The sequence below is a fragment of the Pantherophis guttatus genome, chromosome 11 (assembly GCF_059756535.1).
Source record: "Pantherophis guttatus breed Tessera chromosome 11, ASM5975653v1, whole genome shotgun sequence".
Taxonomy (NCBI): Eukaryota; Metazoa; Chordata; class Lepidosauria; order Squamata; family Colubridae; genus Pantherophis; species Pantherophis guttatus.
The window spans coordinates 20,085,454-20,211,889 of NC_142073.1; the positions used below are offsets into that span (position 1 = coordinate 20,085,454).

Consider the following 126,436-nt stretch of genomic DNA (forward strand, 5'->3'; position numbering starts at 1 on the left):
TGCACACTTTTCAGTTTGCTTTTCAGCATTGGTTTCTCAAAGGGCACCCCAGCTTAGTAATCTTTTCAAAAGCTACTTAACTACTATCCTTCCCTAATGCAGAAGCTGTTTCTCTTCATCCACCACAGCAACTCAACCAAACTCCAGCTCAGTGTCAGGACCCAGATAGCTGCTCGGTAAACACAAATGTGATGAAATCCCTTTTCCTCCATAGACTCACAGGGTATTTTGTCTGGTGGTTATTGCGTAAAGTTTCCATCTCTTGCAGCTGTAACCCAAGCTGCTGAGATCACTTATTATTACCCTGAAAGAAAAGGTCTTTACACACCCTAAGAGTATCCACCCAGGATGATTAATACTCTGGCATATTACTGTACCCATCAATGATGAGCAGATCTCTTGGCTCAACGTAGTCATAAACAAGCTTCGCCTTCTCTCTAGAATGTCTCAATAATAATTATTTTTTTAAAGTTTCCAATTAGTAAGTCTCTTTTCCTTTGATCCCTTACTGAGAAGCACCGGCTTAATGAATACGTTTCCGTAGGATTCCCATAGAGTTGAATTGCGAACTGTTCCGTAAAAACAACAGCCATTACTGTTAGGAAATGATTATTACCTAACTTGTTGCGTTGGCAATATATAAACCCTCAATATAGCTTTAAGACTGCTGTATTGCATTCTACTGTGTCCTGATTGGTCCTGATTATCCCTTCTTTTTAATCTCAAAAAGGAAGCTTTGGAGTGTGCAAATCCCGTGTCTCCAGCACCTTTTCATCCTGCATCTTGTCCAAGGATGGATGGAAAGTGGAAAGATCAAGGTGTTTTCAAGCAATCTTCTGTGCTCCCAAATGCTCCATTACAGTGATGGCTAACCTTTTTGCCATCGCGTGCCAGGAGCGGGGGGAGGAGGTTGCGTGTGCATGCCCACATCCATAATTCTATGACCACCACCCCTCCACGCTCCTGGCGCGCGATGGCACGTTAGGCCCGTTTTTTGCTCTCCCCAGCCTCCAGAGCCTTTCTAGGAGTCTGGGGAGGGTGAAAATGGCCTTTCCCACCCTCCCGGAGGCCCTCTAGAGGCCGGAAATGGCCCCTTTTCCAACTTCCGGTGGAACCTCTGATATGGCTATGCATGCCACCTGTGGCACACGTGCCATAGGTTCGCCATCACGGCTCTATTAAGTCATAAATTATTACACAGGTTAAGTCCTCAATTTACAACCTTTCTTTAGTGACTGTTCGAAGTTACAACAGCACTGAATTTTTTTTCACACTTATGACCATGGCAGCATCCCCATAGGTCACATGATAGAAGTTCAGCCACTTGGCAACTGGTTCATATTTATGACCGTTGCAGTGTCCTGCGATCACGGGATTCCCTTTTGCGACCCTTCTGATGAACAAAATCAACGGGGGAGTCAGATTCACTTAACAACCAGGTGACTCACTTAACAATGGTAATGATTCACTTAACAACTGTGGCCGGAAAGGTCATAAAATGGGGTGAAAGTCACTTAACGAATGTCTCGCCTAGCAACAAAAATGTTGGGTTTCAATTGTGGTCGAGGAGTAGCTATGCATTTACACTGTGTTGACAGCTATTTGTGTGCATGCTTCTCCAGAAAAAAACAACAGAATAATGTTAAATCCGTCTTTTCAGCTGAATCTTAGAGAGGCAACATAGTGTGATGGTTCAAGGCATTGGACAAGCACTTAAGAGACCCAAGCTGAAGTCTATAATCAATCATGGAACTTTCTGGTTGACTCTGGTTTGAGTTTACTCCAGAAGGTCAAGGACCACCATGGATGCCACCTTAAGCTTCTGAAGGATAGACTTGTCCCTCAGTTCAGTAGAACCAAAGTAAGGTAAAGGTAAAGGTTCCCCTCGCACATATGTGCTAATCGTTCCTGACTTTAGGGGACGGTGCTCATCTCCGTTTCAAAGCCGAAGAGCCAGCGCTGTCCGAAGACGTCTCCATGGTCATGTGGCCGGCATGACTAAATGCCAAAGGCGCACGGAACGCTGTTACCTTCCCACCAAAGGTAGTCCCTATTTTTCTACTTGCATTTTTTACATGCTTTCGAACTGCTAGGTTAGCAGAAGCTGGGACAAGTCACGGGAGCTCACCCCATTACATGGCACTAGGGATTCGAACTGCCGAACTGCCGACCTTTCGATCGACAAGCTCAGCGTCCACTGAGCCACCGCGTCCCATTGTAGAACCACAGCACACCCTTGCTTTTCACCCTTTTCTGCGCAAAAACGAGAGTACCTCTTGTATCGCTACCATATGCACCGCTCTGCTTTTGCACTAGCTGCTAAGCAAATCCCATTTTTAAAGGCACGGCAGACCACAAGGCAGGAGGTCCACTTCTTGACCCTCCTTTGTCACCACCACCACCCTCCCACCAGCTCTGATGGAAGCAAATTCAAGCCGGAGGATCTATGGGGAATACTCACATACACAAGCAGCGGCGATCAGACGGCAAGCAATGTACGGAGGCTGGCAAGAAGGGAAGACTGGCTGCACGATATAGTTGGCAAAAGTTATTGCGATAATTGCCTGGCTGGTTGGTTCAATGATCAGCAACGATGTCCACAGGCGTATAAAGGCAATGAAGCCTCCAAAGGCCTCCAAGATATATGCGTAACTGGCTCCTGACTTGGTGATGGTGGTGCCCAGTTCAGCGTAGCAGAGAGCTCCAATCACGGAGAACATCCCTCCTAGGGCCCAGATGACTAGGGATAATCCATAGGACAAACTGTAGTTAAGTACTCCTTTGGGTGACACGAATATCCCGGATCCAATCATATTTCCTACGATTAGGCAGATGCCGTTCAGGAGGGAGATTTCCTTTCTCAGCTGCATGGTTCTTTGGTTTCCACCATTCTTTTGAGCGTTGCCACTCATATCGGTTTTATCAGCTGTCCCGATTGGCTGGTACTCATTCAGGGAATTAAGAGGTGGAAAGTTCTCCTTCTTCTCCATGGTGACATCCACAAGGTGCCCTCTGCCAATGCCGATGCCAAACTAAAGTAAAAAAGAAAGCAGGATTAAGGACGGATATTTTAGATGTACAATGTCCGGTTCAAGCAACTGGAACCTCTGGTGAATAGCTTGAATAAGCAACTTTATTGACCTCTTCCTGCACTACAAGAATCTCCCAAGACTGCTTTCCTTCTCCAGGGAGTAAGCAGATAAAGCTTCATGGATCTCGGGAGGTGGCAGAGCTGAAGTCACGCTTATATCTCTCATGGCTGCATAAGGACTCAAGGCTAATTCCCTGCTTGACTCCTCCTTGCAGCCTGCCTGACAGTTTCTCAGCACACAGGTTACTAATGTGAAAGGTGAAATTCAGCTGTGACTAAAACATTGGGCGAGTATTCCAATGGTCACAGCCTTAGCAACTTTAAAATAGGTAGACTTCAACTCCCAGAATTCTCCAGCCAGTTTAGCACAACTCATTCGGGGAGTTGAAGTCCACACATCTTAAAGCTGCCAAAGTTGACAAGCATTGAATTAGAGGGAGACTCATATTTTCTCAATGATATTTCAAACATAAGAAATGGAACAAAATGGAATATACATATTATTGTTTGCATTAACCCTTGGAGCTAATTCAGGAAATCTTCACACCAAAGCTTGCATCAATTTTCAAGATGTCTAAAAGCTGCATAAATGTTAAGGGAGCCTTATTTAAAATTGTGCTGTTTTTACGAAGGTGGTACTTAAAAGATTTCTCTGCTGGGAACAAATCATTTCAATAGATCTATTCCGGGATCAAAGTTAATAATAAATGCGTGAGTGGGATCTGGCTAGCGAGCTCTGGTTTAAATACATATTAAATAACTTTTCCTTTGATTTCCCACTTACAGCATAGAACATTCTGAGAATCTGGTTGGCAATGGAGGCATCCACAGTTAAAACGGATCGCCTCTACACAGATATTATCTTGATGTCAAGATTCAAGCTTACTTCAAACCATGCAGAATAGATTCACTATCACTGCTGGGGGTTTGCAGGGTTTCAGGAGAACCTCTAGCTAAGATTCTGTGCAGTTCACAGGACCCCCAAATCCCACTCCTGGCTGGCCCCGCCCACCCCTCTCCTCCCAGGAGTCCCCACACCATCCATTTTAGATGCAGGTAAATACAGGACGTACGTGGAGGCTCAGGGAGGGCGAAAAATGGGCGTACCGGAGTTTCAGGGAGTTTCTGGCCTCCAGAGGGCAGCCAGAGGCTGAGGAGGCCATTTTTGCCCTCCCAGAGGCTCAAGAAAAGCCTCCAGAGCCCGGGTAGGGCAAAATCACCCCCCACACACACACCATGGTGCAGGAGGCTGACTAGGCCACACCCACCATGGCCACACCCACCCAGCAACCGGGCAGAGAACCCCTTGCTAAAATTTTTGAAGCCCACCCCTGCCTATCACACTAAACAAGTTGAAAGCCACAGAAAAGCTTCCTTGTCTCATTATGACTTTGTATAATGTGTGAACTCAACTAGTGCAGAGATAGAGCTATTCAGCTCTACTATGACATAGCTAAGAAGCATGGACAAGTAAGCTAGTAACCCCACATGTTTGTGTGTTTATCTGTAGTTTCCCGTAAGGACTGAAATCAAGTTTTTTATTTAAAATGATGGTGGTGGAGAGTGTCTATGGAGATTCTCGGTCATCCAGGTCATGGTTGTCCCAAAGGTGCTTTTTCAAGAGGCAACTGGACTTTCTGGTTTTTTCTTTAGAAATCGAAATAGATGAAGAGAATTGGAAGGGACTTTGTAGGTCATCTAGTCCAACCCCCCGCCCAAGCAGGAGACTCTACACCATTTCTGACAAATGGCAGTCCAATCTCTTCTTGAAAGCCTCCAGTGATGAAGCTCCCACAACTTCCGAAGGCAACTTCTGTTCTATTGATTGATTGTTCTCATTGTCAGAAAATTTCTCCTTATTTCTAGGTTGAATCTCTCCTTGTTGGGTTTCCATCCATTAATCCTTATCAGGTCTTTGGGTGCTTTGGAAAAGAGCTTGGCCCCCTCCTCTCTGTGACATCACCTCATATATTGTAAGACTGCTATCATGTCTCCCCTGGTCCTCCTCTTCACTAGACTAGCCGTGCCAAGTTCCTGCAACCGTTCTTCATATGTTTTAGCCTCCAGTCCCCTAATCATCCTGGTTGCTCTTCTCTGCACTCTTTCGAGAGTCTCAACATCTATTTTATAGTGTGGTGACCAAAACTGGATGCAGCATTCTAGGTATGTTCTTACCAAGGCTTTATAAAGTGGCAGCAGTACTTCAGTTTTGCTTCTCATCCAAGAAGCTTCTTCAGCTCTTCCATTCCCCGTCATCTAGTCAGACCTGAAGAAGCTTCTTGGTTGCGAAGCAAAACGTCTTCAAAGAAAAACCAAGAAAGTCCAGTTGCCTCTTGAAAAAACACCTTTGGGACAACCATGACCTGGATGACCGAGAATCTCCATAGACACTCTGCAGCAGATTGAATGGATCTTACGAGTGCATGCTTTTTCTTTGGAACGTATGTTGATACGCGGATGAATCTGGGAATATTTCCAATTGGTATAAGAAAATCTTTAGGTGTTACTCAGGGTCTGACCCTTATATTCATGGTGTATTACTGTCTTTATGGGCTTTTACGTTTTGGAAAAATAAGTACAATTTTGTATTAGAAAAATACAAAATATAACTTATTGTAATAAAATTTTAATATATATTTTATTATTATTATTATTATTATTATTATTATTATTATTATTATTATTATTATTAATTTTAAATGATCAGTTGACTGAGTTTCATGTTTAATGAATAAAAGATAGTAATAATTATATTATATTATATATTATATAATATATATTATATTATTATATATTATTATATACTTCATTTATTAAACATGAAATTCAGTTGATTGAGTTTCATGTTTAATGAATCAAGTATATAATACATATACACATATACACATATACACACATATATATATGGAAGCACGAAGCCGAGAATACCAGCCTGAAGATGACGAATGAGACTTCGTCGAAACGTCGCCAAGACACTTCCAATTTTACGTGGGAGAAGAGCCGAATAACCAAAGACCTACATACAAACACCCGCGAAAACCTGAGAATATATATATATATATATATATATATTACAACAACATCATATATTTTAAGAAGATACTTGGTTGATACCTAGGATGCTGGCAGCAACCCGTATCAACCATTAGCACAAATCGTATTTGTGACACATTTTTAAATGTTCAGTTGACCGAGTTTCATGTTTAATGAATAAAAGATAATAATTATTATATTATATAATATAATAACAATATATATTATATTATTATATATTGTTATTATATACTTCATTCATTAAACATGAAATTCAGTTGATTGAGTTTCATGTTTAATGAATCAAGTATATAATAATAATAATATAATATATATTACAATTATATTAAAACAACATCATATATTTTAAGAAGGTACTTGGTTGATTCCTAGGACGCTGGCAGCAACCAATATCAGCCATTAGCACCAGTCAATGGTATTTGTGACACATTTTTAAATGTTCAGTTGACCGAGTTTCATGTTTAATGAATAAAAGATAATAATTATTATATTATATAATATAATAACAATATATATTATATTATTATATATTGTTATTATATACTTCATTCATTAAACATGAAATTCAGTTGATTGAGTTTCATGTTTAATGAATCAAGTATATAATAATAATAATATAATATATATTACAATTATATTAAAACAACATCATATATTTTAAGAAGGTACTTGGTTGATTCCTAGGACGCTGGCAGCAACCAATATCAGCCATTAGCACCAGTCAATCGTATTTGTGACACATTTTTAAATGTTCAGTTGACCAAGTTTCATGTTTAATGAATAAAAGATAATAATTATTATATAATATAATATAATAATAATATATATTATATTATTATATATTATTGTATACTTCATTCATTAAACATGAAATTCAGTTGACTGAGTTTCATGTTTAATGAATGAAAGAGACAATAATATATTACTTGTTGTAATATAATTACAACAAGTCATAGTCAATCTTAGTAGAAGAGCCAGCTTTAGTGTGGAAGTGAAGACATCTGACTAGAAACTGGGAGACCGTGAGTTCTATTCCCACCTAAAGCACCATTGGAAGGAAAATCCATCTGATTCAGATGCAAGCTGGAAGAAAGATGCTGGAAATAAAATGGAGGCTGATTGGAAAGAAAGGTCCAGTTACTGATGAACAGAACCACCAGGATTTGTGGTTTGGTGCAGCTGACAAAATGGATCTTAGAGTTGATGGGGTTTTATACCTTCTTGATTACTATGTAGGGGTCATAGCTGGCTCTATAGGCAAAAGAAGAAACGCAAATCCTAGGTGTTTGCCTGAGCTAATTTTGTCAACCTTTGATTTGTTGCTTATCTGAATTTCTGTCTTGACACAGTCTTTTTGACTGGATCTTTGACCAAATCTACATTTCTAAAAGCTGGCTTCCTCAGTTTCTGCTTGGGGCAGGGAAACTGGGGCTGGTTTCTGCCTCCCTTAAGGTTTTTTTCACTTCTCCTTTAGGGGAAATATTTTATCCTGCCTTTTTTAATATTTCCCAAAATATTTCATTCTTCACGGGAGGGGAGCTTCCCATAGCACAAAGCCAGCTGGGTGACCTTGGGCCAGTCACTTTTTCTCAACCCTAGGAAAGGAGGCAATGACAAACCACTTCTGGAAAAAAAAACTTTGCCAAGAAAACTGCAGGGACTTTTCCAGGCAGTCTCTGAGAATTGGACATGATTGAACTGAATAAATTGTTTTACTAGAGTAACTTCTATGTTAAGCAAAAGTTTGCTTCAAGGTAAGATCTGGCCAAGACCACAGCTGATAGTTAGTTAGTTAGTTAGTTAGTTAGTTAGTTAGTTAGTTAGTTAGTTAGTTAGTTGGAAAGCTCTATTTGGAATTTAATTCTTGTACTAGTTTCATTCAGAGATGCTTTGTTAAAGAATCCCCAAGAATTCTAATCCAGTGACTTGGAAAGTCATTGCTAATCAGAATAGACATTAATGGGATCTAAAAAAACTTATGAACACCATGTCACACAGTAGCATCTCAAGGAGCCATGAACTACATAACTCCTTCTGACACAGTCATCATCTCAGGGGGGGGAAATGTCATTGCCAATATTGTCATTTGGGAAAAAACATTTACTTAATCATAGTAGCATGCATGCACAAAACAACAGGAGAGGAATTAATTTATCTGGTCATATCTGCACAGTTGCTATGTTTTGGAGTAGCAAAAGGGAGCCAAAAAAAAAAGCATAACCAACAACCTATTCAATTATATTTCACAGATTTTAAGAATGTCCCTTTGCAGTCTGACAGCCCTGACTACAACGTAAGCTCTTTTGCAATCTCTATTCATTTCAGGCTACATTAAATAAAGACATGGAGAAAACCCTACATCCACCAACACTGGCAGGGCTTATAAATCCTCGATTTATGACCGGTTGGTTAATAACAATTCAAAGTTACAATGGATCCAAAAAAGATCCATATGAGCCTGATCAGTGGTGGGTTTCAAAATTTTTTACTACCGGTTCTGTGGGTGTGGCTTAGTGGACGTGGCAGGGGAAGGATACTGTAAAATCTCCATTCCCACCCCACTCCAGGGGAGGGATACTATAAAATCCCCATTTCCTCCCGATCAGCTGAGACTTGGGAGGCAGAGAATAGATGGGGGCAGGGCCAGTCAGAATTTTTACTACCGGTTCTCCGAACTACTCAAAATTTCCGCTACCAGTTCTCCAGAACTGGTCAGAACCTGCTGAAACCCACCTCTGAGCCAGATTTGGAAATTCCAAAAATGCCCCCACAGCTTTGTAATTGCTTTTTGGTTGTTCAGCAACCGGCCCACATTTAAAACTGTTTGCAAGGTCCAGCAATCATAGGACGACAATTTATGATGAGATTTTTTTTTTGCTGGAAAATGGCGTTTACTTACAGTGTCTGTCAGAAACACCCATTATGGACAATGGGTTCACTTGACAATATCGTGATTTACTTAACAATTGCCGCAAAAAAGAAAATGTTTTAAAACCAGATCAGTCACAAGATAACCTGTTTAACAACCAGCACATCCTACAACTGTCATTCTTAGGCTCAATTACGGTCATACGTTGAGAACTACCCTGTTTCCTCGAAAATAAGACATCCCCTGATAATAAGCCCAATCGGGCTTTTGAGCACATGCGCTAAAATAAGCTTCTCCCTGAAAATAAGCCCTCCCCGAAAACAAGCCCTCCCTGAAAATATTTAAATGCAGAGCTGGAAATCAGGTAAGATGGCAAGAGGAGCCCCATCTTGCTGTACGCACCCCAGAGCCTGGAAAGCTCTGCAGACTAAAGCACTGTAATTTAACACCAGCTGTCTGCAATTAAAGTAAGTTCGAATCTCGCCAGGCTCAAGGTTGACTCAGCCTTCCATCCTTTCTAAAGTAGGTAAATTGAGGACCCAGTTTGTGGGGGCAATAAGCTGACTTTGTATAAAATATACAAAAGTATGAAGGCTATTCCTTAGCGCATTGTAAGCCGCCCTGAGTCTCCGGAGAAGGGCGGCATATAAATCAAAATCAAAATAATAATAATAATAATAATAATAATAATAATAATAATAATAATAATAATAATAATAATACCTCCCCGAAAATAAGGCCAAGGGCTTATTTTGGGGTTCAAAAAAATATAAGACAGGATCTTATTTTTGGGAAAACACGGTAGCCATGGTCAACTCACTGCGGGCCCACTCGCCATGGCCAATTCACCAAAATAATTTTAAAAATATTTTAATTTAATTTAATTTTATTTTATTTTTGTCATTCACATTTCATTTTGTCCCTCCTTTGGCATCTTTTTTGCAACAGCAATAGCACTTAGACTTATTTATATACAGCTTTACAGTGCTTTACAGCTCTCTCTATGTGGTACCTATAATAAACAGGGAATAAGCCCCACTCATTTGCACGGATGACGTTCCCTAGTTGGGTCATAAAATGTTTGCAAGCAATCAACAAAGCTCAGAGAGCACACCAAGGACTCTACATTAAATAGTCAGGTCATGTATACCTACCTTGTTCTTTTTCTTTTTTTTGCTACATTCCAGACAAAACAAAGCACTGCTAACTACAAATACAATAAATTCTACAGATTGATAACCTGTCCTGGGGTGGTGGTCATGGATATTTCTATTGCAACAAAAACAAGTTCATTAGAGCAAGAGGTTTACCAAGGTCTCCCCGGGAAACAATCCCTGGCCGAGTTTCGTTGTGTTGCAAAGCTAAGCAGTGCCAGATATGGACAGGAGCAGGTAAGCTCAGGCTAAAGCGTAAACAAGGAAATTGAAGTTAAAAACAATAGCTCATCCTTGCCATACTGCCAAGGAAACTGCATAGATCCAGGTATGCAGTCACAAACTTAACTCAAGGTTGTATTTATCTTTACCTTTAGCCCAGTTGGCACGTCAAACTTTTTTACTGTTTACATTTTACGTAAGCGAAGCAAAGGAATATGATTTACATACAATATGTAAATAAAATTAATTATACCAGTAAAAAATGGGTTGTGTTTTTTTTTATTAAGGACACAGTTAATTTATATGCAATGCAACAAAATAAAACAACAGGCCATGGGCTTCTTCACTGTCAATCTTACCAAGAGCAGAAACCGATTAACATAGGGAACAACTTGCCTGCAGAAGTTGTGAATGCTCCAACACTGGAAGTTTTTAAGAAGAGACTGGATAACTGTTCGTCTGAAGTGGTGTAGGTTTCCTGCCTAAGCAGGGGGTTGGACTAGAAGATCTCCAAGGACCCTTCCAACTCTGTTATTCTATTCTATTATATTCTAAACTTGCCAACATCTTCACCACCTCAATATCAAACACTACTGAATCTGTTTCCAAGCCTTGTTTTAACTGACCAGAAAAACAATCCTGTAGAGCCGGGATGGCGAACCTATGGCACATGTGCCAAAGGTGGCACGCGGAGCCGTATCAATGGGCATGCGAGCTTTGCCCTAGCTTAGCTCCGGCACGCATGCATGCGTCGTCCGGCTGATTTTTCGGGCCTTCTGGTCCCACCGGAAGTTGAGAAACAGGCTGTTTCCAGCCTCTGGAGGTCTTCCGGGGGGGTGGGGAAGGCCCGTTTTTCACTCTCCCCAGGTTCCAGAGCCTTTCTAGGAGCCTGGGGAGGGTGAAAACAGCCGTCCCCACCCCCGGAGGCCAGAAACGGCCTGTTTCCCAACTTCTGGTGGGACCGGAAATTGGGAAACAGGCCGTTTCCGGCCTTTTTTGGGGGGAGGCCGTTTTTAACCTCTCCAGGCTCCTAGAAAGGCTATGGAGCCTGGGGAGAGTGAAAAGCGGGCCTTCCGGGTGCACCTCACATGCCAAAAGCAGGAGGAACACGGGGGGGGGGTCACACACACATGCACAGGGGGCGGGGCGCATTGAATTATGGGTGTGGGCGTGCACGTGTGACACCCCATGCTCCCCCCACTTTTGGCACGTAAAAAGGTTAGCCATCATTGCTGTAAGAATGTTGACAATTTCTATTAAAAAGCCAAAAAAACTCCAAAAAACCCCCAATGCAATCCTAGGCTGCATTAACAAAGGGATAGAATCAAGATCACACGAAGCATTAAGACTGCTTCATAAGGCCCTTGGAAAGGCCACACTTGGAATATTGCATCTGGTTTTGGTTGCCACAATATAATAAAGATGTTGAGACTCTGGAAAGAGTCCAGCGAAGAAGAACAAAGATGGTTAGGGAGCTGGAGGCTAAAATGTATGAAGAACAAGTTACAGGAATTGGGTATGTCTAGTCTAGTGAACTTCTGCCAACCTTGCAGTTCGAAAGCACGTAAAAAATGCAAAGAGAAAAATAGGGACCACCTTTGGTGGGAAGGTAACAGCGTTCCGTGCCCCTTTGGCGTTGAGTCATGCCGGCCACACGACCACGGAGACATCTTCGGACAGCGCTGGCTCTTCAGCTTTGAAATGGAGATGAGCACCACCCCCTAGAGTCGGGAACGATTAGCACGTATGTGCGAGGGGAACTTTTACCTTTAGTCTAGTGAAAGGACTAGGGTGACACAATAGCAGGATTCCAATATTTGGTGGGGAACTGCCTCAAACTGTTCTCCAAAGCACCAGAAGCCAAGATAAGAAACAATGGATGGAAACTCATTAAGGAGAGAAGCAACCTAGAACAAAGGAGAAATTTCCTGACAGCGAGAACAATTAACCAGTTAGAACGGTTTGCCTTTAGAAGTTGTGGGTGCTGCAACACTGAAGGTTTTTAAGAAGAGACTGGACAGCCATTTATCCAGAATAGTATTGGGTTTTCTGCTTGGGCAGGGGACTGGATTAGAAGATTTCCAAGAGACTTCCAACTCTGTTATTCTGTTATTAAATAGCAAAAATGTCTTCATTAGGAACAACCTGATTTAATTAAGCTTGTTTAAAATACAGTAGTAATAATATTGGTTAAACCTGCTGCTGAATATAAATAAATAACCCCCTTCCTCAATACTAAGTAATATTAGTTGACAGTTCATCTGTTTCTTGTTACAATTTATTTTACTTCTGGTTTCCTTCTTATTTTTCAGACTAGTTTAATGGCTGAAAGAGTATACCTACAGCATCTGAGGCTCAGAAACTGGGGGAGGAAAGACAAATATCTATATTAAAATCTGTATTTCCTTTGTGAGCCAAATAATCATACTGACTGAAGGAATCATTAGGTTATTAAACAAAAACACAGAAGAAGCAAGAACTATTTTCAAATGCGACTTACTGCTTTTATCCTGAATGATCACTCAGCAAATCTAAAAATTTATACTGCTCATGTTTTTCCAAGGATTTTCATTGTTTTATAGCCAAATATTTTGTGTTTTACAAAAATTCAATCCTAAGCCAAAATTTTTCAGTGCTCAAACATGTTTGTTTCTTTACAGGAATATTTTAAGGCAGATTTCTCAGAACACTTGGGACTCCGTTCCCGGAAGCACCAACCTAACTCAAAAGGAACTTCATGTACTATACATCAATTATTTAATACCAGCCTCTTTCTTGGCAATTTTTTCACTGAGTGCACCTTGCAATGAAACTGATTAGATGATTTTGAATGAGCAGTTCACTCTCGCCTTAACCTACACAGTGTTATTATAGAAATAATTATAAGAAAAACACAATATTCCATTTATAGCAACTTGAGTTTCTTGGAAATGGATCAGCCTTCTACTTAAGTTTAAAAAGAGAGAGGAAGAAATCCTGAATTTAGCTTCGTAACTTTGTTGACTGAAGTAATACATCCCATAAATCACAAACCACAAAAGCTCCGGCTTTTATGTATTACATAAATACTGTATCTCGTAAACATAGTTTAACAGTTTAATGTGTGCAAACGCAGTCAAGTATAATTTAGCCCTAAAGCACAGATTTGTCAAAAACACAGAGGAGATACTGTTAGCTTCAAAAATGCCAACGGATAGACCAACTCATATTCAGCAAATGCTGTGGATAGATACATAAACAAAAATCATTTATTTATTTTAGAGCAAGCAAGCAAATTCTGCAATGGTTATCGTATAGCAAACTCTTATCACTGCCTGTTCCGATCTGGGGATGTTTTGGTGTGAAACAGGGGTCTCCAAACTTGGCAGTTTCAAGTCTTGTGGAATTCAACTCCAGGAATTCCTCAGCCAGCCATGGTCCCAGTTCTGGGAGTTGAATTCTACAAGTCTTAAAGTTGCTGAGTTTAGACACCTTGATGTAAAACTTCCACTGGGCAAAGAGTTTAAGAAGGATGACACTGTTTTAATCCAACAGATCTAGAGTTCACCAGGTTGGGGAAAATTATGTCCCAAAGTGTCAACCATGCCTATACAATTTGAAACAACAGAAGTTGTTCTCAAATTCTGATTTCTCAAAACAAGAAATGAGGAGGTGATAAGCCACCTGGGAAAGCCAAGGGAAATCATCAAAGCCATTAAAAAGCGAAAGTTAGAATATTTGGGACATGTGATGCGACACCCGGAAAAATACGCCATACTTCACTTAATCCTCCAAGGAAAGATTGAAGGCAAACGAGGTCCAGGAAGAAGAAGATCATGGCTCCAAAATCTAAGGGACCAGTTTGGATAAAACTCAGCAGCCCTTTTTCATGCGGCTGCTGATAAAAATAGGATCGCCAACATGATCGCTGAAGTCCGATGACAGATATGGAAGAAGGAGGAGGAGGAGAAGGAGAAGGAGAAGAAGAGGAAGTTGTTCCTATCATCATCATCATCATCATCATCATCATCATTATTATTATTATTATTATTATTATTATTATTATTATTATTATTTTGAAGACAAGAAATTGGGCAGTTATTGGTTGGGATCCAATTGCTGTCTGGTCCTTTTCTTAAACAGTAGGAAATAAATCAACTCTCACTTAATCTCCAGGGGGGCAATTGTTTGCCAAAATATCATGCTAAGCTGGGATTTGCTTAATCGTGATTTCTGAATACAGCTGGCTAAATCCACTGCATGAATCATAACTGTTGATGTGCCAAACCAGTCCGACAAGGTTTGTACCGCCGTATCAAGACAATCCCCATCACGGATGGATCAGGCGAAGGAACTAGTGAAAAACTAGATTGAATAGGACAGGTCACCTGTGGCTCATGCAATATACACACAGATCTTCTGTCCCTGGTAAAGAGAACTTTGCAAAACCTCACAATAGTTCTACTTAAATAGGAAGACCTAAGGCAGTTGTAAGACCGCACTCAGAAGATTCCAGTTTTGGTCACCACATTATAAAAAAAAAGACGTAGAGACTCTGGAAAGAGTGCAGAGAAGAGCAACCCAAAATGTAATCACACAAATGGAAGGGGGCGTGTCGGTGGGAACTTCAAAAACTGGTCGTAGGTAGTTCTGAGAGGTCCATTGTAATTTTGAATGGTCATTAAGTGACCGTTTGTTCTGCAAGGACACAAGGACAACCTGCCAATTAAAGGGAAATGCTTCGAGAGGCAAATCGGTTCTTAACCTAAAGAAAAAATCGGGGGGGGGGGGGGAGGGAAGGGGAAAATCTGGTTTTAAGCCCTGCTGAAATCAGTTGCTAGTACACTGCTTATCTTTTCCTTTATTACAACCAAGGTAGTCCCTGAATTACGACCACAACGGAGCCCAAAATTTCTGTTGTTCCCTTTGTTAAATGAGTTTTGCCCAGCAGTGAAATCCTTCCCCCCTCCCCGGTTCTATCCGGCTCACGGAACTGGTAGCGCTGCCAGCGGGAGGCTCCGCCCACCCACCGGGACCTCATTACGTCCCATTTTTTTACCCTCTGCACATGCACAGAAGGTTCTGCACATGTGCAGAAGAGGCGCGCGAGTGCGCGCGAGCTCACACTCCCGTTCCCAAACCAGTAGAGAAGGTAAGTGGATTTCACTGCTGATTTTGCCCCATTTTCTTGCCACAGTTGTTAAGTGAATCACCGCAATTAATAAGTCAGTGGCCTGATTGTTAAGCGAAGCCAGTTTCCCCATTGGCTTTGCTTGTCAGGAGGTCACAAAAGAGGGTCATGTGACTTCAGGACACAGCAAAAGTCATAGCTATGAAAAACGGTCATAAGCCATAAGAATTTTCGGATAAATCTGTGTAAAATGAAATGTGTAGTAGATGATAAGTGTGAGAAAATTAAAGTTAAAGTGACCAAGTCCAAGATTTAAAGATTTGATGAAATGGGCCTAGAGCCGTGATGGCGAACCTATGGCATGGGTGCTACAGGTGGCACGTGGAGCCATATTGGTGGGCACGTGAGTGTTGCCCTAGCTCAGCTCCAATGCACCAGCCAATTGATTTTCAGGCCTTCCGGTCCCACCGGAAGTCAGGAAACTGGCTGTTTCCAGCCTCCGGAAGGTCTCTGTGGGGATGGGGAAGGCTGTTTTTGCCCTCCCCAGACTCCTAGAAAGCCTCTGGAGCCTGGGGAGGGGGAAAAGCGGGCCTACCATGCCCACCGTGCCATCATGTGCCAAAAGCAGTGGGAAGTGTGGGGAGGTCACGTGTGCATGCGCGGGAGAGCGGGGCGCATTGAATTATGGATGTGGGCACCCACACCCACAACCCCCCACGCTCCCCCCACTTTTGGCACGCGACGGCAAAAAGGTTAGCCATCACTGGCCTAGAGATTAAGAAATATGGATAGAATTTTGTTTTATAAATTGAAATAAAAATAGAGTTGTATTTAATTTGAGAATAAGATTTGCGGTGATAAAATTGTAAGGTAAATAATTAGATTAAGAGGTTAGAATATATTTTTTTTAAGATTAATGTTTTGATATTGAGGTTAAAAGATAAAAAATGAATTAAGTTTATGTGGAAATTAAATTTGTGATGATATAATAGAATGCTTTAGATTAATATCTAATATTTAGCATTTATGTTTAAAAAAATTATGTTTTGATTTTTAATTTTAAAAGATGTAGTAGGAAATTGTGAATGGAGCTGGTTAAAGAAATGTAAGTGATTGTACCTATCTATGACCGGATCGAGACTTCGTTCTTGAAAGATATATTTTATGTTTATGTTTGAAAAAAAAAAAAATTAAAGAAAAACGGTCATAAGTCACAGTTTTCAGTGCCATCATAATTTTGAACCGTCACTAACCGAACTGGTGTAAGTCGAGGATTTACCTATATACCGTGTTTAATTTTAAGTGCATTCTATAAACTTTAGTTCTTCAGTTTCCCAGAAATCTTGCAAGTAAGACATTGGAAACAACTTGAAGATCTTTTTCTGGACCTAGCTCGAGAAAAAATTGTTTTTGACTGCTTGTTTAAAAAAAAATGGCTTGGTTAACAATAACAAACTGCGGTTCCAGACAAATAAATTAACACCGCGTTGTTCCTTTTTTTAAACCAGTCATGCGAAAGGAAATGCTGGAGGGTAAGAAAGTATTTGCTTTTTAAGGAAGTGTTTGTCTTTTAAGTAACAAGAGCTGAGCTGGTTACTTAGTCTCATCTTCTACCGATCAATATAACCTTTTTCAAAGGGCCAGAATTACAGGAATTCTCATATTCCTGTTTTAAACATTTAAAAGAAAAATAGGCCACGAGAGAGTTTAAGAGATAACAGGAACAAAACCTGAAAATAAGGATCCCAGGTGAGGTTTAAAGAAACAGGCCCTCTGCTGCTGAATGTATAGCTAGTCCTCGACTTACAACAGTGACCGTTCAAAATTATAACGGCACTGAAAAAAGTGAGGTATGACCATTTTCCAAATTTAGGAGCATTGCAACATCCCCATGATCACGTGATCAAAAGTCAGATGTTTGGCAACTGGTTCATACTTATGACGGTTGCTGTGTCCCGGGCAGTGGTGGAATTCAAATTTTTTTACTACCGGTTCTGTGGGCGTGGCTTGGTGGGCGTGGCGTGGCTTGGTGAGCGTGGCTTGGTGGGCGTGGAAGGGAAAGGATCCTGCAAAATCCCCATTCCCTCCTGACTCCTGGGGAAAGGATATTGCAAAATCTCCATTCCCACCTGACTCCTGGGAGAAGGATACTGCAAAATCCCCATCCCCTCCCCATTCCTGGGGGAAGAATATTGCAAAATCTCCATTCCCTCCCCACTCCAGGGAAAGGATACTGCAAAATCTCCATTCCCTCCCCACTCCTGGGGGAAGGATACTGCAAAATCCCCATCCCCTCCCCACTCCTGGGGGAAGGATACCGCAAAATCTCCATTCCCTCCCCATTCCTGGGGCAAGGATATTTCAAAATCTCCATTTCATCCCAACTTCAGGGGAAGGATACTGCAAAATCCCCATTCCCTCCCCACTCCTGGGGGAAGGATACTGCAAAATCCCCATCCCCTCCCCACTCCTGGGGGAAGGATACTGCAAAATCTCTATTCCCTCCCCACTCCTGGGGCAAGGATATTTCAAAATCTCCATTCCATCCCAACTTCAGGGGAAGGATACTGCAAAATCCCCATCCCCTCCCCACTCCTGGGGGAAGGATATTGCAAAATGTCTATCCCACCCCACTCTGGGGCCAGCCAGAGGCGGCATTTTCCGGTTCTCCGAACTACTCAAAATTTCCACCAGCGGTTCGCCAGAACCTGTCAGAACCTGCTGGATTTCACCCCTGATTAAGTTGAAGTGTGGCCTTCAACTCCCAGAATTCTCTAAATATGATTGCAAAAAGGTAGCTTTATTCAGAACAGCTTACCTCAGGGGCTGTCAGAACTCTAGGCCCACGCCCAGTTTAGCGAAGGGGGAGAAAAGTCCCGATATGTCATGTGACGCCACCGTGATGACGTGAGTTTGACACCCCTGGCTTACATCATCCAACGGTACCTCCAACACCACAAAACATCAACATCTGCCTATCTCAGCTCCTTGGGAAGAACCTGAGCGCGAGGTGGATAAAAAGGTTAACTCCTCCCTGAACATCTGGCTGTGTGCCGAACCATTAACAATTAATAAGGGAATTCTTAACAATGCTTAATAAGGCATGTATTAATTGAAAGCCCGTCCAGAGTCATTGAGAGTGAGTGGGCAGCCGTATCATTTTTTTTTTTTCATAAATATATTAACTGGAAGCAAGGTTTGTTTGAATAGGTCAGTGAGGGCGAACCTTTTTTCCCCTCGGGTGCTGAAAGCACGATTGCGCACTTGACGGTGCATACGTGTGTTCCGACACCCATAATGCAATGCCCCCCGCAGACCTTTCCCCCCATGCATGCACATGTGACCCCCCCATGCTCCCCCGCCCCCCACACATGCGTGCATGACCCCCCCACCCCCCACATATACACATGTGCCCCTCCACCCCCCATGCATGTACATGCGTCCCCCAGCAGAGACCCGAAAATCACCTGGCCGGCGGATGATTTGATTTAAATCGAGTTGATTTAAATCACAATTTAAATCATGATTTAAATCACTAGTAAAAAGGCTTGATTTAAATCAACTCGATTTAAATCATAATTTTTAAAGAGCAACTGTCATCTCTGCTACTCCTTTGACCCACTGTTGACTCACCAATAGTCCCAGGGTTGCAGAATATACAGCCACATGCTACATAACTAAACTCCATTTCATGCTGAATAAACTAAATTATTTATGTATCTTAAATAGAAAACTATCTTACGATAGATTTTTACCCCAAAAGTTTTTTATTAAAATAAATTCAATAAAAATCAAAAAAATCCAATTTAAATAAAAAAAATCTGATTTTTTTGATTTTTTTAAAAAAATCATTGATTTTTATCCACCCTGGTGCCACCTGTGGCACGCATGCCATACGTTTGCCATCATGGTAATAGTTTATGTAAACCCAACCAGTTGGGGTTTTATTTTAACAACTCTGGTTATGCAAAACCATGAGTTAGGCCACTGATTCTTAACCTTGATTAAGATGGGTGGACTTCAATGCCCAGAACTCCCCGTTTCCGCTCATGCTGACAGGGGAATTCTGGGAGTTGAAGTCCTCACATCTTAAAGCTGCCAAGATCTAGAATGCCAAAAAGCTGGTCTAGACGTTTTGCAAATGAAGGGCAGCGGCATCTTTAAATAGCTGAGAAAAATTCTCATCCGTCATTCAACTACAGCATGACACATCTAAACAAGGGAGATTTAAAGGCTGATTTAGTAAAAGGCAACATTTTAGTGGCTTTGAGTCACTGTTCTATTCTTGGCAACTGCCTGTTCGTGGCAAGAGTTCAAAAATGCTTTGCCGTAACCATCTTCCTAAGGCTGAGAGAACGACTAGCCCAGGTGTCAGCAACCCGTGGCTCTGGAGCCACATGTGGCTCTTTCATCCCTCTGCTGCGGCTCCTTGTTGCTAGTCGGCTCCACAATTGATAGGGCTTTCAGTTAGGACAGGTAGAGGAAAAAGGATGCCGCGCTAGGAGGAGACTCTATGGTGGGGGAACTGGACTTCCGGTCAGCAGAGGAAGAAGGATGCCGCGCTAGGAGGAGATTCTATGGTGGGGGAACCGGACTTCCGATCAGCAGAGGAAGAAGGATGCCATGTTAGGGGGAGACTCTATGGTGGGGGAACCGGACTTCTGGTCAGCAGAGGAAGGATGCCGCGTTAGGGGGAGACTCTATGGTGGGGGAACCGGACTTCCGGTCAGCAGAGGAAGAAGGATGCCGCGCTAGGAGGAGATTCTATGGTGGGGGAACCGGACTTCCGATCAGCAGAGGAAGAAGGATGCCATGTTAGGGGGAGACTCTATGGTGGGGGAACCAGACTTCTGGTCAGCAGAGGAAGGATGCTGCGTTAGGGGGAGACTCTATGGTGGGGGAACCAGACTTCCGGTCAGCAGAGAAAAAGGATGCCGCACTAGGAGACTCTATGGTGGGGGAACTGGACTTCCGGTCGGCTCCAGAATTGAAGGGGGGCTTCCTGTTAGGACCTTTGTGGCTCTTTGGGTGTTTAAGGTTGCCGACCCCTGGACTAGCCCAAGAGGGTTGGAAAAGACCTTGGAGGTCTTCTAGTCTAGTCTAGTACTCAAGGAGGAGATCTTATACAGTTCCAGACAAATGGCTGTCTAGCCTCTTGTTGTGAGTGATGGAGCACCCACAACTTCTGAAGGCAAGCGGTTCCACGGATTAATTGTCTCACTATCCGGAAATTTCTCCTTAAGTTCTAGGTTGTCTCTCTCATGAATGATCTTCCTTCCATTGCTTCTTGTCCTGCCTTCAGGTGCCTTGGTCAATCCCTTCCTCTCTGCGGGGCAGCCCATCAAATACTGGAAGACTAGAACTCATGACATCCTCGTTTCTAGCCTGGTGCTTAGGACCACTAGACCAGGAGTGTCAAACTTAAGGCCCAAGGCCAGATCCGGCCCCTGGGGTGCTTAGATCTGGCCCACCGGGCCACCCTGGAAACAGCAAAGGACCAGCCCACAGTGCCTCTGCCAGCGAGAACAGGACTCGGGAGGGCCGCACCGAGTTCCGTTTTCGCTAGCAAAGGGTTGCAGGAGGCCGTCGCAGCCGAAAACGGAGCCCAGGAGCCTGTTTTTGCTGACAGTGCTTAGGCCACCACAGGCGTCCCCGACATGAGTGACATCAAGTTGACTGCATCCACCCTGGCCATGCCAACTCACTCACTCCCCGAGGTCAAACACAACCCTGATATGGCCCACAATGAAATTGAGTTAGATACCCCTGCACCAGACTAAACTGCTCCTAAGAGAATCAATTTCCATCCCCATCCCACACAAAAGACTTTTCCCACATCCACCTGAAATAGTCAAAGGTCTATAACGCAAGTCCTCGGTTGCAAACAAAGCCACTCAAAATATAGTAACTAACTAACTAACTAACTAAACTAACTAACTAACTAACTCAGTAACTAACGAAAGAAAGAAAGAAAGAAAGAAAGAAAGAAAGAAAGAAAGAAAGAAAGAAAGAAAGAAAGAAAGAAAGAAAGAAAAGCAGTAATTTTAAAAAAATAGCAGTGTTCCAGTATTTGAGGGGCTGCCATAGAGAGGAAGGGGGTCAAGCTATTTTCCAAAGCACCTGAAGGCCAGACAAGGAATAATGGATGGAAACTGACCAAGGAGAGATTCAACCTGGAAATGAGGAGAAATTTCCTGACAATGAGAGCAAGTTCAAGTCTCACCAGGCTCAAGGTTGACTCAGCCTTCCATCCTTCCGAGGTAGGTAAAATGAGGACCCGGTTTGTGGGGGCAATAAGCTGACTTTGTATAAAAAAGAACACCGCTTTGGGGGGGGGGCGAAAGCCCTACTAAGCAGGTATATACAAAAGTATGAAGGCTATTGCTTAACGCATTGTAAGGCGCCCTGAGTCTCCGGAAAAGGGCGGCATATAAATCAAACCAATAAATAAATAAATAAATAAATAAATAAATAATCAATCAATCAATCAATCAACCCATGAAACAGAAGTTGCCTTCAGATGTTGTGGGTCCTTCATCACTGGAAACTTTCAAGAAGAGACTGGACTGCCATTTGTCAGAAATTGTGTAGGGTCTCTTGCTTGCGGGGCGGGGGTGGACTAGATGACCTATAAGGTCCCTTCCAACTGTTTATCTGTTATCAAAATCCAAGGCTCACCATTCTATCATCCTGTCTTTATCTCCTCTCAGAGCAAAACATGAAGAAGCCCTTTTATTTTTATTAGTAATATTTTCTACCAACTTCCTACCACAAGGTTCCCAAAAGCGATGCCCAACTTTAAAACAACAACAACCCAGCCCTAAGCCAGCCATAAAACCACCTTTCACAAAAAGTTAAAAAGTCACAGCAATCAAACACAGCCATGATTTCAAAGGGCAGTCTGGGGGGAAAATCCCCAAACTTTTTTTTTGTTTTCCCCACAAACAACAAGGAACACCGTTCAAGTAAACAAGAAGAGATGACCAGTCCAAAAAGCTCTCAAGCCTTCCTCTCAAAAGGTGGGGGTGGGTGGGGGTGGGAAGGGACCGAAGTCTGGGCCGGCAGGGGAGGATGGGCATTGTGGTGCAAAGGCACCGCATTCCAGCAGGAAGAGAAGGCAAAAAAAAAAAATCTGAGAGAGAGAGAGAGACAGACAGACAGACAGACAGACAGACAGACAGGGGGAGGGAGGGAGGGGAGGGGAGTGAGTGAGAGAGAGAGAGAGGTAGGTGTGTGTGTGTGTGAGAGAGAGAGAGAGAGAGAAAGAGAGAGAGGGAGGCGGGTATGAGTGAGTGAGAGGGAGGGAGGGAGGTAAGGGGGTGTGAGTGAGTGAGTGTGAGAGACAGAGAGAGGTAGGTGTGTGTGTGTGTGAGAGAGAGAGAGAGGAAGAGAGGTAGGGGTGTGTGAGTGAGTGTGTGTGAGAGAGAGAAAGAGAGAGAGGGAGGGGGGTATGAGTGAGTGTGAGAGACAGAGAGAGGTAGGGGTGTGAGTGTGTGTGTGAGAGAGAGAGAGACAGAGAGAGAGAGAGAGAGAGAGAGAGAAAGAAAGAAAGAAAGAAAGAAAGAAAGAAAGAAAGAAAGAAAGAAAGAAAGAAAGAAAGAAAGAAAGAAAGAAAAAAAAAAATCAGGGCAGTCTTTAACTGCTCCCCCTTTGCAAGGGGATGCTCAGGATGACTTTGAACTGCAGGGACCCCCAAAATCAGGCCCGGCTCTCCTGCCTCCCCTCACCCAACTCCGATCTCCCAACTCGCAGCGATTTGGGGGGGGGTGGGGGGAGTGGGAAGAAATGCAACAATCCCAAGCACCCAAAAAGCCAGAAGCTGGGGGGGGAAGCCCCTTTCCAGGGCCGACGACCACCGAGACAACCCCCGCCCGTTCCGCCCACCGCTGCCTTAGGGAGACCCCCACCCAAAAAAAAAAATCAACCGGGAGGCCAGATTCCCCCCCCTCCCCTCCCCTCCACACCCTCCGCCCTGCCCCAAAGCCGGGCCGGCTTTGCCCCCTCCTCCCCTCCCCTCCCCGGGATCACGGACTGAGCTGAGCCCGGGTTGGGAGCGAGGAAGGCCAGAGAGCTCCGTTGCCGCTGTCTCTTTGCAAACCGCAGGCGCTGCGTTGTACCGGAGCCCAGGCAGGCAGGCAGGCAGGCAGGCTGCTGCAGAAACCATCATTCGGGGTTTAAAAGGAACAAACCAGGTTTATTGGCCAAACCAGGCAAGGGGTGCATTTTAGCCCGGAATCCACCCATCCACCCATCCACCCATCCCCGCACCTGGCCGGTGCCTTCACCTCCCGGCTCCCGAGGGATGCTGCTCCGGCTGCGGCTCCTGCTGCGGCTCCGGCGGCGGCGTCGGCGCCTCCCTCCCTCCCTCCAGCCAGCCAGCCAGCCGCCCTCCAGGACGGCCGGCCGGCTAATCCGCCTCCGACCTGCCGCCACCTACGCCGGGCGGTAAAGTTGCAGCGGCCGCTCTTTACCCGCTGGCTTCTTCTTCTTCTTCTTCTTTTTTTTTTTTTTCTTCCCCGCAGCCGGACAACCCCGCTGGCTCCGCCCACCCCCTTGGGGGCGTGTCCCGCCCACGAGCCCCGCCCACTCCACCCCCCTTGCTGGCGGAGAAGCGCTTTGTCTCCGCCGGACGCTGATCGCTGTTTTGTCTGAGCGGGGGTTAGCCGAGCGGGGATGGGGGTGGCTGTGGCCGCGCGTGGGTTAATCTTCTCATCGTTCCCACCAGCCATCTCCTCCCACTTATGACTGCATGACTGTAACCTTGTTGCTGGTATCCTTAAGATTTATATTGACTGTTTCCCTATGACTCTCATTAAGTGTTGTACCTTATGATTCTTGACGAATGTATATAATGCGTATGCACCAAGACAAATTCCTTGTGTGTTCAATCACACTTGGCCAATAAAAAATTCTATTCTATTCTATTCTATTCTATTCTATTCTATTCTATTCTATTCTATTCTATTCTATTCCATTCCATTCCTATTCTATTCTATTCTATTCCTATTCTGTTCTATTCTATTCTATTCCTATTCTATTCTATTCCATTCCATTCCATTCCTATTCTATTCTATTCTATTCTATTCTATTCTATTCTATTCTATTCTATTCTATTCCTATTCTGTTCTATTCTATTCCATTCCATTCCTATTCTGTTCTATTCTATTCTATTCTATTCTATTCCATTCCATTCCTATTCTATTCTATTCTATTCTATTCTATTCTATTCCATTCCATTCCATTCCATTCCTATTCTATTCTATTCTATTCTATTCTATTCTATTCTATTCTATTCTATTCTATTCTATTCCATTCCATTCCATTCCATTCCTATTCTATTCTATTCTATTCTATTCTATTCTATTCTATTCTATTCTATTCCTATTCTATTCTATTCTATTCCTATTCTGTTCTATTCTATTCTATTCTATTCCTATTCTATTCTATTCTATTCTATTCCTATTCTGTTCTATTCTATTCTATTCCTATTCCTATTCCTATTCCTATTCCTATTCCTATTCCTATTCTATTCTATTCTATTCTATTCTATTCTATTCTATTCTATTCTATTCCATTCCATTCCATTCCATTCCATTCCTATTCTATTCTATTCTATTCTATTCTATTCTATTCTATTCTATTCTATTCTATTCTATTCTATTCTATTCTATTCCTATTCCGTTCTGTTCTATTCTATTCTATTCCTATTCTGTTCTATTCTATTCCTATTCCTATTCCTATTCCTATTCCTATTCCTATTCTATTCTATTCTATTCTATTCTATTCTATTTCTATTCCTATTCTATTCTATTCTATTCTATTCTATTCTATTCTATTCTATTCTATTCTATTCTATTCCTATTCCGTTCTGTTCTGCTCTGCTCTGCTCTACTCTATTCTACTCTACACCAGGTTGCTCCCTTAAGCCCGAAAAATGGTTTCTAGTCCCCGAGCGTGGCTATGCTCGGGGACTATGCTGAGCCTCTGGTTTGCCAAGCGACAGCCTGAAAACAGCCCCAAAAACAGCCCGAAAAATGGCCTGAAAACAGCCCAGAGAACAGCCCAAAAAACAGCCTGAAAACAGCCCAGAGAACAGCCCAAAAAACAGCCTGAAAACAGCCCAGAGAACAGCCCCAAAATGGCCTGAAAACAGCCCAGAGAACAGCCCGAAAAACTGCCTGAAAATGGCCCAAAAAACGGGCTGAAAACGCATGCGTGTGCCACCCGGCTGGTGTTTGGGTTTTCTGGCCCTCCAGTACTTACACATTCACGCACATGCATGCGCGTTCCGGTTTGGGCACTCAGAGCCGAAAAGGTTCGCCATCACCGGCATAGACTCTTATGACAAATCCTTGCTCAGAAAAAAAAAAAAAAACCTCAAAGCCGTCAATGCTACTTACCTGGAAGGAATCAACCTGTTGTAATACTTACTGGAATTCACTGACGTTTTCAAGCGGTCATTGAAGTGAGCAGACCACGAGTGATTGTGGTCATCAGGTCCATCCATTTTCTATTAACATTAACTCAAGCTGGTGAATGATTCCTCTTTGCTACCTCATATTGCATGTCACACTTTGCAATGGGCCTTCTTCTTCCTTTTGTCTTATGTCTGTAGGTGAGGATTACCGCTCTTTGTGTTTGCTTTCTGCCTTAGATGCTAGACACCTTCAAAGGGGCATCTCTTTCTGAACTGGAATAGTTACTCATTGACTGACAAAGCAGACCAGCAGGGATTAGTCAGCTAACTTCACAGGCTCCTCCATGACATTTGTCAGCCGGAAGGAATTGGGAAGAAACCAGATGGAACTGCAATGCTGGATGGCAGTAAATACAGCCAGTGGAAATGATTCCGAACTAGGGTGGTTTTTAAAAGGCAATAAATCTGTGGTGGTTGCATTGAATCACTGTTGAAGAAGTGGTTAGATTTAGAATTCTTGATTGGCCACGTGTGATTGGACACACAAGGAATTTGTCTTTGGTTCATATGCTCTCAGTGCACATAAAAAGAAAAGATACATTCGTCAAGAATCATAAGGTACAACGCTTAAAGATAGTCAGGTATTACAAATAAGCAATCAAATCCTTGATAGAACAGTGTACAGGGCCTTGATAGTACAGTGGTCTACGCACCCTGTTATTAACACAGCTGCCTGCAATTTACTGCTGGTTCGAATCTCTCCAAGGCTCAAGGTTGACTCAGCCTTCCATCCTTTCTAAGGTAGGTGAAATGAGGACCCAGTTTGTGGGGGCAATAAGCTGACTTTGTATAAATATACAAAAAGTATGAAGGCTATTGCTTAGCACATTGTAAGCCGCCCTGAGTCTCCGGAGAAGGGCGGCATATAAATCAAATTTTTTTAAAAAAATCATACTAGGAAACAATCATAAATAAATCATAAGGATACAGAAACAAGCTAGTCGTATAGTCCAGTGGTGGGTTCCTCCCGGTTCGGCCCGGTTCGGCCGAGACGGTAGCGGTGACGATATGTCCTCACATTTTACGTTTTTTGCCCTATCTTGTCACCATGGTGAAGAGAAGCAGTTGTGAAATGAGTGACATGGCTTTTTTTTTTTTAATTTGATTTATATGCCGCCCTTCTCCGGAGACTCAGGGCGGCTTACAATGCGCTAAGCAATAGCCTTCATCCTTTTGTATATTTATACAAAGTCAGCTTATTGCCCCCACAACTGGGTCCTCAATTGACCTACCTTAGAAAGGATGGAAGGCTGAGTCAACCTTGAGCCTGGCGAGATTCGAACCTGCAGTAATTGCAGGCAGCTGGTCTTAATAACAGGGTGCTTTAGACCACTGTACTAGTAAGGCTCCTAATGGTTATTAAGAATGCTGCACGGGCATAAATGTGAGGATGGTCATAAGTGTGAGGACCAGTCAAAAGTGGGAGGACCTGTCAGAAATGACTTTTTTCAGCCCTCTGAGTAGTCCCTATACACATAGCCATGGCCACCCGGTCACATGACCAGCTAGCCCACCCAGTCACATGACCTCTAAGCCACGCCCACAAAATAAGCAACGCCCACAGAACTGGTAGTAAAAAAATTTAGAACCCACCCCTGGTACAGTCATAAGTGGGAGGAGATGGGTGACAGGAACGATGAGAAGACTCATAGTAATGCAGACTTAGTGAATAGTTTGACAGTGTTGAGGGAATTATTTGTTTAGCAGAGTGATGGCGTTCGGGAAAAAACTGTTCTTGTATCTAGTTGTTCTGGTGTGCAGTGCTCTATAACACCGTTTTGAGGGTAGGAGTTGAAACAGTTGATGTCCAGGATGCGAGGGGTCTGTAGATATTTTCCCAGCCCTCTTTTTGACTCGTGCAGTATACAGGTCCTCCATGGAAGGCAGGTTGGTAGCAATTGTTTTTTCTGCAGCTGAATGAAAGAATTTCAATGAAACAATTTCAGAACTTAGAAGGAGCAGCTGCCACACCTGATTTGATAAAGCCTTGGTAGTTAAGGTGTTACAGCTAATCAAAAGCAAACAAAGTGAGGATTGTCAATTTTAACCCGTGGATTTCAGCTCCTAGAATTCCCCATCCAGAATGTAGAATTCCCCATCCACCTGGACTTCAACCCCCAGAATTCTTAGCTGACACAGATCCTGGAATATCTAGGAAGACAGCCAACTTCATCAGTGCAATTATTATTATTTTTATTAATAGATTAACTATTTATAGCCCTTACTACAATGCTCTTGTATTTATCCTTCCTATACCATAAATAAGAATAGGCAATTTGGAAAAATAAAAATTCTAAAGTATTCATATTATTTAATCTGCTATCTACAGATATCTTGCTATGTTGTCATTATGGGTATATTTCATTTGACTGTATGTTTCTATATTTTCACGTTCTTAATTTTGTACTTGAATTCTTGTTGCTCGATCTCAGGTCGTAAACAGAATTCAACAATCCTATCCTCGCAATCTGGGAGTCCTCCTGGATATGCAGCTGTTCTTGGAGGAACATCTGACGGCTGTAACCAGGGGGACCTTTTGTCAGGTTCGCCTGATTCGCCAGTTGCGGCCCTTTCTTGATCGGGATTCCCTGTGCACAGTCACTCACGCCCTCGTCACCTCTCGCCTTGACTACTGCAACGCTCTCTACATGGGGCTCCCCTTGAAGAGCACCCGGAAGCTCCAACTGGTCCAGAATGCAGCAGCGCGGGTAGTGACGGGAGCAGCATGGCGCTCCCATGTAACACCGCTCCTGCGCGAGCTGCACTGGCTCCCAGTGATCTTCCGGGTACACTTCAAGGTGTTGGTCATCACCTTTAAAGCGCTCCATGGCATTGGGCCTAGCTATCTTCGAGACCGCCTTCTGCTACCGACGACCTCCCATTGACCCGTGCGCTCCCACAGAGAAGGCCTCCTCTGGGTGCCATCAGCCAATCAATGTAGGCTGGTGACCCCCAGGGGGAGGGCCTTCTCTGTGGGGGCACCCACCCTCTGGAATCAGTTGCCCCCGGAGATAAGGAGAATCCAAGACCTCAGTGCCTTCCACCGTGCCCTTAAAACCCACTTTTTCCAGCAAGCCGGGCTGGCTTAAGAAGAAATTTTTAAAGGTTTTAATTGGTTTGTGATTTTTTAATTTTTGGGCCAAATTTATATATATTTTAATTGTTTTTAATATTTGTATTTTATGTTTTTAATTCTGGCTGTACACCGCCCTGAGTCCTCAGGGAGAAAGGCGGTATATAAATTGGAAATAAAATAAAATAAAATAAATAAAATAAATGCAGAAAATAAAATATATTCAGATTCATTGAGAGAGAACGATCCCTCCGGGGGTCATTGGTAACATCGCCTCTCTAACCCACCAAGGACAAATATTTTATACCCCTCAAATATGACATCTTTATAAATAAGATTTTATCAATACATTTCTCAATGAATTACTAAAGAGCAAAGATAGGGCTTGCCCAGTCCACATTTAGCATAAAGCACTTTCTTTTTTTAACTCCGTTATTTATTGTTTTATCAGAGAAAATAAAATACAAAACTGCAAACAAACAAAATGAAACAAAACAAAGGCATACATTCAACCCTAGCCACCACCACAAAAATAGTGTACAAAAGTAAAATAAAAAAAAGTAAAAGTAAAATAGTGTTTAATAAAAAAATATTTAAATATTTTTAAATATTTAAAAAAAACTACAACAATAAGTTCCACAAGTTTTTTACAACTTTTTGTTAATCTCAAAAGAAACATCTCTGGCTTCAGCTGTATATTAATGTTTAAAATTTTCTGAGTAAATGTACACATTTGATTGCAATTTTTTATGTTTATTTTTTTATGTGACTAAGCATAATAAAAAATCTTCTCTTGTTCAACATAAAAAAAAAAATAGTGTACGAAAGAAAAGAGGAAAAAATGGTCAGCTAAATTTAACTTTTAACATGTGGGATCCACCCTGGCTGGATGCTGAAAGAAAAGAAAAAGTTAATTCTCCTCTCCTTTTATTTATGTATATATAAAAGAAGGAAGAAAAAAGCAGTCAACAAGTTGAGGTAAACATTATGCTAATCTTCAAATCCCTCTGTTAACCATCTGTTGTTGTATTTAGCATGTAGAAAGTCCACAAATGGTTTCCAGTCTCTTGGAAAGCTGTCTAATCCAGTATCTCTAATCAAAGCAGTTAATTTTACCATCTCTGCTAATTCAATCAATTTTAAAATCCAGTCGGTTATCCCTTTTTCTTTCCAGTCTTTGGCAAGTACAATCCTCGCAGCCGTCTCCATGCGAACTCCAAATTGTTTTTTGATTGGCTTGTCCATCATACCATAAAGAAAAGCTTCAGGTTTCATTAATATTTGCATCTTAAATTTTTTTTTGCTAAAGCACTTTCTAATTTTTGCCTAAAGCACTTTCTAATTTTTTTTTCCCTTTCACCCTCTCGTTATTCAGTCAAATGATTTCTGAGCCACAATTAACAAAGCCTCCCCTCTGTAATTTCTGCATTCGCTCTTCCTGTTTTCTCTGTGGTGAAGTAAAAAATGAGGGAATTCTTATTGCTTGGCAAAGAAGCCGTCTTCATCCATGCATTTTATCAAGCCATGGAGACTTCTGTGTAAGGAAAAACATCCATACACCGTTATCTCATTACACCCTCCACATCAGAGTTGGTATTCAGTTGGTTCGCACCAATTCGCGCGAACTGTTGGTGGAAATTTGGCCAAGGTCGCCGAACCGGTAGTGACAGCTGGCTGGCCACGCCCCCAAACCGGTCCCCCGGTCACTGCTCGCTCGCTCGCCCCTCCTACCATGTTCATTGCTTTTCAAGTCCAATGGGATGCGCATTCACAAATAACATGGCGGTGACAGCAGCAGCTTCAGTACTTTTTGGCAGTCTGCAGCTGGGGGCCGCCGAAAACTCTGGTCAGCTTTCCTTCCGGACTCTGGACTAGCCGTCATGGAAGGTAAGCAGCCTCAACAAAGAGGCGGCGGTTGTGGAGGAAGCGGGGCAGGGGACGCTAAAGGAGAGGAAACGGGGGTGACTGGCGAACAGGAGGTGGGGGTAGATAGGTGGAATTCCCCCCCCCAAAATGTACCTTTTCCTGTGGGCGTGGCTAGGTGGGGGGTGTCATGTGACTTAGTGGGCATGTGGGTGTGTGTGATGTCAAGTTGGCCACGCCCACTCAGTCACATGCCCCCCACCTAGCCACGCCCACTAAATCTGTAATGAAAATTTTTGAAACCCAGCACTACTCTACATGTGCAGCTCATAATTTCCCAGCATGCTCAAAGTATTTTTTGTTTAAATTTCCTATCCATCATGATTCTGACAAGAGCGCAGAGAAAGGTGACAAAGATGATGGGGGGGGGGGGGTGCTGAAGGCTAAAACATATGAAGGTTTGCAGAAATTGGGTATGTCTAGTCTAGTGAAAAGAAGAACTATGAGGTGACATGATAGTGTTCCAAAATTTGAGGGGCTGCCACAAAGAAGAGGAGGCTCAACCTATCCTCCAAAGTACCAGAAGGCAAGACAAGAAGAAATGGATGAAAGATCATCCAAGAGGGATCCAACTGAGAACTAAGTGGAAATTTTCTGACAGTGAGAATAATCAACCAATGGAACAGAAGTTGCCCTCAGAAGTTGTGGGAGCTTCATCACTGGAAGCTTTCAAGAAGAGACTGGACTGTCATCTGTCAGAAATGGTGTAGGGTCTCCTGCTTGGGCAGAGGAGTTAGACTAGATGACCTACAAGGTCCCTTCCAACCAGGGGTGGGTTCTAAAATTTTTTACTACCGGTTCTGTGGGCATGGCTTATTTTGTGGGTGTGGTTTGATGGTCATGTGACAATTCTTTAGTATTTAGCAGAGGTACTGGTCTACCAGGCTTTTAACTTCTTGCAGAGCTGTACCGTCTACCCATTTGTTCTTGGAGCGTTCCGGTCTACCCATTTGTTCTTGGAGCGTTCCGGTCTACCCATTTGTTTTTGGAGGCACCGGTCTACCCATTTGTTTTTGGAGGCACCACGTTAAGAATAACGCAGGGGCAGGCAGCTCCCGAACAAAAAGAACTGGTTTGGTGATGTCATATCGTCACCGCTACCGGTTTGGCCGAACCGGGAGGAACCCACTACTGCTTCCAACTCTGTTAATCTGTTAATCAGATCAAGATCAAAGATTTAATCTGCTCCATTGGCCTAACGTTTTAAAGCAAAACGGCCATCTAATGATCTAACCAGGTAACAAACCCAGCCTCTGTAAACCATAGTGGGTATCTTAGCACAGGGGTGTGAAACCAAGCATTTGTGACTTATCTACAAACTGTGCTTAAAATTGGCTCGCCAACGAAGCAGGAAGTGACTACGAATGAATATACTGAAGGATCAAAGAGAAGGCAACACAAAATACTGTACTTGCACGGAGCCTGATCAAGGCATATGTTGAAATGAATAAGGAATGTCACCGGTTAGATCTCATCTAGAACATTATGTCCAGCTTTGGATGTTTAAGAAGGCCAAAGATACAAAGGGTCAGGGTCAAAGAAAAGGAGCAAAACCAGTCACAAGCAGAGAAAACAACCTCCAGAATGGCTTCAAGTTGGAGAAAGGAATGGACCTGGCAAATATTTGTCACAGGGAAGAGAGCAAAGCAAAGAAAGAAAAGCACCAGACCAAGCTAGGACTAAAACAGGTTTTACTTCCTAAAAATGTTCAAAGGCAGGGAAACAATGCTTAAAAGAAAGGACATGATTCACACCGACTTCACATTCACCTCCTATGCAGGTTATCCTTGATTTATGACCACCCTTGGGCCCACAATTCCTGTCACCTAAGTAAGGCAGTCGTTCAGCGAATCATGCCCGGTTTAACAAAAAAAAAAAATTGCCACGGTCATCAAGTCAATTATGCAATTGTTAAATGCATCCTGCATCCTGGGAAGGTCAAAAATAGCCATCATCAGAAGAGCCTTGGTGGTGCAGCGGACTAAAGTGTTGTTAAGTAGCACTTAGCTGCCAGCTGCCTGCAATTACTGTGAGTTCAAATCTCCCCAGGCTCAAGGTTGACTCAGCCTTCCATCCTTTCTAAGGTAGGTAAAATGAGGACCCAGATTGTGGGGGCAATAAGCTGACTTTGTATAAAATATACAAAAGTATGAAGGCTATTGCTTAACGCCCTGTAAGACGCCCGGAGAAGGGCGTCATATTAATCTAATTTTTAAAAAAAATCACATTCTCCAATGAGGCACTTTCACAGCCTGTAGAAAACACGCCTCACAGGCCAGCTCTGGTAATCTGAGATCCAACTTTGAGGAAGGTATGCGTGGAATATGCTTTTGAACCTGGCTGCCGAACTGCTCAGTCAGTTCTCCCTCCTTCTTGTCCATAGCAACTCGAGAGCAGACCAGAAATGCTTTGCGCGTTAACACGGAGCTTGGGAGACCATTTTCTCTGGCAGAGTGCTTGAGCCACCACAGGTGCCCCCGATATGAGTGACATCAAGCTGACCATGCCCACCCTGGCCACACCCACTCCCCCCGCCCCGAGGTCAAATGCAACCCTGATGTAGGCCTCAATGAAATCAAGTTTGACACCCCTGCTTTAATACATTTTTCTTTTTTTAAAAAAATCACTCGGGACCATTTCCTATTTTAAAAAAATATCGAGGATCCCAAAACAATTTTTGTTTGTAAATCAATATTTACCATATTGAAAATTAAAATTGGCACATTTGCTGTCTCATCTCAGGGTGGTTTGATGAAATTTTAATTTTGTATTATTAATAGGCTGGAAATAATTTTGATTTTGCAGACCCCTGAGAAGTTCTCCGGGGATTCCCAGAGGTTCTTGGACCATATTTTAAGAAACAGTGGCTTAATGTATTCAGTACACCGAATCATTGCAGTTTACTTACGCCAGTGTCTAAATACAGCTGATTGGTTTATTCAATACAGAAAGAACAAATATTATGGCTTAGCAAGAAGTGTGAATCCAAGCAGAATGCATGTGCAAATATGTGCTTGGACACAGCAGAAATGAATTTTAAAAAAAACCTTTATCCATCCAACAAAATTTGAATCTCAGAAAAGATCTTCCTAAATTAAAAAAAAAAAGTTGACTTTCCAGAGTCTGTAATAACCCACCTGATCCAATTGAATATCGAAACTTTTCCTTCAATAATAGCTACAGTTGATTCAATATTCTTCAAAATCTTTTCCACTTCAAGTCTCTGGAGTGATACAATGACAATCCCAATGATTTAGACATAGCTTTATGATAGTTTCCAGCTGGATAAGTACCAACAACTATTTTACAGGAGTCTTCAGGGGGAAAAAAATTGAATAGGAAATGACATTCTTATAGAAACTACTTGGAGAGAATGTTAGCATAATAAAGGAAGCAAACTTTTGAGACATGCATGTCCCAAATCTGCCCAGAAATTTTAATTAACTGGCCTTAATTATCTTATGAACTGGATGGACTGAATTTGCACGTGGTATGTTGAAGTACTTAAGGGAAACAAGTGTCTAATAGCAACTAACTGTTGGTTCGCAGACTCCTTTTATATATCACCCAAAACTAAGAAAGTTCTGATCATGGCCCGTGACAGAGAAATTAAAAAAAAAAAATATCTAGAAGTGCTTGAATATTTTTTCCCACAAAATGGAATAACAGAATAACAGAGTTGGAAGGTACCTTGGAGGTCTTCTAGTCCAACCCTTTTAGAGTAGAGTAGAGTAGGGTAGGGTAGGGTAGGGTAGGGTAGGGTAGGGTAGGGTAGGGTAGAGTAGCGTAGGGATAGGGATAGGGATAGGGATAGGGATAGGGATAGGGATAGAGATAGAGATAGAGATAGAGATAGAGATAGAGATAGAGATAGAGATAGAGATAGAGATAGAGATAGAGATAGAGATAGAGATAGTATCTGGAAGGGACCTTGGAGATCTTCTAGTCCAGCTCCCCGCTCAAGGAGGAGAACCTAGGACAAGCTGAGTCCTAAATATCAATCAGAATGGATCTGGAAGCGAACCCCAACCAGGAGACCCTATACCATTTCAGACAAGTGGTTGCCTAGTCTCTTCTTAAAAGCCTCCAGTGATGAATCACCTACAACTTCTGAAGGTAAAGCTGTTCCACTGGTTAATTGTCCTCACTGTTAGGAAGTTTCTCCTTCATTCCAGGTTGCTTCTCTCCTTGGTTAGTTTCCATCCATTGTTTCTTGCTCAAGCAGAAGACCCTATACCATTTCAGACAAATGGTTGTCTTCTTAAAAACCTCCAGTGTTGGAGCACCTAAAATTGTACCAGTATTTCAAGAACAGGTCAAAAACACTTCAGATGAGGTCTTCTAACAAACATTCTTATCTTGCTCCAGATATAAATGCAAACTGGCAAGGAGTCTGGTGGCGCAGCAGACTAATAGCCTGTTATTATCATTCAGCTGCCTGCAATTACTGCAGGTTCGAATCTCCCCAGGCTCAAGGTTGACTCAGCCTTCCATCCTTTCTAAGGTGGGTAAAATGAGGACCCGGATTGTGGGGGCAATAAGCTGACTTTGTATAAATATACAAAAGTATGGAGACTATTGCTTAATGCATTGTAAGCTGCCCTGAGTCTCTGGAGAAGGGCGGCATATAAATCAAATTTTTTTAAAAAAAGTCTCTTCACCTAAGTAAGCATATTAAGAACTTTCCAATTTAAGAATTGCAAGAAATACATTTTTATTTTTGGAAAAACAACTGTATCCTGATATGAACCTTGTATTATGTTGCATCAACTTCAGAGGAGGAGAAAGGAAATGGAGAAATGGAAAAAAAATATGTTTGCTTTGGACTGGAGATAATCTTATTTATGTCTTCTTAACCACACCAAAACAGTAGTTTTAAAAGTCTACCCCTGACCTTTTAAAATCATTTTTCTTTTTAATTTTATTTTTATAACACAATATAACAATACAAGACATACCAACATTTATAAACAAGCTCTCTTTACAGCTATTGCATGGTGATCTTCTTTGTTATTCACAATTTCCCCTTCTTTCTCTTTGTATTATTCCAATTTACTACTTGTCCCCGACATTTTAATTACTATATAAACAATATATTTCTCTCATTCATATCTATTTCCTATTTTTTTTATTGTAACATATCCTTTCTTTCTTTTTTAACATTTCTATCTTTCCCCCCTAATTTTCTTCTTCATTTTTCCTTCCCTCCAACCACTTATACCATTTGCACCAAGTCCTATAGTATTCAGTATCCTCTTTTTCTTTAAGTTCTTTTGTCAGTTTGTCCATCTCGGCACATTCCAATATTTTTTTTTATTAGCTCTTCTTCAGATGGTACATTTTCTTTCTTCCAATTCTGGGCATAGACTATATGAGTGGCAGTTAAAATATGTAATATTAAATATTTTATTTCCTTCGTATATTTTTCTGTGAATTTTTTTTTAAAAATTTGATTTATATGCCGCCCTTCTCCGGAGACTCAGGGCGGCTTACAATGCGTTAAGCAATAGCCTTCATACTTTTGTATATTTATACCAAGTCAGCTTATTGCCCCCACAAACTGGGTCCTCATATTCCTAGTAAGACCGTCTCAGGTTTTCCATTTATCGGTTGTTGTATTATTTTCTCTATAATCATAAAATCATTTTTCTTATGCCACAGGATAAAAAAATGACAAAAGGGTAGCTTTGTTAGGTTCCTGAGAAATCCATAACCACTCTTATGGATTCTAGATAAGGAAAGATTCTGTATTTTGGGTTTTATAAAGATCCAATTCTTCTGAAAAAAAATAGTCTTTTCCTTCTTCTCAGTCTTGTACTCAAAAATCCAACAATGATCATGACCAAGAAGATATATCTCTCCATCTCCAAGCTCAGAGATGTTCTGGGAATCACTGCTACCATATTTACACTTGCTCCGAAGCTGGAACTCATAAAATGCATATACTTCATTAACACATTTGCAAAGAAAATACAGACTGTCACCTCGTCTTAGGAAAAACAGACCGGGCACTCAAACCACAGTCATCTACAATGGCGAATTCCAAATTTCAAAACTCATGCTAGCGAAGCTGGGGAAACAATGCAATTCAGGGATGAGAAAAGTAAGGTCCCTTCACACAGGCAAGAAAAAGCAAATGCACAGGTATAGAATAGGTGGCACCTGGAAAGGATGCGAAAGGACAAGATGAAATGTCATTGCCAAAACTAAAATATTTTTAAAATTATTTTTAAAATAATTCAATTGAACGGCTGGTTGTTCCGCAGCGAGTTGGCTACGGTGAGTTATCACGTAGCAAGTTGGCCATGACAAGTTGTCTCTGTTGTGGCCTGCCGGCTGCCGGCTCCTTCAGCAGCCAAATCAAAGGAGGAGGAGGAGGAGGAGGAGGAGGAGGAGGAGGAGGAGGAGGAGGAGGCGTGGGAGTCAGAGTTAGCATCAAGGCAACCTGAGAGCTCGGAGGGGGAAGAGGGAATGGAGCTGGCACAGAGAGAGAGACAGAGGCGGAGCCTGGGCTGTTGGTCAGCCTTCAGATGGAAAGTCAACAACCCTCAGCTCTGGAGGTGACTAATGAGGAAGAGGAGGAATAGCTGGGTCCAGTGCCTGACGCATGGATGCGCAGAAGGCAGAGGAGAGGAGAGCAGTGGAAATCTATGGGCCGGTCCTTGGGACGGAAGAGCCACTGCTGCTAGTGAAGCCCCACCCTAACTCTGGGGATAAAAGGCAGGGGGTGGAGATGAATAGATGTGGCAGACAACTATTCATCTTCCGGATGGACGGACTTGTTAGCCTGTGGTGAGAGAGAAACCCTTTTGCACTCCTAATTAAAGGAATCTTTGAGTTCACTTCAGAGGGTTTGTCGTGCTTGGGGGAACTGGGTCAGAACAATCTCATTCCAGTTTGTGAAAAACCAGCCAACACGAGTTGAGAATGAAGACAAGCTAGGATAAATTCTTAATTCTTTTTTATGGTTTCTTATTGTCAGCTGGAAAGAAGTTGGGAGTTCTCTGCATTTGAAGGGTGTGGGTGATCCCAAGCCATGCTGAAAGGATATGGGGTTGGCCAGATATGCCAACGGCGATTCTCCTTGGAACGTCCCTTTGATCAAATGATCGCAGCATTCCTAAATCTAACCAGGGAATATCGGCATTCAAAATCTTTCCTTACACATTGCTCCTTCCCTCCCTTCAGCACCTGCTCCGCACACTACAGACCAGCTGGGGTGTGGGTGGTAGGTGTCAAAATCTGGAAGACGATGGGTTTGGTGTTGCAATTGAAGGCCCATCCTTTTGCCTATTGAAATCATCGCTTGCAGTAATCCAAGAAGTTCCATCTTGACAGGAACAAGGAGGTTTAAGAAAATTGGATACGATCCTGCTTACCTGCCCTTGCATGAAAACAAGAATTACACATCTTCCACTCTGCCACAGCATATTACCTCAGATCAGTAATCTGAGTAATATCTTTGCTGGCCTCCCCAGTCTGATCTCCTAGGAAGTACCTGTGAAGAGTTCTGTTCTACCTACAGGCAGAAAGGCGGGAATTGGAAATTCCACATCTGGAGGGCACCAGATGTGGCACAGCTGTTTTAGAAACACTATTTAACCAACTTGGATGGTCTGTTTATGCAAACATGGTTCTCCCTGTGCCAGCAATGGGTTTTTTTTTTCCCCTGCCAGGTATTTTTTACTTTCAGACATCTGCTGATTTTATTCTGGAAGAGAGAGAGGGGAGAGAGAGGGAGGGAGAGAGGGAGGAAGAGAGAGAGAGAGTGTGTGTGTGTGTTTGAGATTGCTGAAGTGTGATATTTTCATTGTTAAATATGTGAATAATGAGTGATATGGTGGCCTAGTAATGAAGATCCTCATCTTCCATTCAGGAAGTTAAGAGTTTAACTCTAGGTAGCGGCAGATGTTTCTCTCTCAGGGCGCAAAGAGAAAATATCTGCTGTGAACTCAGCATAGGAGTCAGGAAGGGCATCCGGCCAGTAAAAACGCTCAGCATCATTCAGTCACCCCGACTCTACCCTGAATTAAGGGATGACAGGGTTGTAAAAAGAAAGCTAAATACATGAATCCTACTAATGAAAGAGAAATAAATGCCATTGATGGTGCCCGTTAATATAATACAAACCAATTTTGCAATGGACTTCACCAGGCAGTTTTCATTTATAAAAAAATAAAACACAGGTTTAGAAAACCAAAATATAATATTGGCATGACTCAGAGCCATTAAAAGGCTTTAAAATAAAAGACTTTATTATTTGCTCGTAGATTAAAGACATGGGATGAAGATATTTTTTTGACTGAAATGTCAAGAGGCAGTGATACTGAAATTGTTTGCATTTGTCTTGAAGGAGGAAGCCATTTCTTCATATTTCTTTTTTCATTCTTTTTTTTATTTTTATTTATTTATTTATTTATTTATTAATTTAATTTATATGCCGCCCTTCTCCGGAGACTCAGGGCGGCTTACAGTGCGTTAAACAATAGCCTTCATACTTTTGTATATTTTATACAAAGTCAGTTTATTGCCCCCACAAACTGGGTCCTCATTTTACCTACCTTAGAAAAGATGGAAGGCTGAGTCAACCTTGAGCCTTGGAGAGATTCGAACCAGCAGTAAATTGCAGGCAGCTGTGTTAATAACAGGGTGCTTAGACCACTGTACCATCAAGGCTCTTCTATTCTATTTTTCTCTTCCTTTTTTCCTCTGCACTTTTAATTTTTAAAAAGTTTTTCTTAGGGTTTGTAATCTTTGTATTTTTAAACAGCAATAAAAAATTATTTTTTAAAAAATGACTTTGAAAGGGAAGGACTTCCATCATTTCTTATACAATTGGTTTGAATTTTATTTTTCTCATATTTTATGAAGTAAAGCCTTACTGTTCTGTGTGGATCGTTTATTGTAGTTTATTCAGAAAAAAAAACTGGTTAAAGAAAGTTGGCTGAATAAAAGGCATGGACGCAGTCTAGACGTTTTTTTTATTTTTTTTTAACCGTACGATTTTTGAAATGACAGACACAGGATTTACATGTGCACGTTTACATTGCCTGAAAATTAACCCACAAATCTTTAATTCGTTCTGATATAACTTGCAGGAGATCTCCTAGCACCAAACCTGCTTCGTTTCACAGTTTTCCATTATTCTCTGATCCATTGCGGATGAATAATCCCAGCTGCGCTTCCACATTCCTCATCGGAGGAAAAAAAACCTGAATTCTGACTCTCTCTCATCTTTTGTGCCACCTTGATTTCAGGTGCAGAGAACCAAAGATATAATTTGCTCCGGAAAGTGGACCAACTGCCTTGTTTCTTGCTTGAAGCCATTAGCAACATCACTCACTTTTACTCCCAGTGGTTTACTGGGAAAGCTCTGTCCTTAAATGACTTTTTAATTCCCCACAGCTCCACAAGCCACTTTGGCACAATGCGAAAATTAAAAACCTTGTGCTCTTCTGCCTTTGAGGAAAAACAAGAAAGGTTAGAGCCTACTCAGGCCGATATCATGCCAAAAAATAGCAAATCTTGATGCTTTTCCTTCAGGTAAGTGGGCAGCCCCGTTCTTTTTCATCCAATCTAGGCATTTTATTGACTTATTTATTTAAGAGGATGGACAGCTCTGAAAAGTAACGCAAGGCATCCCTGTTGGACGGATAAGGCCACAGTGTAAAACTGAGTTGAGATTTAGATTTAATTCACTGGATTTGCCTGGAGCCTTCTCAGCAAATGGCTGCCTTTACTGCTGGATAATACGGTCACCACGGTCTCAGCCGCCTGTTCCCCCAAACTCAGACAAGTGTCAATCAAAGCACGGGTCCGGCTTGTCAAAGTCGGGTATGACGCGATCATTTCGTAATCTGCCCTGGGTAAAAGCTGCTGGGCGCGTAAGATGTCCAGGAGGTGGTTTAAACGCCCTTCGGTCATGGAACTTAAGATGGTTTCTCGTTCCAAGGTGAGGATGGAGCTGTTTTTTTCTTTGCAGGTAGGACCTGAAAGGCAGTGGAGCAAAGATTGTGAGAATGCAAGCGTGAGATATTTCTAATGTCCGAGCCGTGGTGGCGCAGTGGTTAGAATGCAGTACTGCAGGCTACTTCTGCTGACTGCCGACTGCCAGCAGTTTGGCAGTTCGATTCTCACTAGCTCAAGGTTGACTCAGCCTTCCATCCTTCCAGATTGCTGGGAGACAATATGCTGACTCTGTAAACCACTTAGAGAGGGCTGGGAAGTGGTATATAAGTCTAATTGCTATTGCTATTGCCCTTCCTTCCTTCCTTCCTTCCTTCCTTCCTTCCTTCCTTCCTTCCTTCCTTCCTTCCTTCCTCCCTCTCTCCCTCCTTCCCTCCCACCCACCCACCCACCCACCCACCCATCCATCCATCCATGATGCACAATGGTTAGAATGTAGTATTACAGGCTAACTCTGCCCGCTGCCAGGAGTTCAATTTTGACCAACACAAGGTTGATTCAGCCTTCTATCCTTCCAGATTGTTGGGGACAATATGCTGACTGTAAACCGCTTAGAGAGGGCTGCAAAGCACTGTGAAGCGGTATATAAGTCTACATGCTATTGCTATTTCTGGTTCCTTCATAAACCATTTGCTGTGGTTGCAACTGGAATTTGCAACTGGGAAGGACCATCTCTTCCTTGGACAGTTCATGACTGAAAGACACACACACACCCCTAAAATAAAGAGATGGTGATAACATTTTAATCACATCTTTTCATATCAAAGCAAACAACTCTAATAGTCTTGCCTCATACTTGTCTATGGAGATTCTCAATCATCCAAGTCATGGTTGTCCCAAAGGTGCTTTTCCAAAACATTTTGCTTCTCATCCAAGAACTCCAGTTGCCTTTGGGAAAAGCACCTTTGGATCTTGTTGCCTCCTACAGTATTTTGTATGAACGCAGCTCTTTTACATCACCCTGCCAACAAAAGTGTGTATAGTCAAGGCTATGGTGTTCCCAGTTGCAATGTATGGCTGTGAAAGTTGGACCATAAGAAAGGCTGAGCGCCAAAGAATTGAGACCTTTGAACTCTGGTGCTGGAGAAGACTCCTGCGAGTCCCTTGGACTGCAAGGCGATCCAACCGGTCAGTCCTAGAGGAGATCAGCCCTGACTGCTCTTTAGAAGGCCAGATCATGAAGAGGAAACTCAAATACTTTGGCCACCAAATGAGAAGGAAGGACTCACTGGAGAACAGCCTAATGCTGGGAACGATGGAGGGCAAAAGAAGAAGGGGACGACAGAGAACAAGGTGGCTGGATGGAGTCACTGAAGCAGTCAGCGTGAGCTTAAATGGACTCCAGGGGATGGTAGAGGACAGGAAGGCCTGGAGGAACGTTGTCCATGGGGTTGCGATGGGTCGGACACGACTTTGCAGCTAGCAACAACAAAAAGCTCTTTTATATGGGATTCTAAGCCATGCTTTTATCAAAAGTTTGTTGAATAGATCACACCTGCCTGGCTTTACACACATTGCGCTATAAACTATGATTTATAAATCACATTGGGGTTGTGCGATATGTTAAGTCACAACTATTATGATTTAGCACACTGGAAAGCAAGCAAAATAAAATGAGTATTACGCTGTCGGTGTTTCTCTTAACGAATCAATTAAAGTGGAATGCACCGTCTGTTCCTACCCACAATCCTGGTTTAGTTTTAATTCTCACCTGTTAATGAGCTGTTGGGCCAATTGTTTGGACAGTTTTTGCGACAAGTCAGTTCTCCCATGGTTTGTGGAAATGGAGCCTGGTAACCTTTGGACTCATTGCTGAAGGGCTTAGTTTTATTGGTGCTTATCTTTGAATGGGGTGGAAGAACAATGGATGGAAGACTTGATCCATTGCTGGCACCTGTAGATGGATCTGCAAGAAAGAACGCCAAACAACAAAGGAAGTGTTGAGAGGAAACATGTGAATTGTTTTATTGGTCAGTAAATGGTAGAACATCCATCTATTCAGTTCAATTCATACCAAAAAAGGAATACATCGCATAGAGTTTGCTTGTTTTTTAGATTTACAACCAATCAAAGATTCTCGGCGGCTTCCACAATATGTAACAGAAAAATTAAAACACTCGCAGTATAACTATATATAGGAAGTATAACTTCCTGTTTGCTGCTGGCCGCCGCCAGACGTTCCTTTGGGATCGTCAGCTTCCACAGCCTGTCAGAGCCGCCTTCACAACGGAACGGCGGCTCGAAAAAACTCCGTTCCCATGAGGAAACGGAGATAGAGCCGGCAGGGGTGGGTAGAACTCTCTGCAGAGTCCCAAAAGTTTTTCTTTTACTTTTGGGATGGAGCGGATGAGATGCCCCATATCCCCAGCCGCTGCTCCGGGCTTTGGGAGACCTCTGCTAATGCAGAGCCAGGCGTCAAAAGCAAGCCTGCGAATTTGACAGATTACTCAAAGAAAATGTGAGCTGGACCTGTAATACTGAAGCGCAAGTATTTTACTTATCTTTTAAAAATTACTTAAGAGAATAGAGGAAGAGAAAGAGGAAAAAAGTTTTTTTTTAAAATGGCGTCTGCCGCGGCTGGAGAAGAGTTTGAGAGGGAAAGTTCTTCCGTTTTTTATTATTACAATGTAGCGGAATAAATACCACTGGCTACATTTGTAGACAAAACTCCGCTCCTGTTTTTGTTTTTCTCTTCTTCCCCTGGAGGCCTGATTGTTGCTGGCTGGAAGTCTTTTGTCTTGTTTTTTTTTTCTTCTAACAAAGCCTGCTTAGGCGGAAACATGGCACTGAGGCTTGTGAAGTCAGACAAACAAATAGGTGGGGGGGATTCCCCCACTAAGAATTTAAAGGAACAAGTTTTAACTCTTCAGTCCCAGAAACCTGATTTTAATATAATAGAATTTCTCTTAGAGGAGATTGAAAGAAGGGATGAGATTGTGAATCAGCAACTTGAAAAATTTAAGCAGGAAACTAAGGAATTGGTGAAATCCAAGTTTGACTTTTTGCAGCAAAAAATTTTAAAAGTGTCAGAATTCATGATTCGGTTGGATACAAATACTAATTTACTAGAGTCAAAAATGGATGAAATTCAAGACAAATTGGACAATAGAATTCAAAAAATTGAAAATGATTTGTTAAATATTCAGGATTATAGTTCAGAAGAAAAATTTAAAATGGATGCTGACCAAAAGTCTGGTAATGTAGAAAATCTGCAACAGAGGATTGAAAAAGAGGTTCTAAAGATACAATATAATTTCACAGAATATGCAATAAGACTTAGAGGTTTGCAGGAAAATAACAGAGATGACTTAAGGAAAATATCTTCTGAATTTCTAGCTGGGATTTTAAAGATTCAACCTGAGGAAGTGTTTTGTAGGATTGACAGAGCTTATCGAATAAACTCCTGGACTGCCAAGCAAAGGCAATTGCCTAGAGATGTGGTAATCTATTTTTCAGATAAAGAAATTAGGAATAAAATTGTGCAAAATTCCTTCAATTCTAATTTGCAATTGTATGGAAGAAAGATTTGGATTTACAAGGAACTCCCACCTAAGATATTAATGGAAAGGAAGAAATTTGGCTTTCTGGTGTCTGAGTTAAAAAGGAGAAATATTCAATTCCGGTGGGACGTCCCAGTTGGTATTATATTGAGATATCAAGGAGAAAGATACCAGTTAAATACTGTTGAAAGAGCGGAAGAATTTTATCAAAATAGGTTGAAAATGAATTTAACGTCTTCAGATATAATACAGGATAAGCAGAAGGAGCTGGAACTAAAGACAGAGACTGTACCAGATAAATTGCCTTTGGATTTATCGGATACCCCAGCTGGATTATCTACAAACTTGAGAGAAGTGCCATCTGATTTTAATGTGATGACTTATCAAGGCAAGGACAAGCATGGAAACCAATTAGAGGATATACAAGGGATAAAAAAGAAACGCGAGACACAAAAAATTAGGATGGAAGTCAAACCCACAAAAAGAAAACAAAAAAAGAAATAGGTTGTACAAAAATAGAAATTTCTAACCCAAGCAACAGTGAAGCCAGTGATTTTAAAATATGAATGATTATGTGAAAACATAGAGGAGGCGACATATTGGTCAATATCATCCTGAGGATAGTGGCAGATCTCTGCATTGCCGTAATTTTGGGACATGGAAAGAGCCTCAAATTGATGGTTTTGAATTATCTACTTTGAAACTTCTTTTTGTGTTGATAAATATATTATAATTATTTTGAATTATAAGGCAAGAGAATCACATTGGGACATGCAGAAGATCAGGTTGTTACCCAATACGATGATGGAAATTAATAATCCTGATGAAACCCACAATTATTATTATATGGAATATAATTATAATGTCACTCGGGTGGTTGTTTTTACTTTTATATATATAAGAAGATGTTTACTACTGATGGGGGCAGATATGATTGGAGATCTTGAATAAACTGTTGCATCAGCAAGCTATGTTACCCTATTATGGATGTTGGTTTTAACAATCCAGTGGAAAGACTTCAAGAAGATATTATATGGACTATAAATTTAAAGTTATTGTCTTTTCTTTTTTTATTTAGATATAACGGAATATATATATATATATATATTTAAGTAGTGTGGGCAGTGAATTAAAGATATCAAGAATTGTTGTGTATGGTAAATTTGTAAGACAGTGGGTGAATAAGCTAGCTACAGACTGATTAGTTTAAGAAAAGGAATTTTTAAGTGATACATTTAGGGGAGTGGAGGAAATGGATAGAGTGGAATAAATGTTAAATTAGATTTTATGGGGAGCCCGCTTTGAAATGTTATTAAAGTAGGACTTATCGTATAGTTTTAAAGTGGAAGGTGGTTTTGAATTGTTGCAATAATGTATAGATATAAAACACTATTATGCTAAATTATTTTATAATAGTTATAGTATAATGTGTTTGTTTTTTTTTGTTTTTTTCTCTTCTTCTTCTCTGAAATGTATGGATAAAGGGGGATTTATAATACTTTTAGTAAGTAAAGGTCAGTATTTTGAGGAGGGAGTAAGTAATCTGTTATGAATTAGGGTTTTTTTTTGTTACGAAGAAGTCACAGGGGGGAAAGGGTGGGGAGGGGGGTTAGGGGGGGGGAGGGGGGGGAAAAAGGGGGAAAAATTTGTATTTGAAAACTTTTTCAATAAAAAAAAAGAAAAATTAAAACACTCGCAGTATAACTAAAAGATCATAACTTCACAATCACAACAACTGAGAAAATAAAAATCAAGGAAGGGATGAAGGAATAGTGATAAAATACAGATGAAATTCGTGTACTGAATGAAGGAGAAGAGGAGGAATGTTGACACAGCTTCAAAGCTTTTCTCAATGTGGAAGTCTCAGACTTTTGATTCCCATCCCAGAATCGTGCTACACAGTGAAGGTCAGGTCTTGCTGTCTCCTGACCATCGTAGGGCCATAACAATTTTTTTTTGGCTAAATATTTTTATTATTTTATATCACATATTCCATTTCTATGTTGAACATAGTGTGTTTTCTAGGTCCCCAAAGTGTTAACATATAAACATCATCATCATCATCATCATCATCATATATACATAAACATATATGCAATAATAGAGGGACGCGGTGACTCAGTGGCTAAGACGCTGAGCTTGTCGATTGAAAGATCGGCAGCTCAGCGGTTCGAATCCCAACGCTGTGAGCTCCCGTTACTTGTCCCAGCTTCTGCCAACCTAGCAGTTCGAAAGCATGTAAAAAATGCAAGTAGAAAAATAGGGACCACCTTTGGTGGGAAGGTCACAGCGTTCTGTGCGCCTTTGGCGTTGAGTCATGTCCGCCACATGACCACGGAGACGTCTTCACACAGCGCTGGCTCTTTGGCTTAGAAACGGAGATGAGCACTGCCCCCTGGAGTCAGGAACAACTAGCATGTATGTGTGAGGGGAACCTTTACCTTTTTATATTCGATAATATCAATCGTTATTGAAAAGTATACTACCACCTAGCCCTTACATTATGGAAACTGGCTGCCATTGGCGTATCTTTGCTGTTGTTATTCCCAACAGCTTGTAGGAGATTTGGGTATCATCTAGCTGTATGTATGTTTTTATGCTTTTAAATCTGTTTGTTTTGAGTTAATAACAAAGCTAAAATCTCTTTCTTCACTGATATACTCATTGTCTCTAGATCCAAAAGAACCAATTGCTTGGGCACCTGACAGTGGTGAAATCCAAATTTTTTTACTACCGGTTCTGTGGGTGTGGCTCGGTGAGCGGGGCTTGGTGGGCATGGCAGGGGAAGGATACTGCAAAATCTCCATTCCCACCCACTGCAGGGGAAGGATACTGCAAAATCCCCATTCCCTCCCCACTCCTGGGGGAAGGATACTGCAAAATCTCCATTCCCTCCCCACTCCAGGGGAAGGATACTGCAAAACCCCCATTCCCACCCCACTCTGTGGCCAGCCAGAGGTGGTATTTGCCGGTTCTCCAAACTACTCAAATTTTCTGCTACCGGTTCTCCAGAACCTGTTCGAACCTGCTGAATTGAACCCCTGCCGTATACGTAACATTAGAAAAATACCTTGATGTTTCAGATTAATTATTTTTTTTCCATCAGATTTTCTAATGTCTTGGAAGCAGCAGTCCAATCCATACATGCATATGGAATCAGCAAAGTGTTTGTAACATGCATTGGGGAAATTTCCCAAGTGCACTTTTTTTTTTTACACCTACACACAGACACACAAAATGAGGTGTTCCTGATCTAATCTTAAAAACAGGGTAGAGGAGAAATCAGATGGGAAATAACTCTAGGATGACCTTCAAACCCCAGCTTTGTTTGTTCAGACTTGTTTTACATCCTGCTGACATGTGACACTCTTGTTAGAAAAATAACTTATAGGACCGGCAGACAAGTTTCAACTATCCACCTATTCCTCAGCCCAGAGAGTCTGGATGAACTCGCTCGAGTTCAACAGTCAGCCGCAGAGCCAACTAAAGAAGAACAATAAGTATCTGGACACCCAGAGGAAGGATGTTGTAGATGATGATCATTCTTTGGCTAAAGGGAAACAATATACTTGTTGGGATCTTGATTTCTGGGTATGACACTGGCTCCATGTCTTAAACATCCAGATCATGGATGTCCCAAAGGTTTTTTTTTTCCCCAAAAGTGAACGGGAATCTCTTGTTTTTTTTTTCCTTTGGAAACATTTCACTTCTCATCCATGAAGCTTGGATTCATTCATGCATGTAGAATCAACAAAGAGGAATCGCCACCAAGAAAGTCCAATTGTCTTTTTGGAAAAAGCACCTTTGGGACACGGGTTACATGTCTTAAGTTCAAAAAGGGTCTGTTTATAGGTTTATCGGGGGGGGGGGGAATTAGAGCGTAGAATAGATATCTTCTGTTGGGCTTCTGCCAATGACATTTTGAACACAATTTTTTTTTTTAATTTGATTTATATGCCGCCCTTCTCCGAAGACTCAGGGCGGCTTACAATGTGCTCAGCAATAGCCTTCATCCTTTTGTATATATTTATACAAAGTCAGCTTATTGCCCCCACAAACTGGGTCCTCAATTTACCTACCTTAGAAAGGATGGAAGGCTGAGTCAACCTTGAGCCTTGGCGAGATTCGAACCCTGCAGTAATTGCAGGCAGCTGGTCTTAATAACCAGCTTAATAACAGGGTGCCTTAAACCCCTGTACTACCAAGGCTCAATTCTTCAATGACCAAGTCAAACCAGGATAGACATGGTCTAATCCAAGGGTCGGCAACCTTAAACACTCAAAGAGCCATTTGGACCCGTTTCCCACAGAAAAGAAAACACCGGGAGCCACAAAACCCTTCCCGTGCCTGGCTATTTCCTGAGCGACCACAAAACTAGCATATGTAGTTGAATTAAACGTTCTGTTTTCTTCTGAAACTTTTCTTTTCTTGGATTTATCCACGGTTGGCCTACCGGGGGTCGAAAAGCTCAATAAATCGCAGGCCGGCGGGTGTCGCACATTGGTGGTTATTGACACATATTTTGAGCGACAGGGAGCCACAGCAGAGGGATGAAAGAGCCACATGCGGCCCCAGAGCTGCAGGTTGCTGACTTCTGGTCTAATCTTTGCGGTTGGATTTCATGTTCTTTAAAACCACTCGTCTGGTTTGCAAAACCGGTTAGCCAAATGACCTAACGACAGTGCTTGCTTTTCCTTCCCACTCCATTCATTTTTACGTTTTTAGATAATCTTCTATTTTAATTTCTGTTTCACCCTTAACACTTGTGGTTCACCGTGAACACGATTTTAGGTGCATTGTTAGCATTCGATAATGATTTATTTTCTATTTTCCAATTCAATTAATCATGACGTTCTGCCTGGTTGCATTTCCCAAGGAGAAACTGCATTCCACAAGGAGATTTTTTAATATTTTTTGATAATCTTCTAATTTCTTCTTATTTCTGTTTCACATCTAACAGTTGTGGTTCACCATTAACACTATTTTAGGTGCATCGTTAGTATTTGATAATGATTTATTTTCTATTTTTTCTAGTACAATTAATCATTATGGTCTGGCTGGTTGCATTCCACAAGGAGAATTCACATGCCAGGGGTGAGTTCTAAATTTCTTTACTACCGGTTCTGTGGGCGTGGCTTATTTTGTGGGTGTGGTTTGATGGTCATGTGACAATTCTTTAAGATTTAGTAGAGGTACTGGTCTACTAGGCTTTTAACTGCTCGCAGAGCTGTACCAGTCTACCCATTTGTTTTTGGAGGCACCAGTCTACTTATTTGTTTTTGGAGGCACCAGTCTACTCATTTGTTTTTGGAGGCACCAGTCTACTCATTTGTTTTTGGAGGCACCGGTCTACTCATTTGTTTTTGGAGGCACCAGTCTACTTATTTGTTTTTGGAGGCACTGGTCTACCCATTTGTTTTTGGAGGCACCAGTCTACTCATTTGTTTTTGGAGGCACCGGTCTACTCATTTGTTTTTGGAGACCCCGGTCTACCCATTTGTTTTTTGAGTGCACCGGTCTACCACCACACTGCCTTTTAACACTGATCAGCTGTAGGGCGGCCCTTTGAAGCCCTGCGGCAAGAGTTTAAACGGTTTTTTTCCTTCTAGCCGATCAGCTGGGACTCGGGAGGCAGTGAATAGATTGGGGGCGGGGCCAAATAAAAGGTAAGAATAATGTGGGGGGGGAGGGCCCAGCTCCTGAACAAAGAGAACCAGTTCAGTGACGTCATATCGTCACCGCTACCGGTTCGGCCGAACCAGGCCAAACTGGGCCGAACCAGGAGGAACCCACCACTGATATACACCCATATTCACAAACCATGGCCTTTTCATATCATTGCCAACGTCTTGCTGAATTAGGACTGTACGTGCCTCTGACATTTCCCCCCAGTCTCACCGCACCCTTGTTTGGACTCAACACCTCCCACTTAAACTGGTTTAAGAACTAACACAAACATTACCTCTTCCTAAGGCTGTCTCTTGAGGTGGATTGCTGACAGGGACTGTCTGGTTCAATTTATTCCCTGGATTTCCTGTTTCGCATGATAAGCTCTGCGGTTTTAACACAATTTCCTTGTTGGGCACATTGTTATTCTGAGGACAGATGATCTAAACCAAGCAATGAGAAATGACATCATTTGCAATAACAATATCAACCAGGCAGAGGCAGAGAATAGATGGGGGTGGGGCCAGTCAGAATTTTTACTACCGGTTCTCCAAACTATTCCAAACTGGTCAGAACCTGCTGAAACCCACCTCTGATTCAAGCCCTCCTCGGGGCGGTGTGATTGCATTTTAGGTGATTGTCAGCTAGCCCGCATTTACAACTGTTGGGGAATCCTGCAGTCAGGTGACCACAATTTGTGACGGTTTTGCCAGAAACTGGAGTTTACTTCTGGCTTTCAGCAAAAATCTCCCCACAGCAAAATCTGCTTAATGACTGTTTAACGACAGCTGCAAAAAACTTCATAAAATCAGGCGTGGTCATGTGGCGTCCTACATTACGACCATCCTGATGTCAGCCCTGGAGGCCACCTTTTCTTTTGGATCTTCAGGGCTGCCACACTCTGTGCTGTGGGAAAGTGGGAGGGGGGTTGCATGGACTTGTAGAGGTATTTAGCCATAACAACATTCTTTTCTCTGAGAATCAAGGACATTCAGCCTACACTTGGAGAAGCGTGACTGTATCTCCAGTTGATATGGTGGATTGATAGGACCATGTGATGGACACGTGGATGCAGGGGAAGGGACTTTGACTTTCTTTTGGGTGGAGAAAGCCTGGGAGCTTTCAGATTTGGGTTTTCCCAGATGTGCCAATGTGACATCTCTAATAAAATACGATCTTTGAGGAATTGCTTGCCTCAGAGTCTTACTTGGTTGGGGGGGGGGTGTTACTTGGAACCCTGACACCTGACCTATGACCAAAATTGGGCGCTTAGTTATGGTTGTATGTAGAGGATTACCTGTAATCCAATATGAAGGACAATAGTTAAATTTAATGCAAGATTCCTAAGCCATCTTCTACTCACCTCTAAATTGCGCATCCCTGTTTCAAGCAGGTGAGAAACTGGGCCTTTGGCAGCATTAATTGCACATTCCTGAAAGACACGAAGGACGCCGTGAGATTATGTTTCTTAGACTTCTGCTTCTTAGAAAACACCTTCTCTTCCATTTCGTCACTTAGCGATAGAAATTTGGGGCTTCATCTCATCACGAAGATGAGATGAGCAAACTAACATATGAGATAAATGAGAAAGAGGATTCGGAATACTGTACGGTGTGGGGACTTTGGTATAATTGGATGGAAGATCGCACAAAGAAGGGATAAGAGATAGTGTAAATATTAGAATAAATGGGTAAATTATGAGACACTATAATAAAAGAATGTATCCAATTTGTATATAAAGTAAGACTGTCTAACCGATTTTACTTGCATTGTACTAGAATATAATTCAATAAAAATTTATATATAAAAAAAGAAATTTGGGGCTTCATTCTGTTCATAAATTAAGGACTATCTGTACTTTCAAAAAAGCTCGATTTAATTTCTCATGCTGAAGAAAGAAGGGAAAATGCCAGCATTGCTATAGCGGATGGTATCGTATCGTTCAAGCACAACAGGGGAATGATCATGATTATCCTAATCATAATTAGAGGATTTTGTAACCAAGCCTTTTTAAAATGGTGGTTTTTGAAACAAAATGATCCACAGCCAAACAACAGGGGATCCCAAATCCTCTTTCAGCTCACCTTGGCATGAATCAAGTTGTAAATTGCATCAGAAATCACCTCCTTTGAAAAGGTACTGAGGATGTCCTTTAGAAATTCTGCACATTCTGTCAACAGAAAAAATCAGGAATGATATTTCATTTGTGAATAGAATAGAATAGAATAGAATAGAATAGAATAGAATAGAATAGAATAGAATAGAATAGAATAGAATAGAATAGAATAGAATAGAATAGAATAGAATGCCGAATGGGAATGGAATGGAATAGAATAGAATAGAATGCCGAATGGGAATGGAAGAATAGAATAGAATAGAATAGAATAGAATAGAATAGAATAGAATAGAATAGAATAGAATAGAATAGAATAGAATAGAATGCTGAATGGGAATGGAATGGAGTGGAGTGGAATGGAATGGAATGGAATGGAATCGAATCGAATCGAATCGAATCGAATCGAATAGAATAGAATAGAATAGAATAGAATAGAATAGAAGAGTTGGAAGGGACCTTGGAGGTCTTCTAGTCCAACCCCCTGTTTAGGCAGGAAACCCTACACCACTTCAGACAAATGGTTATCTAATCTCTTCTTAAAAACTTCCAGTGTTGGAGCATTCACAGCTTCTGGAGGCAAGTGGTTCCACTGATTAATTGTTCTAACTGTCAGGAAATTCCTCCTTAGTTCTAAGTTGCTTCTCTCCTGGATTAGTTTCCACCCATTGCTTCTTGTCCTGCCCTCAGGTGCTTTAGAGAATAGCTTGACTCCCTCTTCTTTGGGGCAGCCCCTGAGATATTGGAACACTGCTATCATGTCTCCCCTAGTCCTTCTTTTCATTAAACTAGACATACCCAGGTTCCTGCAACCGTTCTTCGTATGTTTTAGCCTCCAGTCCCCTAATCACGTTCACATTTACAAAGCTTCCCTCCATCAGCCCTATCCGTACAATCTTTGCTTGAGTGTGGTTTTTTTCATGCGTATTGCAGCTAGCAAGACTTTCACAGAGCTATCTCAGAATAACAAAGCATTTCTCTAGAGCAGTTTTTCTCAATCTTGCCCACTTTAAGATGGATGGACTTCAACTCCCAGAATTCCCCAGCCAGCCATCACTGTTTTTTAAGAGTAGGGAATCCCCACGTCTAAATCGGGTGTAAGAAAAGCCAACTCTTTTTCAACTGTTGAGAAGAATATTACCTGCAGCGCTGGGTCTAAAGTGAGGTTCTTGATGCCAGCAGAGAAGCATGAGCTGCACCAGCCTCTTCCGATGAGGCAAGACACTTGGTAAGAAGGCTGCTTCGATCCCTGGGCGCAGACCATTGCAGACCCCAGTTATAGCTTGAAGCAAAGTCTTTTTTCCTGTAACAAGACAAAAAAAGAAAAAGTCCTGTACAGAAGAACACTGCTATTACACCAGCGATGTCCAGCCATGGCGACTTTAAGACCTGTGGACTTCAACCCCCAGAATTCCCATGGCTGGCTGGGGAATTCTGGGATTTGAAGTCCACAAGTCTTAAAGTTGCCATGATTGGAAACATCTGGCCCACACATTTATACTGGAACAGATATATAAATGACATGAAAGGAAGTTTTTTTAAAAAAACCACAAGGGGGCAACATTAAACCAAAAATCAGACTTACTTTTCTTTCTTTCTTTCTTTCTTTCTTTCTTTCTTTCTTTCTTTCTTTCTTTCTTTCTCTCTCTCTCTCTCTCTCTCTCTCTCTCTCTTTCTTCCTCTCTCTTTCTCTTTCTTTCGTTCTTTCTTTCTCTCTCTCTCTCTCTTTCTTTCTCTTTCTTTCTTTCTTTCTCTCTCTCTCTTTCTTTCTTTCTTCCTCCTTCTCCCTTTTCTTTCTTTTAAAAAAGCAGTTCTTCACAGAACTTGTACAAAGTTTCAGCCACAGATAATATTTTTGCAGTTTCCATATTAATAATCTGGCTGATTTCTAATAGGCAGAACACCGAAACGCACACGAGTGAAGCAGTTTAGGAGCAATCCCTTGTCACGTGTGGCCCAAAGCAAATCCGTGGCCCCAAAAACAGCCAAGCTTTCTCAGGAATTCTGGGAGTTGAAGTCCACAGGTCATAAAGGGGCCATATTTGCCCACCCCTGCCTTAGATTGAGCATTTTATTAGATTGCTTACCTGTCAGTGGCTTTTGTCGACTTAGGAGTTCCCAACACATCATCCCAAAACTAGACACATAAAATGAAAAGGAAAACCAGGTGTTATTTGGTAACATCACAGTTTCCCCAGCCCGATACACCTGTTATATTGGGAGTCCAAATTCAAATGACTCCTCAGCATCTCTTCACCTCAGAGAGCACCAAAGACCTTTCATTTCAACCCCGAGCTACAAATATTCTCCTTTATTGATAAATATGAGCACATCCTTTTGTCTGAAGGAATTATTGTCCCTCTTATCAAGTTCATGTGTAGTATTAGTAACCAGTGGTGAAATTCAATTTTTTAAAATTACCGGTTCTGTGGGTGTGGCTTGGTGGGCATGGTGTGGCTTGGTGGGTGTGGCAGGGGAAGGATTCTGCAAAATCCCCATTCCCACCCCACTCCAGGGGAAGGATACTGCAAAATGCCCATTCCCTCCCCACTCCAGGGGAAGGATATTGCAAAATCCCCCAAAACTCTCGCGACAGTTTCCAAATGTTACAGAAGCTGAGAATTCTTGGATTTAACCAAGTCTGTTTTGATTCAAAATCTGAGGGTACAATGCAGTACAAAAATATGAAATGGGACCCATCAAAGACTAAATTCTTGGCTGATCTGTTGCTTCTGAAGAAGCCATAAGTGAGACACAGCAATAACTCTCCTGCACTTGTTATTCCACAAATAACAAAACATTCCTTCTGTATTTCCATCCTGCTACACTTCTCACACCTCCAAACCCAGTTTTCCTCACAGCTGGAACACAGCAATCAGTAACAGCATCTTGATGAGGAAGAATCAGTTCCAAAAATACTCATTACTCCATTGCTAGGAGTCAGTAGGAAAATTTACGACTTCCTTCTTCCTCCAGTTTTGAAATCTAATACAAGCTTTCTATGAAAAGTAAAGAAGTAACTTGGTTGGGCTCCTGGTCAGACGGTGCACCATCTCTGGAAGGTTCCAGGTTAGTTAATCCTGCCATATAGTCGAGCCTTGAACAAACAATGCCCTAAGATTCTTTTTTTAAAAGACAGACTCACCTATAAATATCTCCTTCTTGTGAGAATTGACCTCCCTGAAGTATTTCAGGAGACAGGCAGAGCAAATCCCAGCAACTACCCTCGTTACAGTTCTGCAAAGCTGCCCTCAGCTGCTGTTTTCTCCAGGTGGGTTGGCCAAAATCTGAGATCTGCAAAACATGATTAGATTAGATTAGATTAGATTAGATTAGATTAGATTAGATTAGATTAGATTAGATTAGGTTGGGTTGGGTTGGGTTGGATTGGATTGGATTGGATTGGATTGGATTGGATTGGATTGGATTGGATTGGATTGGATTGGTATCGGGATCGGGATCGGGATCGGGATCGGGATCGGGATCGGGATCGGGATCGGGATCGGGATCGGGATCGGGATTGGGAATGGAATGGAACCGAGAGGAGCGGAGTGGAGCGGATCAGAACAGAATAGAATGACAGAGTTGGAAGAAACCTTCTAGTCCAACCCCCGTTTAGGCAGGAAACCCTTCGCCATTTCAGACAATTGTTTGTCCAATCTCTTTTTAAAAACGTCCAGTGTCGGAGAATTCACAACTTCTGGTGGCAAAGCTTTCCACTGATTAATTGTTCCCACTGTTAGGAAATTTCTCCTTTGTTGCTTGTATCTTTACAATTTATATTGATATTGTTTCCTGATTGCTTATTTGTACCCCATGACTATCATTAAGTGTTGTACCTTATGATTCCTGATGAATGTATCTTTTCTTTTATGTACATGGAGAGCATATGCACCAAAGACAAATTCCTTGTATGTCCAACCACACTTGGCCAATAAAGAATTCTATTCTATTCTATTCTATTCTATTCTATTCTATTCTATTCTATTCTATTCTAGTCTATTCTATTCTATTCTATTCTATTCTAGTCTAGTCTATTCTAGTCTAGTCTAGTCTAGTCTAGTCTAGTCTAGTCTAGTCTAGTCTAGCCTAGCCTAGCCTAGCCTAGCCTATTCTATTCTATTCTATTCTATTCTATTCTATTCTATTCTATTCTATTCTATTCTATTCCATTCCATTCCATTCCATTCCATTCCATTCCATTCCATTCCACTCCTCGTATTCTATTCTATTCTATTCTATTCTATTCTATTCTATTCTATTCTATTCTATTCTATTCTATTCTATTCTATTCTATTCTATTCTTTAGTTCTAGGTTGCTTCTTTCCTTGATTATAGCCTAACCTTAACCCAATGGAAAATCTATGGAGCCGACTAAAGAAACTTGTGAGTCAGAAGCGACCCAGCAATAAAACCCAGTTAATAGAAGCCATCATTCAATCTTGGTTTCACATTAGAACAGCTGCAGAACTCAAAGACTTGGTTCACTCCATGGGAAGACGTTGTAAGGCCGTCATTCATGCTAAAGGTTACCCAATTAAGGATTCACTGACCGGGTGATAATTTTTGTATATCTCATTTTTTCTATGGTGATAATTTTTGTATATCTCGTTTTTTTCTACATTTTTCACTTTTCTTCTTTATACTGTAACTGCTATTCTAATAGCAAATCCTTCATAAAAGTTATTGCATGACATTCTTGATTACATTATCTTTCCATTGATATAGAATTTTATGGTACTACTACTCCAAAAAAAGTGGTGTTATTAGCTAGTTTTAGAAAATACACATTTCCAAAAAGATTTCCACAATTTTGGCCACTACTGTATAGCTCAGGAAGAGTCCTGGGTGCAATTAAAGTTTTATTCTGATATCAAGTCCAAAGGAATGCGGGGGGTGGGGAAAAGGTTTGAAAAGCCTACCTTAGCTCTGTATTCAAGATCTAACAACACATTGGAAGGTTTGAGATGGTGATGAAGGATAGGAGGCTCCAAATTGTGAAGATAGCTCAGACCAATGGCAACATCTGACAGGATCCTTATGCTCAAAGGAACAGGCAGATCTGGATAGAGTTCATGCTGGGGGAATGCAAAGCGTTTATTGAATACACCGTTTTTTTGAAAACATTGATTTAACACGGGGACCATATTTCCATATTAAACGTATTTAGAGATTTGCAGGGAAATCCTGAGCTCCTCTTTCTGCTAGCGAAAATCGATAAATTAACCCAAAATGTTTTGCTTCGTGTGAGAAGCTGGTTTGGTGTAGCCTTTGCAAGCTAAGATGACCGACCGACATTTGTTTTTGATTTAAGAATGGTAGCTTATTTGAAGGAACTAGCTGAAGTCCAATTCTGGTGTGCTAAGATGCCGAATCTATGCCCTGTCCTATTCAAAGAACTTCTCTTCTGGGCAACAGCACCTTATCTGAGCCTCTTTCTCTTTACGCTTCATTGTCAGGCTCCCAAAATCAAGAAAGACATCTGGTGTTTCTTCCCAGTAGATTTCTTTATTATTACAGCCCTGCAGACAGAATCTTGCCAAACTGAAGCATGCTGCTATCTACAATAAGCCTGTACTCTGGGAACTGTTAGGGAGGAGATGTCTTCACCCTCTTTCTCTCACACAAACTATCAGAACTGAGTTGTCTCTTACTCAGTGGGGGAAATCTGCTGCGGATTGCCACCGGTTTGCCACTCGCACATGTGCGATGCACACCAAACACACTGCATGCCAAACGCACACTTCACGTGGAGAAAAGAGGCTTAACAAGGTAAGTAGAACAGCGAGGGGGAAAACAGCTGTGCCGCACAATTTAGATTTGCTAGAAAGCAGGATTTCCTGCTTTCTAGTGAATATAAATCGCGCGGCACAGCTGATCGTCGGAAATACAGGTTTGAACGAACCGGTAGCTTTTTTTTTACTACAGGTTCGCCCAAACCGGTAGCTTTTATCACTACCGGTTTGCCCGAACCAGTGCGAACCGGTAGCATTTCACCCTTGCTCTTACTCCTCTGGAATGCAGCCCCTCCCTCCAGGGAATCCAGCCGCTTACTACATCCCATCTCACCCCTCCAAAGGAGAGCCAGCCAAGGGGATTTTTTTTTCTCTTGCCTTCCCTGACTTACATCGTGAATGAGCAAAGAGAGAGATCCATTGTGCATCCATGTCGTTGCAACCCCAAGGAAACCTTGGAACTGGCAAACACCCAAAAGCGGCAAGAGATGGTTGCATTGTAAACGTTGCGTGCTTGCTGCTTCTTGAAGCAGGGCCTTGAAGTCTCTGCAAGGGGGAAAAAGATCTGCATGTCAGACCGTTTCAACAGAACAAGACACCTTCATTTGTTACTGCAAAATGATCTATCCGTGTATGCTTCCATTTTCCTCCTCCCCACTTTGATTATAGCTGTTGTGACAGGAGGGACACCATGGCAGCTGCATCTTTGTGCCTCAGTTATTAAGTCTCCTCATTCCATGCCATCATAACTTTGAACTGTCACTGAATGAGTGGTCCTTAACCAAGAACTATAGCAGTGATGGCGAACCTTTTCGGCACCGAGTGCTGAAAAGGGAGTGCACGTGCGTGGCACTAAGTGCCAAAAAGGGAGCATTTTTTTAAATATAATTTTTATTAATATATTCTATACACCAATACACAAATAAAATATACAATCCTGCTACCATGGTATAATGTGATTACATTATCCATAAATATAAAGTCATTCCTTTATACATACATATTTGCCATCATATATATACATCATCATATATCTATTCTATCCCACCTTTTTTGGACCCAATCGTACCATACTTTCCAACTGTTATAAAATTCTGAATCTTTTTTACCATTGATCAATCTAGTTAATCTATCTGATTCCGCACACTCATTAATTTTATATATTATTTTCAAATCTATCGGTAAGTATTGATTTTTCCACTCCTGCGCATATGCTAATCTTGCTGCAGTAATAATGTGAATCAACAAGAACCATATATCTGATTTAACATTCAAAGGTTTTGCCCCCAATAGGAAAATCTCGGGCCTTAATTCCAAATTAATCTGTGTAATTTCCAAAATCCATTGCCGTATTTTTTTCCAATATTTAACCACCTGTGGGCAGGTCCACCATTGGTGAAAATAAGTTCCATTACTGTAATCGCACTTCCAACAGTAGGCAGATGTCCCGGGAAACATTTTAGCTAATCTCGCCGGGGGGATATGCCACCGGTAGACCATTTTATATATGTTTTCTTTGTATGAAGAAGCCATAGTTAATTTCATATTTTTCAACCAAATCTGTTCCCATTGCTGGAAGTCAAGGGGATATCTAAAATTTCGCCCCCATGCTATTATACAATCCTTCACTACATCCTGTCCTATCTGCAGAGACAATAAATATGCATAACATTTAGATAGTATCCCTTTCCCTCCTTCTAATACGATCTTATCCAATTCTTGTCTTTTACGGTAGATTCCTTCACTATATAAATCTTTTTTATACCTGGAGTGCCAAAAAGGGAGCATTTTGTGCACGCTCATCAGGGATGCGTCCAGGAAGAGGAGCTGCCCAGGGGGCATGCACGTGCCAGAAAAGGTACTTCTGGTTTCCAGCATGCACATGCATGCCGGCCAACAAGTTTTCCAGCTACTGCCGCGCATAACGCATGTGCTGATCAGCTGGCAGCCCGCATGTTCTGCATTGGGGGGAAGGAAGTGTTTATCTCGGACTTTTGAGATGGGAGGGGCTAGAACGAGGGGCAGCACCAATGAGAATTCTCCCTGCTTGAGTGTCATCGGTCTCCGGGAATAGTCTCCGGAAGGAGGAGAGACAATTTCGTTGTATACATGATGTACAATGACAATAAAGGCTATACTATACTATACTAATTCTGCGGAGAGAGAAAAGTAGAGAAAGTGGAAGAGGGGATCTTCACCTCAATAACCAACTTGGGCTTCTTCCCTCTGCGGAACTCTCTCTTCCAGTGGATGAAGTCAAGGGAGACTCTGCCAGGAGACCGATGACGCTGCAGAAGGGAGAATTCCCATTGGTCCTCCTTGTTTCTGGACACTCCCAATTCCAAAGTTCGAGGAAGCCCCATTCCCGGCTCACAGACCAGCTCTTCCGGTTTCCTGCACTGCCACATGCACTAAGGCCAACTGATTGGCGTGTGCGCATATGCACCAGAAACCCGGAAGAGGAACGGGAAATGCCACCCATGCCAGGCAACATGGCTCCATGTGCCACTTCGGCCACGCGTGCCATAGGTTCGCCATCGTGGGACTATAATAACTTTTCTTCAGGCTCCTTGGAAGGAGGGTGTGCATGAGGATAAAAACCAATCAAGATGGTATCCACAACACAACACACACAAAAGGGGGACAGGGCTTCAATCACATCGTGGACAACCTCTTGAGTTTTCTTCTTTAATTGTCTTTAAAAAAAAAAACTTTTCATGGAAAGGCAAAGCACAAATGGACTGCAAACAACGGCATGATAAAATAGCAACAATCCTGCACTGCAAGAAATATCGTTTGCCTGCACGCAAGAACTGGTAGGACCAGAAACCAGATACAGTAATACAAAACGAAGAAGCTAAAATGCCCTGGGACTTTAGAATTCAAACACGCAGGCACCTGCTGCTTAACACACCAGACTTAACAATTGCCAATAAGAAAGAGGGGAAAAAGTCTGGATAATAGATGTGGCAGAACCTGGAGACAGCAAAATAGAAGAGAAGGAACTGAAGAAGATTAACAGAATGCAAAGACCTGCAAATAGAAATGGAACGACTGTGACAAAAGAAAGCAAAGATAGTTCCAATAGTCATAGGTGCCTTGGGTGCAATCCCAAAACAATTGGAGCAGTACATGAACATTATTGGCATTGACAAATTCACCATTAGTCAATTGCAGATGGCAGCTTTACTCGGAACAGCTTACATCCTGCAATGATAACTCTAACACCTGAAACATCTGCCTTTGCCAGGTCCTTGAGAAAGACTCGATAGGTGGACAACAGTGCCAGATTCAGTCTGAACATCTGGCTGACTGTGCAATGAATCATAATAAAAATTTTAAAACCCAACCTTTCTCCTGCTCTCTGGTTGCTCAACAGCTTCACGGAGACGTCTGTGTTCCAAGCCATGTGGAAGGCTTTCAGCGAGATGCCGAAGCCTGTCCGACTCAGGGAAATGTTCTCGAGATCTTTCTGGGAAATGATGGGCACCAGCTTGGACATTTTAGGACAACTGAAAATGAAGTGAAGCTGTTACAAAAAAGAAAAAGAGAAGAGAAGAAAACTAAAATCGCAATGAACCAAGAGCCTTTATTGTGGACACTTACCCGCAAAATCTACAACGTTGCAACTAAATGATAAAGCCCCCAAAAATGTTTATATAAAGTGATAGTAAACAAAAGTACAAATATTGGGTAATAGCAGGATGATAAGAAGTTGGCCTAGACAGCAAAAGGGGAACTGAAGTATTTATGTGCCGTTAAGGTCTTCAAACTCAAGACACAGCAACAAAAACCACAAACAGGCACAAAGTCGAGGCGTGCAAGTCTGCAAATCTTCCTAATTTGCCACATCAAAAAAGGGCAATGAAAGTTATCTTTTAAACTCAAAATAATCCTGTATTAGTCAAAATCAGGATGTCTTACAATCATGTGTTGCAGGACAGTGGAAATGTGCTTGCTTTTCAAAATTGGAATGCAGCCACAGAAGGTTGAAAAGTTCTTTGGAAAAGCATCAAAGCAGAATTGAAAACCACTGAACCCTTTTTTTCTTTTCTTTCGTTTTCTTTCTTTCTTCCTCTTTCCTCCCTCCTTCCCTCCCTCCCTCTTCCTCTTTCTCTTCCTCTTCCTCTTTTTCTCTCTCTCTCTCTTCCTTTCCTTTCTTTCAGAATTTAGGTCTTTTCCTTCTGGAGCTGTGGAGAAAGCTTTTTTTTTTTTTTTTTGATCATCCTGTTTACTGAAGATTGTCACCTCCTACAGCTGATTGTGCAAAAAACAAAAGCAGAACCAACCCATTGCAGAATCTGTACAGGCTTAAGGGCATTGGTGAAAGAGCTTGTGAGTACAGCTTGCACAAGGTTCTAAACGAAGAAGTGGATTTTCTAAAAAGTTTGACAGAGTTGCTTGGTAGTGAGATGGGCAGCATATGCAGTAAATTAAGTACAATATTTAAAGTACAATATAAAGTCTTCTGCTTGGGTGGGGGTTGGACTAGATGACCTACAAGGTCCCTTCCAACACTGTTAATCTGTAATTCACAGCCTGGTTGTGTTCACAAGGGCCAAGAAACTTAAAAAAGGCATTGCAAGGACTGTCCATGGCTTGATCTTATCTAAGGGATGCCAGGAGGGAGAGCATTTGTGGAAAACTTAAGAGAAAATGAGCTCACAGTCTGTAATCCAGAAGCTTTAATCATGCTTAATCTTAATCTTTCTTGGTTTAGTTTGTTTCAGACAAACAGCAGGAAAGAGAAAGCTGGCAGAAGAGAGAAAATTTCCATTAGGTATGCTGGCTTCACTGAACCAACATGTGATCTGCTTAACAACCATGAAGACTTGTTTTACAGCCATCTAAAAATAAATCAACTTTGGTCACATGATGGCCCATTTAACGACCAAAATTCTGGTCGTAAATTGAGGACTACCGATACACAAGTAGGATCCGTCTGAACAGCCATCTTATGTGGGCTCCTTTATTTGAAATATAAATACAATGCCTAAGCAAACCGATGTTTGAACCGATATATAAAAAGAAGCCAAAAGGTTTGATAATATTTGGACAGAAAATAAAAATAATTAGAAACAATGTTGGATTATACACAGTAAAATCATAGGCAGTAAAAATGCTCTTATAATTTCTCATTTTTTGAAAAAAAAAAGTCCTCTAAATATCAACCATACAGTCCTGAAAGTGTCCAAGTTGCCTGAATTGGAAATTTCCCAAGGAAAATTTTGATTCTGGAAACTTTTGCAGAACCTATTTTATTCTGGAAAAGTTTTCAACACGTTCCCAGTGTTTCCTTGTCCCTGAGCCAAAGGATGGATAGTTTTAATCTAGGACTCTATGTTAGGTAATGATTGGCTTAGCATGTTGCATTAATCCAGCCTGACTGGTTAGTTTTGATGAGGTGCTGCTCAATGCCAGTCCCCAAAATGGGTCAACTCAGCACCCAAATTAAGTCTGGGTACTTAACATAATAAGCACCTCAGATGAAGTCAGGATGGGAAGTTAGAAGTTGGCTGGACTTGGAATACAGGAATAACAGGCTTGGGAGATCTTCTAGTCCAGGGGTCTGCAACCTTAAACACTCAAAGAGCCCTTTGGACCCGTTTCCCACAGAAAAGAAAACACAGGGAGCCACAAAACCCTTCCCGTGCCTGACTATTTCCTGAGTGGCCACAAAACTAGCATATGTAGTTGAATTAAACATTCTGTTTTCTTCTGCAACTTTTCTTTTCTTGGATTTATCCATGGCCTATAGGGGGTTGAAAAGCTCAATAAATTACATGCCATTGAGTGTCACACATTGGCGGTTGTGACGCATATTTTGAGTGACAGGGAGCCGCAGCAGAGGGGTGAAAGAGCCACATGTGGCTCCAGAGCCGCAGGTTGCTGACCCCTGTCCTAGTCCAACCCCCTGCTCAAGTGGGAGACTCTATACCCATGATGGCGAACCTATGGCATGCATGCCAGAAGAGGCACGCAGAGCCACCTCTCCGGGTAAGTGAATCGTCACCGGTTGCTTTCCAGTTTCCAGCGCACCAGCCAGCTGGTCTTTACACGCATGGGAGTAATGAAAACTGGAAGAGCAGCCGCCCGATGCACATGTGCACCCTGGGAAGAGCAGCCACCCGGTTTCCAATGTGCACATGTGCACTTGCCAGCTGGTCTTCGCGCGTGCATGCACGCCAGAAACCAGAAGACCAGATGGTCAGTGCTCATGCGCGTGCCAGAAACCAGAAAATCAACTTCCCGGCACGCGCATGCATACTGGGTAGCTGATCTTCCAGTTTCCGGTGCGTGCTCCCATTTTGGTACTCAGTGCCGAGAAGGTTTACCAACACTGCTCTATACCATTCTCGACAAATGGCTGTCCAATTTCTTCTTGAAAATCTCCAGTGCTAGAGCGTCCACAACTTCTAAAGGCAAGGTAGGAGGTTGAGTCCAAGGGAGGAGTCATCAGTCACGAATCCCTTCGTGCCCACAAGAGATCGAAGTCCACCTGACCTTGAATTCCTTCCAACCTTATCCCAAAGGTGCTTTTTTTCAAGAGGCAACTGGACTTTTTGGTTTTTTCTTTGAAGACATTTCGCTTCTCATCCAAGAAACTTCTTCAGCTTCTTGGATGAGAAGCAAAATGTCTTCAAAGAAAAACTAGAAAGTCCAGTCGCCTCTTAGGAAAAAAAAACACCTTTGGGACAACCATGACCTGGATGACTGAGAATCTCCATAGACTTCCATTCTTATCTACCGCCAATTTCCTTTGGCTGTTAGTAGTTCAGATTCTTGCAAAAAATCCATGTACTCGTTTGAACAGTCTGTTCCTTCCGATTTCCCTTGGCGCTTGATCGGCAAGCCATGAGACTAATTAATGGTTCTCACTGTCAGGCAAGTTCAAGGTTGGACTTCAACTTTCCAAGAACTCCCCAGTCTGTACGTACAGTAGTAGCACAGCAGACTCACGAAAGTCTAACAGTTCCTTACCCCTGCTGCCGTATCTCCTAAGACACCTGTTTTTATCCAGCATGCATCTCTGAATTGCAACACAACCTTGGCACTGGATCTCAGTGAAACTGAACGTCTAATTATGGAAGTTCGCTCACTGCTGTTAGACGGAGAAGATTAAATCAAAAAAGATGCTGCCTGCAACGAGGAAGGAAACTCCCACACTGGGAATTAAAGGCAGGAAGATATTTTAAAAATAGAAAGAAGCGAAGCATTGTTAAATCGCATCACTCCCAGAAGCCAACGTACAAGAAGAATTTGAGGCAAGACAGGTAGTCCTCAACTTACATCCGCAACGGTGCCCAAAATTTCTGTTGCTGAGCGAGACCGTTATTCAGTGAGTTTGCCCCATTTTACAACCTTCCTTGCTGCTGTTATTAAGGGGGTCGCTGCGGTTTTTAAGTTAAGTGAATCTGGCTTCCCCATTGACCTTTTGCTTGTCAGATGGTCACAAAAGGGGATGATGTGATTCCGTCATAAATATGAGTCAGTTGCCAAGCTGTTTAAATTTTGATCGTATGACCATGGGAATGCTGCATCGGTCATTAAGTGTGAAAATGGTCATAAGTCACTTTTTTCAGTGCTGTTGTAACTTCAAACGGTCGCTAAGAGAATTGTTGTAAGACGAGGATTACCCTGTTTCCCCCCAAATAAGACATCTCCTGATAATAAGCCCAATTGGGCTTTTGAGCGCATGGCAATAAGGCCAAGCGCTTATTTCAGGGTTCAAAAAAATATAAGACAGTGTCTTATTTTCGGGGAAACACGGTATCTATCTATCTAATCTATCTGTCTGTCTGTCTGTCTGTCTGTCTGTCTGTCTGTCTGTCTATCTACCCTGTTTCCCCCCAAATAAGACATGCCCTGATAATAAGCCCAATCGGGCTTTTGAGCGCATGGCAATAAGGCCAAGCGCTTATTTCAGGGTTCAAAAAAATATAAGACAGGGTCTTATTTTTGGGGAAACACGGTACCTGTAATTTAAAACCAACAGAAGGGTTCTTTGGTATTCCCTAAGCGGAGAATTTTGGACCCTTTTCCTCCAGAGCTGAACTGCTTTCCATAATTTGAATTGGCTCTATAAACAGCTTCCTGGGAAAGGAAATTGGGGAAAAAATAGACTTATTCTTATCTTCTCTGTTTTGACGCATCTGGGAAGTTCCAGGGACCAAAAGTTTAAATATGTGAATTGATTAACAGAGTCAGATAAGCTTCTACGAAAAGCTATTGGACCAATTTTTTTTTCCCTGCAATATTTACTTTCCTCTCCTGCTTTTCTGCTGCAGCTTTCTTCCCTGCCTGCCTGCCGCCTTTGGCAACAACAGAATGAAAAATGTTATATATATGTTATATATATATATGTTACCTTATATAGACTCATAACTTATATTAATATATTTTATATATTAAACTGAAGCCTATACAGGTTAGTCCTTATTTATTTATTTATTTATTTATTTATTTATTTATTTATTTATTTATTTATTTATTTATTTATTTGTTATATTTCTATACCGCCTTTCTCCCGTAGGACTCAAGGCGGTGTACAGTCAAGAAAAATATAGACACACAAACATCATAAAATTGCTAATTAAAATTATTACTTAGTCTGGTCAATTAAATAAAACCCAGAATTAGATAACATTTTAAAAAAAAAATCATTCACATGTTCATATGTTCAGCCCCGCCTGTTGAAACATCAGGGTCTTGAGGGCACGGCGGAAAGCAATTCAAGTCCTTGAATTCTGGAATTGAATCCCGCAGGTCTTAAAGTTGCCACGTTTATGCTGGCCCTGCTATAGTATAAGATTTCCGTCTGAACTCTATTGGTGTATGGATTAACCAACTTTGTAAATTACAGCACAAACCAGGATTGTACCCTGCTTCCCACCTTGTGCTAAGCATGTTAAATGTGAGCTATTCAATAATCCATAGTAGTGTTTAATTATGGACCACCTCAAATCAGCTAGGTCTCTTAATAGTGATTCCAGAGGATCATGGGTTTTTTAAAAAAATATGTTCCTTATCTGATTTTTGGAGTGGGCGATAATTTTTTTTTTAATTTTTTATTGTGAAAGTATTATAATACAATTCCAACATTTCCAGTTCCATGGTGTTAATACATATATACATATTATTTACTTGTTATTTACATAATATTACCTCGTTACATTAATTTGAAAGGTATTACCCATAGTAATGCATAATTCTTTGTAGATATATATACATATTATTCACATGTAATGTTAAATGTGAGCTATTCAATAATCCATAGCAGTGTTTAATTATGGACCACCTCAAATCAGCTAGGTCTCTTAATAGTGATTCCAGAGGATCATGGGTTTTTTAAAAAATATTTTCCTTATCTGATTTTTGTAGTGGGCGATAAATTATTTTATTTTTTATTGTGAAAGTATTATAATACAATTCCAACATTTCCGGTTCCATGGTGTTAATACACATATACATATTATTTACTTGTTATTTACATAATATTACCTTGTTACATTAATTTGAAAGGTATTACCCATAGTAATGCATAATTCTTTGTAGATATATATACATATTATTCACATGTAATGTTAAATGTGAGCTATTCAATAATCCATAGTAGTGTTTAATTATGGACCTCCTCAAATCAGCTAGGTCTCTTAATAGTGATTCCAGAGTACATCCAGGATCATGGGTTTTTTTTAAAAATATGTTCCTTATCTGATTTTTGGAGTGGGAGATAAAATTTGATTCTCTTCATTTTCACTCTTTAAACTCTCTCCTAAAAGGTCGAAATGTTTGGCCTCAGCTACCTCACCACCCATGTGGCGTCTTCTGAGTTTTAGAGTCCTGTGTGAACCTAAACATCATGTCCCATTCCACAAATCAAGGTGATGTGATTCGCAAGGAAGCTTCACGGTGACTTCCTGAACTGAGAGGGGTTTGAATCGATGGTCAACGTGCCTTCTTCCAACTACATAGATCTGTGATTCTGTGATTTGAAAGAACAATCTGACTGTCAACCCTGAAGTGAGCCTGGCCGAGGCCATCTTGAAGGCTTCAGGGTTGCCACAAGGCAGAAGAAGGGACAGGGAGCGGGGTGGAAATAGTTAGATGTGGTTTTGTAGCCAAAACGAAAAACTTTTCCTGTGGGAACCAAGGACATTCTAACAGGTGGATGGCCATAGGAGGAGTAAAGTAACCAAGCAACCTGCCAGCATCTGGATTGGACAGCGTGACTTGGGGGAAGGGGGAAAACTTTATTTTTAATTAGGTGAAAGCCGCAGGAACTTTCAGAGTCGGCTTTCACCAATTGTGTCAATATGATGTATCCATAAAATTGTCCTTTCAGGAATCTACCTGCCTCAGAGTTCTACTTCCTATGGATCAGTGGTGGATTTCACTTACCTTTGCTACCGGTTTTCTCGCGTGCCACTTCTACGTATGCGCAGAGCATATTTGATGACGTCTGGGTGGGTGGGAGGAGCCTCCCGCCACCACTGCTACCGGTTCTCCCAAACCGGTGCGAACCGGTAGCAACCCACCGCTGCTATGGGTGCATTACTTGGAACGCTGACACTGAGTTTATCCATGTTATACATAACCAAAGAGTTTTGTCCCCGAAAGGCGCTGAAGAGCCAATCCAACTGACTCAATGAAACAGCTGCTCCTTTGTCTATCACATTTTAGAGCTAAACTTGAGACAATGCATCATTTCCTTGTTTGTCTGGAATGTGGGGAATTCAAAACTCTTTTTGTTCAGTTTAAGAAGGGAGGGGAATTAGCCAAGTAAATCAAAGGTAGTTAAGTATTTATGCCAGGGGATTTTTTTTTAAAAAAAAATGTTGTCTTGGGACTGATGAACTGAAGACCAGTACGGTTTACTGTTAACCCTGATCTCCTACCTACCAGGAACCAAATAGTGGTCTAGACCAGGGGTCTCCAATCTTTCGGACCTCAGGGACCACTAAATTCATAATTTTAAATCCCACGTTCCACTTATATGATCTGCCTAATGACCGGGTGGATGGGCATGGCAAGGTGGTCATGTGACTGGGTGGACATGGCCAGTTCGATGTCACTCATGTCGAGGGGCACCTCACTGGTCTCTACTCGCCCCTCCCCTCCCAGCCACTCCTCGCCTCCCCACCCGGGCTCCTAAGGGCCTCAACAGGAAGCAGTTGCTGGAGCTAAGCAGCCACCATGAGAAAGAGTTGGCAAAACAGCTGGCTCACTTCAAATTGGATCTGGCCGAGAAGGAGGCTCAGCAGAAGCACCTCACTGAGGACTACGGGCATAGGCTTTCCAAGCAGAGGGAAGACCTGTGGGAGTGCAAGGCCAGGTACCGGCGCCTGGAGGCTCAGCAGGCTGAGATGGTCAGCCAGTTCCAGGCCATGAAGCAGTCCCACTGGAACGAGGCCCTTCGGCTCTTTGCCACCAGCGGCTCTTCCCTCCAGCCTTTGCCCAAAGCCCCACACCAGGAGGCTGAAGCAGACCCCAAGTCTGAATTTCTTCCCTCCTCCAACCCACACAAGAAGACTCCGAAGAGGGAGATTCCCTGCAGCAACACAAATGTTCATTGCACATATCCAGCACGGGGACCATAGTTTGAGGACCCCTGATTTAGTGCAATATAAAAAATGCAAATAATTTTTCTGCGGACCACCAAAATTTTCTCGTGGACCACCAGTTGGTGACCGCTCGTCTAGACCACAAAGGAATGCAAACAGAGTCAGACCGTTCCACCCTTCCTGTTCAGAATGAGTTGCTACAATGTCTGTTCCCTCCATCTCCATACTTTCACTTTTCCTTTCCTATCACATCAATTAAGACTGAATCTGCAGGCAAGAAGCTGCACTTACAGGGCTATCTTAGTTCTGAGTACCAAAAATAATGAGTACCAAAAAAATAAAAAAAAAATTCCCATAAGGAATAATGTGGTGAGTCACAAGACAGCCGATACTGACAAGTTCTAGCTTGTGCGTTGAGTACCAAACAAACAATGAGTAACGGGACAAAATTTTCACGTCAAAATGCGTTGAGTACCAAATTCGATGAGTTTCACAGAAAGCAGTTGAAAACAACGTACCACTGTATTTGCATTGAATTAAGGTTCATTTACAGCTATCAGAGTTATGGCATACATATATAGGTAATCCTCGATTTACGACCACAATGGAGCCCAAAATTTCTTGTGGCTAATCAAAACAGTTAAGAGAGCTTTGTCTCATTTTGCAACCATTCTTGCCACAGTTGTTAAGTGAATCACTGTGGTTGTTAAGTTAGTAACATAGTCGTTAAACGAATCTGGCTTCCCCGTTGACTTTGTGAGAAGGTCGCAAAAGGGGCTCACAAGACCCCGGGACACTTCAACCGTCATAAATAGGAGTCAGTTGACTAGTTTAGTTTAGTTTAGTTTAGTTTAGTTTAGTTTAGTTTAGTTTAGTTTAGTTTAGCTTAGTTTAGTTTAGTTGCCAAACAGTCTAAATTTTGATCGTGTGGCTGTAGGAATACTGCAACAGTCGTAAGTGTGAAAAATGGTCATAAATAAGTCACTTTTTCACTGCTATTGTAACTTTGAATGGTGACTAAATAAACAGTTGTAAGTCAAGGAATACAAATCCAGGAATGGGGTATTTCGAAGTCAACCGTTTCAGAAAAATATTAGAAACCATTTTAGTTGCCTTGTGGCAAAAAGCACAGGTAGTCCTTGACTTATGGCCACAACTGGGGCCAGAATTTGTTATGAAGCAAGACAGTTGTTAAGTGAGTCACACCTACTTTTATGATGTTTTTGCCCTGGTTGTTAAGTGACTCACTGCAATTGTTAAGCAAATCACCAGATCGTAAAGCAAATCGGGCTTCTCCTGTTGGATTTTGCTGGTCAGAATTTCCCCTGGGAAGATCACAGAGAATGATCACATGACCCTAGGATGCTGCACCCATCATAAATGCTTGCCAGATGCCAAGCACCTGAGTTTTGATCATGTAACCATTGGGGATATTATGACGGTGTGGGGACTAATTATAAATCACTTTTTCCAGTGTTGTTGTAACTTCAAACAGTGGCTAAATGAATGGTTGTGAGTCAAGGATTTCCTTGGGCCACTTCCTCATTGCCAGTCCTAGGAAGGAGGCAATGGCTAACTATCTTTGACATCTTACCAAGGGATTTGGCCAGTCAAGAGATCCAAAGGCACACACAGAAAGGAGTAAGGAGGAGGGAGGAGAGAGGAGGGAGGAGGAGAAGGAGGAGATGGAGGAGGAGGTGGAAAATGTGGAGAAGGAGGAGGAGGAAGAGGAAGAGGAGGAGGAGGAGGAGGAGAAAGAGAAGGAGGAGATAATTCTCTATTGGTACAAAAGAAGGTCTTGATATGTTCAGACCCCTCATATCCTGGACATAAATTGTTTCAACTCCTACCCTCAAAACGACGCTATAGAGCACTACACACCAGAACAACTAGACACAAGAACATTTTTTTCCCGAACGCCATCCCCCTGCTAAACAAATAATTCCCTCAACACTGTTAAACTATTTACTAAGTCTGCACTACTATTAATCTTCTCATCATTCCCACCACCCATCTCCTCCCACTTATGACTTCATGACTTAATTTTGTTGCTTGTATCTTTACAATTTATATTGATATTGTTTCCTGATTGCTTATTTGTACCCTATGACCAGTGGTGGGATTCAGCCAGTTCGCACCACTTCGGGAGAACCGGTGGTTAATTTTCTGAGCAGTTTAGTGAACTGTTTGTTGGAAGAAATCATTAGGGCAGAGAACCGGTTGTTAAATTATTTGAATCCCACCACTGTCTATGACTATCATTAAGCGTTTTGCCTTATGATTCTTGATGAACGTATCTTTTCTTTTATGTACACTGAGAGCATATGCACCAAAGACAAATTCCTTGTGTGTCCAATCACACTTGGCCAATAAAAAATTCTACTCTACTCTACTCTACTCTACTCTACTCTACTCTACTCTACTCTACTCTATTCTATTCTATTCTATTCTATTCTATTCTATTCTATTCTATTCTATAAAGAAGCTCTTGATGACTTGGCTGATCCAGCTCCCAGCACAAAACTTAAAAATGTTGTTCCAACCAGAAACACAGTTGTCGCAAGGCCAACGTAACACAACAATTAAAGTATGGAACCATGACCGAAAAAGTCCAGATTCAAACCCCATTCAGCCAAGATATCTCCAGACCATTCTTGACTGGCTTGACAAACTTCATGAAGCTAACTTTTAAGCAGAGTTTGTGGAAGAAACCACAATGAGCACTACAGACCTAAAAAAGAGAGAGAGAGAGAGAGAGAGAAGTAGGAGGAAAAAACCCCCACACACATACAAAAGGAAATCATAGAATCATAGGATTGGACGGGATCTTAGAAGTTATGGCCCAACCAACTCCCTCCCCCAAGGTAGGAGTCTTCATACCATTTCAGACCAATTATCTTTCTTGAAAACCTCCAGCTATGGAGCAATTTCAGAAATAGGGGAAATCCCTAGGAGGTATTGAAATTTCAAGAAAAAAAATTGCTGTCATCCCCACATCTCTTGTGACATCTAGCAGCAGAGCGAGCTGCAAAAATACTTGAAGGTGCATGGGGGCCACACTTCAAGACACTTCAAGTAGCCCATCCCTTAGTTACTCCATTTTACCAGCATCCTCAACCGTAATTATCCATACCTAACCCACAACTGAAGTAATGAAACTATGCAGAGAAGAGCAACAAAGAGGATAAAGGATCTGAAGGCTAATCCATACAATGAACTATTTAATTCAGAATAGAACTGGAAGGGACCTTGGAGGTCTTCTAGTCCAACCCCCTGCTTAAGCAGGATACCCTATACATTCCAGACAAGTGGCTGTCCAGTCTCTTCTTAAAAACCTCCAGTGATGGAGTACTTACAACTTCTGAAGGTAAACTGTTCCACTGGTTAAATGTTCTCACTGTCAGGAAGTTTCTCCTTAATTCCAGGTTGCTTCTCTCCTTGATTAGTTTCCATCCATTGTTTCTTGTCTTGCCCTCTGGTGCTTTGGAAAATAAGCTGACCCCCTCTTCTTTGTGGCAGCCCCTCAAATACTGGAATACTGCCATCATTTATTTTATTTTTATTTATTTATTCATATTTAAATTTCTATACCGCCCTTCTCCCGAAGGACTCAGGGCGGTGTACAGCCAAGATAAAACCCACAAATATAAAAGTTAAAAGCAAATTAAAAGTATTAAATAATTTGGCCGAAACTAAAATAACATAAAACAACCCATTAAAATAACATTTAGGCCAGTCTTGCCTGCTGAAACAAAAGCGTTTGGAGGGCGTGGCGGAAGATGCGAAGGTCAGGAATCCTACGAATCTCCGGGGGCAGCTCATTCCATAGGGCAGGTGCCCCCACAGAGAAGGCTCTCCCCCTGGGGGTCGCCAGTCAACACTGTGTTTTTTTTAAAAAATTTGATTTATATGCCGCCCTTCTCCGGAGACTCAGGGCGGCATACAATGCGTTAAGCAATAGCCTTCATACGTTTGTATATTTTTTACAAAGTCAGCTTATTGCCCCCACAAACTGGGTCCTCAATTTACCTACCTTAGAAAGGATGGAAGGCTAAGTCAACCTTGAGCCTGGCGAGATTTGAACTTACTTTAATTGCAGACAGTTGGTGTTAAATTGCAGTGCCTTGTCTGCAGAGCTATCCAGGCTCCAGGTTCGACTGTCATGTCACCCTGAGTCCTTCTAACGAGATATATCCAGCCTATTGAAGGGGAACATGATAGCAGCTTCTAGAACTTCTAGTACTTGAGGGGCTGTCACAGAGAATAGTGGGGTTGACTTATAGTATTCTCCAAAACACCAGAGGGGAAAATGAGAATGGGCAGAACCTTGTCAACGAAAGATCCAACCTAGTTGGAGGGGGGGGGAATTCTGACAGTGAGAACAAGTAATCAATGGAACAGTTTGCTTTCTGGAGTTGTGGGTGCTCCCTCACTCAAAAATAGACTGGACAACCATATCTAGTTTAATGAAAAGAAGGACTAGGGGAGACATGACAGCAGTATTCCAATATCTCAGGAGCTGTCACAAAGAAGAGAGAGGGTCAAGCTATTCTCCAAAGCACCTGAAGGCAGGACAAGAAGCAACGGATAGAAACTACTCAAGGAGAGAAGCAACTCTCTAGAACTAAGGAGAAATTTCCTGACAGTGGGAACAATTAATCAGTGGAACAAACTTGCCTCCAGAAGTTGTGAATGCTCCAACACTTTAAGAAGATGTTGGATAACCATTTGTCTGAAGTGGTGGTAGGGTTTCCTGCCTATAAGCAGGGGGTTGGACTAGAAGTCCCTTCCAACTCTGTTATTCTATTCTAATTTATTTATTTATTTATTTATTTATTTATTTATTTATTTATTTATTTATTTATTATATTTCTATACCGCCTTTCTCCCGTAGGACTCAAGGCGGTGTACAGTCAAGAAAAATTAGATGGCGTAAGGCTCTATTTTACCGTAATTAGGTGGGGTAAGGCTCTTGCCTTGAACAGAGGGATGAAGACCTCCAAGATCCCTTCCAGCCCTATGATTCCATGTTCTATGAAGCTTGCATTGTGACAGACACAATAACCACTGCATCCCTTGATCTCTCTCCCCTTAGCCACCTGTGTTCCCAGCAAATCAGATTGGCAAAGGCTGTCCTGATGCCCACTAAACATCTCATCTCCATGTACTTTCTGTCTCTCTCTGCAGGACATGATAACAATAATAATAATAAAAAAAGATGGTGGCTGTAACCCTTCATTTTTTATTTTTATGTGCATTGCCTTGGGACACACAAATAATGACCCTTGCATTGCATCTCCATAGCCAATGTCTTCAACTTGTTTTACTCTACTCCTTGGTCATGCCTGACATTTCCTCTATTGCTTTCCTTATGTTAAATGGCAGATTTTAAATCCCCGAAGGCAGAGCTACTCAGTGATGGTTAGACCTAGCAATCATCAACATCTTTATCCTGGTCATTTTTTTTCCCAATTTTTTTTTATTTTTATTACTTTTATAAATATCTCAAATCAATGTGTGATTTGAACAGTGTGGCATCTGGGAGTCGTACATTCTAATGCAAATAAAACTAATAAAATTAATCATAATTATTATATTCTATCAGCTTATGTATTATTATTATTATTATTATTATTATTATTATTATTATTATTATTATTATTATTATTATTATTATTATTATTATTATTATTATTATTAATAATAATAATAATAATAATAATAATAATAATAATAATAATAATAATAATAATAATAATACACATTTATATTATGTTACAGTCTATCATTGTTCAATCATTCCACAGTTTCTCTTGTGGCTTTCATTTTGTTATATAAAAATGTGTATAGTAAAATTCCCCCTTCTCTTTAATTCTATCACTTATTCTAGCTTTTAATCATGTCACCATTTATTAAATGGTCATTATCCTTGAAGGCATGACAAAACCACAGCCTTATTATGCATCCAGAGGTGGGTTTCAGCAGGTTCTGACCAGTTCTGGAGAAGCGGTAGCGGAAATTTTGAGTAGTTCAGAGAACCGGTAGTAAAAATTCTGACTGGCCCCACCCCCATCTATTCTCTGCCTCCCAAGTCCCAGCTGATCAGGAGGAAATGGGGATTTTGCAGTAACCTTCACCTGGATTGGGGAGGGAATGGAGATTTTACATTATCCTTCCCCTGCAACGCCCACCAAGCCACGCCCACCAAGCCATGCCATGCCCACCAAGCCACACGCACAGAACCGGTAGTAAAAAAAATTGAAACCCACCACTGCATGCATCAATCAACGAGTCACCGAACAAGCACTAGGAAACTCAACAAATAAGTGAAACCAAAAGCCGAATCAAAACCAGCTAACAGCAAATACCTTTCCTACCTCAAACAACAACCAGAATCTTGTGGAACCTCTAAAACCAGGAAATCCTCCCATCTGTGACCTCAAACCCCATCATTCCTGACCAAAGGTGATTTAAAATATCCAAACCATCTTCTAACAAGTCATGAATTGGGAGCTTTTCTCGAAAGGAAAGGAAATGTATTTGTTGACAATTGTAAAAACCGTTCCTGATTTCCTTTTGTGCAAAAAACTGACAGTTTATATTACTAATCTCAAGACAATTATTCTCTGACATCACAGAGTAAACATGCCTACCACCCCATTCTATAGGACTTACTTTTACTTGTAAAACCAATTTGTGAATGGCCACACAATGGTTTCTAAAAAACAGTTTGGGATGAACCATTTGCATCATTATCATTATCATTATCATCATCATCATCATCATCATTATCATCATCATCATCATCATCATCATCATCATCATCATTATTATTATTATTATTATTATTATTATTATTATTATTATTTTGCAAAAAACGAAAGGATTGAAAAGATTACATTCCATTTCAAATGTAACTGTAAAGAAGAATTAGCAAAAAAAAAAAAAATCCTTTAAAGGAATAAAAGGGAAACTTTCAAAGAACCTTTTTAATCACCTGATTTCCCCCCCTTTCAACTTAAAAAAAAAAAAGAATCCATGAAAAATCATACAGCAATACATGTCAGGGTAATAGCCATAAAAGGGACTGGACCATTACACAAAACACTTTGAAATGACGTGGCACAGACACCTTGAAGAGAAAAAAGAAGGAGAGAGAAAGAAAGAAAGAAAGAAAGAAAGAAAGAAAGAAAGAAAGAAAGAAAGAAAGAAAGAAAGAAAGAATATTTTTTTTCCCCGGATACGGCAAGAATAACTTTCCATATCTCATTCTCAACTGATCAACCCAAGAAGCTTTCCAACTGCACGTCATTCTTTCTGCTCGTCGTTTAAGTGTTTCTTTGCCTTATCAGAGTTTGCAAAATATTTACTTTTCTAAGCAATAAAACAAACATACATTTTGCCACTTGCAATAGTCGGACGGCTGCTTATAAAACAAGGCAGACCAAACCACTCTTTGAATTGCGGAATGCAGAAGAAACTCTCTGCAGGAAAAATCTGGACTTACCTCCAAGAATCCAAGCAGAGGAGTGGTCTTAACCAAAGTTTGTGGACCAAATTTCTAGCAGCCGGATCAGCAAAACAGTCTCAAGCTCAGATGGCAATGAGTCAGTTGCACTGTAAAACTCCTCCTCCGTGTTCAGCTGACCGAGGCCCAAAATTCCCCGAGGCAGTCAAAGTTCTCATTGTAACTCTTTCATGCCTAATATGAGTTGCAGCTCATTTTCCACCAACGTTGTAAAAGTCTCCAGAACATCAATGATGGAAAAATCCAGCAACATCACTACTTAGCTCTTACTAGTTTCAGTAATTTCTGAAAACTTGGAGTGAGTTTATGATGTCCCGAACATCTATAATTGTTCCCAAAACTGGATAAAATCTAATCTAATCTAATCTAATCTAATCTAATCTAATCTAATCTAATCTAATCTAATCTAATCTAATCTAATCTAATCTAATCTATTCTATTCTATTCTATTCTATTCTAATCTAATCTAATCTAATCTAATCTAATCTAATCTGAATAGAGCTGGTAGGGACCTTGGAGGTCTTCTAGTCCAGGGGTCAGCAACCTGCGGCTCCAAGCCGCATGTGGCTCTTTGGGCCCTCTGCTGTGGCTCCCTGTCACCAGTGGCCGGCCCCACCCCTCTCCCTCCCCTCCTAACCTGGCCTGAGAAGGTAAGGGCGATGGGGTGGGATAGAGAAGCGGCAGGGCAGAGACAGGGAGATACAGAGAGAGGAGGAGAGAGAGATACAGAGAGAGAGGGAGGGAGGGAGGGGAGGGAGAGTGATGTCAAAAGGATTTTGTGGGTCCTGGTGTTTTTTAACACCAGGTCCTGGTTCTCTGCCCTAATGACCAGCTGGATAGGCGTGGCTAGGGGGGTGTCATGTGACTGGTGGAAGTGAGTGACATTGAGTTGACCACGCCCACCCAGGTTTTGTGACTCCCGGTGTCTTCCTTTCTGTGGGAAACGGGTCCAAATGGTTCTTTGAGTATTTAAGATTGCAGACCCCTGTTCTAGTCCAATATTGTGCTCGAGCGGGAGACCCTATACCAGTGATGCTAACCTTTTCTGACCGAGTGCCCAAAGTATGCGTGCGCACCCAAACCTCCCAAATACAATGTGCATGCAGCCCCTGTGCATGTGCCCCACCCCTGTGCATGCGTGCATACCCCCGCCCGTGCCCCACCCCCGCCGTCCCCCACCCCTCACCCATGCCCTATGCCCCCACCTCCTCATCTGTGCCCCATGCATGCACATGCAGCCCTCCCACACATGCCCCACCCACCGCACATGTGAGTGCAGCCCCCCGCACGTGACCCACCCCCCACGCATGCGCAGCGGAGATTCAAAGACGAGGTGGTTGGTGGGAGGCGCGCGCACATGCGCGGCAGAGCTGAACTGGGGCAACAGCTCGTGTGCCATCAGAGAGGGCGCTGCGTACCATCTCTGGCACCCGTGCTATAGGTTCGCCATCATGGCCCTATACCAATCCAGACAAGTGACTATCCAGTCTTTTCTTAAAAACCTCCAGGGATGAAGCACCCACAACTTCTGAAGGCAACTTCTGTTCCACTGGTTAATTGTTCTTTTAGGAAGTTTCTCCTTAGTTCCAGGTTGCTTCTCTCCTTGATTAGTTTCCATCCATTGTTTCTTGTCTGGCCTTCAGGTGCTTTGGAAAATAAGTTGACCCTCACTTCTTTGTGGCAGCCCCCCAAATACTGAAATACTCATCATGTCACCCCCAAGTCCTTCTTTTTCTCTAGACTAGCCATATCCAATTCCTGCAACCGTTCTTCGTATGTTTTAGTCTCCAGGCCTTTAATCATTTTAGCAGCTGTTCAATCTTTTGATATCAATCTTTTGATATCTTTTGACATCAAGATGATAAAGTGTTTCTCTCATGCAGTGACCAAAGCAAAAGGACACAGCCTTCATCTTTTCCAGCAGAAGAATGTCACAAATTGTTGCTTTAGTGTATTGTTTATGCACAACAAATTGTGCATTTCTTGCAGATGGAATTTAATATTTACATGGTGGTAATGCATTTGAGGGACCCGGTGGCTCAGTGGCTAAGATGCTGAGCTTGTAGATGAAAAGTCGGCAGTTCAGTGGTTCGAATCCCTAGTGCCGCATAATGGGATGAGCTCCCGTTACTTGTCCCAGCTTTTGCCAACCTAGCAGTTCGAAAGCACGTAAAAAATGCAAGTAGAAAAATAGGGACCACCTTTGGTGGGAAGGTAACAGCGTTCTGTGCACCTTTGGCATTTAGTCATGCTGGCCACATGACCACGGAGACGTCTTCGGACAGCGCTGGCTCTTCGGCTTTGGAACGGAGATGAGCACCGCCCCCTAGAGTCGGGAACTACTATCACATATGTGCAAGGGGAACCCTTACCTTGACTTTTTTTTGACTTTGACTTTTTTTACATGGGATGTTAGATTGTTGAGTTGAATAATTTAGGGATCAGTGTGTTCTAGAGAACAGATGTTTGTTTTAGTGTGTTAGGTGAAGTAGATCATCACCTTGAAAGAAGCAGACAATCATTTTGAAGCATGTATACATACACATGCTATTTACACACAATAATTGTGTTTTGCTTATCTGGTTTTACCATTAGTATATTAACTTAGTTGTGGAACTGACTCATTCTCTGAGTTTCTGGGAATGGCAAACTAGCTCAACCATGTTCACACAATACACTGAACCAGGGGTGAAATCCAGCAGGTTCTGACAGGTTCTGGAAAACCGATAGCATAAATTTTGAGTAGTTCGAAGAACTGGCAAATATCACCTCTGGCTGGTCCCAGAGTGGGGAGGGAATGGGGATTGACTCAGCCTTCTATCCTTCTGAGGTAGGTAAAATGAGGACCCGGATTGTGGGGGCAATAACCTGACTTTATATAAAAAAGAACACCACTTGGGGGGGCGAAACGCATTGTAAGCCGCCCTGAGTCTCCGGAGAAGGATGGCATATAAATCGAACCAATAAATCGAACCAATAAATAAATTTTGCAATATCCTTCCCCTGGAGTGGGGAGGGAATGGAGATTTTGCAGTATCCTTCCCCCAGGAGTGGGGAGGGAATGGGGATTTTGCAGTATCCTTCCCCTGCCATGCTCACTAATCCACGCCCACCAAGCCACGCCCACAGAACCGGTAGTAAAAAAAAAAATGGATTTCACTATTGTACTGAACCACTCAAAAACTAATCCAGATTGGCATATTTGACAAGTGCTCTTCAAGACACTTAAGAGGGATGGGCAAACCCAGCCTTTGTATGCTTTTGGAGAGCCTCTTGAAGTCCATATGAAAATGGGAATCTGAGGAAAGATTATTTATTTATTTATTTATTTATTGGTTCGATTTATATGCTGCCCTTCTCCGGAGACTCAGGGCGGTTTACAATGTATTAAGTAATAGCCTTCATACTTTTGTATATACTGTACCTGCTTAGTAGGGCTTTTGGGGGCCCTAAGTGGTGTTAAAGTCAGCTTATTGCCCCCACAATCCGGGTCCTCATTTTACCTACCTCGGAAGGATGGAAGGCTGAGTCAATCTTGAGCCTGGTGAGATTTGAACTTGCAGTAATTGCAGGCAGCTGGCAGCTAAGTGCTACTTAACAGCACCTTAGTTCTCTGTGCCACCAAGGCTCCTTAATATTCTGTTCAGAACAAGTTAAGGACAATAATACTGTAAATGCTTTTCTAATTGCATTTCTTGCTAACCTCATGAGTGAGTGGGAAACCCAACCATTGTTCATTTTCCTTGGGTACACACAGCATGTGCATCCTTGGATAGAAAGTTTAGCCAGCTTTAAAGTTGCTTAAATGGCAGTTTGCCAGCTACTTAAGACCAACTTGTAATGTCCTGTGCTAATGACTCAGGTTATTTTGGAAGGTAGAATATAGCACAAATATGCTAAATCTATGTCCAAAAATAACCCAATTAGAGGAAGTGTGTTGAGTGAAGCAAGAGGGAATCTCCTCAACAACTTTTCATGCTTCTCAACAACTCATCCTCCACCCTCCTGACCTCATACACTATTTTTGGACATGGGTTGAGATCTACCACAGAAGTGTGCTAGATGCATATTAAAAGATTGTATAATAATAGGGTGGGAAGAAACCTTGGAAGTCTTCTAAGTCCAACACCCTGGAGACCTTATACCATTCCAGAAAAATGGCTGTCCAATCTCTTCTTGAAAACCTCCAGTGGTGGAGTACCCATAATTTCCAGTGGCCAGCCGTTCCACTGGTTAGTAGTTCTCACTGACAGGAAATAGCTCTAGGTTGGATCTCTCTTTAATGAACTTCCATCCATTACTTCTTGTTCTACCTTTAGGTGCTTTGGAGAATAAATTGACAAAGAAAATAATCTGGGCTGCATCCAGTTTTGGTCACCACACTATAAAAAAGATGTTGAGACTCTAGAAAAAGTGCAGAGGAGAGGAATCAGGATGATTAGGGGACTGGAGACTACATGTGAAGAACGGTTGCAGGAATTGGGCATGGCTAGTCTAGTGAAAAGAAGGACCAGAGGACACATCATAGCAGTGTTCCAATATTTGAGGGGCTGCCACAGAGATAAGGGGGTCAAGATGTTTTGCAAAACACCTGAAAACCAGACAAGGAATAATAGATGGAAACTGACCAAGGAGAGATTCAACCTAGAAATGAGGAATAACTTTCTGACAGTGAGAACAATCAACCCATGGAACAGAAGTTGCCTTTGGAAGTTGTGGGAGCTTCATCACTTGAGACTTTCAAGAAAATATTGGATTGCCATTTGTCAGAAATGGTATAGGGTCTCCTGGTTGAGCAGGGGGTTGGACTAGATGACCTATAAGGTCCCTTCCAACTCTGTTAATCTGTCTGGGCTGCTGGTCATTATCACCAGGCAGAGGTTGTGATGAGCATTGGAAGGCATTCCTTCCTTCAGTACATCACTCACTGTCCCTTGGCTGTGCCTGCGACCTGTCACTTGAATGGAAAGGGGAAGAAACAGGCAGAATTCTTATCAATTTCCTTCTAATCTCTTCCAAATCGATAACCCGGAGTTAGTAGTGATGGTGGGAAGTGGGCATAGTCGAAGTCTTTGGTTGAAAGCGTTATAAAATGGCACTTTTGTTGAAGGTGGTGCAACATGGCGCTCTAAACCATGATTTGCAAACTACAGTATCTGGGATCACATCAGGGGTGGGTTCTAAATTTTTTTACTACCGGTTCTGTGGGTATGGCTTATTTTGTGGGCATGGCTTGATGGTCATGTGACAATTCTTTAGGATTTAGCAGAGGTACTGGTCTACCAGACTTTTAACTGCTTGCAGAACTGTACCGGTCTACTCATTTGTTTTTGGAGGCACCGGTCTACCCATTTATTTTTGCAGGCATCGGTCTACTCATTTGTTTTTGGAGGCACCGGTCTACCACCATACTGCCTTTTAACACTGATCAGCTGTAGGGCGGCCCTTTGAAGCCCCACGGCAAGAGTTTAAACAGTTTTTTTTCCTTCTAGCTGATCAGCTGGGACTCAGGAGGCAGCAATAGATTGGAGATGGGGCCAAATAAAAAGTAAGAATAACACGGGGGGGCGGGGGGCAGAACCTGTTCAATGACATCATATCCTCACTGCTACCGGCTCGGTGGAACCGGGCCGAACCGGGAGGAACTCACCACTGGATCACATTTGCACTGAGGGCAACCAAGTGTACCAAATGTGGGTCATCTTATGTCCCAAAATTGCTCCACATATGCTCGGTTAATGCTGCCCTATCCCAATCCTTCAAAGTTGAGATATTCTGTGTGTGAGCAATGCAGACTGAGTAAGTACAATAACTGAGTCAGAGTATCAGATGGAAAAACACGGCTGATAAAAGGCATGTTGGTTACCCACATACCACAACCATTACAATATCCAGAAAGCAAGGCCTAGAATAGCGAACAACTGGGACGCCAGTCTAGTTAATCAGGTTGGACATGTTTTCTTTGGCAGCATCCAACCGAGACATCAAACTATCCAGCTTCATTCTTTCTTGCTTTCTGCCACAACTCCAAGAAGATCAGCACCTTAACCCTTAAGTCAACAAGGGAAACTGTTTGCACTTGGGAAAAATGTAGCAGTTAAGGCATCAAACTGGGAGACTGGGAGTTTCAGTTCTGCCTTAGGCTTGAAACCAGCTAGGTGATGTTATACTGGATGTTTCAGTGGAGCTAACTAACCGCACCACACACCGCTTCGACCGAAATGGCAACTCCGGTAAAAGAAGAGGTGGAGGACTTCGTATTTACACACATAACGACGGGTGTACTAACAGTCGAGTTACTTATACACACTGTTCCCCAGATGTGGAATTTTTAACTGTCATTTGTCAGCCATTTTATTTATCTAGAGAGATTTCTGTTATAGTTATCCTCACTGTCTATATTCCACCTGAGGCAAATGTTAGCACAGCGCTCTCTAAGTGACATGATGCCATCGAGAGGCAGCAGCAAACTTATCGTGAGGGCACTTTTGTCGTGGCTGGGGATTTTAACCAAGCCTGTCTACAGCCTGTTCTCCCTATGTTTGTGCAGTATGTGCAGTGTATCACCAGAGGTAAGAACATTCTAGAGCAGCTGGCTGAGGAATTCTGAGAGTTGAAGTCCACAAGTCATAAAGTTGCCAAGGTTGGAGACCCCTGCTCTAGACCATATGTATTGAAACTTAAGACGGGCATATAGAGCAATCCCTCTGGGTACATCTGACCACCTCTGTCTGCTACTGTGCCCCCCCTCTCTTCTCTACCTTAGGAAAAGGATATGGCCAGTCAGGAAAACTGTCAAAATCTGGCTGGAGGGAGCACTCTGCCAGCTGCAGGACTGCTTTGAGACTACGGAGTGGAGTATATTTGAACATTTGGAGTTGCAAATGTTCAAATATACTCTCCACTCCTCCACTCACAACAAAATACCTTATGCCGCCAGACTTGAAATTTTGGGCTTAGACAACTAAGAACTTCGCCGTCTTCGGTCTGACCTATAAAATCATCTGCTACAATATCCTACCAGCCAACAACGAATACTTCAGCTTCAACCAAAACAATACAAGAGCACACAATAGATACAAACTCATGGTAAACCGATCCAAACTAGACTGCAGAAAATACGACTTCAGTAACAGAATGGTCAATGCCTGGAGTGCACTACCTGACACTGTGGTTTCTTCCCCAAATCCCCAAAACTTTAACCTTAGACTGCCTACTGTAGACCTCACCCCATTCCTAAGAGGTCTGTAAGGGGCATGCATAAGCGCACCGGCGTGCCTACCGTCCCTGTCCTAATGTTTTCTTTTATTCATATCCTTTTTGTGTATTTATAATTATGTTTGCGCTTGTATCTGTCATAAAATACATGCTTGACGAAATAAAGTAAATAAGAAAAATAAAGAATTCACTGACGCTGTACTCTCATACATTAAAACATGCACAGACAATGTAATAGTGAATAAGCGCATCGGAGTTTACAATAATCGTAAACCCTGGATGTCAGCAAAGGTACAATCACTTCCGAGAGCTCGAAACTTCACCTTTAAGGCAGAAAATGAAGAGAAATACAACGAGGCCAGGGCAAACTTGAGGAAAGGCATTAAGGTGGCTAAACAGAAATACAAACAAAAGGTAGAGAAGCATCTGGAAGATAATAACTCAAGACAGGTGTGGCAGGGGTTCATCTATTTTTCACCCTTACAACTGTTGCAGCATCCCGCTGATCAGGTGATCAAAATTCAGATGCTTGGCAACTGGCACGTACTTATGACGGTTGCAAAATAGGGCAAATCACTCTTGCTTCTCTGAACTAACTTCCTTTTGAAGCTTTGCCACAAATGCAACACAGAAACCATTCTTATGTACCAATTCTATTGCTTGCTAAATGTTTGTAGCTGCAGTTTAAATGCTCAAGAGTTCCACGTTAAAACACTGATTGATCTTATAAAACTGCTTATATTCGTCCACCTCAACTAGAGATAATCCGCTCAAGTTGGGCAACCATATACCATATACCTTTTCCAGATAAATAAACACTGATGGTGTAACCTAGTTTGGTAATGAAACAAGAACAGAACAAAACTCAGCGAGCACTGAGGAGCCCACATAAACATATTTTCCTCCTCCTCTCTTCTCTACCTCCTTTCTGTTACTTCTCATCTTCAGCTCCACCAGAATCTTGTGACTGGCCAAGCATGGTCAATGGGGTGGTTGATTCGGGTTTTCCCCAATTTTATTATTCTGATTTCTCCTCCCTTCCTCTTCCTCATTGTCAAGTTTTTGGCAACACTGCTCATATAATGGACTGGAAAATCCCACGTCATCTGGAAAAAAAGTTTTGCACGAGAACAATGAGTTTGTTATTCCTCTGCAGATCGTAAAAACAGCCTTCTGGATTTGCTGGACACAATTTGCAGTCCTGACTTTCACTTTTGTATTTCATGGATTGTCACACAGGGCTGATGATTTTTCATGGCCAGAGTAAAAATTGGTTCTCACTGTTAATTAAGTCTAATTATTCAGTCATGGGCTGAATAGTTCACAGATGCAAATTATTTCCTCTTTGCAGAAATTTAACACGTCTCTTTTTCCAAAAGTACCATATTAGAATAGAATAACAGAGTTGGAAGGGACCTTGGAGGTCTTCTAGTCCAACCCCCTGCCCAGGCAGGAAACTCTACACCACTTCAGACAAATGGTTATCCAACATCTTCTTAACAATTTCCAGAGTTGGAGCATGTACAACTTCTGGAGGCAAGTTGTTCCACTTATTAATTGTTCTAACTGTCAGGAAATTTCTCCTTAGTTCTTAGTTGCTTCTCTCCTTGATTTAGTTTCCACCCATTGCTTCTTGTTCTACCCTCAGGTGCTTTGGAGAATAGCTTGATTCCCTCTTCTTCATGGCAGCCCCTGAGATATTGGAACACTGCTATCATGTTTCCCCTAGTCCTTCTTTTCATTAAACTAGACATACCCAGTTCCTGTAACCGTTCTTCATATGTTTTAGCCTCCAGTCCCCTCATCATCTTTGTTGCTCTTCTCTGCACTCTTTCTAGAGTCTCCACATCTTTTTTACATCATGGCGACCAAATCTGAATGCAATATTTCAACTGTGGCCTTACCAAGGCATTTTAAAGTGGTATTAACACTATTAGATCGACCTTCAGGTGCCTTCTTTAAACACTACCCTTACAGTTAGTCCTTGAGTTAGAACCTGAACAGAACCTGCCCATTGGGGCTATAAATTGTAAAAATGGGTTGGTGACATGACCTGTTATTTGTTGTTTTTTGCAGTGGTTGTTAAGTGAAGACCACAGTTATACAGTACACTGGGGTCCCCAATCCCCAGGTCATGGCTCAATTCTGGGTCATGATCTATTCAGAACCGGGCCGTGTGAGAGGCAGGTCGATGGATACACACGTACAACTCCACTTGCACAAGCAGCACCCCCAAAGGATTATCGTTTCTCTTGTGTGAGTGGAGCTGCGCACTCATGCATGCACCCCAAAAATTTATTAATTTATTATATATTTTATATATATTATACTGTAGGAAGTTAGCACCCACCCCTTTCCTAGAAGAATGAAATATTTTAGGAAATATTAAAAAGGCAGAATATGATGTTTCCCTGGATGAGAAATGGAGAAGCATGTTTTAAAGACGAAGCAGCTCTCACCTTCTTGCTCTCCCCCCACACTTTGTCAATGGACCAGAGGCAGAAACCCAGTTCCCTCCCACCTTTGTCAATGGACCATCATCTGCAACACAATAGGACCCATCTAGCAACAGAAACTCACCACATGGCACCTGGGAAGATTACATCAGCCAGCAAGGCTAGCTAAGAGCCCCATCCCCTGGGAGTCTGACAACCAATCAGGATACTCTTTCGGGGCCCCAGTAAATTCAAAGCCAGAGAAAGCATAAAACCTGGGGACTCGCTGTATCTCATCCCTTTTCTGTTCAGGAACTCAAACCCTTTGATCCTGTCCACCATTAAACCATCTTTCCAAGCAGCCTCCATGTTTCCAGTGTCTTTTTCTGCACTTGGAGCTGAACCCAGAAGGATAATTCTTCTTACAATATATATTATGCATTTTATTATATACGTATTTCTTTTATTAGTTGTATTGTTTTTTTATATGAGGTTTTTATATTCTTGTAAGCTGCCTTGAGTCGCCATGTGAATAGGGGGCAATATAAATTCCCTAAATTAATTAATTAATTGACTAAATGAATACTTGTAAATTGAGGATTACCTGTAGTATGGATCTCTCTAACCTGATCATCCTTTGATCATCTTTTGGTGGTAAAGAAAGAGAGAATATTGAATGCTGGAATATTGAATGCTGTGTAAAGCACAACCTGAAAACTAAAATATTACTCTGGTGATTAGCGGGGTCTGTAAAGATAGATTTAACAGATTAACAGAGTTGGAAGGGACCTTATAGATCATCTAGTCCAACCCCCCCTCAAGCAGGAGACCCTACACCAGTTCTGACAAATGGCAGTCCGATCTTTTCTTGAAAATCTCAAGTGATGAAGCTCCCACAACTTCCAAAGGCACAAGATAAAACACATTATATTGCATACATTTAAAAGATTAATCTTAGTATCCTGCCCATCATAGTTTTTTGCTTTAACCACATTAAAAATGGCAATTGAATGGCAAAGAACGGAGGGGATTTCAAATTCAGAATAAAATGGATCTGGCCCAAAGTAACTGACTTCTATTTATATTTTCAAAATGACCTCAGCTGATATGGAAATATGGGAAAGGGAGTTTCCCCGACAATGCTAAGTAGTCTGCAAAAACAGTTTACTATTTAATTCATTGCAGTTCTTACCAGGCTATTTTTCAATAGAGGAACTTCCCAAAGACCATTCTTAGCTAAATTTAGAATACGATGAAAATCTTTGAGAGGGAAAAAAAAGAGAAGCAGGAAAAGATATAAGATATAAGGTATAAGGTATAAGGTATAAGGTATAAGATTATAACAGAAAACATTGAAGGAGGAACTCTTAATACTCTAGAGAGCTAAGACAAACATTGCACCTGAGGGCAAAACAAGGACAGACAGACAGACAGACAGAGGATAGATAGATAGATAGATAGATAGATAGATAGATAGATAGATAGATAGATAGATAGATAGATGAGAGAGAGAGAGAGAGAGAGAGAGAGAGAGAGAGAGAGAGAGAGAGAGAGAGAGAGAGAGAGAGAGAGAGAGAGAGAGATGGATGGATGGTGGATAGGTGGGTGGGTGGCAGAGGTGGGTTTCAGCAGGTTCTAACCAGTTCTGGAGAACCGGTAGTAGAAATTCTGATTGGCCCCACCCCCATCTATTCTCTGGAGGCTTTCAAGAAGAGATTGGACTGCCATCTGTGAGAAATGGTGTAGGGTCTCCTGCTTGGGCAGGGGGTGGGATTGGATAACCTACAAGGTCCCTTCCAACTCTCTTAATCTGTAAACGTTAGTCATGATGTCAGCACAGAAATGACAGGAGTTACTTCATCAGTTCCATAACATGCCAGCGGGGGTCACGAGATTATGCAGTGTTATCCTGGCTTGCATAAGAGATCTATCATGTGGGGTGACAGAAGGTCAGGCAATCAGCACAGGATTTTTCAATTTTTCTTTCTAAAAATAACAGCTACTGTTGCATCATTTCAAGGTTTTTAACTCCATTGCTCTATTTCTCTCCAAACAAATATTTGCTTCTGCTTTGTCACCCGGTACTTTCAGGAATACTAAATGGGTCTGATTGGGTTTGGATAGTTTTAATATTGCTTCTAGTGCTTCATATAATAGCAATCGCACTTAGACTTATATACCACTTCATAGTGCTTCACAGCCCTCTCTAAGCGGTTTACAGAGTCAGTCTATTGCCTCCAACAATTTGGGTCCTCATTTTAGCCACCTCATAATATTAAAAAGGTAGCTAAATTACAGATTCATGAATTTGAGATGGGCAGGCATGTCAGTTGAAATAATAAAGACATGAATAAGAACAATAATCACCCAATTGTTGCTAGTTGAGATATCTGGGAACTGTAATTTAGCCATAGCAATTTAGCAATATTTAACAAGAGCCGCGTTGGTGCAGTGATTAGAATGCAGTCCTGCAGGCTACTTCTGCTGACTGCTGGCTGCCTGCAATTTGGCAGTTCGAATCTCACCAGGCTCAAGGTTGATTCAGCCTTCTGTCCTTCCGAGGTCGGTAAAATGAGCACCCAGATTGTTGGGGGCAATAGGCTGGCTCTGTAAACTGCTTAGAGACAGCTGTAAAGCACTGTGAAGTGGTGTATAAGTCTAAATACTATTGCTATGCTAATATCTAGAGCAGAGGTGCCCAACCTAGGCAATCTTAAAACCTGTGGACCTCAATTCCCAGAATTGGAATTGGCCATGATGTTTGGGGAATTCTGGGAGCTGAAGTCCACAAGTCTTAAAGTTCCTAAGGTTGGACAACTCCAATCTAGAGGGTTTCAGATTTCCCACCCATGGTTGATGTCATAATAAATTATTCGACCTGGGACCCATGTTTAAAAAGGGTGGGACTTGGATTGCAGGTCACAGCTGCATCTAGATGCATTCCACCCAGCTCTGTTGCTTTTGCTGCAACAGATTTGTCTCTGCCACCAAACAAGACAGATGCAGACTTCAACTGATAATTAGAACTGCAGGAAAAAAAATGGCTACCAACCTGCCTTCCATTGAGGATCTGTATACTGCACGAGTCAAAAGAGGGCTGTGAAAATATTTACAGATCCCTCACATCCTGGACATAAATTGTTTCAACTTCTACCCTCAAAATGACGCTATAGAGCACTGCACACCAGAACAACTAGACACAAGGACAGCTTTTTCCTGAACGCCATCACTCTGCTTAACAACTAATTCCCACAACACTGTCAAAACTATTTACTAAGACTGTATTACTGTTATTCTTCACATCCTTCCTATTACCTATCTCCTCCCACTTATGACTATAACCATATTGCTTGTATTTTTACAATTTATATTGTTCTGTTTGTTTCCTAGTATGATTTGATTGCTTATTAGTAACCTATGATTATCACTAAGTGTTGTATCTTATTATTCTTGATGAATGTATTTTTTCCCTCTCTTTTTTCTTTTTTTCTTTTTATGTACACTGAGAGCATATGCACCAAAGACAAATTCCTTGTGTGTCCAATCACACTTGGCCAATAAAGAATTCTATTCTATTTTATTAATATGTCTAAAAGGTAAAGGTAAAGGTTCCCCGTGCACATATGTGCTAGTCGTTCCCGATTCTAGGGGACGGTGCTCGACTCTGTTTCAAAGCCGAAGAGCCAGTGCTGGCCGAAGACGTCTCCATGGTCATGTGGCCAGCATGACTAAATGCCAAAGGTGCATGGAATGCTGTTACCTTCCCACCAAAGGGGGTCCCTATTTTTCTACTTGCATTTTTTACCTGCTTTCGAACTGCTAGGTTGGCAGAAGCTGGGATAAGAAACGGGAGCTCACTCCATTACATGGCATTAAGGATTTGAACCGCTGAACTGCCAACCTTTCAATCGACAAGCTCACTGTCTTAGCCACTGAGCCACCACATCCCACATTAATATGTCTACATCCCTGGAATTCCCAGAACAAACTGCTTCAAAGTTAGTTTCAGTTTTTCAATGATTGAAGCAAACAGCATTTAAAAGTTAATGTTCAAATGGAAACCTCATCATTTCTTTCCCCAGTTGAAGTAACCCAGACTGAAGGAGAAGGGACTGTTTTTCTTGTGTCTCTACATTGTTTGTTTTCACAGAAGTTTACCTAATGTCATCGCTTGGTGATCTTCATTCAGCTGCCCTTGGAGGTGATGAAACATAAATTGCCACATACAGTATGGAGCACTGACTTCATCTTTATGGAAGAGGCCTCCAATTCAACCACAGGCATAGAACATAGAATAACAGAGTCAGGAGGGACCTTGGAGGTCTTCTAGTCCAACATCCTGCTCAAGCAGGAGACTCAGTGGTGGGATTCAGCCGGTTCGCACCACTTCGGGAGAACCTCCCTTCTTTTTACCTGATGTTTCTGCAATTCTGTCTGCTCTATGTATCTGAAACTCTAGGATATGCAGGCTGCTATCATCATCAGGGTTGATCTAGGATTCCTTTCCTTATGACTTAAAAAAAGGCATAATTCTCTCAGGTTCTGCTACGTTGATAATGGAGGCCCTTTGGCCACAAATAGTCCAAGTCTTTCTGTTCAGACTTTACACCTTTAGAGGCACCAAAACTCGGAAACAATTGGAACAAAGATAACTACACGTTCAGGAAGCCATGTCTTTCTAAAAATCTAAAATCAACAGAAAGAAATCGTGTAAATCCAACTCTTAGGGGTGTGGACATCTTGCATCAGGAAAAGGGCTGTGTTTATCTAGCAATTCTGTAGAAGAAGATTTGGAGATTCTTGGATAAGATCAGTTCTTCTCTGGTGTAAGGTAGAAGAATTTGGCTCTGGCCTTGAGAAGGGGATAAAAGACATGAACACTGATGTAAATCTGAAAAAGTAGAAAGTGTGGGAACAACACTTTGTTGTCCGTGAAGGAGGATGAAGAGACTTTCAAGAGTCTGTAAATACATTCTCCAAATAAAGTTGTCACTCTAAAGAGGCCATGAAGGAGGATGAAGAGACTTTCAATACATCCTCCAAATAAAGTAGCATTTTTGAAATCCAAGTGGTGTCTGGCCTGACCTTGCTTTTCTGGCTGCCTGGCAAAGATCAAGGCAAGTTAGCCCCCAGAAGAGAAGAGTCCCTTTGACACCTCCCCTGCATATCTCCCCCACCCTGTACAGAAACTTGATTTTCTTGACAGGAAGAGCCATTCGATAAAGAAGCTATGGACTCTGCTCTTCCCCATTCTTCCTTCCAGTAACCTTAAAGAAAGAGAAAAGAGACAAAGAAAATGAATTTCATCTCCATCATAAACAAGACTGATCATCCACTGGAAAATATGGTGTATGATAACCCTTTATTTATGTTGTTTTAAAATGATCTTGTGGTGAATTTGAAGTAGAGAAGACCTCTGGCTGTTGGAGAGAATGGAATGGTCTTGAATCAGTTGCCTTGCAGATCCTCACTTCGATCTACCCACTTGGCTGGCAACATTTCAGCAACACCTTAAAGCGAGATGGGGATCGTGTAACCCCAAAGTGAGGTGTGAAATCCGGAGCTTGGGATTTGTCTGGCCACAATAGCTGGAAGTTTCTGAGAATGCTGGTAAAGAAGAGGAAGAGCTCCATCCGAGCCAAGTTTTCCCCTAAGCAGACTCTCGGTCCTGAAAAGGCAAAGTGAAGAACAAAGAGAGAAGTCAATCCAATCGCTGAAGTCTGGCAACCAATTGCAACTGCCAAACCTGTTTGTTTCTCGAAACTATGATCCCAAATCTCATGAGATTTCCAAAGCTGGTAACAGTTCTTTTGCATTCTTTCCTTCTCTAAAAGATTTATCTTCTAGGCCTCTATGAAGCACACCTTATATGATTTAGAGTTTAAAAAGAAGTTGAGACTCTGGAAAGAGTGCAGAAAAGAGCAACAAAGATGATTAAGGGCCTGGAGGCTAAAATATATGAAGAAGGGTTGCAGGTATTGGGTATGTCTAGTCTAGGGATGCGGTGGCTCAGTGGCTAAGATGCTGAGCTTATCGATCGAAAAGTCAGCAATTCAGCGGTTTGAATCCCTAGTGTTGGGTAATGGGGTGACCTCCTGTTACTTGTCTCAGCTTCTACCAACTAGCAGTTCGAAAGCACATAAAAAATGCAAGTAGAAAAATAGGGATCACCAAACGTCTGGGGTGACGTCACAGTGGTGCTGCACGGAGGAATAGCCTCATTCTTCTTTGCTGGATTTTTCACATTTGGGAGCCTAAAAAAGGCAAAGCAATGATTTATCCAAATAGTACAAATCTTAATAAAATGGTGAGCTATGCAGAACTTTTAGATGACGAAGGAGAGTTAAAATCAGCCCAGGACTTGAAAAAACAAGGAATTGCTATGGACAGATGGCCCTACTTAGAAATTAAGACAAGATTCAAAAAAGAACAGGAACAATGCGGTATTTATGAGAAACAATTGGAATTGGACAAAATAATGCAAGGAACGGGAGGAAAAATGATTACCAAAATATACAATTTTCTTTTAAGATATAAAATGGAGGAAGAGACAGTAAAGGAAACAATGATAAGGTGGGCCAGGAATTTTGTTTATAATATTGAGTTAGAACATTGGGACAAATTGTGGGAAAGAAATTATAAGCTTATGATGGTGGTAGCCTATAAGGAGAATCTATATAAAATGTTCTATCAATGGCATTTACCACCAGCGAGATTGGCCAAAATGTTCCCAAACTTATCCCCTGAATGTTGGAGATGTAGACATAAATCTGGAACGTTCTATCATATGTGGTGGACTTGTCCCAATGCCAGAAAATATTGGTTCAAAATTAAGAAATGGCTGGAAAAAAATACAGAACATAGGATGGAATTGAAACCAGAATTATGTTTATTAGGCATACTGGATCTGAAAATGGATAAGAAAAATCAATACATAATATTACATATACTAACCACTGCTAGGATCGCTTTTGCACAAAATTGGAAACAAATAAATACCCTCTCAGATGAAATTGTAATTAGGAAGAAACTGGAATGTGCTGAAATGGACAGGATGAGTATGGAATTAAAAGAAAAAGAAGAGTTGGACTATTATAAAATTTGGAGTAGACTGTACAAGTGGCTAGAGAATAGAAGCCAAAACAAAAAATGAGAGTTCTAAACTATTGTGTGTGTATATATATATATATATACTTGTTTTCTCAGATATATATATATATATATATTTGTTTTCTCAGGTTTTCGCGGGTGTTTGTATGTAGGTCTTTGGTTATTCGGGTCTTCTCCCACGTAAAATTGGAAGTGTCTTGGCGACGTTTCATACTCTTACTAAAATTGTTAACATTTATGATAAGGCAAATATTAAATATTGAATTACATAAGCAGAATATTCATACTGATACAGAAAGCTGTAAAATTATATTACATTGTTGTGTTGTTTGTTTTTTACTTGTTTGTATTTGTATTTGTTTGGTTTTTTTCTTTTTCTTTTTTCTCTTTTCTTTTGTACATGTGTTTTTTAAAGTTGGAAAACATTTAATAAAAACTATTTAAAAAAAGAAAGAAAAATAGGGACCACCTTTGGTGGGAAGGTAACAGCATTCCGTGTGCCTTTGGCATTTAGTCATGCTGGCCACCTGACTACGGAGACGTCTTCAGACAGCGCTGGCTCTTCGGCTTTGAAACAGAAATGAGTACGGCTTCCTAGAGTCGGGAATGACTAGCACATATGTGTGAGGGGAAATTTACCTTTACCTTTTAGTCCAGTGGAAAAAAGGACTGCAGGGACATGATAGCAATGTTCCAAATTTTGAAGGGCTGCCACAAAAAAGAAGGGGTCAAACTATATTCCAAAGCACCTGAAGTCAGGAAAAGAAGCAATGGATGGAAACTAATCAAGGAGAGAAGCAATCTGGAACTAAGAAGAAATTTCCTAACAGTGAGGAGATTTAAGAAATGGAACGGTTTGCCTTCAGAAGTTGTGGGTAAACCCAATTTTCCTATAGGATGCTGAATTATAAACTGAGCCCAAGAGCTGACTTACACAAGTCTCTAAAGAAAGCTTTCCACTAAAAGTATATCTGTGTGTGAGAGAGAGTGTGGGTGTGTGGGTGAGAGAGTGAGTGAGAGAGAGACCGAGAGAGACAGAGAGACAGAGACAGAGGAATAATTCACCTGCTGAAAATGCCAAAAAGGCTTCCGGCTTCACAAACTCTCCCTTTTCATTCAGGAAGTTGGAAGGGTTGAACTCATTGGGAAACTTCCACTGGGATTCATCATGATGCACAGACTGGATATTGACCAAAACGATGGTATCCTTCAAACCAGAAGCACACAACAAAGGCATTGGACTATACGTTTATGGCACTCCCATAAAATGAGATTCAAAAGAAAGGCTCCCATTGATCTCAATCTCTTCCTCTTAGATACTAACACAGCCGCCTCAGGTGAGGAAGGCACAGGTGGACATATGCCGATTCACCAAACCTTCACTTCATATAAAGTAATTAAAGGTTTCTGCTTTCACCTTGGGAATTTTATATCCAAAAAGTTGCACATCTTTTATGGATGCATGAGGTACTCCCAAAGAAGCAACACTTGAAACGCGTTGGATTTCATGAATGACGGCGTTTGTGTAGGGCAATTTTTCTCTGTCTTCATATTTCAAGATTGCCTTGTTTCCCAGAACTGTGTCTATTTCCTTCCAGCATTTCTCTGAGGGACAAATAGCTTGGTTACCTTCTGGGAAATATTTCATTGACTTTAAGTAGACAATCAACCGTTTGTTTTCCAAGCAGGTACCCACCAGAAGTGAGGAGAATGAAGCTGATTGAGTTTCCAGCCATGATAATTCAGGAACCTACCTCATTTTGCATATTAACTGAAGTTGTTATTTTTATAGGTGAAGAAGCTTATTTCACAATTCTTTACCTTGGATCTCTGGAAAGGCCATCAAATAGAGCAACGTCCACTGCAGTGTTGATGCCATCGTCTCTGTTCCAGCCACAAGCAGGTTAGACAGTAAGATTAGTAGTTGCTCTTCCTCAAAACTTGAACCTTTCCTCTCTGGCTTTTGTTAGTTAAAGAAAGAATGTTATTAAAATCAAATGGAAAAAAAATCTTCTCCCACTCTTTAATTCAGTTGATTACTTTAATTTAAAAGCAGGAATTCATTCTGAAAAATAGGACTCAAAATGGAAAGGAAGTAGGGAGATGGGAAACAAGCATGTTCTGGTGATAAAACATCATAATAGAGTTTGGGGAGAGGATGGGGGTTCCCTAGAGCAGGGCCCCCCAATCTTTTGGGCACCAGGGATTGGTTCTGTAGAGAGAGGTTTCTCTGTGGAATAGAGGAGGTGAGGTTTCACGTCCTGCCTGCATCCCACAGATGGGGCTTTGCTTGTTTGCAAGGCCTGGTTTCTGGCATGCTGCGGCCTGCTGCCAGTTCACAGTCCAAGAATCGGGGACCCCTGCCCTAGAGAGTCACCCTGAGCTGGCAAAAGGTCCTTTCCTCCCAGTCCTGATGGAAAGATCTACCCTAAGGTGGTTGGGTCTCCACAACATGCAAAGGAAAAGGACATCGCTTCATTCACACAATGTGTCACCCAGGCAGTAAGTGGACTTGACACAACATCTAGAAAAATTACTATCAAGGTCTTTGTGATATTTTCAGGATGTGAAAAATAGATCCAAGGGTAGAGGAAAAGAAATCACTGCAATTTCAATGAGAAGAGACTGAGGAATCTACCTTCTGCATTTCTTCTAAATATGCATCAATGAAATCTCGAGGTTCTCCTGGAGTCAAGGTCGCCTTGTGTTCTTCTATCTCTTCTTGATGGAAAGCGTCCATTTTCTTTGTAACTGTGAGTAATTCCTGATGGGGCAGGGGGAGGCTTCTCACTAAGGGCACCTCATTGTAAAGCTACCATCAAAGAGAAGAAAAGCCAACATTGATTAACTTGATCAAGATCAATATACCCTCCTTTGTAGGATAAATGGAGCAGGAAAAGAAACCCCTTGTAACATCTCTTATTTACAATTTGATAGGGACTCAAATGCCCCAATCAGATAAAATTTCAAAAAATGTCCCAGTGAGGTAAAATTTGCCCTGATTAAATTTGGATAGCTGCTGTTTTTGACAATTAACTCACACAGAAGCTTCACCCACACTTCCCGTAACTCTGATGAGAAATTATTCCAATTATAAGGAAAATTGGCTGTTCTAGTTGCTAAGAAAACCAGACAGTTTCCAAAATAGGTGAGACATGAAAACTCAAATTCCCACCACCTAATTGCACATTTATTTCGAATATTCTTTTGGATTCTTGTAGGATACCAAGGTCCAGGGTCCTGCTATTATTCGGGAAGCTTGATGTATCATATCCAGCAGAGTTTTGAGGAAGCCGTTATCATATTCAAAATGTTTTCCATATAATATGGTAGACATTATGTTGGCAACTGCAGTGTCCAGAAACCCAAAAGGATCAAAAGGCACATCTGTCAAAGAAAGGAAATTAGATCCCTATCAATTCATCTGCCGTCATGTTTCTTTATAGGAGTCATAATGTCTATGTAATGAACCCTTTCTATAACTACAAGGAAACTCTGTCTGACTGCCTATCTATCATCTATCTGTCTGTCTGTCTGTCTGCTGTCTGTCTTTCTATCTCTACCTACCTACCTACCTACCTACCTACCTACCTACATCTATCTATCTATCTATCTATCTATCTATCTATCTATCTATCTATCTATCTATCTATCTATATCTATCTATCTATCTATCTATCTATCTATCTATCTATCTATCTATCTATCTATCTATCTATCTATCACTACCTACCTACCTACCTACCCTGTTTCCCCCAAAATAAGACATCCCATGATAATAAGCCCAATTGCACTTTTGAGTGCATGGCAGTAAGGCCAAGCATGGCAATAAGGCCTAGGGTTCAAAAAAATATAGGACAGGGTCTTATTTTCAGGAAAACACGCTATCTATCTATCTATCTATCTATCTATCTATCTATCATCTATCTATCTATCTATCTATCTATCATCTATCTATCTATCTATCTTCTATTATCCATTATCTATCAGTCTAATGATCACCATCATCTATCTAATTTATGGACCTGTCCATCTTATAAGCCAACGACTCTGGACAGCATACAATTTCAGACAGTGAGAGTGGAAGTTCCTTCTCCAAACTTGTGGGTTGGTTTCCGAATGTTTCATTACCAGGCTAGGTAAAATCTTCAGCTGAATTTAGGGAATGTCAGTGTTGGTGTTCTTCTGATTTTGGAGAGTGTAGCCCTAACTCTGTTACAAGCATTTCTTGGTAAGATTTTGCCTCCAGGGGATGATTACCTTTTAGTCTAAAACGTTTGGAGACCAGCTCATTCCATTCCATTCCATTCCATTCCATTCCATTCCATTCCATTCCATTCCAGTCCAGTCCAGTCCAGTCCAGTCCAGTCCAGTCCAGTCCAGTCCAGTCCAGTCTAGTCTAGTCTAGTCTAGTCTAGTCTATTCTTATCTAGACTAGCCATTTTATATAGGTGAATCTCCCCCCACTTCTCCAAAATTCTCTATTAACATCCAATACGATGTAAAAAAGACGTGGAGACTCTCGAAAGAGTGCAGAGAAAAGCAACGAAGATGATTAGGGGACTGGAGGCTAAAACTTACAAAGAACGGTTTCAGGAACTGGGTATATCTAATCTGATGAAAAGAAGAATTAGGGGAGACATGATAGCAGTCTTCCAATATCTCAGGGGCTGCCACAAAGAAGAGGGAGTCAAGCTATTCTCCAAAGCACCTGAGGGCAGGACAAGAAGCAATGAATGGAAAGTAATCAAGGAGAGAAGCAATTTAGAACTAAGGAGGAATTTCCTGACCGTTAGAACAATCCATCAGTGGAACAACTTGCCTCCAGAAGTTGTGAATGTTCCAACACTGGAAGTTTTTAAGAAGAAATTGGATAACCATTTGTCTGAAGTGGTGTAGGGTTTCCTGCCGAGGCATGGGGTTGGACTAGAAGTGGACCAAGGTCCTTTCCAACTCTGTTATTCTATTCTATTCTATTCTATTCTATTCTATTCTATTCTATTCTATTCTATTCTATTCTATTCTATTCTATTCCATTCCATTCCATTCCATTCCATTCCATTCCATTCTTATCTAGACTACCCATTTTATATAGGTGAATCTTCACCCCACTTCTCCCCAATTCTCTACTAACATCCAATACCCCAAATTCTAATCTCCTACCAGAATAATAGAGTTGGAAAGGACCTTGGAGCTCTTGTAGTCCAACCCCCTGCTCAGGCAGGAAAACCATTTCAGACAAATGTTGTCCAATCTCTTCTTAAGAACTTCCAGGGTTGGGACATTCACAACTTTGGGAGGCAAGTTGTTGTGCAGATTAATTGTTCTAACTGGAAATTTCTTCTTAGTTCTAGGTTGCTTCTGTCTTGGATTAATTTGCATTCATTGCTACTTGTCCTGCACTCAGGTGCTTTGGAGAATAGACTCCTTCTTCTTTTCAGTAACCCCTCAAATATTGGAACACTGCTATCATGTCACCCCTAGTCCTTCTTTCCATTAAACTAGACATTCCCAATTCCAGCAACCATTCTTTATATGTTTTAGCCTCCAGTCCCCTAATCATCTTTGTACTCTGTACTCTTTCTAGCATCTCAACATCTTTACATTGTGGTGACCAAACAGATATTAACATATGAGCAGAGTTGGGCCTTTGTAGGTCATCAAGTCCAACACACACACACACATCCCTGCCCAAGCAGGAGACCCTACACCATTTCTGATAAATGGTAGCAAAAATCCCTGCCCCCCTCATCCCCAGCTGAGCTGCGTGATCATCAGAGGCTTTTTTTTCTTTTAAATGCCTCTGACGATCCAAGTTGAGTTGTGAGGCTTTTTAAAAAAGCCTCAAACAAATGAAAGTCCAGTCTCTTCTTGAAAGCTTCCAGTGGTGAAGCTCCCACAACTTCTGAAGGCAACTTCTGTTCCATGGGTTGATTGTTGTTCTACATACATTACAAGCACAGAAACAAAAGGAACAATATGTCTTATGTTGGTCAGTAGGACTTGGAATTTATGCAACCAGAATTCTAAGCTCCTCTCACTCTGCTTCAATACAAGATTGACTGAGTGGTCAACCTTGAGACCAACTCAATTGTGTTTATGGAAACCAAAACCATCTCTGGAACGACAATCATCCCAACCATCCCATCATGTCCCAGGAGAGCTTACTCATGTTTTCAGTGAATGCTTGAATCAAACAAATGGCTTCCTCTAGGATCTTTTCTTCCATTGATTTTCTGCCCATTCCAAAGTTTCTGAAAAGCATCCCTGAAAACCTTTTTTGCTCCTTCCATGCTTCACCATATGTTGATGACAGTAAACCTAAAAAAGGGAAAATCATCCAAGACTTTATAGCCTGTCAGGTCTGGAAGTCATCTTTTACTTTGGATCTTCAGGCCTGCCCCATTTACAGCTGTGGGAAACTGGGAGGGGGGGATTGTATGTAGCCAGGATGATATATATTCATTCTTGTCTCAGAAAGTCAACATGCACTACACCTGGAGGGTGTAACTGGGAAGCATAGGAACATAGGAACTATACCAAGGAAAATACATTGAGTAGGTTTTATTACAATATAAGGGTGAGGGGGGGAAGGATTTTTTTTCAGCTGAATACCAAAATTTCTACTGTATTGTTATTCATAAATGTTGCAAAGAAAAAAGAAGAAGAAGGGAGCGAATTCCAACATTTAAAGAAATGATTCCTTCTCTTCCTAGAAACCTTGGGTCAGAAATCCAGAATGTAGAGAAAAAAGATCATATACAGCTGAGTCACAGAATGGGTAACTTGAAGCCCTAGCAAGAATAAACAGGCATTTGAATTATATAATTAAATTATATACAATTACCTTTCCTCTTATTGCTGATATCCATTACAGGAATTGGTGGTCTCCCAGCAAATTCTGCACCTTTTATCATGAGAACCTCCTTTGCTGAAGGAAACCCATGAGTCAAGACCATAGGTGTTCTTCCAAGATAAAGACTGAAGAGGGGACCGTATTTTTTGGCCAGCTGAAATGAAGAAGCAATAGCACTTAGACTTATATACCGCTTCACACTGTTTTACAGCCCTCTATAAGTGGTTTACAGAGTCAGCCTATGGCCCCCAACAATCTGGGTCCTCATTTTACTGACCTCGGAAGGATGGAAGGCTGAGTCAACCTTGAGCAGGTCAGGATTTAATTGCTAGCAGTCGGCAGAATTAGCCTGCAATACTGCATTCTAACCACTGTGCATCATAGATGGATGGATGGATGGATGGATGGATGGATGGATGGATGGATGGATGGATATGGATATGGATGGACAAGGGTGGGAAAGAGGGAAGGAGGGAAGGAGGGAGGGAGGAAAGAAGGAAGGAAGGAAGGAAGGAAGGGCAATAGTATATACCGCTTCACGGTGCTTTCATAGCCCTCTCTAAGTGATTCACAGAGTCAGCCTATTGCCTCCAATAATCTGGGTCCACATTTTACCCACCTCGGAAGGACAGAATGAGTCAACCTTGTGCCGGTCAGGATCGAACTGCTGGCAGTTGGAAGAATTAGCCTGCAATACTGCATTCTAACCACTATGCCACTGTGGCTCAGTTGCCAGGATTGTCAGCATAGAGGCATCAGAAAATCAGTTGGGACCAAACACTGCAATGTTGCAATATAATGTGTCATCAAGGATGATCCTGAGGAATCTCCCTGAGCTCCATCCAGCTCCATTCCCCAAAGGTCTATTGCTCCTTCTGAATTCATATATAGGTTTACATGTAAACATGTTTGTATGTAAAGTTTTAATGGAACCACTGAACAAGAGAGGGATTTTGATCCTGTCTGGCAGAAGTGCAGAAGGTTTCATTTTGGCCAAGCATTTTTCTTCAAAGAAGGTTGGAAACAAACACTGCAGTGACACAATATCGAGGACGGCAATAAGAGAGGATCTGTAGCTCCTCCTATAGCTCTAGAACAGGAGGGATTACAGATAGTTCTCAATTTACAATAGTTCAGTTAGTGACCACTCAAAGTTACAGCAGCACTGAAAAAAGTGACTTATGACCATGTTTCACACAAAAATTGCAGCGTCCCCATGGTGATGTGATCACAATTTGGATCAGCTTGGCAACTGATTCCTATTTATGACAGCTGCAGTGTCCCGGGGCCGTGTGATCATCTTTTGCCCCCTTCTGAGAAGCAAAGTCGATGGGGAAGCCACCTAACAATGGTGTTACTAACTTAAACAACTGCAGTGATTCACTTAATGACAGTGGCAAGAAAGGTCATAAAATGGGGCCGAATTCACTTAACCAGTGTCTCACTTAGCAATAGAACTGTTGGTCTAAATTGTGGTCATAGGATGAGGACTACCTGCATTCACTAAATTTACACTGAAGGTTTTTAAGAAGAGACTGGACAATGACTTGCCTGTAATGGTATAGGGCCGTGATGGCAAACCTATGGCATGCGTGCCATAGGTGGCACACAGAGCCATATCGGTGGCCACACAAGCTCAGCTCCGGCGCACATGCACACGCCGGCCAGCTGATTTTTGTGCCTTCTTGGGCCCCTGGAAGTCGGCAAACAGGCTGTTTCCGGCCTCCAGAGGGCCTCCAGGGGGCTGGGGAAGACCGTTTTCACCCTCCCCAGGCTCCTAGAAAGGCTCTGGAGCCTGGGGAGGGCGAAAAATGGGCCTACAGGGCCCACCGTGCCATTGCGTGCCAAAAGCGGGGAAAACGTGGGGGGGGTCACGCACACATGCCCGGAGTGGGGCGCATAGAATTATGGGTGTGGGCATGCACACGTGCGACTCCCCCGTGCTCCCCCCACTTTTGGCACGCGATGGCAAAAAGGTTAGCTATCACTGGTATAGGGTCTCCTGCTTGAGTACACCTTTCATGGTCCAGGACCAGGTGTTCTGGAATGACCATATTCAACATGATTACCTGTGTTTCTTTTAAACCCCATTTTCCTATAGGATGCTGAATTATAAACTGAGCCCAAGTGTTGACTTTCACAAGGTGAAAGGTTTCCACTAAAAGTGTGTGTGTGTGTGTGTGAGAGAGAGAGAGGGAGGGAGGGAGGGAGGGAGGGAGGGAGAGGGAGAGAGAAATACTCACACACAGAGAGAGAAATACAGAGAGAATAATTCACCTGCTGAAAATGCCAAAAAGGCTTCCGGCTTCACAAACTCTCCCTCTTCATTCAGGAAGTTGGAGGGGTTGAACTCATGTGGGAACTTCCACTGAGATTCATCACGATGGGCAGACTGGATGTTGACGAAAACCATGGTGTCCTGCAGAAGCCAAGACAAGCACACAACGAAGATATTGAACTATAATCCTATGGCGCTCCCATAAAATGAGATTCAAAAGGAAGACTCCCTTTGATCTCAATCTCTTGCTTTCTCTTGCTCTTACATGCAAACCGCCTCAGGTGAGGAAGACACAGTTCTTCTTATTTATTTATTTATTTATTTATTTATTTATTCATTCATTCATTCATTCATTCATTCATTCATTCATTAAATTTATATACCGCCCTACTCCCGAAGGACTCAGGGCGGTGAACAGCCAGAATAAAATACATGTAATACAAATATTAAAAACATTTAAAATATATTAACTACTATGGCCCCAAAAAACAATTTAAAAGCAATTCTAAAACCCAATTTAAAATTTAAAACAATTTAAAAGAGGTTAGGCCAGGCCAGCCTGCTGGAAAACGAACTTATTAAGGGCACGGCGGAACACGCGCAGATCTGGGATGTTCCGTATCTCCGGGAGGGGAGCTCGTTTCAGATGGCAGGTGCCCCCACCGAGAAGGCTCTCCCCCTGGGGGCCGCCAGCCGACATTGTTTGGCCGACAGCACCCTGAGAAGTCCCTTTCTATGGGAGCGTACTGGTCTGTGAGAGGCTACTGGTGGCAGAAGGCAGTCTCGTAGGTACCCTGGCCGCCCCGGAAGACCACCGGGAGTCAGTGCAGCTCGCGCAGGAGGTGGGCCCTATGCCAATCAGTGGTGGGTTTCAAAAATTTTTACTACCGGTTCTGTGGGTGTGGCTTGGTGGGCATGGCAGGGGAAGTTCGAATCTCACCAGGCTCAAGATTGATTCAGCCTTCTGTCCTTCTGAGGTCAGTAAAATGAGCACCCAGATTGTTGGGGGCAATAGGCTGGCTCTGTAAACTGCTTAGAGAGAGCTGTAAAGCACTGTGAAGTGGTGTATAAGTCTAAATACTATTGCTATGCTAATATCTATAAGCTTATGGCGCTTCCATAAAATGAGATTCAAAAGGAAGACTCCCATTGATCTCAATCTCTTGCTTTTTCTTCCTCTTAGATACAAACACAGATGTCTTAGGTGAGGAAGGCACAGGTGGACATATGCCGATTCACCAAACCTTCACTTCATGTAAAGCAATTAAAGGTTTCTGCTTTTACCTTGGGAATTTTATATCCAAAAAGCTGTGCATCTGTAATGGAGGCATGAGGAATTCCAAGAGGAGCAACATTTGAAACACGTTGGATTTCATGAATGACGGCGTTTGTGTAGGGCAATTTTTCTCTGTCTTCATATTTCAAGATTGCCTTGTTTCCCACCACCATGTCTATTTCCTTCCAGCATTTCTCTGAGGGACAAATAGCTTGGTTACCTTCTGGGAAATATTTCATTGACTTTAAGTAGACAATCAATGGTTTGTTTTCCAAGCAGGTACCCACCAGAAGTGAGGAGAATGAAGCTGATTGAGTTTCCAGCCATGATAATTCAGGAACCTTCCTCATTTTGCATAATAAGTGAAGTTGTTATTTTTATAGATGAAGAAGCTTATTTCACAATTCTTTACCTTGGATCTCTGGAAAGGCCATCAAATAGAGCAACATCCACTGCAGTGTTGATGCCATCGTCTCTGTTCCAGCCACATACAGGTTAGATAGTAAGATTAGTAGTTGCTCTTCCTCAAAACTTGACCCTTTCCTCTCTGGCTTTTGTTAGTTAAAGAAAGAATGTTATTAAAATCAAATGGAAAAAAAATCTTCTCCCACTCTTTAATTCAGTTGATTACTTTAATTTAAAAGCAGGAATTCATTCTGAAAAATAGGACTCAAAATGGAAAGGAAGTAGGGAGATGGGAAACAAGCATGTTCTGGTGATAAAACATCATAATAGAGTTTGGGGAGAGGATGGGGGTTCCCTAGAGCAGGGCCCCCCAATCTTTTGGGCACCAGGGATTGGTTCTGTAGAGAGAGGTTTCTCTGTGGAATAGAGGAGGTGAGGTTTCACGTCCTGCCTGCATCCCACAGATGGGGCTTTGCTTGTTTGCATGGCACTAGAGCAGGGGTCCCCAACCTTTCGGACCTCAGGGACCACTAAATTCATAATTTTAAATCCCACAGACCACTAATATGATCTGCCTAATGACCGGCTGGGTGGGTGTGGCTAGGTGGTCATGTGACTGGATGGGTGTGGTCAACTTGGTGTCAATCATGTTGAGGGGCACCTCGTGGCCCTTTACTCGCCCCTCCCCTCCTGTTCCCAGCCCCTCCTCACCTGCCTACACAGGCTCCTTAGGGCCCCAACCGGAAGCAGTTGTTGGAGCTAAGCAGACACCATGAGAAAGAGTTGGCAAAAGAGGTCATTTCAAATTGGGTCTGACTGAGAAGGAGGCTCAGCAGAAGCACATCACTGAGGACTAGGAGCATAGGCTTTCCAAGCAGAAGGAAGACCTGTGGGAGTGCAAGGCCAGGTACAGGCGCCTGGAGGCTCAGCGGGCTGAGATGATCAACCAGTTCCAGGCTATGATTCAGTCCCACTGGAACAAGGTCCACCGGCTCTTCACCACCAGCGGCACTTCCTTCCAGCCTTTGCCCAAAGCCCCACACCAGGAGGCTGAAGCAGCCCCCAAGTCGGAATTTCTTCCCCCCTCCGACCCACACAAAAAGACCCCAAAGGGGGAGACTCTCTGCAGCAAAAACAAATGTTCATTGCACGTATTGCACCAGTTTGAGGACTCCTGATTTAGTGCAATATAATATGCACTAAATATGATCCATGGACCACCAGTTGGTGACCGTAGTCAACCTGAGCTGGCAAAAGGTCCTTTCCTCCCAGTCCTGATGGAAAGATCTACCCTAAGGTGGTTGGGTCTCCACAACATGCAAAGGAGAAGGACATCGCTTCATTCACACAATGTGTCACCCAGGCAGTAAGTGGACTTGACACAACATCTAGAAAAATTACTATCAACGTTTTTGTGATATTTTCAGGATGTGTAAGGTCAGAAAAATAGATCCAAAGAGAGGAAAAGAAATCATTGCAAATTCAACCAGAAGAGACTGAGGAATCTACCTTCTGCATTTCTTCTAAATATGCATCAATGAAATCTCGAGGTTCTCCTACAGTCAAAGTTGCCTTGTGCTCTTCTATCTCTTCTTGATGGAAAGCTTGTATTTTCTTTGTAACTGTGAATAATTCCTGATGTGGCAGGGGCAGGCTTCTCACTAAGGGGATCTCATTGTAAAGCTACCATCAAAGAGAAGAAAAGCCATCGTTAATCAAGATCAATATACCCTCCTTTGTAGGATAAATGGAGCAGGAAAAGAAACCCCTTGTAACTTATTTACAATTTGATAGGGACTCAAATGCCCCAATTAGATAAAATTTCAAAAAAATGTCCCAGTGAGTTAAAATTTGCCCTGGTTAAATTTGGATAGCTGCTGTTTTTGACAATTAACTCACACAGAAGCTTCACCCACACTTCCCGTAACTCTGATGAGAAATTATTCCAATTATAAGGAAAATTGGCTGTACTAGCTGCTAAGAAAACCAGACAGTTTCCAAAATAGGTGAGACATGAAAACTCAAATTCCCACCACCTAATTGCACACTTATTTTGAATATTCTTTTGGATTCTTGTTAAGGATACCAAGGCCCAGGGTCCTGCTATTATTCGGGAATTTTGATGTATCATATCCAGCAGAGTTTTGAGGAAGCCGTTATCATATTCAAAGTGTTTTCCAAATAATATGGTAGACATTATGTTGGCAACTGCAGCGTCCAGAAACCCAAAAGGATCAAAAGGCACATCTGTCAAAGAAAAGAAATTAAACCTAACGGTAAAGAATGCAATGATGAAGCACTTAAAGCAAACCACTTTAACACATTCTTCAGCTCAGTCTTTTTTAACAGCAATGGCTCATGCCCAACATTCCCTAGTCATACTACTAATGACTACAACAATCTAATACAAATAGATTTCACAGAAGGTGCCTTCCGCCATGCCCTGAAGACCTTTCTTTTTCAGCAAGCCAGGCTAGCTTAACACTTTTTAAATGTTTTTAATATGTTTTGTTATTGTTTTTAAACTTTGGGGCCAAACTTATATATATCTTTTTAAATTGTTTTTAATGTTTGTATCTATGTTTTTTACTTTGGCTGTACACCGCCCTGAGTCCTTCGGGAGAAGGGCGGTCTATAAATGTGACAATAAATAAATAAATAAATAAATAAATAAATAAATAAATAAATAAATAAATAAATAAATAATGTTGAAAAGGTACTACATAGACTGAAACCATCTCTATCTATTGGACCTGATGGACTATGTGCATACTTCTTAAAAAAGCTTTCCACTGCTATAGCAGAACCCCTAAGCATAATTTTTGAAAAATCTTTCAGAACCAGTTCCCTACTCAACCTATGGTCACTAACCACGGTCATCCCTATCTTCAAAGAAGGGAGATCCCAGCCTAGTCGAAAATTACAGACCAATCTCTTTATGTTGCGTCACCTGCAAAGTCATAGACTCAATCATCAACGAATCCATTACCCTCCACCTAGAAACAAACAACCTACTCTCTAATAAACAATTTGGTTTCAGAAAAAAAATATCCTGTAATCTACAACATCTACACTGCAAAATATATGGACTAGAAATCTTGATCAGGGCAAAGCAATAGATGCAATTTACATAGACTTCTGTAAAGCCTTTGATTCAGTGGTACATGACAAACTACTTCTAAAACTAAAATCCTATGGCATCTCTGGACCCCTCCATAACTGGATAACTGTTTCTGTCAAACAGACGCAAGTGGTCAAATAGGGAGCGCCCTATCAAATCCTGCACCTGTTAATAGTGGTGTCCCACAAGGCAGAGTTCTAGGACCAACACTCTTCATACTATACATAAATGACCTTTGTGATCATATTATAAGTAACTGCATTCTCTTCATTGATGATGTTAAACTATTTAACACTACCAACAATGCTGCTCCCCTTAAAAAAGACCTTGACTTGTGTCGGAATGGTCAAAACATTGGCAACTCCAAATCTCAACCAACAAATGCTCTCTCTTACACATTAATACAATTGAGCATGTTCAGAAATATTTCACAAGAAGAGTCCTGGACTCCTCTGCTCGTAACAAAATACCCTATGCCACCAGACTTGAAATTCTGGGTTTAGAAAATTTAGAACTACGCAGCCTTCGGTATGATCTAAGCATAGCTCATAAAATCATCTGCTACAATGTCCTACCTGTCAATGACTACTTCAGCTTCAACCACAACAATACACGAGCACACAATAGATACAAACTTAAAGTGAACCGCTCCAAACTCGATTGCAGAAAATATGACTTCAGTAACAGAGTTGTTAATGCCTGGAATGCATTACCAGGTTTTGGTCTCATCCCAAAACCTCCAAAATTTAAACCTAAAACTGTCTACTGTTGACCTCACCCCATTCCTAAGAGGTCTTAAGAGGTCTGTAAGGGGCATGCATAAGAGCACCAGCGTGCCTACCATCCCTGTCCTAATGTTCCCTTTAATTGTATTCATTTTATGTATTCAATTCATGCTTAAACTTATATATATTATCTAATATGTACTCGACAAAATAAAATAAATTAAATAAATAAATCCCTATCAATTGATCTACCTTCATGTTTTTTTACAGGAATCACAATGTCTATGTAATAAACCCTTTCTATAACTACAAGGAAACTCTCTCTGACTGCCTATCTATCATCTACCACCCCCACCTCTCTCTCTCTCTCTCTCCCCACCTATTCACCATCCATCCATCTCCATCTGTCTGTCTGTCTGTCTGTCTGTCTGTCTGTCTGTCTGTCTGTCTGTCTGTCTGTCTCTATCTATCTATCTATCTATCTATCTATCTATCTATCTATCTATCATCTATCTATCTATCTACCACTATCTACCTACTTATCAATCTTGTTTCCCCCAAAATAAGACATCCCCTGATAATAAGCCCAATCAGGCTTTTAGAGCACATGGCAGTAAGGCCAAGCGCTTATTTCAGGGTTCAAAAATATCTAAGACAGGGTCTTATTTTGGGGAAAACACGGTATCTATCTATCTATCTATCTATCTATCTATCATCCATCATCTATCAGTCTAACGATCACCATCATCTATCTAATTTATGGACCTGTCCATCTTATAAACCAATGATTCTGGACAGCATACAATTTCGGACAGTGAGAGTGGAAGTTCCTTCTCCAAACTTGTGGGTTGGTTACCGAATGTTTCATTACCAGGCTAGGTAAAATCTTCAGCTGAATTTAGGGAATGTCACTGTTGGAGTTCTTCTGATTTTGCCCCCTAAGCACCTTTACTGTTTGTAGAGGCAACATCAGAAAAACACAAAATCAGAGAACTTTGGGCAAAAGAACCACGAAGGTCAAATGGCCTCTGCTATTTTCAATCTTTTTCTAACAAACAAAAATCTTGCTGAAAGCTAAAACAATGTACAACTAGATGTTTTAGCCCCACCAGGTAGTGTAGATCATTAGCAGAAAGAGGTATATGAGCTCTATCTAAGGTACAACTGAAAAGACTCCTTGAGGATTATCAATGCAGAGATTATGTCTATGACATTATTATTACTGTATTTTTCGGAGTATAAAATGCACTTCCCCTTCCCCAAAAGAGGGTGGAAATGTTGGTGCGTCTTTTACACCAAATACAGGCATTGTTGGCCTACCGTAGCCCCGCCCTGCTCATCCCATTTTTGGAATGACAATCCCCCAACCATCCCATCATGTCCCAGGAGAGCTTACTCATGTTTTCAGTGAATGCTTGAATCAAACAAGTGGCCTCCTCCAGGATCTTTTCTTCCATTGATTTTCTGCCCATTCCAAAATTTCTGAGACGCATCCCTGAAAACCTTCTTTGCTCCTTCCATACTTCTCCATATGTTAACGTCAGTAAACCTAAAAAAAAGGAAAATCATCCTGGACTGAATAGCCCTTATTTTGCTTATCAGTAAAAATTTGGGTGTTGTTATTTTTTTAAATAATGGTGTATTTTCAAAAACAGTAGTATATGTAAATGTACAGAGAATTACTCCGGTAATTTTGGGGCGCTTGCCTTCCCTGACAACCAGCTGCAGGAGAAAGGTGAGCAGTAGGATACACCGCGTGGCAAAGGGCGAGCAGGCAGCGGCTCCGTGGCAAGGCCGGAGTCAGGGAATGGTGCATTCCCCAACTCCAGGGAGTGGGGCGGGTGGACGGAGCTTCCAGCTGCCATTGCTATCGGTTCTCCGAACTACCGGCCATCATCGCTACCGGATCAGGCGATCCGGTCTGATCCGGTAGCATTTCACCCCTGATATAATTCATATTCAGCTAATAAAATGGAACTATGCCAAGGAAAATACATTGAGTAGGTTTTATTATAGTATAAGGGAAAAAAAGGATTTTTTTTCAGCTGAATACCAAAATTTCTACTATATTGTTATTCATAAATGTTGCAAAGAAAAAAGAAGAAGAAAGGATCGAATTCTAATATTTAAAGAAACTATTCCTTCTCTTCCTAGAAATCTTGGGTCAGAAATCCAGAATGTACAGGAAAAAAGATCATTGGAAGCTGAGTCACAGAATGGGTAACTTGAAGCCCTAGCAAGAACAAACAGGCATTTGAAAAAGACAAAAGTAAATTATATACAGTTACCTTTCTTCCTAGTGAGGAAATCCATTATAGGAAATGATGGTCTCCCAGCAAATTCTGTGCCTTTTATCATGAGAACCTCCTTTGCTGAAGGAAACCCATGAGTCAAGACTATAGGTGTTCTTCCAACATAAAGACTGAAGAGGGGACCATATTTTTTGGTCAGCTGAAATGAAGAAGCAATAGCACTTAGACTTATATACCGCTTCATAGTGCTTTACAGCCCTCTCTAAGCGGTTTACAGAGTCAGCCTATTGCCCTCAATAATCTGGGTCCTCATTTTACCCACCTCCAAAGGATGGAAGGCTGAGTCAACCTTGAGCCGGTCAGGATCGAACTGCTGACAGTTGGAAGAATTAGCCTGCAATACTGCATTCTAACCACTATGCCATTGTGGCTCAGTTGCCAGGATTGTCAGCATAGAGGCATCAGGAAATCAGTTGGGACCAAACACTGCAATGTTGCAATATATTGTGTCATCAAGGATGACCCTGAGGAATCTACCTGAGCTCCATCCAGCTCCATTCCCCAAAGGTCTATTGCTCCTTCTGAATTCATACATAGGTCTACAGGTAAACATGTTTATATGTAAAGTTTTAATGGAAGCACTGAACAAGAGAGAGATTTTGATCCTGTCTGGCAGAAGTGGAGAAGGTTTCATTTTGGCCAAGCATTTTTCTTCGAAGAAGGTTGGAAACTAACACTGCAGTGACACAATATCGGGGACAGCAATAAGAGAGGATCTGTAGCTCCTCCTATAGTTCTAGAACTGGAAGGATTACAGATAGTTCTCGACTTATAATAGTTCAGTTAGTGACCACTCAAAGTTACAGCAGCACTGAAAAAGTGACTTATGACCATGTTTCACACAAAATTTGCAGTGTCCCCATGGTGCTGTGATCACAATTTGGACGCTTGGCAACTGATTCCTATTTATGACGGCTGCAGTGTCCCGGGGTCGTGTGATGATCTTTTGCCCCCTTCTGAGAAGCAAAGTCGATGGGGAAGCCACCTAACAACGGTGTTACTAACTTAAACAACTGCGGTGATTCACTTTACGACCGTGGCAAGAAAGGTCATAAAATGGGGCCGAATTCACTTAACCAGTGTCTCACTTAGCGATAGAACTTAGCAATAGAGCAATAGAGAGTTAGGAGAAGATGGGTGAACCAGGAGGGATTTTATCTGCTGAAAACATGTCATTTCCAGAGGTTATAGGGAGAGGGTTACTGAAATACTCTTGAGTGGATTGATAGAAGGTCATAAAAGGAGGGAGGTGGAGGAGAATCCTGGAAAGAGACAAACCTCTTCATCGCAGATGGACCTAAGGGCATCTTCTGAAGATGGGAACGTTCTGCTAACGTGAGAAAGTTCCAGCCAAGCATAATTAATACCCTTGTTTAACTCCAATGAAAGGGAAGGCTTTGAGCCACGCTACACACATATGGGAGTTTAAGTAAATATTCTGACTTTAGAAAAGAGTCTTACTTTATTTATTTATTTATTTATTATTTATTTATTATTGAATTTCTATACCGCCCTACTCCCGAAGGACTCAGGGCGGTGCACAGCCATGAAATAAAACACATAGATATATAAAATTTAAAATCGAATAAAATGAATTAAATAAATTTGGCTGAATTAATACCCATAATTTAAGATACCCATATTTTAAAATACATTAAAAATTTAAAATTTACACTTAAAAGGGAGAAGATTTAGGCGAGGCCAGCTTGATGAAATAAAAGCGTCTTCAACTCGCGGCGGAAGGTGCGCAGATCCGGAATCCTCCGTATCTCTGGGGGGAGCTCATTCCAGATCATCGGTGCCCCCACAGAGAAGGCTCTCCCCCTAGGGGCTGACAGCCGACATTGTTTGGCCAACGGCACCTGGAGGAGCCCCTCTCTGTGGGAGTGTACTGGTCGGTGGGAGGCTGTTGATGGTAGTAGGCGGTCCCGTAAGTAACCAGGCCCCAAGCCATTTTACAGAATGAGGGAGTTTAAAATAGTAATTGTTGCTTCATTTCATTGGTGTGCACTGCCCATCGACCCTTTCTTTGTTCTTTCTTTCCTCTGAGTTCTTTTGGTGAGAAGCTTGGCTATAATTGGATGAATTTATCTGATTGACTTAATTAAAACCTTACTTTAAAGCATTTGTCAAATGAGTAATGCTTGAAAACAATAAATCAGCTTGTTTTGCTTTTTCTTTGATGCTTGTTGGTGAAGGGTATAAAAAAGAGGGATGGGGGGAACAAAGATAAATGCCTTTGCTGAGTGTTTTTTTTAAAACGAGCCTTGCACATCTAAAAGCACAACTGGACTTTTCCTATGTAATGTTTTGGGGGGAAAGGAAAAATATCATCAGAAGTTGTTGTTGTTGATGGTTGTGTTTTTTTTTTTTTAAATTTGATTTATATGCCGCCCTTCTCCAGAGATTCAGGGCGGCTTACAATGCGCTAAGCAATAGCCTTCATTCTTTTGTATATTTATACAAAGTCAGCTTATTGCCCCTACAACTGGGTCCTCAATTTACCTACCTTAGAAAGAATGGAAGGCTGAGTCAACCTTGAGCCTTGGCGAGATTCGAACCTGCAGTAATTGCAGGCAGCTGTTCTTAATAACAGGGTGCTTTAGACTGTTGTTGTTGTTGTCGTCTAATCATTTCCCAAGGATCTAAAGCCTTCTGAGAAGGAGGATCAAAGCAGCCCTATCCTAACAAATGTACAGATGAACGAAGCACTAGCAGACACAGAGGCTAGTTGGCCAACTTATATTTCTCAACCATGTCTGCTGTTCTTCTTCAGTTGCTAAATATGCCCGACTCTTCACAACCCCATGGAGTATAGCATGCCCGTCTACCCCGTGCCCCAGTATCTCCCTGAGTTTGTCCAAATTCATGTTCATTGCGTCAATGACACTATCTAACCATCTCATCTTCTGCCGTCCCCTTCTCCTTTCACCTTCCATCTTTCCCAACATTAGGGTCTTCTTCAAGGAGTCCTCTCTTCTCATGTGGTGGCCAAAGTGTTTGAGATTCAGCTTCAGGATCTGTCCTTCCAAAGGACAGTCAGGGTTGATTTCCTTTAGGATCAACTGAATTGATCTCCCTGCAGACCAAGGGGCTCTCAAGACAGTCACCTTTTAATAAATCTGCTAACAAGGCTCTGTGAGAACCCAGCTTGTTTGATGGGGAGCAAGGCAATCCCCCTTTTCCAAGAGATCAGTGACTTTGGCCCATTTTTTTCAATGTACTGATAAATGGGTCACTAGCAGACATGGAGACTAGTTGTCCAACTTATATTTCTCAATCATGTCCACTGTTGCTGTTCAGTCACTAAGTATATCTTGCAAGAATACAGCAGGCCAGCCCCCCATTCTCCCCATCCTCCAGGTGTCTCCTGTAATTTGCCCAAATTCATGTTCACTGCATCGAGGACACTATCTAACCATCTCATCCTCTTCCGTCCCCTTCTCCTTTCGCCTTTCATCAAGGTCTTTTCCAAGGAGTCCTCTCTTCTCATGTGGTGGCCAAAGTGTTTGAGATTCAGCTTCAGGATCTCTCCTTCCAAAGAACAGTTGGGTTGATTTCCTTTAGTTTGACCTTCTTGCAATCCAAGGGACTTTCCAGTCTTTCACCTTTTAATAAATCTGCTAACAAGGCTCTGTGAGAACCTAGCTTGTTTGATGGTGAGCAGCTGCCCCAGGATAAGGCAGACCACGTGATCGCTTTCCAAAAGATGACTAGCTTTGTTGCAATTTTGCTGACAGGGCAGAAACATGAAGGGAGACCATGGAAAAAAATTATTCCCTTTATTTATTATTTATTTATTTATTTTTATTTATTTAAATTTCTATACCGCCCTTCTCCTTTCGGACTCAGGGCAGTGAACAGCCAAAAATAAAACATTTATACACAAAAGTTAAAATAATTTTTAAAATAGTTAAATAAGATTTGGCCCATAATTTAAAACATTTGAATTTAAAATCAGTACCAATTTAAAACCAATATAAAATCAGGCCAGCCCAGCTAACTGAAAAAAGTAGGTTTTAAGGGCCCAACGAAAAGTCCGGAGGTCTGGGATCACACGTATCTCTGGGGGTAGACTGTTTGCTAACTCTCACCTTTTGTCAAGAGTCCAAACAGCTCTGTGTTGCAATGACAGTGTCCCACAAATACCTCTTTAAAGCCTGCTTAAAGGGGCAGAAGTTCCTTTGTTCAGCTCTGTCAGAACTTTGAACAGCCATTGAATGAATGGTCATTAACTGAGAACGACTTTAATAGATTTGTTTATCTACCTGTACTTGATTCTTCTATCCGTTTTGTCTATTATATTCTCTCCAAGTATAAAATAAAATTGAAGGCAGATGGAGGAGAGAAAAAAACACCAATTGAATGATTTGGAATTTCGCAAAACCGGAATCATAAACTATTCATTCATTCAGATAAACAACACCTTTTTTTAGATTTTTAAAATATCAAATTTCTCCAGGAATCTTCTCAAAGATGAATGTTTCATTTGGAAACTTGGAAGGGAAACCAAATGTAACTTTTAAAGAGCTCATGAAGCATTCAGAGGAAGTTCTTCGCAATTAGGAATTAGGATTCTACTGCATCAAATGAGGGATGTCATTATATCTTCATAAGGTTCCAATATTTTTCTCCAAATTCTAGGTGAAACAAAAATTGTGTCTCATGTAGACAAGTTAAGAGAAACACACAAACCCTTTCAACTCTTTTTGCAGGAGCAAAAATGTCGGCAGATTCACTCTCTGAAGTTTAACATGAGAATGGATAAAAAGCCTTACCTGATCCAGCTCCTTCAGAGGGAACCTCGTACTGAAATAAAGCAGATTCCCAATCAGGGGGAGGCTCCATGGTCCAGGGGGGAAACCTTTGGGACGTTGGCTCTTCCAGAGATAGAGGAATAGGAGGGAAAGAATGATCAGCCAGCTGAAAACTGCCATGTTAATAGCAGGAACATTTCATTCTGTCTTTCTCTCTAGCTATTGTACTTGGCAAACCAGCCAAGATTAAAACTTGAAAGTTAGGATAAAGAGCACACAGTGTTCAGAAACCAGATTTCATGAACTGGATTTGGCAAGCAGAAAATTAACATGAGGCACCTCAGGGAGAAATTTTTTTTGCCCAATTAACAATGGCAGCAACATATAAGGAAAATTTGTATAAAATGTTTTACGGCGAGATTAGCAAAGAGCTTCAAAAATATGTCCACTAAATGTTGGAAATGTAATCAGGGTTGTTATTATCGTATGTGGTGGATATGCTCAAAGGCAAACAAGGTCTGGATGAGAAAATACTCATGGTTAGAAAAAAAATGATAAAGCAACATATAGATTTAAAACCAGAAATATTTTTCTTAGGTATAATGCCAGCTTCCTAGGTATCAACCAAACCTTCTTAAAATATATGATGTTCCGAGTAGCACAGTTTTTTGCAGTTCCGCTGGTGTTATTGCAGGAAGCTGCAATTTCTTGATGTGTTTTGTAAAATTCTTGGACATGGTACCAAGCGCCCCGATGACAATGGGTATCTTCGGTTGTCCAAGTTTTGCGCTTTTGTCCCAGTCGCTTTACAGTTGCATGCCCTGGTTCCCCAGCAGTAGCAACTGAGCCCTGTAGCCCATTGTTTGGCAGATGTCCAGGAGCCATAGCATCTAACGCAGTCCTTGTAGACCCAGGCGATAACCGATCCGGTATGGTATTTTGTTGATTCCTTCTCATCATTGGTGATGGTAGGTGCCTGCGTTGGTTCACGGTGGTTAAGCCACTGCTGATCCGAAGACCCACATTCCCATAACCATAGGGACTGCATCAGTGGTGGATGCTCCCGGTTCGCACCGGTTCTATAGAACCGGTAGTAAAACCGGCGGGAGGTTCCGCCCACCGACTCCGATGTCATCAGAACGCTTCTGCCCTGTTGCAAACCGGTAGTAAAGGTAAGTAGAACCCACCCCTGGATTGCACCCGATAGCCGTCCAGGCCCAGCCATGGGATTATTATTATTGTTAGCATATTATGATTAATATCAGATTGTATAACTAAAATGACTCAGACAATGCAATGTTCACTAAACGCTTATGTTGATTAAAATAAAATTTTAAAAAACCAGTTCATTTAGTGACCATTCAAAGTTATAACAGCACTGAAAAAGTGACTTATGAATGTTTTTCACAGTTACGACCTTTGAAACATCCCAATGGACACATGACCAAAGTGCATACTTACAACCGTTGCTGCATCCCAAGGTCATGTGATCTCCTTTTGTGACCATCTGACCAGTGGTGAAATGTAAAATTTGTTACTACCGGTTCTGTGGGTGTTGGTTGGGGGGGGGGGTTGGTAATGTGACTGGATGGGCGTGGCAACTTTTTTTTTTAAACTTTTAAAACCATTTTTTCTACAACCTCTTTTTTCTACATTTTTTCTACATTTTTTTCTTTTAAAAGCTTCTGACGATCCCAGCTGAGTTGCCTGATTGTCAGAGGCTTTTTTTTTCTTTTAAAAACATTTTTTCTACAATCTCTTCGGCCAAAGAGGTTATAGAAAAAACTCTTTTAAAAGCCTCTGCCGATCAGGCAACTCAGCTGGGATCGTCAGAGGCTTTTAAAAGCATTTTTTCTACAACCTCTTCAGCCAAAGAGGTTATAGAAAAAATGCTTTTAAATGCCTCTGATGATCCCAGCTGAGCCACGTGATCATCAGAGGCTTTTTTTTTTTTACTTTTAAAAGCATTTTTTTGCCCAAAGAGGTTTTGGAAAAAATGCTTTTAAAAGTAAAAAAAAAAAAAAGCCTCTGATGATCGTGCGGCTCAGCTGGGCATGGGGGGGGGGCAGGGATTTTTGCTACCAGTTCTCTGAACTGCCTGCCACCATCGCTACCGGATTGGGGGATCCGGTCCAAACCGGAAGCATTTCACCCCTTCATCTAACAAGCCAAGTGTATGGGGAAGCCAGAGTCACTCAACAACCAGGTTACTAACTTAACATCTGCAGTGATTCGCTTAACAACTAGGACAAGAAAGGTCATAAAATGGGGCAAAACTCACTTAGCCAATGTCTCATTTAACAATGGAAATTTGGGGCTCCATTGTGGTTGTACATTGAGCACTACCTGTAGTCAGAGAAGGCAAACCACCTAATCCTACTTTGGGCGAGATGGAAATTCCTGGTTCTTTTGACTTCGAGTTCTTCTTCCTAAAAGCCTAAAAGAAAAAAAGCAGAATTCTCTCAGGTTCTGATGCCACAATAAGGGAGACCTTTTGGTTACAAATAGTACCAGAAAGTGTTAGAAACTGGATCTAGCCCAATAACTCAAAGACATAGCCCAATTCTCTTCAGTAGTTTTATTGTTGATCAGTTGGTACTGGAGGTCACTGACCTTGTACCTTTCTCTTTCAGGTATACATCTGGAATGTCCTGTGGACCATGCGGTTGGACCTTTTGTACCCAGGAGGAGGGGTTAAGAGGTAAGGAGTGGTTATGAGGATTATGGGATATGTGGTTAGTTAACCCTTGAGGGTCCGGGGGATCAGGGAGACATGGCAGTTAGGCATTTTATCATGACAAAACCCCCTCTAAATGCCTAACTGGGTACCTGAGGCGGTGTTAGCATACATACAGAGAATACACTGGTACAGGCATGAATTATAAGCAAACACACATTTTTGACATGAGGTAAGCATGTTGTTTATGTGGTAGGGGTTTAGTGAGAATATCTGCTGTTTGCTCCTCTGTGTCACAGTGCACTGCCCTAATGAAGCCTATCTCTGAAAACTGCCTGACGTGTTTGTATTTAATGTCAATGTGCCTAGAACGCTGACCTATGGCATCGGCCCTAGAGATTTCTATCGCTGCCTTGTTGTCTTCGTGGATAACTATTGGATATGAGGGTTCAGCCCAGATGTCGCAGAGCAGGTCATCGAACCATACTAAATTGTTTGCGGCCTTTGATAGGCAAACAAATTCTGCTTCCGTAGTTGATGTGGCCACCAGTTTTTGCTTTCCAGTGTACCAGTGGATGGGGCAATTGTTGAGTAGTAGCACGTAGCCTGAGGTGCTTTTTCTGCACTCTATGTCCCCAGCCCAGTCAGCGTCAGCATAGCAGGTTAGCTTTGGTTCCTTGGATGTTTCTGGTTCTAGGCAGAGTAGGGCATCCGCACTAAATTTTAAGTATCTAAGTAGTCTTTTGATGGCGTTCCAGTGTGTTACCGTAGGTTTGCTTACATGTCTGGACAGCAGGTTGACGGCCAAGGCGATGTCGGGCCTGGTCCAGTTGGATATGTACAGCAGTGACCCTATCGTTGATCTGTATAGTTTGTTGTCTGTGAAAGGTTCAGATTCCTCATACATGGTCTTCAGGAACTCGGGTTGCATGGGGGTCTCGCTGGGTTTTGCTTCGGACATGTTGCATTTGGACAGCAGCTCGATGATCTTTTCTCTCTGGGAGAGTCGGAAGCCCTTGTTGGTTTTTATCACTTGGACCCCTAGGTATCTGTCAATCTTTCCAAGTGACTTTAAGGAGAAGTGGCTACCCAGGTCAGTGGCGAACTTGTCACACCTGTTCTTGTGCTTGCTGATGTACAAGATGTCGTCCACGTAAACGAGCACACCTTCGAATGAGTCGTTTTCTCTCCTCGTAAAGAAGCATTTGTCAGCTGAGGTGGCCTCGAAGCCCATGGATCTGAGGGCCTTGGCTAAGCAGTCATACCACCTTTTGCCCGACTGCTTGAGCCCGTACAGGCTTTTATTCAGCAGCCAGGTTTGGTTCTTGTCTTTGTTGTACCCAGGCGGGGCTTTGACGTATATTTCTTTATCCAGCTCGGCGTGCAAGTATGCTGTTTGTACGTCGAATTGGAAGACCTCCAAGCCCAGGATGGTGGCCACCACCAGGGCGCTCTTGACGCTCTCTGCCCTGACGGTTGGCGAGTAGGTGTCCGTATAGTCTTCGGGGTATCTTTGGGCGAAACCCTGCGCGACTAGTCTTGCCTTGTATAGGACCTTGTTGTCCTCTAATGTTTTAACCCTGAACACCCATTTGGTTCCTATTGGTTTTTTGTCCTCTGGAACTTGGGCAGGTGAGTATACCTGAAGGTCCTTTAGGCTTTCCATCTCCTTCTCCATGGCAAGCATCCATTTTTCTTTCTCCTCCCGGGGGAGCCCGAGGATGTCTTCATATGAGCTGGGCGTGAAATGGGTGTTGTGGATGGTCATAACGTAGTCCTCTAACTTCTTTGGTAGCTTGTTTCTGGTTTCTCTGATTGGCCTGCTGGGGGTTGGCTCGGTCTCCTGCATGATGTCTGCCTCTTTGTCCGTCAGGTCATCTATCTTCAGTGAAGGGTGCCCTTCTTTCCAACCTTTGACGCTTGTCTTGCGATGGTTGGCCTTGTGCCCTGTGACCTCTCTGGCCTCCCTTTCCTCTTGGCCATGCTCGAACGTGACCCTATTGGCTGGGATGTCGTTGGAGTGTACCCTCGACCAGTTTGCGTTTTCGTGGAAACTGGCTGATCTGGAAACCACAAAACGGTTATTGTTGTCGACAAATCTGTAGCCCTTTGTGCCCGGTTCGTAACCCACGAACCTTAACCTTTTTGATAATTTTTCCCCTTTTCTTCTTAGCTGTCTGGGAATGTGGACATCAGCTGGGGCGCCGAATATGTGCAAATGTGCAATGTTGGGCTTTCTGTTGTATAGCATCTCGTATGGTGTCTTATTGATAGAGCTTGACCACAGTCTATTCAGGGTGTAATTAGCGTAGTGTATTGCCTCTGACCAGAAATGCTGCCCCATCCCAGCATCCTCCAGGGCGCATCTCATCATGGTTTGCAACACTCCGTTCTTTCTCTCTGAGACTCCATTTTGAAAGGGAGAGAAAGGTGAAGAGGTGTAATGCGCTATGCCCTGCTCCCTCAGCCACCTTGTGAATTCTTTGGCCATGAATTCTGACCCCCTATCAGTCATTATCTGTCTTATTCTCATGTTATGTTGCATATCTACTCTTCTGTGGAATTCCTTAAACCTTTGGAACACTTCGTTTTTGTGTCTGAGGGAGTAGACATACCCGTATCTGGTGTAGTCATCTACAATCGTGAGGAAGAATCGCTTCCTATGTCCTACAGAGGGTTTCATTGGCCCTACCAAGTCCATATGCACCAATTGGAAGGGGTATTCCGTGGTTCGTTTGGATCCCCTGGGGATGGCCTTAACCTTGATCTTGGAACGCTTACAAACTGAACACTCTAAGTAGTTTTCGCAGTTCTTTACTTTGAGACCTTCGGTACATTCCGTCATTTTCTTTACAATGGGGAAGCTTATGTGTCCCAGTCTCCTGTGTAGGAGGTGGGCGCAGTTATCATGCAATGGTTTGCCGATAGATACAGACTTGTTTGTCTTCTCATGGCTACATCCTGCCTCCTGCTGCACCCCCTCTGTTTCTGGATACTTATCTACCTCGTGGTTTGTGCTGGCATCAATGCCTTCTTCCTCCCTTGCGTTGGGTGTGAAGTAGGGAAGCCCCTCGTGTATGGTTACCTTTCCTATCTCTTTCCCTTGCTTGATCAAGTGTGCCTTTCCATCTTTAAATTTTATTTCTATATTTGTGTCTCGTGTCAGCTTTGTGATGGCTAGCACGTTGTGGGGGATTTCTGGTACGTACAGTACTCCTTTTAGGTCCCCTACCTGTGTGATGTGTACGTTTCCCTTTCCCACTACTTTGACCTTGCTTTGGTTTGCTACCTTTACTTCTGAGTCTATTTCTGTGAGTGAGTCTAGCAGCTCTGGGTTACAGGTAGTGTGACTTGTGGCCCCTGAATCCAGGAGCCATGTGTTTCTCTCTGCCTTATGTTTGTCATTTGGGTCATCGTGCCTGATCCCATACATGGAGCCAGAGTTACTGTCCCTGGAGTGGTCTCTGCGCTCGTGGTGTTTCCTGGGGTTGGGTGACCACCCTCACCCTCTTTCCTTTGGGTGCCTGCGTTCGGGTGACCTTCCCCCTCTACTGTCGTGCTGTCCCCTATCCCTATGGTTCCTGGGGCAATCCTTCTTTAAGTGGTTCCTTGATCCACAAGAATAACATTCTGAGGTATCCCTGGCCCTATCCTGGAAATCCACCCTTTTTGTGGGTCTAGGGTCCCCTTTGGCTAGTTGGCGTTCCCTCCTCAGAGTGTCCTCTGCAACGAGCTGACTGGTCAGTGCGCTTAGTGTGAGGTATTGCAAGTTGAGGCTATTTAGTTGGGTCATGAAGATGTCCCAGCTGCTATCAAGAGAGTTTATGATTATGCTTATCATGCTCTCTTCAGTGATGATTTCCCCCCTCTGCATGAGTTCTGCCCTTGCAGCATTCATCTTTAAGATGTGCTCACTCATGGGGACCCCTGCCTTATGCTTGGTGGAGTGGAACTCCCTAGATAGTCTAGTGGTGGTGGCTCTGCTTTGGCTATAAAACAGGTTACATAGTTTTTGCATAATATCATAAACAGTTAGATTGTCCTCAATAGATGGATACATGGCAGATGGAATGGAGGTTAACATGATACAAAATGCCCTGTGATGAATGCAGTCAATTTCCAATGACCAGGGCTTTTGGGGAGGTTTGTTAGCTAGGAACAGTGCATTCTCTCTCATGAGAGCAACTCTTAATTGTTGGCTCCATTCTATAATATTACCCCCATCTAACTGCAGTTTTGGCAAATTGGCATAATTTGCCCCAGAAATGTTAGTAAGGTTACTTACTGGGGGGAGCTGTCCATGGTCCAAGTTGTGATTAAACTCACAATAAGGCTTTGGGATGTCTGTGGCCATTCTGTACTTGCTTGGATCTATGCAATTTGCTTCTCTTATTACAGGCAGGTATTGGGCATGCGCGAAGCTCATTCCGCGCTGGAGTCCATCGGGTGAGGTTCCTGTTGCTGGAGCTCCCAGGCCTAGGCCTAGGCCTGTCGGTGGGAGGCTGGACCCGCCCCCGGTGGGTCCGAAGATCCCCCCTGAGGCTGGACACCACTGCTGGACGGCCGGATCCCCGGCGAAGAAGGGGAGAAGGTGAGGGGGCGACGCGGTCGCAAGTCGAGGACTTTCGCGGGTCGGCGGCGCGGCAGCAGCGGAGGTCGTAGGTTGAGGATTCCCTGCACCCAGCGGCTCGGCGGCGATGGCGGCGACGGCGGCTGATCCTCCCTCGTGGTCGCTGGTCCCTGGTCGTGTGGACTGGCCTGATGGGTGTCGTGGCGTTGGTGAGTAGCCGGTTCTTCTTCTCTGCCTCGGGCCTCGCGTTGCCGGTGTAGCGGGTGGTGAGTTCGAATTCTGCGGTTGATTTTTCCTGCAGGTGGGCGGTCTTTTGTGCCGGTTGTTGGTGCGCGCGGGGTTTTTTGTATGCTGTGACTCGGTTGCCTGGTCTCTGTTGGTTGTTCTGGCCTTCTTGTGCCCTCCAGGATTTCTCTTTGATTTTTTGAGTGCCGCAGGGGGCTCGAAAGCAGAGCCTAGGGCAGCGGTGATGGTCTCGATTGCCTTTTGCAATTCGAGATCGGTAGGCGTTTTTCTTTTTGTTATTGCGATCTCTTCGTGGTCGCTCTCAGAGCTGGGTTCTTCGTAGTCGCTTTCTGAGCTCCCCTCGTCTATTTCGGGGTTCGGGCATTTTCGCGCCAAGGGATTCAAATCCTGGCTTCCCATTGGCTGGTGCTCGTCCCAAGATGGCCGCCGGGAAGTGGGCACGGAAATGGATTCTGCCGGCTCAGGATCATCAGGTTGGGGTGGCTTACCCTTTTTTGCTGGCTTTTCTTTCTCGGTTGTTTTTGGGGCCTCGATCGCTGCTTCTTGTTGTTCGAAGAGGCTTTGAAGGTCCGCGATGAGGTTTTCTTTGTCGCTGTTTCCCTCCATCAGTTTCAGGATGGAGAGTTTGAATTTGTTCATTTTCTGTGCTGTTTCTTCTTCCGGGGCGGTGATCTCCTTGGATGGCCCCTCTTCATCTGATTGTGAGTCCAGGCTGGAGTCCTGCTCGCTTCCAGCTTCTGTCTCCTCCATGGCTGTGGTTTTGGTGGGAAGCTTCTCAGCCATCTTCTTGGTAAGAGCTCTGGTCTGTGCTCTGTTTGTTTCTTCTGGGTAGGTGTTGGGTTCAGTCATTGTCTGGAGTTATGGGCAACCATCCTCTGCTACCAATTTGTTAGAAACTGGATCTAGCCCAATAACTCAAAGACATAGCCCAATTCTCTTCAGTAGTTTTATTGTTGATCAGTTGGTACTGGAGGTCACTGACCTTGTACCTTTCTCTTTCAGGTATACATCTGGAATGTCCTGTGGACCATGCGGTTGGACCTTTTGTACCCAGGAGGAGGGGTTAAGAGGTAAGGAGTGGTTATGAGGATTATGGGATATGTGGTTAGTTAACCCTTGAGGGTCCGGGGGATCAGGGAGACATGGCAGTTAGGCATTTTATCATGACAGAAAGTTCATGCTCAGACTTATACCTTTAGTGGCACAAAAACTCAGAAGCAATTGGAACATAAACAGCTAAAATCACATCTGCCTGAACTTCTATGTGCCAGGCCTGGAATTCATCTTTTGAATTGGGCCTTCAGACCTGCCACGTTTACTACTGTGGGAAAATGGGAGGGGGGATTGTATGGAGCCAGGGTGATATATAGTCATAATAACATTCCTTTCTCAGAGAGTCAAGGACATCTTGCCCTGCATCTGGAGGGCTGGAACTGGGAGGTAGGTATCTCCAGTTGGGTTGGTGCTTTGATTGGACCATGTGATGGACATGTGGGTGTTAGGCAGGGACTTGGACTTTCCTTTGAGCGGGGAAAACCTGGAAGATTCAGGTTTTCCCAGATGTGCCAAGATGACATCTCTAATAAAATGGAACTTTGAGGAAACTCAAGCCTCGGAGGTTTATTTCATTGGGGGTGTTACTTGGAACCCTGACATTAACCTGAATCTCTTTTAAACAATTCACCAGCTCCCTGTCCAGGGTGCTGAGCCCTGGACACCGACCCGAAATCGGGCAGGGTGAAGACTTAGGGAAGATTGGGGGTGGGGGAGACACTATGATCCACTGAAAGACACTGTGTAAATCCAACTTTTAGAATATATTGTATACAGGAAAAGGACTCAGTTTATCTAGCAATGCTGTACAAGAAGATCTGGAGATTGTTGGACAACTTCAGTTCTCCTCTGGTACAAGGTAGAAGAATTTGGCTCTTGAGAAGAAGATAAAAGATGTGAACAGTTATTGTAGATCTGAGAAAAGAGAAAGTGTGTGGGAACGATTCTTTGTTGTGCCTCAGAAGAGAAAATGAAAGGTTCCGAGAAACTTCCAATAATCCCACTGCTGCCTGCTTCTTGTCCTGGCCTTGCTTGTCTGGTTGACTAGGCAAAGACCAAGGCAGGTGGACTCCCAGAAGTCAAGAGTCCCTTTGACAATCTCCCCTGCATAGCTCACCCACTTCGTGTGGGCCTTGGATTCTCATACCAGGAAGAGCCATTTGATAAACAAACGATGCACTCTTCTCTTCTCCATTCTTCCTTCCAGTAATCTTAATGCTCAGGAAGATAAATCTATCTCAGCATCTACTTCTGTCCTACTATCGCAGCACCATTGAGAGTGTCCTGACATACGGCATTCTTGCATGGTATGGGAGCAGCTCTGCAGCGAACAAAAATGCTCTACAGAGAATCATTAAAACTGCCCAGAATATCATAGGATTCCAGCTACCATCCCTGGATGACATCTTCGAATCTCGCTGTTTGAGAAAGTTGCATAACATTCTCTTCCCATCCTGCTTACAATCTTTTTGGGTTGTTGCCTTCTGGCAGAAGATACAGAGCAATTCAAACTCAGATCGCACGTTTTCTGAATAGTTTTTAATCCCAGAGCTATAATTGCACTCAACAATGAACTAAAGGGCCACCATCAGTGAGCTGTTGGACAGCATTACTTGGTTTGTTGGGTGGAGTCCCAATTGTTGGAAATGTGGTCACCACCAAGGCACTTACTATCATTGTTGGTGGACCTGCCCTCAAGTGAAAAAATTTTGAAAAATGATCTGGAAATGGCTTACGGAAATAATAAAAGAAAATATTGATTTTGAACCGAAGACTTTTCTCCTGGGAATCCTAAAAACAGAATATGAAAAAAAGAAGAAGTACCTTATTACACATATAATGACAGCGGCAAGAATAACCTACGCTCAATATTGGAAGGAGAAAAAACCACCAACCAAAGAACAAGTAATCAAGAAAATATTAGAGTGCGTTGAAATGAGCAAGCTAACATTAGAACTTAACGAAAGAGAGAACACGGAGTATTATAATGTGTGGGAGTTGTGGTACGAGTGGTTAGAGAAAAGAATCAAAAAATGAAATCTGAGAAGTATCAAGGTTAATTAATAATGTTCATAAAGAGTTAACTATTACCATGTACATTACTGAACTAAGGTTGCAATCTACGTAAATAACAAGTAAACAATATGTATATAACTGTATATAATTAACTGTATATAATTACCTGTAATAATACCAAAACTATATACAAGCAAAGATACAATACTATGTAAATAATATGTAAACAATTTAACACCACGGAACCGAAAAACGCAGAATTATATTTCTATATTTTCACAATAAAAACCAATAAAAAATAAAAATAAAAAAATAAAACTCGGACCACACCTTTT

At 42.0% G+C, this 126,436-nt stretch overlaps 3 protein-coding genes across 17 annotated transcripts in view; all 3 read right to left on the minus strand.

Annotated features, from left to right (window-relative positions):
• The window catches only part of SLC7A6 (solute carrier family 7 member 6), a 57,546-nt gene extending 33,505 nt beyond the window's left edge, over positions 1-24,041 (minus strand). Inside the window, exons 1-2 of one of the 4 annotated variants that reach the window (XM_060681563.2) lie at positions 23,972-24,041; positions 2,462-3,032 (exon numbers count right to left, since the gene is read on the minus strand). In XM_060681563.2, the coding sequence (XP_060537546.1) occupies positions 2,462-2,990 (529 nt within the window). In that variant the 5' untranslated portion in view covers positions 2,991-3,032; positions 23,972-24,041. Of the gene's footprint in view, positions 1-2,461; positions 3,033-23,768 lie in introns of all 4 variants that reach the window. The other 3 variants (XM_034425447.3, XM_060681564.2, XM_034425448.3) reach the window with 3 other exon arrangements.
• Positions 24,042-27,640: 3,599 nt separating this feature from the next.
• LOC117670372 (receptor-interacting serine/threonine-protein kinase 2-like) lies at positions 27,641-77,139 on the minus strand. 3 transcript variants are annotated; one of them, XM_060681560.2, is made up of 12 exons: positions 77,026-77,132; positions 61,305-61,483; positions 58,347-58,500; positions 57,142-57,297; positions 55,365-55,513; positions 54,307-54,356; positions 53,361-53,522; positions 52,191-52,276; positions 51,470-51,538; positions 50,402-50,549; positions 42,651-42,845; positions 27,641-27,890 (listed from the first exon to the last, which is right to left on the minus strand). In XM_060681560.2, exons 2-12 carry the CDS (start codon positions 61,454-61,456, stop codon positions 27,670-27,672), a joined length of 1,542 nt encoding a protein of 513 aa, XP_060537543.1. In that variant the 5' UTR covers positions 61,457-61,483; positions 77,026-77,132; the 3' UTR covers positions 27,641-27,669. The 3 variants fall into 3 exon arrangements, with proteins under 3 accessions (XP_060537543.1, XP_034281340.1, XP_034281341.1); XM_034425449.3 differs by lacking the exon at positions 27,641-27,890 and adding an exon at positions 39,936-40,962 and having other exon boundaries at positions 77,026-77,139; XM_034425450.3 differs by lacking the exon at positions 27,641-27,890 and adding an exon at positions 39,936-40,962 and having other exon boundaries at positions 61,305-61,466.
• A 14,903-nt stretch (positions 77,140-92,042) lies between these two features.
• LOC148112295 (cytochrome P450 2J5-like) lies at positions 92,043-115,845 on the minus strand. 10 transcript variants are annotated; one of them, XM_087877205.1, is made up of 16 exons: positions 115,561-115,744; positions 110,759-110,921; positions 109,867-110,019; positions 106,711-106,871; positions 106,134-106,307; positions 104,632-104,770; positions 104,228-104,415; positions 102,943-103,084; positions 100,657-100,819; positions 99,978-100,130; positions 97,036-97,196; positions 96,448-96,621; positions 95,631-95,769; positions 95,227-95,414; positions 94,875-95,016; positions 92,043-92,367 (listed from the first exon to the last, which is right to left on the minus strand). In XM_087877205.1, the coding sequence occupies exons 9-16, from the start codon at positions 100,766-100,768 to the stop codon at positions 92,177-92,179; spliced, it is 1,260 nt and encodes a 419-aa protein (XP_087733331.1). In that variant the 5' UTR covers positions 100,769-100,819; positions 102,943-103,084; positions 104,228-104,415; positions 104,632-104,770; positions 106,134-106,307; positions 106,711-106,871; positions 109,867-110,019; positions 110,759-110,921; positions 115,561-115,744; the 3' UTR covers positions 92,043-92,176. The 10 variants fall into 10 exon arrangements, 3 of the variants coding, with proteins under 3 accessions (XP_087733331.1, XP_087733330.1, XP_087733328.1); XR_015729627.1 differs by lacking the exons at positions 92,043-92,367; positions 97,036-97,196 and having other exon boundaries at positions 115,561-115,845; XR_015729628.1 differs by lacking the exons at positions 92,043-92,367; positions 97,036-97,196 and having other exon boundaries at positions 95,631-95,765; positions 115,561-115,792.
• Between the last annotated feature and the right edge of the window lie 10,591 nt (positions 115,846-126,436).

Excerpts from the sequence above, each read along its gene's own strand:
- LOC117670372 (XM_034425449.3), bottom strand. The coding sequence starts at position 61,456 with ATGTCCAAGCTGGTGCCCATCATTTCCCAGAAAGATCTCGAGAACATT. Across the intron at positions 58,501-61,304 it reads AACCAGAGAGCAGGAGAAAG|AGACTTCAAGGCCCTGCTTC; the intron begins GTTGGGTTTTAA and ends TCCCCCTTGCAG. Across the intron at positions 40,963-42,650 it reads GCCCAACAGCTCATTAACAG|GTCCTACCTGCAAAGAAAAA; the intron begins GTGAGAATTAAA and ends ACTGCCTTTCAG.
- LOC148112295 (XM_087877202.1), bottom strand. The coding sequence starts at position 115,719 with ATGGCAGTTTTCAGCTGGCTGATCATTCTTTCCCTCCTATTCCTCTAT. Across the intron at positions 110,020-110,758 it reads TTTCCTCACTAGGAAGAAAG|GTTTACTGACGTTAACATAT; the intron begins GTAACTGTATAT and ends CCTTTTTTTTAG. Across the intron at positions 96,622-106,710 it reads TAGCAGGACCCTGGGCCTTG|CTTTACAATGAGGTGCCCTT; the intron begins GTATCCTTAACA and ends CTTTGATGGTAG.